General features: G+C 39.1%; 2 protein-coding genes across 5 annotated transcripts in view; one reads left to right on the top strand and one right to left on the bottom strand.

Annotated features, from left to right (window-relative positions):
- TRPC1 (transient receptor potential cation channel subfamily C member 1) overlaps window positions 1–43230 on the top strand; it is a 64186-nt gene extending 20956 nt beyond the window's left edge. For all 3 annotated transcript variants that reach the window (XM_029214832.1, XM_029214831.1, XM_029214830.1), the window contains 10 exons: window positions 1037–1239; window positions 6706–6837; window positions 9044–9239; window positions 13297–13633; window positions 20055–20194; window positions 21879–22022; window positions 30912–31087; window positions 39564–39765; window positions 40064–40258; window positions 41297–43230. In XM_029214832.1, the coding sequence (XP_029070665.1) occupies window positions 1037–1239; window positions 6706–6837; window positions 9044–9239; window positions 13297–13633; window positions 20055–20194; window positions 21879–22022; window positions 30912–31087; window positions 39564–39765; window positions 40064–40258; window positions 41297–41524 (1953 nt within the window). In that variant the 3' untranslated portion in view covers window positions 41525–43230. The remainder of the gene's footprint in view (window positions 1–1036; window positions 1240–6705; window positions 6838–9043; window positions 9240–13296; window positions 13634–20054; window positions 20195–21878; window positions 22023–30911; window positions 31088–39563; window positions 39766–40063; window positions 40259–41296) is intronic.
- A 19189-nt stretch (window positions 43231–62419) lies between these two features.
- Window positions 62420–133630, bottom strand: PCOLCE2 (procollagen C-endopeptidase enhancer 2). 2 transcript variants are annotated; one of them, XM_029214752.1, is made up of 10 exons: window positions 133265–133572; window positions 132221–132329; window positions 87742–87997; window positions 80983–81107; window positions 78069–78205; window positions 72735–72889; window positions 69714–69716; window positions 67725–67808; window positions 65208–65375; window positions 62420–62996 (listed from the first exon to the last, which is right to left on the bottom strand). In XM_029214752.1, the coding sequence occupies exons 1-10, from the start codon at window positions 133345–133347 to the stop codon at window positions 62866–62868; spliced, it is 1251 nt and encodes a 416-aa protein (XP_029070585.1). In that variant the 5' UTR covers window positions 133348–133572; the 3' UTR covers window positions 62420–62865. The 2 variants fall into 2 exon arrangements, with proteins under 2 accessions (XP_029070585.1, XP_029070586.1); XM_029214753.1 differs by lacking the exon at window positions 69714–69716 and having other exon boundaries at window positions 62422–62996; window positions 133265–133630.
- Between the last annotated feature and the right edge of the window lie 10549 nt (window positions 133631–144179).

Below are 144179 nucleotides of genomic sequence, written 5' to 3'. Positions count from 1 at the left end.
ATTTTTCAGATATTTTATAATGTGTACACTACTTTTACAATGTTAATAAAAATTACAAAAATTAACAGTGAACTTGATGAGCTTATACTATGGAATCAAACAGCTCACAGGAAAACATCTGTGAAAAAGTGATAAGTATTAGAAAGAATATGTAATAGTCGTAAAATAGTCAACCTTCTTTATTTAATCCTGCTCTTTATTTACTAATGTTTCTTTCCTCGTGTCATGCAATCACCAGGCATGAGCCCATGTAGTGAAAGGAGCTCAGCATCCAGAATAACACTCAGCTGGGGTCTATCTGCACTTTGCCACTCTGTTGTCGTAGCTCGGGCACATTAACTTCTCTGAGCCTCAGTTTCTTCATGGGGATTATAATGTTCAATTTTGCAGGCTATTGGGATTAAATGAGATGATAAATGTACACTGCCTAATAGTTCCAGGAGCTATGATTGTTAGTGTTTTTGTGCATTTGTAACAGGAAGTAGTATAGGTGGTGTTTGAGAATGTGTAGAGAATTACACAAAATGAAGAGTGCCTCCTATTATTCCTTTCAAGTAACTTCATTGCTATCAATGTGGCAAGGTTTTGCCATAGAGGTGGAATTAAACTTTTTTTTCTCGTGCATTTATATTTTGCCTACTTTTAACATTTCTGTTTTTCCATTATATTGTTTTTCTAAAATTCTTGTTCTTTATCCTTGTCATGCATGTTTCCATAATCCTGTGAAAATGAAACACTTTCTCCTAAAGTATTTCTCTAGATATCCACACTTCTTCTTTGTTAGGAAAACAGAAGTCTGGCTGTATGAACATTTCCTATTGAAGATTTTGTCTGTCATGATTATATTGCATTTATTAACTAAAGTTAAGTTTTGAGGTTTCAAAAAAGATTTGATCCTAGGAAAATGTTTATCATATTCCTCAAAATAATTTTTATATCCTTTGTGCATTCAATATTTTTCATTACATTTTTTAGATAAATGTTTTTTTGAAGTCACAAATAAGAACTTTTGGACGTTTATGTAAATATTTTTCAGAAACTAATGGAGCGAATTCAGAATCCTGAGTATTCAACAACTATGGATGTTGCACCTGTCATTTTAGCTGCTCATCGTAACAACTATGAAATTCTTACAATGCTGTTAAAACAGGATGTATCTCTACCTAAGCCCCACGCGGTTGGCTGTGAATGTACATTGTGTTCTGCAAAAAACAAAAAGGACAGCCTCCGACATTCCAGGTCAGAAAATTAAGGTTTAAATTAAGATGTATGATGCAGTAAGGTATATGTCAATGAAGTTTTTGTTGTTGTTGTTCTTTCTATGTCTACTTTAAGAAATATGGTACTGCAATGACTAATGAAAGCCAGACTTCTAGCTCCTTTGCTTAATACAATGAGTTCTGCATTTTAAAGAAGTATTTACTAAATGATGAATAATTAGGGAAAAATTTCAAATAATGAATAAGGTTTATCTCATACTTCTGCTGGTCAGGGATGGGGTCACTATTTGCTTTTTATAAGCAGAGTTTATTAATCTAAGAGAATTTCCAAGCACTGGAAGGGGTAGAGATACCACTTCCTGTCTTATTTATAAGAAAATAAAAACTATTATCTATCTAACTAGATATTCAACCTGTTATGCCTCTTTTTCCCCTCTCACACAGTATTTGAGTCTTCTTCTCTTCCCATTCTCCCCAGTCAAAAATATTAAGAACAACTGAGGAGTGAATGAACAAGAAAGTACCCCTTCTTGGACAGGTTGAGCAAGATCACACATGTGCACGTTGTATAAGGTGTATGGTCTGGGCTAGACTTGAGAATCTAATTTTCAGCATATGCCTTTATGTATATATTATCTACATAGTAGTCAAATATAGTTGAAATAGTATCAAGTATAGCATTTACTACAGAAAATGTGGTTTGGAAGTCCGAGGTCATCCGTTGACATTGTTTTCTAGTTAAGGATTGTTGTGCAGTATATTTGAAATTAGCTTTAAAGCTGTAAACCATCCACCCTCCCTCCTTCCTCACCTTTCAACAGATAGTCACAAATCCATAAATTGGAAAAGTCTCCTGGGAATCAATTTAATGTTTACTTGCAGAGATTGTACTGGATATTTTTTCTATTTTTTAAAATTAATTAATTTATTTTTGGCTGTGTTGGCTCTAGAGCACAGGCTCAGTAGTTGTGGTGCATGGGCTTAGTTGCTCTGGGGCATGTGGGATCTTCCCAGACCAGGGCTGGTACCCACGTCGCCTGCATTGGCAGGCGGATTCTTAACCACTGCGCCACCAGGGAAGTCCCTCTATTTTCAAGTCTATTTTACAATGAGATCTGTGTTTCTCTTTGATAAGATCTGGTTAATAGCTATGCCAATTTCATTTAACTTTTTAGTTTTAAAATGACTGGTCTATGGGGAATTCCCTGGCAATCCAGTGATTAGGACCCTGCTTTCACTGCCAAGGGCAGTGTCAGTGAAGTTGATAGGGCAGTTTCAGTTCCTGGTTAGGGAACTAAGATCCTGCAAGCCGTGCAGCTTGGCAAATAAAATAAAATACTCTATAAAATGACAAGCAGAAATGATCTTTAAGACTTCTTCTAGTATTAAAATCCTTTATTAATACTAAATATAAATATTTTTCAAATATTATTAAATATTATTAGGTATGCTTATTAAATATGTGTGTAGTTTAAGCAGTTGGAGGTGAGGGGTTGGAGCTGGAGAAAACACTTTACCTGTCTTGGTTTGAGGTGTGGAAAAAGCTTGTTTTGAAAGTTTTTAGAGGAGCTGTGGCTTGAGCTCAGTGTTTAATAAGTATGGATGAGAATTAACAGGTAAAAGGCATTTTACACAGTATGTGAGTGTGGTTTACTTAGGGATGGTCTGGTATATCTGTTGAAGACATTGAGAGAGTTTGTTATTGATGTTTGAGAAAACAGTTATAGCAAATGTCAAAGGGATCTGACTGAAGTCATTTCCAGGAATTGCTAAGCAGACCTGCAGGAGAAAAGGAAGCTAACAAATGAGTATGGGATGGGTAAAGGTTTCAGTGACGTTGAAGAGTTAGTATACTAGCAATAAGGAAGAAAGGCAATCTGTATTTCTAAGATGTTGGGTTTTAAATTTCAGAGATGATGCAGTGCCAGGTGATGCAGTCTTGCCGTTTGCAACAACGTGATGGAGCTTGAGGGCATTATGCTAAGTGAAATAAGTCAGACGGAGAAAGACAAACACCATATGATTTCACTTGTATGTGGAATGTAAGACACAAACAAACAGTCTGTGAGTTAGTTGGAGAAGGCATTCAAAGTTGCAGCCATTTCTCAAGAGTTCCCTTGAGGAACTTTTTCTTTTTATCAGACTTTCTAATGCTTGGCACACATGCCTAATTTTTTAGTCAGCCAGGGATTTGTGGAGACTATATATGAATCCTTGTATATCTTTTCTCATTTCCAAGATCTCCCTATTAAATTTCTGATTGGTCCACTCTTTGTCTCAAATCGGACTGCAAGCTTGGTCTTGCAAAGCTGCAGGTTTTCCTTGTTCATCTCTACTAAGTCTAATCCTTTCAGCCAGCAGAGCTGTAGGTTTTTGCTTCCCAGTGAATTGATTTTTACCCTTTTAGCACAAAGATACAGATTTACCAGCTTCAGGCTGGAAAACTGCAGTTCTCATTGAGCGAACTGGAGGCAGAGGTGAAGAGGTAGCCTCAGGTGAGAAGGCTGCGGATTCCAGCCATTCCTGCCTGAAGCTCTGGCAGTTTTCCAATAATTGATTCTCAATAGACAATTTCCAGTGACCTGAAATAGTTGATTTTTTAAAAAAAAATTTGTCCATTTTTATGCATATATTTTGTGTAGTGAAATCACTGACCTCTTCATATCCCACCATTACTTTTTTTTTTTTTTTTTTTGCGGTACGCGCCTCTCACTGTTGTGGCCTCTCCCGTTGCGGAGAACAGGCTCCGGACGCGCAGGCTCAGTGGCCATGGCTCACGGGCCCAGCGGCTCCGCGGCATGTGGGATCTTCCCGGACTTGGGCACGAACCCGTGTTCCCTGCATCGGCAGGCGGACTCCCAACCACTGCGCCACCAGGGAAGCCCCCACCATTACTTTTGATAGTGTTTTGAATACCAAAAATGACAGATTTAATAAAGCGAGGCAGCCTCATTACTTTTGAGATTATATCTAATTGCTTTCCATACTATGGCTATTCCATTATTACTCCAGCATAGTTGGTTGCCACCAGTACTAGCAGTCACTCTTCCTGTGCATTTTGTCACTAATCCATATTTTGAGACATGACTATGTAGGTTAATACAAAAGTCATTTTTAGAGACAATCTGATAAAATTAATTACTCTAAAAATTAATTGCTATGATGGAAACAGAAAGATAAGTTACTCAATTATATATATTTTTCTCAAGTTTTTGGACAGTTTTGGTATAGGCAAATACCTCTGTAGAAATCCTTACTTAAGATACAGGTAATTGTACTTGTTAATTAAATATCTAGATCAGAGCTGGATTTCATAAAAATTGTTTTCTTAGAAATGCATTATATAGAAAAAAATGCTTTGTATAGAGTCTATTTTTGTTTCTAAGTAAGACATGAGACCTATCAGGTAAATAAGGAATATTTCAATAAATTTGTTACATAAAAGTTTTAAATTTCCATACAGAAAAATTCCATTGCAAACAAAGTAAAAGACAAACAACCAACGAGAGAAAAGTATTTAAAACATTTTTGACTAGACAGAGGGCTAATTTCTTTTATATATAAAGAGGTTTTACAAATTGGTGATTTAAAAAAAAAAACACCAGAAAAATAGGCTAATGCAAATGAACAGGTAGTTTACAGACGTATAAACAAATAGTAAGCATGAAAAGATGCTTAAGCTTCTAAAGAAATTCAGAGTAATACAACTCTTAAAATTCCATTTTTCATCTGTTAGGGTAGCAATGTACTAATGAAGATGTAGGGGAAAATGAACTCTCCTTATTGTTAGTGCTTTGGAAACATCTACCAGAATTTAAAATGCACATGGTGTTTTATCCAGCAGTTCTGAATGTGCAAAGGGTATATGAACTAAAGAATAATCAGTTTTACATTATTTATGGAAGTAAAAAATCAGAAACAACCTAAAGTTCCATTAATGGAGATTGTATGGACTGCCATCAAATGGAAAACCATCCAGTTTTAGGAAATAATGAGATGACTCTATATGTAGTGACATAGAAATAGTTGTCCCTTCTAGAGAATGTCACATAGAGTGAAGTAAGTCAGAAAGAGAAAATCGAATATCGTATAATAACGCGTATATGTGGAATCTAAAAAAGTGGTACAGATGATCTTATTTGCAAAGCAGAAATAGAGACACAGACGTAGAGAACAAATGTATGGATACCAAGGGGGAAAGGGGTAGGGTGGGAGGAATTGGGAGACTGACACATATCCATTACTGATACTATGTATAAAATAGACAACTGATGGGAACATACTGTACAGCACAGGGAGCTCTACCTAATGCACTGTGGTGACCTAAATGGGAGGGAAGCCCAAAAGAGAGAGGATATCTGTATGTATGGCAGATTCATTTTGTTGTGCAGTGGAGGCTAACACAACATTGTAAAGCAACCATACTGCAATAAAAATTAATTTAAAAAAAGAAATAAAAAAAGAAAAAAAATTTAAAAAGTGTCTTGGAAATTCAGATGCAATAAATTTCACCTAAGAATTTTAGGGTTGTAGGCTTGTCACAAAAGTAGCATGAAAGCTGATTCCTTATGAATAACCAAAAATTGATAAAAATCAATAAATATAGAAAAGAAAAAAGAAGAAATAGTTGTCCCTGTACACAGTGTGTCTGATTATGTTTGTGTGTGAATAGAAAATATCAGGAAAGATTTTCATAACTCTCTGAAATATGACTTTCTTTGAGGAGTGGAGTTGGTGGAAGGAGGAGAATTGGGGAGCATTATGTTTCTAAACTGCTTGCTTTTTTTTAAACAAGCATATATTAAATTTGTATTTAAAAGAAAAAATATTTATATAATATCTACCAAATTTTAAATTAAGAATTATATATTTATAAATGAAAGAATTATAGCAAAATTTTTCTGACTTGGTTCCTATTTAGATATTGATTATAAACATTAATTAGTTTACGGAAGGTAAAGGGAATACTTTTCTATTAGTTAGAGGTTAGACATAAATCAATGATTTCATTCTTAAGATTTGAAAGGTCTTTCAAAAATAACCTGGTTGAATGAGTCATGTGTTATATATATGTAGCATATTAAAGTAAACTTATCACTGGGGAAGGAAAATTTAATGATCATCCATATCATATTCAAAATGTATTAGTTATTAACATATTTCATTTAAAATAATACTGAGTTCAGGAATAGAAATTTTTTAATTAAATTGAATTGAAGGATACAAAGTTTTGAATCTATGAAAACAAATACTAAAACAATTTCTTTATAAGCAGTAGATATAAAAAATTGCAATATTTATATTTCAAAATATTTATTTTTAAGTTTTTTTCTTTTTATGCAGGTTACCTTATAATAAGTATTTTATAGTTTTATTTTCTTTTAATTTTATAATACTTTAAATTTATGAAAATTATAGGCTAAAGATACTGATCATATTTATCTAATAAATTTGTTTTACATTATGGAATCAAATTTTATCACAGGTTTCGTCTTGATATATATCGCTGCTTGGCCAGTCCAGCTTTAATAATGTTAACAGAGGAGGATCCAATTCTGCGAGCATTTGAACTTAGTGCTGATTTAAAAGAACTAAGCCTTGTGGAGGTGGAATTCAGGTGGGAATGAATGGAAATTGTAAATTTTTTTTTTAAATTTATTTTATTTATTTACTTTTGGCTGTGTTGGGTCTTCGTTGCTGTGCACAGGCTTTCTCTAGTTGTGGTGAGCGGAGGCTACTCTTCATTGCAATGCAGTGGCTTCTCTTGTTGCGGAGCATGGGCTCTAGGTGCGTGAGCTTCAGTAGTTGCAGCACACGGGCTCGGTAGTTGTGGCTCACAGGCTCTAGAGTGCAGGCTCAGTAGTTGTGGCACACGGGTTTAGTTGCTTCACGGCATTTGGGATCTTCCCGGACCAGGGTTCGAACCCATGTCCCCTGCATTGGCAGGCGGATTATTAACCACTGCGCCACCAGGGAAGCCCTGGAAATTGTAAATTATCTCTTTGTTTTCCAGAATATTTTCAGCCTGAGTTTTTTCATAGGCCAAATTATCATTTATTTATCTACGTTTGATCCAAAATGACCAAACCTTGCTGCCACATACTTGGGATTTTCCTTTTCCCTCAGTGGAATAGACCCCAGTACCACTTACGTCACTCCTTCCCCATCTTCCTTCTTCCACTCTTCCACCACCCTTAAATCCCTACTTTGTTCAGCATTGCCGGAGGCATTCTAAGGCAGTGTGAAGAGTAGTGGGAATGGTAGCCTTAAGCAAGAAAAAACTTATTTATAACTGCTCTCTGTCCTACTCCCTTCATTCCTAGATTCTGTAATCATCCTTGGAGCCCGATCCTTCATAACTTTCAGAAGCATATAGAATGCTTTTTGTATGTCAGGGACATTCCACACACCCAGACTTTGTCCCTTTTCACTGTTTGGTGAGATTTTCTAGTAGGAGAAACATAGCATGTAGACATAAAATTGATTAGACTGCAACTAGATTCCTAGACTAAGAAGTAGGTAATACGTTGTTTGTTAAAGAAATTCAACTACTGGGCTTCCCTGGTGGCGCATTGGTTAAGAATCCACCTGCCAATGCAGGGGACATGGTTTCGATCCCTGGTCTGGGAAGATCCCACATGCTGCGGAGCAGCTAAGCCTGTGCACCACAACTACTGAAGCCCTCGTGCCTAGAGCCCATGCTCCGCAACAAGAGAAGCCACCACAGTGAGAAGCCCGCGCAATGCAACGAAGAGTAGCCCCCGCTCACCACAACTAGAGAAAGCCTGTATGCAGCAACGCAGCCAAAGATAAATAAATAAATAAATAATTTTTTTTTTTTAAAGAAATTCAACTACTTATTCTTAGGTAATTTTGGTTACATAGTAAGTGGCAAGAATGGATGAAAAAATGTTAGCTGGTGAGGAAAACTTTTTAATTCCTTGAGTTATAATTTTATGCAGCCAGTTCATGGAAAATCCCATTGGAAAAAAAAAATTAATCAATGGGAAATCTCCCTATTTTCCCTTCCTTTCCCTTTAAAAAAACTGAATGAAAAATTATTTTCTGAAATCTAACCCCAATTAATTCATAATTATTTATTTCTAACTTTATTCTTAAGTTGTTCCACTCAGGCATAAGCTTAATGTAATTGATATTTTAAAAAGGATTATCTACTAAAACTTCTTAGTTTCTCAGAAGTGATTTAGGCTTGCCTTTAATGAGCAGGTAAGTCCTAACTTTCAAGGAATAGTGATTCTGAAAGAGAATTCTGTACTAGGTGTGTTTCAGTGGTTTTCTTTCTAACTTGAATTTTGTTCAAATGAGCACTTTAAAAATGAAACAATACTATTTTAATATCAGAAGTAGCATAAACATGTTGTAGACTATCCTTGAAAAAACTTCCAGTTAAAAATTATATAATAATATTTATTGGATAGCATCAAGATATTACTATCTACTGTTTAGATAAATAATATAAAAGGAAGCTTTATACAAAACTATTATAGAATGAGGGCAAATGAGTTAAGTGAAGAGCTGGTTGGCAAATATTATCAGAACTTCTAGGAATATCAGTATATGTAAGAAAACATTGTGCTTACCTAAGATTATCAGTGTGAACACAGAGAACATAATTGTGTTACAATTTTCCCCAAAGCTATGGAGAGTTTATGCACCAGTAGGTTCCTTTGACTGTCAGCACAAAAGATGTTGTGTAGCAGTATCAGAATTAAAATGTTACTGAGTAAAAAATGTTCTAGTGAAAACAGCTTAATTAGAAGATGGAAGTGACATTTCTAATAATAGACTGTTGCACTTTGCAGGAATGACTATGAGGAACTAGCCCGGCAATGTAAAATGTTTGCTAAAGATTTACTTGCACAAGCCCGGAATTCTCGCGAATTAGAAGTTATCCTAAACCATACATCTAGTGATGAGCCTCTTGACAAACGGGGACTACTAGAAGAAAGAATGAATTTAAGTCGTCTAAAACTTGCTATCAAATATAACCAAAAGGAGGTATGAGGTTTTCTGTGATATATTTAAATTATTTCCTCCATAGTAGTCTGGTGGCTCAGAACAAAGGCTTTGGAGCAATACATCTAGGTTGAGATCCTAGTTCTGCTTCATAAAAACTGTGTGTCCGTGGGAAAGTTATTGAATCTGTCTGAGCTTTAGTTTTAAGAATTAATTAAAGATATATATATATTTAGAGTTTAGTACAATGAGTATAAGCATTAAGCAAGTACTCAATAAATGGTAGTTGCTATTATTTTTAACAATTAACATTAATAATATGGATGTTAATGTAATGTTTTTGCTATATAGTAGCTATGCAGGTAAGATTCTGTAGAGTAAATGCCTTCCTAATGAAGTTTCCATCTTGTGCTTTGTCTGTCATGGGTTTGTATTATTGATCGCTTATAAGTAGTCCTTTCTATAGTAATAGGGCCTTTCTGTTTAAAAGTAAAATATCAGATATTATGTTCCTTATTCTTATTTGTTAATTCATTGTGAAACCCAAAGGTGGAGAGACGTATGCTATGATAACTAAGTTGAATCTGGCTCTCTGGCATAATCCCTTCCTATTAAGGGAAATACCTATTTCTACTCCCCATACACTCACATGCACATGATTCAGGAACTTGAAGAAGGAAGGTATGCATTTTTAACTTCATTTTTTGAGATAATTTATTAGACCTGGATATTTATATGTAGATAATGATGTTCAGTAGAGGGTGTTGGTAAATGGTACTTTTAAGGTATTTCTTCTAAGACCCATTATTCTTACTATCAACATAGATATTGGAATAAAACTTGCTTATCAAATTTATATTAATATAAAAATGGGGCCCCAAACAGATTATGATAGAAGGCAAGATATAGGACCTTTGGTGCTAGGGACAGAGTTTTTTTCTGTTTTTTGTTTTTGTTTTTTTTTTTAACCGGTATGTGGGCCTCTCACTGTTGTGGCCTCTCCCATTGCGGAGCACAGGCTCCGGACGCCCAGGCTCAGCGGCCATGGCTCACGGGCCCAGCCGCTCCGCGGCATGTGGGATCTTCCCGAACTGGGGCACGAACCCGTGTCCCCTGCATCGGCAGCCGGACTCTCAACCACTGCGCCACCAGGGAAGCCCGGGACAGAGTTTTTGATTATCTTGGTTGACAGTTTGAGTCTCCCAATAGCTTTGTGACTCAGGAGATTGATAAAGGAATTATAAGATGTTTACTTTAAAATTACCTAGATTATAAAGCAGAAGCTAACACACCATTGTAAAGCAATTATACTCCAATAAAGATGTTAAACAAATAATAAAATAAAATAACCTAAATATTATATTTCTTATCTAGATCTCTGGCTTCAAATCCTATAATTTTTCTAGTACTCCAGCGTTCTTGCTTAAGGTAGACCATTTATAGGAAAAAAAATTAAGTACAAGAATTTGGATCAGTGTAGCTGTAAGATTATAAATCAGCAACATACCTATGTGGCTTTAAAAGGAAATAAATGCTAATATGTATATGTAGAAACAGAGAAAATAGGAACCCTGATGTAATCTTCCCCTAACATACATTTTGACTAGATCTTATGTTAATTTATTTACTTATGTGTTGCACAACCTAAAATAGACACAAAATACTAGAAAATGATAGAATGAAGATATAACAAAGATACAAAACCAACTTAAGTGCTTGGCAAAAGAACCTCAAAGAAAGGTGGAAAGAACCGAGATTATCCTGGTAAGGGAAGAAAAAACTAAGAGGCAGTTTCCTAATGATATATATATGTATTTCCCTGAAGAACTCACAGAGGATAACCAGGTGTTCCATTCTAAAGAAGAGTAGAGAAAAGGAAAAAGAAGTAGTGGTAATATTTTTAGTTGGAAGGAAGATACTCTGTAATTTTAAGAATTAATGAAAATGTAAATTAGTTTTTTAAACTAGATTTCTAAAAATAATCAAAGGGGAAGATAATATTTTTCCAAATAGTTGGTAGACTTTGTTCAGGTCATACATCCTGAATAACAAACTACTGTGATACTTAGTGGCATAAAACAATATTTCATGGTCATTTTGTAGTAATTTCATGATCATTTTATTATGCTCTTGGGTTCTTTAGGTCAAGAATTAGGAAAGGACACAGCAAGGCTGATTTGTCTCTGCTTCTCCATGTCAAGGACTCAGCTGGAGATAGCTCAAATGATGGGGGGCTACAGTCATTCGAGAGGCTTCTTCACTCATATGTCTGGTGCCTGAGCAGCAGCTGAGGATTCAAACAGGGAGCTCTGAGTGGGCTGGGCGCTCAGGTGGGTGGGTCCATAGAGGGTGGGTCTCCTAAGAACCTAGGACTGGAACCTTGGAGGGGCATGGCTCTCACGGTGGGCTGGCTGCAGGGGGATGGTCTGAGTAGCCTCTGAGGGCTGACCGGAGTGCCTACATGTAGCCTGGTCTTCTTCATAGCATGGTGGCTTCAGGGTAGTAGGACTTTTTACCTGCCAGCTTTTGGCTCCAAGAGCAAGTGTTTCTCAAATAAGGTGGAAGCTGAATGGCCTTTTAAGACCTACCTTCAGAAGTCACATAGCGTCACTTCTTCCAGAATCTACTGGTTAAAGCAATTATAAGCTTGTTGAATTGACGGGTAGGTAATATTGGTAGCCCACCTATTGATGAGAGGAGTATCAAAGAATTTGTGTCTATGTTTTAAAACCACCACAGACTTAGAACATCTCCAATTGAAAATTTGTCCTTCCAATTACATATTTAACATTACTGTTAATTAAATCATCATTATATAGTGGAATGGCAAGGGCAGCAGTCACGCCTGAGATTGCTTTGATACTCGGGGGAAGGATGAAACCACTAAGTTTGGGATGCTACTAAACTGGGTAGTTGGTGGGAAGAAAAGCTATTTTCCTCCCTGATATTTCCTCTTGAGGGACAAATTACGATTCCCTAACAACACTGGAATCTAAGCAGAAGGATAAATAATGAAGACTTAACTGCCAAAAATAGGTATAGTATTGATATATTAGGAAATTTCTTGATAAGCACAATAAACAACAACAAAACTCTGTCTACTTTTTTAAACTACGGTGTTGCGTTCTATAGATTATATTCTATCTTGGGATAAATCATTTTAAAACAGGACATTGACCAAATATTATTTAATATCTGAATGATATTATGATCACTTGTGCTTTACTTTGGTGATTTCAAACCTGATTACGTTATTGTGTCCAGAGTTATCAGAATCCTTAACTTATACTTCACAACGTGAGCATTATATTGGGAAAATATTGCTTCTGAATTTTGTAAACTAAAAAGCTTCGTAAACTGTGGTAAATTCATTTCTATACTTGAACTAGAATTTTCCTCTTATTTGGGAATATTTTTCCTTTTCTTCTCACATAGAATTCCATTTTAAGAAGATTTAAGAGTATCTTTAATACATTTTAAGAAATTCTCGGTGTTTTCGTGGAGCATAGAAATATCTGATGTTTAGACTTTAATTGCTTTGCTTTCTTGACATGTTGGTTTCTTGTAACTGAAATCATCAGTTTTCCTAGGCTGAAGTCTCTTTCTGTGGATTGTGCTTGTTAATTTTGAAATTTCATAAACACTGTTATGAGTCTTGATAAGTTAAACGTTTTGAAATGGCTGAGTAGGCTAGTAATAATCACTAATATTTATATAGTGCATGCTATGACCAGGCACTATTCTAAGAGCTTTACATTTAATCCTCATAACAAGTGTATGACTAGATACTATTATCCCCATTTTATAGATGGGGAATTTGAGGCTTAGAGAGATTTAAAAACTTGCTCAAGGTCATTTAGTAAGTAAGTGGCAGAGCCTGGATTTGAATCTAGGTAATCTGGCTCCAGAGTCTATGCTCTTAACCACCACACTCTTTTATTACACGTAAGAAAACAAAACAAAACAAAAAGAACTGGACTGTATAGAATTGATTTCAAACTATTATTAAAACTTTGACTATCAATTAAATAATAGTACTATCAGATCGTATTTACAAATTATATTTTACTTTTTTTATATGTGTGTGCTTCGTTTTCAGTTTGTCTCCCAGTCCAACTGTCAGCAGTTCCTGAACACTGTTTGGTTTGGACAGATGTCAGGTTACCGACGTAAGCCTACCTGTAAGAAGATAATGACTGTGTTGACAGTTGGCATGTTTTGGCCAGTTTTGTCACTTTGTTATTTGATAGCTCCCAAATCTCAGTTTGGCAGAATTATTCACACACCTTTTATGAAATTTATTATTCATGGAGCATCATATTTTACATTTCTGCTATTATTAAACCTATACTCTCTTGTCTACAATGAAGATAAGAAAAACACAATGGGGCCAGCCCTTGAAAGAATAGACTATCTTCTTATACTGTGGATTATTGGTAAGTATCAAGTTAGTTTAAAAAGTTCTGCCTTTATTTAGCCCATTAATTCTCCCTTGCTTGGTGGCATTATAAACTGCCTTCAACTTGTAATTTTACACTGTTTATACAGGAAGAATTTGAATGCTTCCATGATCATTGAAGACGTAACTAACATTTTTTTTAAAAGATAAATGTTCTTGAACTTGATGATAAGGAAGCAGATCTCTTACTTAATATTACTTAATTACATGGAAGTTAAAAATTCTTTGTCAGTTGCTAAAATTGTTCATGATTGTTAAAACAGAAAAACAAATTTTGCTGATGAATTTTTCTTGTTATAAGAATATGAACATTTTCTTAGGTATTTTGAAATGTAATGATACATTTTGTACTCGGTTGCATTTTAAGAGTTAACTATTTTGTTTTATTATATCATTAGCTTTTCTTTTAAGAACCTATGAACTTTTATAGTTACATATTACCTTATATAGATAAAACATTCCCTGGTGACTCACTCTATAAATCAGTTCTTTGTAATGGCAGCCAGATCTCTTTAGAAATGACAGTTTAAAAGAAAAAAGAGACATTTTATTTTCTAAAAATTGTTTTTTTTATAAGTATTATGATGTATCATAAATATTTTAATGATCTTCTGCAGTTTTTACTGCCCTTGCCCTTTTTGGGAGAGGTGGGAGGAGGAGGGAAGTTGAGGTATAATTACATTGTCTATTTATGCTCTTTTAATGACATCCCCTTTATTATTTCCCTCTGGATCTTCAACCTTGTTTTTAACCTCAGCATTTCCCACCTTTTCTTTTTCTTTACTATTTGCTATAGAGTAAAAGGAATACTGAAATTTATTCTTTTCTATGTTATGAAGCACTGATTGATTAATATGTTCTTGACTGTTTCAGTTATTAAATAATTTAAGAAGAGTTAATGTACAGTGCTCACTTTTAGTTCTTCAGATATAAAAGTGTATTTTGGGATTTTTATTTTTATTTGGAAATCAGTTCATTTCAAGTAACTTGATCTTACATCAGAGTTATGCATTAATGTTTAAAATTAGGTAGATACAGTAAAAATAATACACATTTGAACTTTAGGCTAAAGAGAATTAAATAATTTCTTCTTGTTAATATTTTCATGTTTCTGATATTTCCACTATCTTATCTAAAATTTAATATTTTAATTTAGGAAATAATTTATACTTTATCATATTTGACTCCAAATTGCATTGTTGTAGATCTTTTCAATGTGAAATTTGTTTATATTTTTAATTGGGTAGGTTAGGCTGAAAGGTATCTCTTAGAAGCACTTTTCCCCTTTATTTAAACTACTTCTGAAAGATTGTAATATATACCTTAGTCATAAAAAAGGGAAAATTTATATCATTTATCTATAACCTATTGTTTAAATAGTAGTGAGAGAGAAAAAATATTTTCTTTGTTTTGTAAAATGAACGTCTGTAGCCAAGTCTGTATAAGAAGTAAAGTTTATATTTCTTAGCAGTGAGTAAAAACTCACTGAAGTCAGAGAGTCATACCACTCCTTGGATAGCATAAATATTGCTGCTTTCACTGAATTTCACAACAAATGGTAAAACTGTGGCTACTCTTTTCTAATCACAGTGGCCCTGAACACACACACACACACACACACACACACACACACACACACACAATATTATTAATTTTCTAAACATATTCTGTCTCAGTAGAAGAGTGCAGTATGAATTATGCCATTAAAATTCCTGGAAGTATTTTTCTTTTCTCAGCACAGCTTCTGCTTTGAAACAGATATGAATAAACCTTGCCAAGGATGTTTTCTGAACCTGTTATGTCTTTAGATCGCTCTGACTTCCTTAAATATATAGATCTGAACTTGCTCTAAGGAAACGTGTAGGAATCATTTGCCTACTTGTTCAAAGTCACTCCTTGGTTCAATTTACTTTTTCATGCAGTGAGCACAGGGACTTCTGACTCATGATGCCTGGCTTCTGTACATTTGTTTCCTGTTCTTTTCCTTAGCCCTCCAGGAAAAAAGTAGGGTTAAATTATAAAAAGCAAGGTAGAAAAAAAGAAAACAATGTGTTGATGAATCCACAGACTATTAATCGTATCCATTTACTTAATTTTTTACCATTGGAATATAATAGAACAGCCCTTACAGAAATGTATATTTTGAAATGTTGTCTACCTACTTTGTCCAAGCACAGGCAGAAACAGATATGGCCCAACACTTATGGAGCTTATGGTCTAATTATTGTTTAAAAGAAAAACACCCAATAACTTGAAAATCACACAGATAAAATAAAAAATTACATGAGCTAAGTGCTACTAAGTAAAGGTCTTGGAGCTAGGAGAGCAAGCATTTTATAAGGGCATTTTACCTACTCAGGGGGTTGGAAAGTCTATCTTGAAGAAGTGATAAATAAGCTAAGATTTAAAGGATAAATAGGAGTCCACTTGGAGAATTGGGAAAGAAAGGTATTGTAGGAGAATTGGGAGAGAAAAATATTCTAGGCTGATGTAAAAGTTACATTCAGGGGCCCTGTGGCAAGAGAGAGCATGGCGCAAAGAAGGGACTGCGTAAAGGCTGGAGGCAGGAGGACAAGGGAAGTGGGATTTGAGATGAAACTATAGAAGTGGATGTTATACTAGACCATGGACAGCCTTGTTGGCCATATTAAGTAATTTTGACTTTATACTAAGAGCAGTGGAAAACCACTGGCGTTTTTAAGTAGGTGGGTGACATCATCAGATTTTCATGTTGAAAAGATCGTTCTGGCTACAGCGTAGAGAACGGGTTGGGAGGAAGGGCTGCGGCAAGAGTAGGTGGAGGGAGACCGATAAGGAGCCTGTTGCAGTACTCTAGATGAAAGCTGATGGTGCCTTGGACTGACGCCGGTTGCCATAGAAAGAGAAGGAAACAGATTCGAGAGATATTTACAAAGTAAAGCCAGTAGGACATGGAAATAAATAAATATATATATATATATGAAGTGAGGGAGGAGGAAATTATTAAGCAACTAAGTATTCTAGAAGAGTACTAGGTTTGGGGATTTGTGAAAGAGTAGATCCTGAGTGTGGTTTTGGGTATGTTGAAGTTGAAAAGCCTTAGAGAAATTCAAAAGAGATGTCAGTCAGACAATTGGATATCATTGTCTAGAGCTCAAGAAGAAGTTTAAGCTTGAGTTAGCAGTATGCAGATAATCTGCATATATGTTGTAGATGAAACTGTGGGCACACATGAGACACTTGAGAAAGTATAAGATGAGAAGAAGAGAGGACCTAGGAGCAAGCCTCGAGGAATTCCCAGAATGATGGGATTACAGTTTGCTAATCTTAACTAATTCTAAAAAACAACAAAAAAGGACCCCAAAATGTAGTCCATTGATTGTGTAGTGATTGCATTGCTTATAATAGTTTTAAATTATTGTGTTCTTCCAATCCAGCTCAGAAATGTGAAATACATCAAGTGTATTAGCTTCACTTTGGTGTGGGATATTGCACAGGAGCTGGGAAACTGTCAGTGGTACTTAATATTCTTTCATATGTCTGCCTTTCTTGATCAAAATCTTCTCCAATTCATGTTGTAATTTTTGTCAAGCGTTCCCTTTAGGTATAATATTACATTTTACAGAAATAAAACACTTATTTCTGTAAGCATCTTTCTTGGCTTAGTGTTCTACTGTTACAGTGTTTGGGTTAATAAAATGTAAACGATTTGGTTTAACATTTTTGGTTAGTTTTTATCTATTCATTTTAAATAGAAGCTCATCCAAGTGGAATTTTTAAAAACTGTTTTCCCTGTCAGACCTGCAAATATTTCAAAATGTTTTTCTACATAAAATATGGGTACTGTATAATTAAGATGTTACGAACAGATATTTTGAGAATACTTCATGTGTTTCCCAGGGGTCTTACTCTGTACACTGGTAAGTCAGAGGATGATTCTGATTGGCTTAACTTGATCTTCATCCATATTTAGGTTGTAGCACTCTGTTCTTTTGTCACTTTACATTCTCCTTAAAAATACCTTAGTGGGGCTTCCCTGGTGGCGCAGTGGTTGAGAGTCCGCCTGCCGATGCAGGCGACACGGGTTCGTGCCCCGGTATGGGAAGATCCCACATGCCGCGGAGCAGCTGGGCCCGTGAGCCATGGTCGCCGAGCCTGCACGTCCGGAGCCTGTTTTCCGCAACGGGAGAGGCCACAACAGTGAGGGGCCCGCCCACTGTTTTAAAAAAAAAAAAAAAAAAAAAAAAAAACCTTAGTGGAGGAATGTGTCATAAAGCTATTCTTGATTGTAGTACTGTTCTCCGTTACTCCCAGGAATATATAACTATGGAGAAACTTCTGGCCAAAGAAGGGGAAGGGAGTTATTTGGTTCGGTTGGTTTTTATTTATGTATATTTATTCACTGAGCAAATTTTTGAGCACCCACTGTGTATCAGCCACTATTTAGGACATTGGTTGATAAAACAAAGATTCTTACCCTTGAAGAGTTTACCCGAAGTGGGAGGAAGGTAGTCAGTTAATAATAGACATAATAAGTAAACTATATCCATTGTTTAAAAGTGATAAGTACTAAGGGAAAAGATAGAAGAGTTGGGGGATTGGGAGTGAGGGGCACGGGGTTTGCAATTTTAAATAGGATGATCAGAGTAGGTGGTGAGCGAAGATGCAAAGTGAGGGAGTTAGCCAAATGGATGTCTGGGTGAGGAGCTGCCAGCCAGAGGGAAGAGCCCATGTAAAGGCCCTAAGGCAGGAGTCTTGTGTGTTCAGAGAACAGCAAGGAGGCCAGTAGTGGAGGGAAAGATTGATAGGAGAGGAGATCAGAGAGAAGAGGTAATGTAGGGCCTTGTAGACCATTGTAGGGAATTTGGTTTTGACTCTGAATAAAATGAGCTGTAAGGGAAGGTGCAATGCCTACTCTGCAGTCAGCAGCGGTAGTCTTAGGTTCTCATTAACATTCGCACTCGCCGGACACGATAGGCAAAAACTTGGCACCAGATTTACTTACCTTTGGAAGATAGAAGACAGGAAATAGAGCATGTCAGCGTGACAGCTTCAAATATATCTTTATTGGCAGTTTTTACAAAAGACGGGGCTGCTTCCCAGCCCCATAGGGGCACACTCAGTTGTGTGGAATGAGGCCATATTCATGGGTGTGGGCTACCCCAGCCAAAGAAGCCTGAAATCTACCAGGATTTCTTATAAATCCAGCAGGATATCTTAGAAAGCCTCAGAATGTAGCTCCCACTACATGCACACTTTACATTAAGAGAGACATCACACAGAGAAGCTGAGGCCTGTGCTTCTCAACATGTTTTCATATAGTCCTGGTTGGGTATACTTTTAGGGTCTATGAGTCCACTCATAGTCCTCCAGTCCAGATGCAGTTTCCCAATCAGTGGTTGTTTTTATAACAATCTTGAACACAGCTGACCTTCCATATTTTTCTTAATGTAGTATGTTTCCAAGGCGACACTTAAATAGATGATAACATGAGATTTTCTTCCCATGGGAAAAGAGTTCTGTCCTGCAGTTAATTCTTTCTCCTCTGGGAGTTACTACAGTGTTTTGAGGAGAGAAGTAACACTTGCATTTTAAAAGGATTACTCTGATTGTCATGTTGAGAATAGATTTTAGGGAGAACAGGGTAGAAGCAGGGAGACTAGGCTATTTCAGTAATTCAGGCCAGAGAAGATAGTGGCTTGAAGTTGAAATAGTGGTGAGAAAGGTTAGATCCTAACTATATTTTGAAAGTAAAGCCAGCAGGACTTACTACTGCATTGAATGTGTGATTTAAAAGAATATCAGTCAAGGATGATTCAAGGACATTGAGAGTGAGCAGCTATGATGGGGTTGCCATTAAGTGAGATGGGGAAGTCTTCAAGAGCAGTGAATTTGGGTGCAGAGATTAGGAGTTCAGTTTGGACATGTTAGGACATCCAGTTTGAGATGTAGAGTAGCCAAGTACCTATACAAGTTAAGTTTAGGAAAGAAGTTTAGAGATATTTATTATTATGTAAATACAGGTTGAGTTCAGAGATAAAAACTTGAAAGTCTATCACATAGATGGTATTTAAAGCCGTTAGACTAGACTGGATGAGGTCACTATAGGAGTGAGTGTAGACAGAGAAAAGAATCAGGAACTGAGCCTTTTGGGGGTTTTGTATTTAACATCAATTTGCTTTCTTATGCTTGTTTCACATCATTTATTAAAATCCCTCTCTGGGAAAGATATTGTCATATGAAACTTAAGGTTATTTTCTTTCATATTTTAAGAACATTTTACTGAATGTTATTTTTTTCTTCTGAATGAGGCTACAACTGACAGGTGTTGTTTATTTAGTACTTTGAGTCTTAAGGTATTTTTTAGTTTATTATTGAATGAAGAGAGCATTATCTGATTTTTTTTCTTCCTTTTTTAGGGATGATTTGGTCAGACATTAAAAGACTGTGGTATGAAGGGTTGGAAGACTTTTTAGAAGAATCACGTAATCAACTCAGTTTTGTCATGAATTCACTTTATTTGGCAACCTTTGCCCTCAAAGTGGTTGCTCACAACAAGGTGACTATTAACTATGTCAACTGGAGGCACAAGTGAAATTTATTTAGGAAAAACCCAGGATATTTAGCTATGTATCTCAGAGTTATTTTGGCCCAAATCTGTGTCTGATGTGTTTTCATTCTAAACCTATCCTTGTGCAAGGGAATAGTACACATTGTTTCCTTCCTTTCTAATAGCTTCAAGGGTGTTAATTACCATTAAATGTTCGTTACCTATTTTATGCCAGGCACCATGGTTGATACTTGCTATACTTTATCTCATTTTATTCTCACAGGGATTCTATGAGACAGATGTCCTTATCCCCATTTTGCAAATAAGGAAAAGGAAGCTCAGAGATAATAAATAACTTGTCCAAGACCACACAGTAAGAAACCAAGACTGGATTTAAATCCAGGTCTGTCTAGGCATTTTCTTTCTACCAAATGCCAATTCCTTAAATCTGAGCTAGGTTCACTTACCTCATTAACCTATATATTACCTCATTAACCTAAGTAACACAAAGTTACTTAAATTGATTAGTGTTAGATATCTTTATATCTATCAGGAAAAAGTTTATCTGAATGGAACTCATTATATAGTGTTTTACACATTCCAAATCATGACTATTATCTTACACAGCTTTAAAAGTTATGTAAATTTAGTTATTTTCTGATTCCTATATTTTTAAATTTAAAATTTGACAAAAATCTAACCTTATAGACATCTTATAATGTTACTTTTATAAAGATTTATTAAAAGCCCAGGAAAGGTAATGGAGATTATGTTAACTATCTTTGTTTACACCTGAGTTTAGAATTCTGAGGCGTCACATTCAAGGAACTATTTATATAATATTTTTTGGGTTTTGACTGATTTATAGACTATAGAGAAAGCAAACTGGTTATCTTATATCACTTTATTAAAAACCTCTATTCATGTAATTGATCAGTAGTACCAAACATGTTTATTAGGTATGTTCCATGACCAGAGTTGTGAAGTTATTAAGAAAATAAAAAGATCATATATAGATAGATGGTTTGATAGAAAGGTTGATGGTCATTGGTTTTTTTAGACTGGTCTCTTTAGTTCTAGAAGCAGGGTGTCCATATAGTTTATTATTCAGACCAAGACACTTTACAAGTGAAAGGGGGCACAATTAATAATTATGCCAGGAAAACTGGTATGTAATCTGGGACTGTCCCAGGCAATTGGAACATGTGGTCATTCTATGTCTAAAGTATAATAATACACTCTTTTTTTTCTTGTTATTTAGAAGGGAGAAAGCATATATGGGCCATTGTAGAATCCTGAGTCAAAGGGCTAGGTTAATTTAATGTGATAGCTAATTAATTGACAGCACACATTCTTAAAGTTTGTGTTGTGGAATTTAAGAAAAACTAGCAGAAATTTCATTCATAAAAAGTCTAATGAAAGTTTTTAAAACATTAGTTTTTTAAAACATAGGAATTTCTGAGAAAACCTCTTTATATAGCACAAGTGATATTGCCCCACATATGTAGAAATCTTTTACTTATTTAAAACAATGTTATTTCTGTTAAAAGAAGAGAACTTTATAAAACATAAATGGAGTTCCTCCACAAGGATATATAAAATAGTTTTCTTTCAACAGTCAGAATATTTGTTTTTTATTTTCCTAACTTGAGAGAGCTGTTTTATCTTTGGCTTTTTTTTTCCCTAACCTTAGTTTCATGATTTTGCTGATCGGAAGGACTGGGATGCATTCCATCCTACACTGGTGGCAGAAGGGCTTTTTGCATTTGCCAACGTTCTGAGTTATCTTCGTCTCTTTTTTATGTATACAACAAGCTCTATCTTGGGTCCATTACAGGTAAGTAATTAAAATTTCTTGAAGAAAATTTGTAAAACTACTACACCTTTTACTTGTCCACTGGAACATTGTTTTCTCATGATATTAAAGCTAAACTTTGCTTTTGAAAATAGTTTAACAGTTGAAAAGTCACAGCATGTTCATCTGCTTTGCTTCTGGCTGAATGATAATCCTCTGCTTTTAGACATTCCAAACTTTGTTAAGCTGTGGTCCATTGTCCCTCTCCCCCGAGTTCATAGACGTAGATGTATTTAAAATATAGTTATATTTCAGACAGTAGAGGGACATAAAATTTTGCTTTTTACCAAAATGAATTTCACATTTAAAGTTTTAAGTGATAAGTATAAGGGAGATGTTGTACAAACAGAATTCATACTTCATGATGATTTTGAAAATACGTAAGTTATATTGTAACAAAATACTCTTTTACTTTGCTTAATAAATATCAAATGTAGTAAGTTGGAAAATAGAGTATTTAGAGCTAAAAAATTTCATAGAGCTTATGTAGTCCAACTTTATGCTTTACAGTACTTTATAGTTAAAGAAATTGAGCTTTTATCGTTTCAAAGTAGCATGATTATTATACATGAGAGTCCAGGACTAAATTCTAAGTCTCTTTACACTAAAGAAAGGACTCATAATTGGTTGCATGTACCCCACAGATTTTAGTAGCTGATTGTTCTTGAAAGGTGGAGCCAGTTCTGCTTGGGGACCAGCTCTACATAATACTTTGTTATTTTGTAAGTCTGAAAACCTGAGCAATATTCATTTTTCCTTGTTAAGTCAGAATTTACTAACAATTTAGATTCTGTTTTGTATTTTTAAAGGAGATATTTTAAATAAAATGCATAATTACCTTCTCCAACAGAGATATGAAAACAAAATATGTAGGAAAAACCCCATTTGATTTGGCTTGTGCTGTCATCCTCCAAGAGTGTTTCCTGAAGTGTGACTCTCTCTTAGCCAAGTCCTGTGAGATGCTCGGACTGAAATAAGTTTGGGATACACTGCATTCCGTATAACCTCTTTTGGGAATTCACAGTACACATTATCACATTAAAGCCTATGAGAAAGAAGTAAAGAAACTTGTTTGATCTTGTTCAAACTATCATCACCTAAATTCAGTTAACATCATACCCATTTTTCATGAAATATGCTCAGGTCTCTTTTTTCTCCAAAACATGGTTTGTGAAACACTGGTTTAGACTATCTGTTATTTTGATTTAATTTTATCACTAATATCTTCTATAAATGTTTTAATCAAGGGTCCACAGTATTTCTACATGCACATTGTTTTCTTTGTTTTTTAGCTAAAAACTGATGGTATCACTAAGTTTCTATACTGAAAATTTCTTTACAGATTTTTACAACAAGTTAAAAAGGAAAAAGTATATTATTATTTCTTAGCAAATTATTTGTTTCTTTTTCTTAGAACTGTTGAGTCAGGTCTTCCTGACTTAATCTTTTCCCAAAAGAACTATAGACATGTATACAAATACTGCGTAAGTGGGTATTTGTCTTTTCAGCTGTGGTGTGTGTTTTTCTCCTCCAGCAGGTACTTTATATTGTTCTAATAGCCATAGAACTAGCAAATAATTTAAGTGAAACTAACAAATATTTAGTGTGCTCCTATTTTTTAAAAGGTCTACAGGTTAATCATAATATATGTTTAAATATTATGGTCTAGTCCAGCAACTGATCTTTTTAAAAACGTATTTTAAGGTATAATTTGCCATACAGTAAAATGTACCCATCTTAACTGTATAGTTTGATGAGTTTTGCAAATATATAAACTTGTCTCTAGTGTCACTGGTTCTCATGGTCGCAGGCTCCCTGCTCCAAGTCATTATATAAAGTCTGCATCCAGCAGGAAGAAGGGGAAAGGCAGAGAGCATGAGCCAGCTGTCTTTCTTTTTTTTAACAAGAGGACAATTATTTTTCCTCGAGGCCTACAAAATACTTCCACTTATAACTCATTGGCCAGAATTGGGTCACATGGCTGTTTGTATCTCTGAGGAGATGAGTACTTTTAATTGAGCATATTTCCCCCCAAGAAACCAAGGTCTGGTTACTCAGAAAGAGGATGAAAAATAGATATTTAATAAGAATCTGTACAGTCCTATCTTCAGGCTTTTACTTAAAAGATTTCTCCAATAAAGTTATTTGTTTTCCAGTGTAATCTTATTGACATGAAAGATTTGTATAGCATATTGGTAACAAAGAACTCTAGAATAATTTTGTGCAGAAGATTTATAATACATTTTCTTCCATTTTGTTAATCAGAAGCAAGGAACTCAATTAAAAGAGTGATCCAATTATGAATATAAAGCAAAAAGAAATGCAAAAGGAAAACTGACAATAAGTTAACTACTTTAGCTAAAGTGCAGCTTTTTTTCTTTACATAACATGCTATGTCAGATGATGTTTTTATGTGATTACTGCAGTTGTTTGTTAAATTTATCTCTATTTACTAACATTTTTTTCCTTCCAAATCTTTGTAGATTTAGAAGCTGACAGACTTTTATTTTAGCTGGTTATATAACCTGCAGTAGGAGTCCAGATCTCTCCCTTAGTTAGAATGACTATAATTTATCATCCAAATAGAGACACTTTAGAGAATGAAAAGGATATTATTCATTACTAAGTTGGGACAACAGCTGTGAACTGGGACTCTACCAGGCAAAGCAAGGTCATGGAATTATCCTGTAGTGGAATACATAAATGATCCTGATTCAGCAGTGATTGAATCCTTTATTCTATTACTTGAAATTTGTATGATTGTATTTGTTAAATTTCTGACATGTTGTAGGTAGACTTTGGAAGATGGCCTTCTACAATCGGCCTTACTTTCTAGCCATTGCTCACTATACTCATCTCCTTATCTCTTCATGAAGTACTTCTCCATCTGGGCCAAGACCAGTCACTAATCTCACACAGGTCCTGTGCTTTCCCACTTCCTTGTCATTTTTTATGTTATTATCCTGTTTAGAATGTCCCAGACCCAGGGTCCCCAACCCCCAGGCCACGGACCGGTATCAGTCCAAGGCCTGTTATGAACCAGACTGCCCAGCAGGAGGTGAGCGGCAGGCAAGCAAGTGAAGCTTCATCTGCTGCTCCCCATTGCTCCCCATCACTCGCATTACCACCTGCACCATCCCCCACCCCGCCCGCCCCGTATGTGGAAAAATTATCTTCCACGAAAACAGGCCCTGGTGCCAAAAAGGTTGGGGACCGCTGTCCCAGACTATCCTCTGCTTGTTGAAACTTTACTTATTCATTCAATAAACATTTATTGAGTGCCTGATAGGTACTGGACACTGGGAATATACTAAAGTGAGTATACTGCAGTCTCCTTTTAAAGAATGCATAGTTCACCGAGGATGACAAGCCAATGACAACATTTGGAATGGTAGATGCTGTAATAGAGAGCCCAGAGGAAGGGTACTCACTTCAGTTGAAGGCATCAGAGGAGACTTCCCAGAAGAGATGACACTGAAATTAAGCCTTAAAAGATGAGTTGAAAGGAGGTTGGCTGTAGGGCATTCCAGGGAGAGGGGACATGCACCAGCTTTAGTGTCCCCACCACTAGAAAATCTGTTTCTACACTCGTACTCCCATGAGAATGAATTTCTCCATATGATGGAGTTAATGTCTGTTTGTTGAATTGAGTTGAAAAACTTGTTAGACGGGGTTGAGTAAATACAAGCACTGATTGGTCTGAGAAAACAAAAAAATCTGATGGAGAAATAGGGCTACATCCTAGCTGTTGCTGTACCTGCTTGTTCCCAATAATAACAGCAACTAACATTTATTGAACATTTCATGTGGGCCAGGCACTCTGTTATATGTTTTCCATTTATTTAGCCCTCATCACAACCCTTGTTATTTTTCATTTTCATTTTACAAATGGAGGGTTTAAGGCTTAGGGAGAGAAATAGTTCACAGAACTGTTACGTGGCAGAGTCAAGAGCTGAACCTGCCTCGGTCTGACTCCAGAGACCAGCCTGCTCTTTGAAGTTAGCTCTCCCGCTTTTTTGAATTCAGGATGCCAGCTAATCTACCTCAGCAGATGTAAGAGACATGATTGGGTATAAATCAGTAATGTTACATACTTCAACAACCAAAAAAAAAAAAAAAGGCACAATCTATAAATAATCGTGAATAATGGTAATATTAACAGTGAACATTTGAGTCCTTAACTGTGTGTCAGTTACTATTCTAAGATCTTTATTTACATTTATGACCTCATTCAATCCTCACAACCATTCGAAGAGGCGGACTCTTTTATTTACATTTTACAGAGGAAGCAACTTAGGTGTAGAGACATTAAGTAACTTGTACAAGGTCACAGGGCTGATGAGCAGTAGAACTGGGATTCCAACCCAGTTTGGCTCAAGAGCTAATGGTCTTAACCACTGTGCTGAATTGCTTCTCAGAGTTTTCTTGAGTAATATGAGTCCCTCATTAACTTTTACTGTACAATACTTCTGTTGGCAGGCTTTCATAATTTATAGATTTTTTAAATTCTTCTTCATTTATCCATGTGTGTCAAATGACTTATGCAGCCTTTAATACTGGTAGTTGGGTGATTAGACAAGAAGGAAAAGACAGGATCACACAGCTTGGTTCAGAATCTTGCTCCATAACTTACTGTTACCTCTTCTCTTTGAGTCTCAGTTTCTGTATCTGTTGTGAGGATTGAATGGGTCAGTGTATATCACATGCATAGCAGAGTACCTGATGCATCATGGGCTTTGCATAAACGTTTAGATCCATTCCTCCATTCCCTTAGAGTAGTGGAGGTAACTGTGACCGACCTGAAAAATAATACAAGAAAACTTGGAAAGTGAATGTAGTATGTGACACACGAGTGCATCCTTTATTCCTAGTGAATTGTTTGTTTTTATTGGATAATTATCAGACTTAGTTTAGTGGCCTGTATAACATAAATGGCATATTATTGTTGTTTGTAAAGTATTGTTCTTTGTGAGTAAAGAGTGATTTCAGGTGTTTTGCATTTTAGGGTATACCGGGGATGGATATTTTTTCTTGAAAGGAGTATGGAATGTCAGAGCTAGAGGGAAACTTAGAAATCGTATAGTCTAGGGGTTCAAAAACTGGAGAGGCTGCAAGGATGGTGTGGGGAACACATTTAACCTACATTCTCCAGTCCTGCCCTCAGAGATGCTGATTAAATAGTTTGGGGTGAAGTCTGACAAATTTTTAATAGCATGTGGATGAGCAAGTCTGATGCAGCATGTGGCCATTTCTTTTATAGGTCAGGAAAGTAAGGCCCAGCTCACATAGTGTTAGAAAAAAGACGGTGCAAAATGTTAATTAACAATTACATCTTTTAAAATACATTTATTCGTGTATTAATTCAACAAGCCCTGCTGTGTACGCAAAATGCGTGAGAACTAAATATTTCTTAATTGCACCCAGCCCCAAATTTCTAATGGGAGAGCTAAGGTAAAAACCGCAAAGTGATGTTTTAGAAAAGCCCTTGCAGGGAGTCATAAGCAAGAATTCAATTCCACCTTTGCCATCTATTAGTTCTTTCACCCTGAGCAATTCACTAAATCTTTCTGAGTTTCAGTTTGTCACTTGGAGAAATGGAGATAATGCTAGCCTTCCCCACCTTGCAGGATAAGTAAAAATATGTGATACCTCTCGTTAAATGGTAAAGAGTTAGATAAAAGACATATAAAAAGTAGTTATGTATTCAGTATTTTATTTATTTATTTTTGGCTGTGTTGGGTCTTCGTTTCTGTGTGAGGGCTGCCTCTAGTTGCAGCAAGCGGGGGCCACTCTTCATCGCAGTGCGCGGGCCTCTCACTATCGCGGCCTCTCTTGTTGCGGAGCACAGGCTCCAGACGCGCAGGCTCAGTAGTTGTGGCTCACGGGCCTAGTTGCTCCACTACATGTGAGATCTTCCCAGACCAGGGCTCGAACCCGTGTCCCCTGCATTGGCAGGCAGATTCTCAACCACTGCGCCACCAGGGAAGCCCCTGTATTCAGTACTTTAATTAATATGCCAGGCTCTGGAGCTTGCTGACATTGTGCCTGCCCTTAAAGACTGCTAGAAGAGACAAACATAAAGTGAAGAATACTGTTTTAGAGATTACATACAAAGGACTTGGGAGCATGACTGAGGGGGTGCTTGGAGAGAGGAAGTTTGAGTTGTCTGAGTTCTTTGTACAATTTTGTGTATTTAACCCCTTATCAGACACATCATTTACAAATATCTTCTCCAATTTGGTAGGCTGCCTTCTCATTTGTTGATGGTTTCCTTTGCTGTGCAAGAGCTTTTAAGTTTGAGTAGGTCTCATTTGTTTATTTTTGCTTTTGCTTCCCTTGCCTGAGGAGACATATCAAAAAATGTATTGCTAAGACCAATATCAAAGAGGCATACTGGCTTAGATTTTCTTCTAGGAGTTTTACGGTTTCAGGTTTTTGTACATGGTGTGAGAAGTAGTCCAGTTTGATTCTTTTGACACATATAAAAATAAGTAAACATGTAAGAAAGCGTGATTGTTATTTTTACAAATAAATGAACCTTATAATCTTTCTCAGACTAAAATTAATTTACTGCTTTTAATGTTTGCATTTCACATGAATGTTTCATTAGTGTGCTCTTCAAGCTAATGTTCACCTCAGCGATATCCACTGTAGCTAATTTTGGTTCTTCCATGTTATACAAGAACTAATATCATGTTTTTAAAAAACAAGTCATGAAGTTTGTAGTGTTCTCATTAAATATTGCTCATCTTGATATTGAAATTAAATTACTCTTATCTTTAAAACAGTAATATTAAGGGCTTCCCTGGTGGCGCAGTGATTGAGAGTCCGCCTGCCGATGCAGGGTTCACGGGTTCGTGCCCCGGTTCTGGAAGATCCCACATGCCGCAGAGCGGCTGGGCCCGTGAGCCATGGCCGCTGAGCCTGCGCATCCGGAGCCTGTGCTCCACAATGGGAGAGGCCACAACAGTGAGAGGCCCGCGTACCGCAAAAAAAAACAAAAACAAAAACAAAAAAAACCCCAGTAATATTAAATTAAGGCTTTCACTTTTGGACTAAATTTTTGAAATTAAAATTATAACAGCATACATGGTCACTCTTGGAAAACTTTATTTACCTTTAAGCTCACAGTGTCTAAATTTTCTTCAAATCCAGTCTTTTCTGTACTTATCTAAAGCAGTTATTGTACTCTCACTGTCATACATTATTAGGTTCTCTACTAACACGATATGGCTTTATTCTAAGCAGTCACAATCTGAATAAGTGATTTCTTTCCAAAGTGACCTAATAAAACTATCATTGATTAAGAGAGAAATGTATTTCTTCTCTTTCTCACACATTTTGAGCTTTCTGATTCTAAAAGTTTTCTGTTGCTTCCATCAGAATTTGGCAAGGGGGCTAAGTGAGGGAAGCATAAGATTTTGAAAAGAGTCACATGCTAGTCAAGTGCATAAAAGTCAAGCATAGTGGACCTCCCCACTCCATGTCGCCTGGAATACTAGCTTGTGCTGTGCCTAAAAATTTTACCACACCTCTTCGACTTAATTAGCTGTCTCACTATAGTGGGCTGGAGGGGCTTGGCCACTTGCCTGCTGCTACTATTTTGTGTCGTCGGTGATTGGTATGCATTATTTTGGCAGGCTCGAGGGAGTTCGGAATTTTATTTGAAGTTGGATTTCACTAATTATATAAATTTGGCCTGGTTACATTTGAGGAGGGATTATTTCTAAACACTTAATTTTTGTATCTTAAAAGTAATAAATGCATATAGCAAAGAAGATTCAAACCACACCCCTAGTCCTACCTCCCATAGACAAGCACTGTTAATGGTTTCTTGTGTAAACTTCCAGAAATTTCCTGTGCATATCAAACCTTATCTATATGAAAATATATATCTAACCTATCCTTTAAAAAATAGCTGTTTAATACTGTTGTGTACCCTGCTTTTTTGACTTAATGTTTTGTAGGCATCTTTCTATGCCAGCACATAGCACTTCATTCTTTTTAACAACAACATTTAGGATGTTCTAATTTCTTTTTCTACAGCGCTACAATGAAAATCCTTGTATGTAATGCATCTTTGTGTACTTCCTGTTGGCTAAATTCCTAGGGATAGAATTTTGGGATCAAAGCGTAATGTTAAATTATTCTCCAAATTTGTATGCCAACTTAAATAACAAGAATTTATGAAAAGTACCTATTCCCCAGAATTTGAAAGAGTATTAAAGGAGAATGAAATTAGGCTTGAATAAAGCTCCCAGATGCATTACATATGTCTAAATTATGGTAGATACTCACATAAGTATTAGACCCTCTCATTTGACTTAACACGTATAATTTTTTCTTATAATAGACCCCAAATGAAAGAGAATTGATCACCTTGGCAAAAGAGATTAGGACAGTCCTAGAGGGGGAAATGCTGTTCTTCAGAAAGTGGTTTAAATTGGTTGCAAAAATCAAATGAAATACTTTATGTCCTAATCGTTTTATATTTGTAAACTTTGAGAAACTATAAATATAAGCATTTACTTCCCTTTAGGTTTTAGCAAAGAATTTTCCTTTCATCCCTTGCAAATTAGGCCTTTTCTTAAATCTCTATGTCTCTTCCTCTACCTTCATAGCAAAATTATCCTCTGCAGACTTGGTCCAGATTCAAGGAATGTACCATCCAACACTCACAGTGCTGGCATGGTCAGAATGGCTTTTTGTTTGACAGCTGGATTTTTGGTGTTTTAAAAGTGATGAAATATCTCAAACAGGTGGAAAAAAAGGAGTAGCCTTGTGGATCATGTTTTCTTGCCTGGTCATTTAGTTTTTCATATTTTGTTTTCCTGATGATTTTAATGAATGCCTATGTAATATATTCCACAGATTTCAATGGGACAGATGTTACAAGATTTTGGAAAATTTCTTGGAATGTTTCTTCTTGTTTTGTTTTCTTTCACAATTGGACTGACACAACTGTATGATAAAGACTATACTCCAAAAGAACAGAAGGACTGTGTAGGCATCTTCTGTGAACAGCAAAGCAATGATACCTTCCATTCGTGAGTGTCTTTTAAATTTTTAGTAAATGTATGTCTGTCTTTCTGTTGTGTTATGTGTGAATTCATACCTACAGAACTAGGACTTCAAATTTTCTTTAAGAAATGCATTTTGAATAAGAAATACTTATTTTTCATGAATCATTTATAGTCACCTTTACACATAGAATCTTAAATAATTAGTGGCCTGAGTTATTACATTGTCTCCTCAACTATAGTCTATCTTAACAGAGGAACTCTTGCATTTTGTGCACTCTTAGTATTTTGGGCAGGACAGTTCTTTGTGGGTCCTATATATGTATTGTGAGATGTTCCACGTCTCTGCCCTTCAAGTATTAATTGTCAGTGGCAATTCTCAGTCATTGCTACAACCAAAGCACTCTCAGATTTCAACGCTTCTTAGGAGGTCATTAGGGTTGAGATTGTTAAAGCTTCAAGAACATTTTTTTCCTCTAATTTATTGTATCAGAAGGAATTGAACAACCAGTCGTGAGGCAGACAAAATACCTCCCCACATTCTTAGATAAAATAATGGAGAAGAGGTGTAGAATTACACGTTTGTTGTATTCCTATTATGTACCAACTATTCTTTAGTTTATTTAAGGAATAAGATTAAATGAGTAATAAATATTCGTCTAACACCTTCAGTATGCCAGACCCTGTTCTAAGTGCTAAGTAAATGAAGTATCAGTGAACAAAACTACCCTCATGGAGTTTATTATTCTGTTGAGGTGATACAGGCAATAAAAATAAAATATATAGTATATTGCACAGTATTGATATAGTATATATCAGTATTACACAGGCCCTTGCCTGTAGCCCAAATAAAGCTTGGGCCAGGGAGGATTTTTGTGTGAGAGGGTATAGCTTTAGTTAGGTAGGAGGTTAAGGAAGGCCTCACAAAAGATGACATCCAAGTAAAGATATAAAGCTGGTGAAGGATCAAGCCATGAAAAGGTATCTGGAGGAGGAGCGTTGGCAGATAGGGGAATGGCAAATGCAAATGCCTTGAGATGGGAGTGTGGTTGGTATGTTCAAGAAAAAGCCAGGAGGTCAGCGTGGATTGTATGTAGTGAATCAGAGCGAGAGCTGTAGTAGATTAGGTCAGGAAGGTAATGGGGAATAAAGCAGATCAAGATGGTGGAGTAAGAGGACTTGGAGCTCACCTCCCCCCACAAACACATCAAAAATACATCTACATGTGGAATAATTCTCACTGAAAGCTAGCTGGAAAGAGGCAGAAGGACTCCTGTACAACAAAGGCTTTAAGAAAGGTATACATGTAATCGGGTAGGATGAGAAGAAAGTGATTGGTCAGGACCTGTGCCCTGGGAAGGGATTCAAAGGAAAAGGGAGATTACACAGGTGGATACTCGCCCTGGGGAGTTAGTGGGTCAAGCCACAGACTGGGTGTTCCAGTCTGGTTTCTACGCATAGGAGACAAGCCTCCTTAACTGGCTGGAGAAACCCTGGGAGAGATAGAAAGGCTGGAACAGCCTGGATGCCACTAATGAGGGGTGCAGGTGCTGGCTTGCCCCCTGCTAGGGCAGACAGAGGTCTGCCCTAGTGGCTGTCAGGTTTCCTGTGACCACCTTGCTGCTCTCCCCAGCCCAAACTGAGAGAATACCCCAGCTCCACTCATTCCACATCACAGGATGGCACTGGATCTAGGGCATCCAGGACTTGGGAGAAGACTCGTCCTTGTGACATAGAGGCAACCAGTCCTGGAGCGTAGCCCAGGTGGTGTGGCAGCTGCCATTGTTGGAGCTTACTCCAGTGGCACCCCAGAAGCAGCCCAGAGTTTTGACAGCAGCACAGCTGCTGGGTTTCCTGTGGCCACCTTGCTATGTGCCCAAGCCCAGACTAAGTGGATGCTCTGGCCCCACTCACTTCACACCGTAGCGCAGCGCTAGATCTGGGGTGGCCAATACCAGGGAAAAGACATGACCATGGGCTGCATCTGAGTGGAGCCACAGACACGTACACAGGTAGTGCATTAGACCTCTATAAGTGCATGAACCCCACTTGCTTCAGCAGCCCCCTCCTTTGGGGCAAAGATCCTGGTGTGGGGAGAAGGAAAAACACACTTGAAAAGGAACAGAGCCAGCTCTAGCCTGACCCTCAGGGCTTTTACTCCAGCAGCTTGGGAGCAGATCCCACAGGGCAGTGATGGCCAGTGAGCAAAGAGAACATCGCACCTCACACCCTGCGTGGGCTCTAGCTCTTCCATCTCTAGCCACACCTCCTACCAAGGTCATAGCTGCCAGCATACCCTGAGGAAACACTGGTGTCCACATCAAATCCAGCCATCCCACCAAAGGCATTGGGTACACACATAACACCCCTTCAAGACCACAATAGGTAACTGTTTCACCTAAATTCATAGAGGCAAAGAAAGTTAAGGAAAATGAAAAGGCAGAGGAACTACTCTCAATTGAAAAAGTAAGAGAAAAACCTTGAAAAAATAAATAATGAAACAGAAATAAACAATTTACCAGATAAAGAATTCACGTCATTGGTAATAAAAATGCTAACTAAATTAGTTTAGATCAAGAGAATTGATCTAAACAAAGATCATTTTAACAAGGAACTAGAAAATATAAAAAAGACCCAAACAAAAATAGGCAATTCAATATCTGAAATAAAAAACACTCTGAATAACAGCCTAAGTGACACAGAAGAACACATAAGTGATCTGGAAGATAGAATAATGGAAATCACCCAATCAGAACAGCAGAAAGAAAGACAAATGAAAATAAACAAAAAAACAAAAGGAGTCCACTAGATCTCTAGGATAACATTAAACATACCAACATTCACATAATAGGGGTTCCAGAAGGAGAAGAGAGAGAGAGAAGGGGATCAAAAATGTATTTGAAGAAATTATGGCTGAAACTTTCCCAAATCTGAAGAAGGAAACAGATATCCAGGTACAGGAAGCACAGAGGGTCCAAAACAAGATGAAACCAAACAGACCCACATCAAGACATATCATAAACAACATGGCAAAAGTTAAAGATAAAGAGAGAATTCTAAAGGCATGAAGAGAAAATCAGTCATATACAAGGGAATCCCCATAAGACTATCAGCTGATTTTCTCTGCAGAAACTTTGTGGGCCAAAAGGGAGAGGCTTGATATATTCAAAGTGCTGAGAGGAAAAAACCTACAACCAAGGATACTCTACCCAGCAAGATTATCGTTTAGAATAGAAGGAGAAATAAAGAACTTATCAGACAATCAAAAACTAAAAGAATTCATCAATAGTAAACCTAAAAAATGTTGAAGGGTCTTATCTAAATGGAAAAGAAGCAAGAATCTATAGGAAAGGGAAAATCCCACTAGGAAAGGCAGTTACATAGTAAGGATTGAAGATTACTTTAAAAAGCCAGTACATAGATGAAAAGAAAAAAACATACACACAAAAGCAACTATAAATGCAGTAAACAGTTGAGAGATAAGCATGAAGATGTAAAATATGACATTAGAAACACGATGTGGGTGAGGGGGGTAAAAATGTAGATCTTTTAAAATGTGTTTGAACTTAAATGACTATCAGTTTAAAACAAGTAGATATAATTATGGGACAGCATATATGAGCCCTATGGTAAACACAAATCAAAAACCTATGATAGGGCTTCCCTGGTGGCGCAGTGGTTGAGAGCCTGCCTGCCGATGCAGGGGACACGGGTTCGTGCCCTGGTCTGGGAAGATCCCACATGCCACGGAGCGGCTAGGCCCCTGAGCCATGGCCACTGAGCCTGTGCGTCCGGAGCCTGTGCTCCACAACGGGAGAGGCCACAACAGTGAGAGGCCTGCGTACTGAAAAAAAAAAAAAAAACCTATGATAGATATGCAAAAACCAAAAAGAAAGGAACTCAAGCATACTACTAAAGGAAATCATCAAACCACAACAAGAGAAACAAAAAGAAGGAATGAACAGAAGAGAACTACAAAAACAACTGGAAAACAAGGAATAAAATGGTAGTAACTGCATACCTATCAATAACTATGTTAAATGTCAATGGACTAAATGCTCCAATCAAAAGACATAGGGTGGCTGATTCCATGAAAACACAAGACCCTTCAATATGCTGCCTGCAAGAGACTCACTTCAGGGCTAAAGAAACAAAGAAAAAGTGAGGGATAGAAAAAGATACTTCATGCAGATGAAAATGACAAAGAAGCAGGGATAGCAATACTCATATCAGACAAAATAGACTTTAAAACAAAGTCTGTAACAAAAGACAAAGATGAGCACTGTATAATGATAAAGGGATACACAAAAGAGGATGTTACACTCATTAACATATATGCACCCAATACAGGAGCACCTAAATATATAAAGCAAATACTAACAGACATAAAGGGAGAAATTGATAGTAATACAATAATAGTAGGGGACTTTAACCTCTCAGTGACATCAATGGATAGATCATCCAAACAAAATCAGTAAGAAAACAGTGTTCCTAAATGACACCATAGACCAGTTGAACTTAATTGGTATTTACGGGACATTCCATCCCAGAACAGCAGAATACACATTCTTTTCACGTGTATATGGAATGTTCTCCAGGATGGATCACGTACTAGGCCACAAAACAAGCCTTAATAAATTTAAGAGAATAGAAATTATATGAAGCATTTTTTTCTGACTGCAGTGATATGAAACTAGAAATCAACTATAGAAAGGAAAATGGGAAAAGAACAAACACGTGGAGACTAAATAACATGCTACTAAAAAACCAATGGGTCAATGATAAAATCAAAGAGGAAATCAGAAAATAGCTCGAGACAAATGAAAATGGAAACACAACTTTCCAAAATTTGAGGGATGCAGCAGAAGCAGTTCTAAGAGGGAAGCTTATAGCAATACTGGCCTTCCTCAAGAAATAAGAAAAATTTCAAACAAATATCTTAACCTACCACCTAAAAGAATTAGAAAAAGAGCAAACAAAGCCCCAAGTCAGCAGAAGGAAGGAAGGAAGGAAATAATAAAGATCAGAGTGGAAATAAATAAAATAGAGATAAAAAACAGAAAAGATCAATGAAACCAAGAACTGGTTTTTTGAAAAGATTAACAAAATTGATAAACCTTTAGCCAGGCTTACCAAGAAGAAAAAGCCAGCCTTTACCCAAATAAACAAAATAAATGAAAGTGGAGAAATAACAAACCAATACCACAGCGATACAAAAAAATCATAAGAGAATACTATGAACAGTTATATGCCAACAAATTGGACAACCAAAAAGAAATGAACAAATTTCTAGAAACATACAGCCTGCCAAGACTGAATCAAGAAGAAACAGTCAATTTGAACATACTGATCACTAGAAGTGAAATTGGATTTGTAAAAAAAAAAAACCCAGCAAACAAAAGTCCAAAATGGGATGGCTTCACAGGGGAATTCTACCAAACATATAAAGAATTAATACCTATCCTTCTCAAAGTATTCCAAAGAATTAAAGAGGATGGAACACTCCCAAATTCATTCTATGAGGCCACCATTACCCTGATACCAAAATCAGACAAAGACAGTACAAAGCAAATTACAGGCTAATATTTTTGGTAAATATAGATGCAAAAATCCTCAATAAAATATTTGCAAACTGAATCTAAAAATGTGTAAAAAGGATCATACACTATGATCGAGTCGGATTTACTCCAGGGTCACAAGGATGGTTCAATATATGCAAATCAATCAATGTGATACACAACATTAACAAAAGGTAGGATAAAAATCACATGGTCATCTCAATAGTTGCAGAAAAAGTGTTTGACAAAATTCAGCATCCATTCATGATAAAAACTCATCAAAGCGGGAATAGAGGGAACATATCTCAATGTGACAAAGGCCATTTGACAAACCCATAGTCAACATCACACTCGATGAAAAGCTGAAAGCTTTCCCATTAAATTCAGGAACAAGACAAGGATGGCCACTCTCACCACTTCTATTTAACAAAGTATTGGAAGTCCTAGCCACAGTGATCAAATAAGACATATCCAAATTGGAAGGGAAGGTGTAAAACTCACTATTTGCAGATGACATATTTTATATAGAAAATCCTAACGTCTCCACCCAAAGAACTATTAGAACTAATAAGGGAATTCAACAAGGTTGCAGGATACAAGGTTAACATACAGAAATCTGTGCGTGTTAATTAGTTTCTATACACTAATAATGAAATATCAGAAAGAGAAAGTAAAAAACCAAAATCAATCCCATTTAAAATCACACCTAGCCATAAACTTAACCAAGGAGGTGAAAGACAGTACTCTGAAAATTATGAAACGTTGATGTAGGAAATTGAAGATGATACAAATGGAAAGTTACCCTGTGTTCTTGGATTGGAAGAATTAACATTGTTAAAATGGCCAAACTACCCAAAGCAATCTACAGATTTAATGCAGTCCCTATCAAAATACCCATAACATCTTTCACAGAGCTAGAACAAATAATCCTAATATTCATATGGAGCCAGAAAAGACCCTGAATTGCCAAAGCAATCTTGAGAAAAAGGAACAAAGCTGGAGGCGTAAGCCTCCCAGACTTCAGACTATACTACAAAGCTACAGAAATCAAAACAGCATGATACTGGCACAAAAACAGATCAGTGGGACAGAATAGAGAGCCCAGAAATAAACCCATGCACCTTTGGTCAATTAATCAATGACAAACAAGGCAAGAATATACAGTGGATAAAAGACACTCTCTTCAACAAGTGGTGCTAGAAACACTGGACAGCTACACATAAAACAATGAGATTAGAATATTCCCTCAGACCATATACACAAATAAACTCAAAGTGGTTAAAAGACCTAAATGTAAGACACGACACAGTAAAGCTCCTAGAAGAGAACATAGAACACTCTTTGACATACATCATAACAATATCTTTTTGTATCAGTCTCCTAAGGCAAAAGAAATAAAAGCAAAAATAAGCAAATGGACCTAACTAAAGTTAAATGCTTTTGCACAACAAAGGAAACCATTGACAAAACGAAAAGACAACCTACAAAATGGGAGAAAATATTTACAAGTCATGTGACTGACGGAGGGTTAATATCCAAAATATGTAAACAGCTGATACAACTCGATATTGAAAAACAAACAACACAATCAGAAAATAGGCAGAAGACCTGAATAGACATATTTCCAAAGAAGACATACAGATGACTAACAGGCACATGAAAAGGTGCCTAACATCACTAATTATTAGAGAAATGCAAATCAAAGCAAAAATGAGATATCGTCTCACACCAGTCAGAATGGCCATCATCAAAAACTCTACAAATTACAAATGTCGGAGAAGATGTGGAGAAAAGAGAAACCTCATACACTGTTGGTGGGAATGTAAATTGGTGCAGCCACTGTGGAAAACAGTATGGAGGTTCCTTAGAAAACTAAAAATAGAACTACTGTATGATCCAGCAATTCCACTCCTTGTTATATAGCCAGAAAAAAATGAAAGCACTAATTTGAAAAGATACGTGCACCCCAGTGTTCATAGCAGGACTATTTACAGTAGCCAAGATATGGAAGCAACCCAAGGGCCCGTCGACAGATGAATGAATTAAGAAGGTGGGATATATATATCCCACCTTCTTAATCCATATAAATACACACACAATTTAATATTCAACCATAAAAAAGAATGAAATTTTGCCATTTGCAACAATGTGCATGGATCTAGATAATATTATACTTAGTGAAATAAGTCAGACAGAGAAAGACAAATACTGTATAATGTTACTTCTATGTGGAATCTAAACAATAATACAAATGAATGTATATGCAGAAGAGAAACAGACTCACAGATATAGAAAAACAAACTTGTGGTTACCAAAGGGGAGAGGGAAGCAGGGATGGACAAATTATGGGTATGAGATTAACAGATACAAACCACTATGTATAAAATAGATAAGCAACAAGGATATATTGTATAGCACAGGGAATTATAGCCATTATCCTGTAATAATTTATAATGGAGTATGATCTGCAAAAATACTGAATCACTATGCTGTACACCTAAAACTAACATAATATTGTAAATCAACTATACTTCAATTGAAAGAAAGAAATAAAGGAAGGGAAAAAAAGAAAGAAAGGTAATGGGATCATGTAGGACCTTGTTGGCCCTTGTATGCACTTTGGGCTGTTGAGCTTGAGAGCCATTTGAAGTTTTTGAGCGAAGAAGTGGCAAAATCTAAGTATTACAGGATCGTAGGCTGCTCTGTTGAGAAAAGACAGAGAAGTAGTAAGAGATTAAACAGGAATAATTTATCTTCCTTTTGAGTTTGTTTCTTTGTTTAAAGTAAGACATATCTGTGATGTTGGGTCCAACCTCAGTTATTATATAAAATATTACTCCTGGGCTATCTATGTATTCTTTAGGTAATGTTGATATAAATGAATTCTTTATTTTCGCTAATTAACTTAAAATTCCTTTTAAACAGAAATGTAATTGTCTTTACAGGTTCATCGGCACTTGCTTTGCTTTGTTCTGGTATATTTTCTCCTTAGCACATGTGGCAATCTTTGTCACAAGATTTAGCTACGGAGAAGAATTACAGTCCTTCGTCGGAGCTGTTATTGTTGGGACATACAATGTTGTGGTTGTGATTGTGCTTACTAAGCTGCTGGTGGCAATGCTTCATAAAAGTTTTCAGTTGATAGCAGTAAGTGTTCATTCTTTTAAAAATTTTATATTCTCTTCAGACCATACCAAATGTATGTAGTAGATAAGGCAAAGATTTAAAAGAATTAAGAATGTGTCATTTAAAAATTAAATATAGATTTTTTTTAAAATGTAAGTAATGTATATTAACTGCAAGTCTTGAACCAAATTTTTACCTACAAGGTGTGGAAACATTTGAACAATCTTAAACAATCTCTTCATACCAGCCCTACTGTGTGTGTGTGCGTGTGTGCATGCCTATTCATATCCTGTGTTGGTTTTTCACTTGCCTCTTATAGAATCATGAAGACAAAGAATGGAAGTTTGCTCGAGCAAAGTTGTGGCTTAGCTACTTTGATGACAAATGTACATTACCCCCACCTTTCAACATCATTCCTTCGCCAAAGACTATCTGCTATATGATTAGTAGCCTCAGTAAATGGATTTGCTCTCATACATCAAAAGGCAAGGTTAAACGGCAGAACAGCTTAAAGGTAAGAAGTTAGATGGTTGAACTGCAACATGATAATTTTAATAATTACTAATCTCAGATGTTCCTAAAGCATAAATATGCTGTGTTTTTTGTACAGGGCATTCTCTGTACTAATTTGTTGTGGTTATAAAGCAATTAGCAAAACAGCTTAAAATAAACAAGGGCTAAGACTTCTTTTTTTCACTCCTGTATCCCTAATGCATAGCATAGTATCTAACATAAAGTAAGGATCCAATAAATATTTATTGAAAATGAGAGAGAGAGCTGTGATTTTTTTTCATGAATTCTCATCTCACAGTTTTAAAACAAGGAAAATATTCAGAATACCTAGGCTGTCAGCATAAGAGTGACTCTTAGAGTCAATGCATATTTTTCTGGTTCTTCTTGAAAGTTGTTCAATACATTAATAATTCAATACATGTTGCTATAAGCCAGGAATTGGCAAACTTTTTCTGTAAATGACCGGATAATAAATATTTTAGACTTTGTGGGCTGTGAAAAAATTGTAGGTTTTATGTGGGTAGTAATATAACAAGAGAGAAAACAAATTTCCACAAAATTTTTATTGATGAAATTAAACATATAAGAATAATTGAGTAACACTTTTTTTTATAATACAGCTCTATTAATGAATAGAATTCCATTTTGGGGGGAAATAACATTTTGTTTATTTGGAGTTCAAAATTAGTAGTCCCCATCATCAAATTGATTACAAAATGTTCATCTGTAAAAGCCATTCTTAGATCATAGGCCATCAGAAACAGGAAGTGGGTCATATTTGGCCTGTGGGTCATAGTTTGCTAATCCCTACTATAAACTAAAGATCTGAAATCAAGGTAAGTGTACAGGTAAATGAATAAAACAAATATGCATGGCATGTTTCAAATGTGTTGAACATTATTTTGTAACATGTAGTGGCAAAAATACAGTCTAATAAAGCATTACAAGATATGTGTTTGTATCTGTAAATTTTTTAAAAAATCCACCTCATTTAAATATTTTTATGCACATTGTTAGTATCATAGTTTTTGTTTTGAAGGAATGGAGAAATTTGAAGCAAAAGAGAGATGAAAACTACCAAAAAGTGATGTGCTGTTTAGTGCATCGTTACTTGACTTCCATGAGACAAAAGATGCAAAGTACAGATCAGGCAACTGTGGAAAATCTAAATGAACTGCGCCAAGATCTGTCAAAATTCCGAAATGAAATAAGGGATTTACTTGGCTTTCGGACTTCTAAATATGCTATGTTTTATCCAAGAAATTAGCGATTTTCTAAATCACGTAGAGAATAATTTTCAATAATAAATCTGAAAGACTGCATTTGTATAACTTGCAATTAAATTAGTAAGATATATATTGAAATAAAGAATTATGTAAAAGCCATTCTTTAAAATATTTATAGAATAAATATATGTTATGTAAAATATGTATATACGATTAGTTTTTTTAAAACCCTCTGTTCGTGGCTTCTTGCAGTAATGAAACAGATTAAGTAGGTAGATTTTATTAGCATGCTGCTTAGTTTTCTTATTTAAACGGTGCTTAAATTTTTTTTCCCTTTCTGCTTAAGAAGGACAGCATTAGAATTGTAGTGACTATTGCCAGAAGGTTTTGTAAAAATGAAGATCAGCAAATGTGGACTGATCTCCTTCCATAGGGTACACTTGAGATATAGAAGTCTTGTTTTTTAAAATCTTTGTTTTAGGAGTTTACATATATAGTTCAGTATTTATTGTTTAGGAGTATAGGTTTACCTAAAACAGTAGTCTATTTTTTCTTTTTTCTTTTGTTATAATCTTAAGCAACAAAGATAAAGCCCTAATGAATGTTTGAATCTATTTGTGTCTATAAATTTAAATTCACCTCAATGTTTGTTACTGTAATATATTTACTTTTACATGGTTGTAATCACTTTATATTTTTCATTTTGCTTTTTTCACTTAATAGTATTTTATATATACATTTCCATGTATTGATAGAGTCCACGTATTTAAATTTTTATAGAATTATATAGTTTTTGAAAAATATAGTTAGTAGACTTTTCATTTTGTAGCCATAGAGTATTTGATTATGTTTATAAGTTTGCACAGCTACTTCTCTAAGGTTAGGTATTTATTGGCTTTTAATTTTTTATTATCATAAAAGTGATATAATTTTTTTTCAAGCTGGAGTGAATGTTCCTAGTTATAAAGCTAACCCAAAATAAGGATTTAGAAGGTATTTCTTTGTCATGTATGGTCACAGCCTGTTTTGTTTGTGTAAACATTGGAAGACCCTTTAATGCAAGGATTTGTTTTACTTTTGGACTAAGGTTCTTGATCTTATATCCAAAAGTATTTTCCACAGGATTTAACGTAGTTCTAGAAACGGGACTTCATGCTTATTTGTGGCTCATTCTTGATGCTTAGGGTGAAAAGCATTGACTTTTTAAATTGGAGAATAAAGTATATATTTAAATTTTTTTCCTGTGCTCATGTAAGGGATATAGTTAACATTTTTTTCATAGGCTATTCCTTATTTATTCATGCAGCATTTCCAGTTAAGAGGTTATTATGTATATAATTATCTTCTTAACTGAATGTCAGATGGTCTTAAGGCCACAGGGTGCAGGTAGCCCTTGGTCTATAAGTACCACCGATCCAGGGATCAATGTTGAAATATGTTAGTGTTGTGTTTCATCTTGCTTTTTACTTTTTATTTTTTAATTTCCAAACTGTAAGTGTTCCCTTTTTTGGGCAAATTCTTATAAAAATGTTTATTGTAAAGTTATATATTTTGTCTATGATGGGATTAAGCACTTCCCAATTGGGATTTTACATCAGGGTTTTTAGTCATTCTAAAAAATATCTAATTATTAAATCAAAATATTTATAGAGTGCCTACTGTATGCATGAGTTACTTACGAGGTATATTTTGAATGACAGCATATTGTAAGAAAAAAGGTAAATAAAACTTGACATTAGATTATAAATTGACAGAGTTTGTTCATTGTTTTATTGTATACTTTTATACTTTTAATTGAGATATAATTCACATATCATAAAATTTACTTTTAAAGTATACAGTTCACTGTTGTTGTTTTTTTAAATTATGGCAACAAAGGTCTAAAATGCAAAACATTAACATGAGACCCCTTTGTACCTCTTCCTGCCTCTGGTGGCAATGATAGTTGACTCTTTTAGCTATTTCTTTTTATATTTGTAAATACCATATTTTGAAATAATATGACTATACAAAGACCTGTATGTGAGTGTTTATAGCAGCTTTATTCATGATCCAAAATTGAAAACAACCAAATGCCCGTGAACTGGTGAATGGGTAAGTAAATCCTACATCCATACAATGGAAATCTACTCAGTGATAAAAAGGAATCGTATCAGTCAGAGAAGCAGAACTACTAGGATATTGGCAGGCACATATGTTTGTGTGTACAGTGATTTGTTTACAGGGATTTGACATTACACAGTTGTTGGAGTTGGTTAAGCAGTCTCTGAGGCTGTTGTTTTTGCATCTAATACTGGAGCTTGAAGTTCACCAGGTTGGTTGTTGGAAGAGGAAAATAGGTGTCAGGGGGAAGAAATGCGGATAAGCTGGAACCCATGAGGATGGTCTGAGACCCTTGTCACTTGTCACTGTCTCCAACCTTGATGGTGTGGGAATCCTGTGGGAGAAGTTACCCTTTGCCACGTTGCTAAACACACGTGGTCCAGAATTAGAGAAACTGAAGGACAAGCCAAGGAAAGGTGGAATGATTAGAGTCCTGGCTGCTGACCTTCACCAGCAGGTTGAGCCAGCAGATAAGTTTCAACATGTGTAAACTATGAAAGTGCCTGCAAAAAAACGCCAAATGGCTGCTGCTCCATTTCTCCCCACCAAATTTCACACTGAAATGTGTCTTGTGCCCACCCTACCTAGAAGCATACATGGGAGAGAATTCTGGGAAACATAATTCAGCCTATCCAAGTTGACACAGGAACAAACTAGTGAAATATATGCAGTAACACAGATGAATCTTAAAAGTACTATGCCAAGTTAGGACACTCATCACAAAAGGCTACACACTGTGTGATTCCATTAATATGACATCCTAGAAAAGACAAAACTATAGAAACCAAAATCAGATCATTGGTTACCAGGATCTGGTGGGAAGAGAAGATTGATTGCACAACTCATCAAACTATACATTTAAAAGGGTGAATTTTAATGTATGGAAATTATGCTTCAGTAAACCTGACAAAACTACATAATGGTACAACATACTAAAATAAAGAACTAAGAAGAAGGCTAGAGTAGCAATTCTCATATCAGACAAAATAGACTTTAAAATTAAGACTATTAAAAGAGACAAAGAAGGACACTTCATAATGATCAAGGGATCGATCCAAGAAGAAGATATAACAATTGTAAACATTTATGCACCCCACATAGGAGAACCTCAATACTTAAGGCAAATGCTAACAGCCATAAAGGGAAATCGACAGTAATGCAATCATAGTAGGGGACTTTAACACCCCACTTTCACCAATGGACAGATCATCCAAAATGAAAATAAATAAGGAAACACAAGCTTTAAATAACACATTAAACAAGATGGACTTAATTGATACTTATAGGACATTCCATCCAAAAATAACACAATACACTTTCTTCTCAAGTGTTCATGGAACATTCTCCAGGATAGGTCATATCTTGGGTTACACATCAAGTCTTGGTAAATTTCAGAAAATTGAAATCATATCAAGTATCTTTTCTGACCACAATGCTGTGAGACTAGATTTCAATTACAGGAAAAAAACTGTAAGAAATACAAACACATGGAGGCTAAACAATACGCTACGAAATAACCAAGAGATCACTGAAGAAATCAAAGAGGAAATCAAAAATAACCTAGAAACAAATGACAATGAAAACACAATGACCCAAAACCTACGGGATGCAGCAAAAGCAGTTCTAAGAGGGAAGTTTATAGCAATACAATCCTACCTCAAGAAACATCTCAAATAAACAACCTAATCTTACACGTAAAGCAATTAGAAGAACAAAAAAACCCCAAAGTTAGCAGAAGGAAAGAAATCATAAAGATCAGATCAGAAATAAATGAAAAAGAAATGAAGGAAACGATAGCTAAGATCAATAAAACTAAAAGCTGGTTCTTTGAGAAGATAAACAAAACTGATAAACCACTAGCCAGACTCATCAAGAAAAGAAGGGAGAAGACCCAAATCAACAGAATTAGAAATGAAAAAGAAGTAACAACTGACACTGCAGAAATGCAAAGGATCATGAGAGATTACTACAAGCAACTCTATGCCAATAAAACGGACAACCTGGAAGAAATGGACAAATTCTTGGAAAAGCACAACCTTCCGAGACTGAACCAGGAACAAACAGAAAATATAAACAGACAAATCACAAGCACTAAAATTGAAACTGTGATAAAAAGCTTCCAACAAACAAAAGCCCAGGACCAGATGGCTTCACAGGCGAATTCTGTCCAACACTTAGAGAAGAGCTAACATCTATCCTTCTCAAACTCCTCCAAAATATAGCAGAGGGAGGAACACTCCCAAACTCATTCTACGAGGCCACCATCACCTGATACCAAAACCAGACAAAGATGTCACACAAAAAGAAAACTACAGGCCAATATCACTGATGAACATAGATGCAAAAATCCTCAACAAAATACTAGCAAACAGAATCCAACAGCACATTAAAAGGATCATACACCATGATCAAGTGGGATTTATTCCAGGAATGCAAGGATTCTTTAATACATGCAAATCAATCAATGTGATACACCATATTAACCAACTGAAGGATAAAAACCATATGGTCGTCTCAATAGATGCAGAGAAAGCTTTCGTCAAAATTCAACACCCATTTATGATAAAACCCCTCCAGAAAGCAGGCATAGAGGGAACTCACCTCAACATAATAAAGACCATAGCTGACAAACCCACAGCCAACATCATTCTCAATGGTGAAAAACCGAAACCATTTCCTCTAAAATCAAGAACAAGACAAGGTTGCCCACTCTCACCACTATTATTTGACATAGTTTTGGAAGTTTTAGCCACAGCAATCAGAGAGGAAAAAGAAATAAAAGGAATCCAAATCAAAGAAGAAGAAGTAAAACTGTCACTGTTTGCAGATGACATGATACTATACATAGAGACTCCTAAAGATGCTACCAGAAAACTACTAGAGCTAATCAATGAATTAGGTAAAGTAGCAGGATACAAAATTAATATACAGAAATCTCTTGCATTCCTATACACTGATGATGAAAAATCTGAAAGAGAAATTAAGGAAGCACTCCCATTTACCATTGCAACAAAAAGAATAAAATACCTAGGAATAAACTTACCTTAGCAGACAAAAGACCTGTATGCAGAAAACTATAAGACACTGATGAAAGAAATCAATGATGATACAAACAGATGGGAAGATAATACCATGTTCTTGGATTGGAAGAATCAACATTGTGAAAATGACCATACTACCCAAAGCAATCTACAGATTCAATGCAATCCCTATCAAAGTACCAATGGCATTTTTCACAGAACTAGGACAAAAAATTTCACAATTTGTATAGAAACACAAAAGACACAGCCAAAGCAATCTACAGATTCAATGCAATCCCTATCAAACTGCCAATGGCATTTTTCACAGAACTAGAACAAAAAATTTCACAATTTGTATGGAAACACAAAAGACCCCGAATAGCCAAAGCAATCTTGTGAATGAAAAACGGAGCTGGAGGAATCAGGCTCCCTGACTTCAGACTATACTACAAAGCTACAGTAATCAAGACAGTATGGTACAGGCACAAAAACAGAAATATAGATCAATGGAACAGGATAGAAAGCCCAGAGATAAACCCACGCACATGTGGTCACCTTATCTTTGATAAAGGAGGCAAGAATATACAATGAAGAAAAGACAGCCTGTTCAATAAGTGGTGCTGGGAAAACTGGACTGCTATATGTAAAAGAATGAAATTAGAACACTTCCTGACACCAGACACAAAAATAAACTCAAAATGGATTAAAGACCTAAATGTAAGGCCAGACACTCTGAAACTCTTAGAGTTTGACATAAATCACAGCAAGATCTGTTTTGATCCACCTCCTAGAGTAATGGAACTAAAAACAAAAATAAACAAATGGGACCTAATGAAACTTAAAAGCTTTTGCACAGCAAAGGAAACCATAAATAAGATGAAAAGACAACCCTCAGAATGGGAGAAAATATTTGCAAATGAATCAACAGACAATGGATTAATCTCCATAATTTACAAGCAGCTCATGAAGCTCAATATCAGAAAAAAACAACCCAATCTAAAAATCGGCAGAAGACCTAAATAGACATTTCTCCAAAGAAGATATACAGATTGCCAACAAACACATGAAAGAATGCTCAACATCACTAATCATTAGAGAAATGCAAAGCAAAACTACAATGAGCTATCACCTCACACCAGTCAGAATGGCCATCATCAAAAAATCTAGAAACGATAAATGCTGGAGAGGGTGTGGAGAAAAGGGAACCCTCTTGCATTATTGGTGGGAATGTAAACTGATACAGCCACTATGGAGAACAGTATGGAGCTTCCTTTAGAAACTAAAAATAGAACTACCATATGACCCAGCAATCCCACAATGTTCATTGCAGCTCTATTTACAAAAGCCAGGACATGGAAGCAACCTAAGTGTCCATCGACAGATGAATGGGTAAAGAAGATGTGGCACATATATACAATGGAATATTACTCAGCCATAAAAAGAAATGAAATTGAGTTATTTGTAGTGGATGGACCTAGAGTCTGTCATACAGAGTGAAGTAAGTCAGAAAGAGAAAAACAAATGCCATATGCCAACATATATATATATATATATATATATATATATATATATATGATTGAAAGAAAAAACAAGGTTCTGATGAACCTAGGGGCAGGACAGGAATAAAGATGGAGACATAGAGAATGGACTTGAGGACACGGGGAGGGGGAAGGGTAAGCTGGGGGAAGTGAGAGAGTAGCATTGACATATATACACTACCAAATGTAAAATAGATAGCTACTGAGAAGCAGCTTCATCACATGGGGAGATCAGCTCTGTGCTTTGTGACCACCTAGAGGGGTGAGATAGGGAGGGTGGGAGGGAGACACAAGAGGGAGGGGATATAGGGTTATATGTATATGTATAGCTTATTCACTTTGTTATACAGTAGAAAGTAACACACCAATGTAAAGCAATTATACTGCAATAAAGAAGTTTAAAAAAAAGATGTGGTATATATATACCACGTGTGTGTATATATACATATATCTGTATATATATCTGTATATATACACATATATACAAATATATTGGAATATTACTCAGCCATAAAAAAGAATGAAATACCACCATTTGCAGCATCATGGATGGACCTAGAGAATGTTATTCTTAATGAAATAAGTCAGAGAAAGACAAACACTATATGATATCACTTATATGTGGAATCTAGAAAAAAATATCTATATACAAAACTCGTAGACATAGAAAACAAACTTATGGTTGCCAAAGGGGAGATGGATGAGGGAGGGACAAATTAGGAATATGGGATTAACAGATAAAGACTACTATGCATAAAATAAGCAACAAGGATTTACTGTATAGCACAGGGAATTATATTCAATATCTCTTAATCTGTAATGGAATATAATAAAAAAAATACTGAATCACTATGTTGTACATCTGAGGCTAACACAATATTGTAAATCAACGATACCTCAATGAAAAGAAGGAGAGAAAGAAAGAAAGAAAGAAAGAAAGAAAGAAAGAAGGAAAGGAAAGAACGAAGAAAATAACAGTTGAATTTTATGATTTATTACCACTCCAGAAGAAAACAGTGCTTGAATATGCAAGTCAGTAGCCCATTAGTAACATAACACAGTCACGTGAAATATGGTAGTAAATGCCAGGGTGAAGAATTTTGTATTTTTCAAAATTTATGTTAGCAATTCTAGATTCTTTGCTATTTCATATAAATTTTGGAATCTGCCCGTCAATTTCTACCAAAAAAACCTTGTGGTGATTTTGATTGGAATTGCATTGATATTGAAATTTTTCTTTTCCTCGGAAAATACATTTATAAAATAACAAATAGGCCGAGGTTATAGACTGTAGGGAATCTAATTATTCAAAATTACACTAAGAAAATATTAATAGTACAAAGGGCAATGGCTGCTGTGGATTTCACATTTGTAAGTAAATTTGTTAGCTTTCTGGCATCACTGCCCTGTGGGTAAATATGTTGTGTTTCTTGAAGAGATATTTAGAAGAATTGCCAGTGACAGTGTTTCTCTTCATTTGGTCATATCACACTACTTTTTTCTTTTCCTACTCCCCCTGCCTCCAGTTTGAAATACGTGCTTCAAATATAGAACTCAAAAGTAGGAAAAATTTTATGTGTTAGTTACATGGTTTAAAATAACCATCTTTAAGAAACATGGTTTCTGATGTAAATTAAATTACAGTAGTACAAGAGGCAAAGCAGCATGGTTGGGTAGGAGGTAAATGTATGTTTCAAAAAAGAACTGTTTCAGCCAGAAAATGACAGGTTTCTTCATTCTGCTACCAGCAATCTAGACGTTTCTCTCTGTCTGTCTCCATTAGTAAGACTATTTGATCAATCCCTTCAGTTTTAGATAAAATTATTCTAAGATAGTAAAACTATCAGGTGCCATTTGAAAAGGGTTTTGAAGAAGAAAATGTACTAGCCACCTCATTAACTCATTCAGAAATTAAATTAATTTGGGAGATGATTCAACTCCATATTTTAAAACTCATTTCCCCCATTTTATATTTCAGTAGAAATAGCAAGGACATTGCTTATTTTAACACAGAGGGTTTTTTCTTTTTTTTTAAGGTACAAAACTAAACAAAGCATAGGAAGGGGCAGTTCTATTATTCTCTGTATCCTCAGCTTAAGTATGTTGTTGATATTAAATGACACAAATTTGTTAAATGAAAATTTAGCCATTATCTATTTGTGTAAATATCCTGGAAATGATATCCAGTCAGATAGCCTTCTAACAATTGCAATCTCTAAGTCTTATTCCATCAAATTGGATTGGAAGAAAACTTACATCACCTACTTCAGCTTTCTTATTTCATAGGAAAGAAAACTGACATATTAAGTAATTTGTCCAGGTTGTACAATGACTGACTTGGGATCTTGAGCTCCATTTATTACTTGTGTTGGGAAAGATAGATCCAAACACTTTGGTTTTTTGAATGAATTTCTCACTATAGTTTCATCTTGGTCAGAGAATAGAACTTAAGATGTCCAGTCCCTATTTTCTAAATGACTAGTTTATTAAAGACTTTAAGTTTATGACCAAGGTCAGAAGCAGAGACCAGTGAGATGAGCAAGAGACAGAGGGAAAGGATGCACAGTGGGGTATTAAACATAAAAAAAAAATCAGGAGTCAGTCTTAGAAAATAAACAAGCCAGGCCATGGAGGGACCAAGGGTTTAGAATGGAGAAAGTGGTTAATTTTATTTCTGTGCTACTTTATAGTTTGATCAGTTTGGTTATTCAAGAATCTGGAAACAGTTGAAGACCTATACAGGATCTCAGAAAGAATCCAATTCAACTTTATCATTTTATAGATAAGGAAACTAAGGTTCCCCAATGCTGCACTGTGAAGGAGAATCCAAGTCTTTCTCCTCATCATCCAGGAGGCTCTTCATTGTATTATGTTACTATTAATATAAATTTCTTGTTCGTGAGATAAATTAATCAGCTTTATATTTTTTAAACTTTTTTTACATCTTTATTGGAGTATAATTGCTTTACAATGGTGTGTTAGCTTCTGTTTTATAACAAAGTGAATCAGTTCTACATATACATATGTTCCCATATCTCTTCCCTCTTACGTCTCCCTTCCTCCCACCCTCTCTATCCCACCCCTCTAGGTGGTCACAAAGCACCGAGCTGATCTCCCTGTGCTATGCGGCTGCTTCCCACTAGCTATCTATTTTACTTTTCGTAGTGTATATATGTCCATGCCACTCTCTCACTTTATCACAGCTTACACTTCCCCCGCCCCAAATCCTCAAGTCCATTCTCTAGTAGGTTTGTGTCTTTATTCCTGTCTTACCCCTAGGTTCTTCATGATATTTTTTTTCTTAAATTCCATATATATGTGTTAGCATACGGTATTTGTCTTTCTCTTTCTGACTTACTTCACTCTGTATGACAGACTCTAGGTCCATCCACCTCATTACAAATAGCTGAATTTCGTTGCTTTTTATGGCTGAGTAATATTCCATTGTGAATATGTGCCACATCTTCTTTATCCATTCATTCGATGATGGACACTTAGGTTGTTTCCATGTCCTGGCTATTGTAAATGGAGCTGCAATGAACATTTTGGTACATGATCCTTTTTGCGGTACGCGGGCCTCTCACTGTTGTGGCCTCTCCCACTGCGGAGTACAGGCTCCGGACGTGCAGGTTCAGCGGCTATGGCCCACAGGCCCAGCCGCTCTGTGGCACGTGGGATCCTCCCGGACCGGGGCACGAATCCACATCCCCTGCATCAGCAGGTAGACTCCCAACCACTGCGCCACCAGGGAAGCCCCATGACTCTTTTTGAATTATGGTTTTCTCAGGGTATATGACCAGTAGTGGGATTGCTGGGTCATATGGCAGTTCTATTTGTAGTTTTTTAAGGAACCTCCATACTGTTCTCCATAGTGGCTGTACCAATTCACATTCTCACCAGCAGTGCAAGAGCGTTCCGTTTTCTCCACACCCTCTCCAGCATTCATTGTTTCTAGATTTTTTGATGATGGCCATTCTGACTGGTGTTAGATGATATCTCATTGTAGTTTTAATTTGAATTTCTCTAATGATTAATGATGTTGAGCATTCTTTCATATGTTTGTTGGCAGTCTGTATATCTTCTTTGGAGAAATGTCTATTTAGGTCTTCTGCCCATTTTTGGATCGGGTTGTTTTTTTTTTGTTATTGAGCTGCATGAGCTGCTTGTAAATTTTGCAGATTAATCCTTTGTCAGTTGCTTCATTTCCAAATATTTTCTCCCATTCTGAGGGCTGTCTTTTGGTCTTGTTTATGGTTTCTTTTGCTGTGCAAAAGCTTTGAAGTTTCATTAGGTCCCTTTTGTTTATTTTTGTTTTTATTTGCATGCATTTCTCTAGGAGGTGGGTCAAAAAGGATCTTGCTGTAATTTATGTCATAGAGTGTTCTGCCTATGTTTTCCTCTAAGAGTGTGATAGTTTCTGGACTTACATTTAGGTCTTTAATCCATTTTGAGCTTATTTTTGTGTATGGTGTTAGGAAGTGATCTAATCTCATAGTTTTACATGTACCTGTCCAGTTTTCCAACCACCACTTATTGAAGAGGCTGTCCTTTCTGCACTGTACATTCCTGCCTCCTTTATCAAAGATAAGGTGACCATATGTGCGTGGGTTTATTTCTGGGCTTTCTATCCTGTTCCACTGATCTATCTTTCTGTTTTTGTGCCAGTACCATACTGTCTTGATTACTGTAGCTTTATAGTATAGTCTGAAGTCAGGGAGCCTGATTCCTCCAGCTCCGTTTTTCATTCACAAGATCGCTTTGGCTATTCGGGGTCTTTTGTGTTTCCATACAAATTGTGAAATTTTTTGTTCTAGTTCTGTGAAAAATGCCATTGGTAGTTTGATAGGGATTGCATTGAATCTGTAGATTGCTTTGGGTAGTAGAGTCATTTTCACAATGTTGATTCTTCCAATCCAAGAACATGGTATATCTCTCCCTCTATTTGTATCATTAATTTAATTTCTTTCATCAGTGTCTTATAATTTTCTGCATACAGGTCTTCTGTCTTCTTAGGTAGGTTTATTCCTAGATACTTTATTCTTTTTGTTGCAATGGTAAGTGGGAGTGTTTTCTTGATTTCACTTTCAGATTTTTCATCATTAGTGTATAGGAATGCAATAGATTTCTGTGCATTAATTTTGTATCCTGTTACTTTACCAAATTCATTGATTAGCTCTAGTAGTTTTCTGGTAGCATCTTTAGGATTTTCTATGTATAGTATCATGTCATCTGCAAACAGTGACAGCTTTACTTCTTCATTTCCGATTTGGATTCCTTTTATTTCCTTTTCTTCTCTGATTGCTATGGCTAAAACTTCCAAAACTATGTTGAATAAGCATGGTGAGAGTGGGCAACCTTGTCTTGTTCCTGATCTTAATGGAAATGCTTTCAGTTTTTCACCATTGAGGACGATGTTGGCTGTGGGTTTGTCATATATGGCCTTTATTATGTTGAGGAAAGTTTCCTCTATGCCTACTTTCTGGAGGGTTTTTATCATATATGGGTGTTGAATTTTGACGAAAGCTTTCTCTGCATCTATTGAGATGCCCATATAGTTTTTATCCTTCAGTTGGTTAATATGGTGTATCACATTGATTGATTTGTGTATATTGAAAAATCCTTGCATTCCTGGAACCCCACTTGATCATGGTGTATGATCATTTTAATGTGCTGTTGGATTCTGTTTGCTAGTATTCTGTTGAGGATTTTTGCATCTATGTTCATCAGTGATGTTTGTAGTTTTCTTTTTGTGTGACATCTTTGTCTGGTTTTGGCATCAGGGTGATGATGGCCTTGTAGAATGAGTTTGGGAGTGTTCCTCCCTCTGCTATATTTTGGAAGAGTTTGAGAAGGACAGGTGTTAGCTCTTATCTAAATGTTTGAAGGAATTTGCCTGTGAAGCCATCTGGTCCTGGGCTTTTGTTTGTTGGGAGATTTTTAATCACAGTTTCAATTTCAGTGCTTGTGATTGGTCTGTTCATATTTTCTATTTCTTCCTGATTCAGTCTTGGCAGGTTGTGCATTTTTAAGAATTTGTCCATTTTTTCCAGGTTGTCCATTTTATTCGCATAGAGTTGCTTGTAGTAATCTCTCATGATCCTTTGTATTTCTGCAGTGTCAGTTGTTACTTCTCCTTTTTCATTTCTAATTCTATTGATTTGAGTCTTCTCCCTTTTTTTCTTGATGAGTCTGGCTAATGGTTTATCAATTTTGTTTATCTTCTTACAGAGCCAGCTTTTAGTTTTATTGATCTTAGCTATTGTTTCCTTCATTTTTTTTCATTTATTTCTGATCTGATCTTTATGATTTCTTTCCTTCTGCTAACTTTGGGGTTTCTTTGTTCTTCTTTCTCTAATTGCTTTAGGTGTAAGGTTAGGTTGTTTATTCGAGATGTTTCCTGTTTCTTAGGGTAGGATTGTATTGCTATAAACTTCCCTCTTAGAACTACTTTTGTGGCATCCCATAGGTTTGGGGTCATCGTGTCTCCACTGTCATTTGTTTCTAGGTATTTTTTGATTTCCTCTGATTTCTTCAGTGATCACTTCATTATTAAGTAGTGTATTGTTTAGCTTCCATGTGTTTCTATTTTTTTACAGATCTTTTCCTGTTATTGATATCTAGTCTCATAGCGTTGTGGTTGGAAAAGATACTTGATACAATTTCAATTTTCTTAAATTTACCAAGGCTTGATTTGTGACCCAAGGTATGATCTATCCTGGAGAATGTTCCATGAGCACTAGAGAAAAATGTGTATTCTGTTGTTTTTGGATGGAATGTCCTATAAATATCAATTAAGTCCATCTTGTTTCATGTATCATTTAAAGCTTGTGTTTCCTTATTTATTTTCATTTTGGATGATCTGTCCATTGGTGAAAGTGGGGTGTTAAAGTCCCCTACTATGAATATGTTACTGTCGATTTCCCCTTTTATGGCTGTTAGTATTTGCCTTAAATATTGAGGTGCGCCTATGTTGGGTGCATAAATATTTACAATTGTTTTGTCTTCTTCTTGGATCAATCCCTTCATCATTATGTAGTGTCCTTCTTTGTCTCTTCTAATAGTCTGTATTTTAAAATCTATTTTGTCTGATTTGAGAATTGCTACTCCAGCTTTCTTTTGGTTTCCATTTGCATGGAATATCTTTTTCCATCCCCTCACTTTCAGTCTGTATGTGTCTCTAGGTCTGAAGTGCATCTCTTGTAGGTAGCATATATATGGGTCTTGCTTTTGTATCCATTCAGCCAATCTGTGTCTTTTGGTGGGAGCATTGAATCCATTTATATTTAAGGTAATTATCGATATGTATATTCCTATTCCCATTTTCTTAATTGTTTTGGGTTTGTTATTATAGGTCTTTTCCTTCTCTTGTGTTTCTTGCCTAGAGAAGCTTCTTTAGCATTTGTTGTAAAGCTGGTTTGGTGGTGCTGAACTCTCTCAGCTTTTGCTTGTCTGTAAAGGTTTTAATTTCTCCATCAAATCTGAATGAGATCCTTGCTGGGTAGAGTAATCTTGGTTGTAGTTTTTTCTCCTTCATCACTTTAAATATGTCCTGCCAGTCCCTTCTGGCTTGCAGATTTTCTGCTGAAAGATCAGCTGTTAACCTTATGAGGATTCCTTTGTGTGTTATTTGTTGATTTTCCCTTGCTGATTTTAATATTTTTTCTTTATATTTAATTTTTGACAGTTTGATTAATATGTGTCTTGGCATGTTTCTCCTTGGATTTATCCTGTATGGGACTCTCTGTGCTTCCTGGAGTTGATTAACTATTTCCTTTCCCATATTAGGGAAGTTTTCAACTGTAATCTCTTCAAATATTTTCTCAGTCCCTTTCTTTTTCTCTTCTTCTTCTGGGACACCTATAATTCGAATGTTGGTGCGTTTAATGTTGTCCCAGAGGTCTCTGAGACTGTCCTCAGTTCTTTTCATTTTTTTTTCTTTATTCTGCTCTGCAGTAGTTATTTCCACTACTTTATCTTCCAGGTCACTTATCCGTTCTTCTGCCTCAGTTATTCTGCTATTGATCCCTTCTAGAGTATTTTCAATTTCATTTATTGTGTTGTTCATCATTGCTTGTTTCATCTTTAGTTCCTCTAGGTGCTTGTTAAATGTTTCTTGCATTTTCTCTATTCTATTTCCAAGATTTTGGATCATCTTTACTATCATTATTCTGAATTCTTTTATAGGTAGACTGCCTATTTCCTCTTCATTTGTTAGGTCTGGTGGGTTTTTATCTTGCTCCTTCACCTGCTGTGTGTTTTTCTGTCTTCTCATTTTGCTTATCTTACTGTGTTTGGGGTCTCCTTTTTGCAGGCCGCAGGTTCGTAGTTCCCATTGTTTTTGGTGTCTGTCCCCTGTGGCTAAAGTTGGTTCAGTGGGTTGTGTAGGCTTCCTGGTGGAGGGGACTCGTGCCTGTGTTCTGGTGGATGAGGCTGGATCTTGTCTTTCTGGTGGGAAGGTCCACGTCTGGTGGTGTGTTTTGGGGTGTCTGTGGACTTATTATGATTTTAGGCAGCCTCTCTGCTAATGGGTGGGGTTGTGTTCCTGTCTTGCTAGTTGTTTGGCATAGGGTGTCCAGCACTGTAGCTTGTTGGTCGTTGAGTGAAGCTGGGTGTTGGTGTTGAGATGGAGATCTCTGGGAGATTTTCGCAGTTTGATATTACTTGGAGCTGGGAGGTCTCTTGTGGACCAGTGTCCTGAAGTTGGCTCTCCCACCTCAGAGGCACAGCACTGACTCCTGGCTGCAGCACCAAGAGCCTTTCATCCACATGGCTCAGAATAAAAGCGAGAAAAAGGAGAAAGAAAGAAAGAAAGAAAGAAAAAGGATAAAAGAAAAGAAAATAAAGTAAGGTAAAATAAAATAAAGTTATTAAAATAAAAAATAATTATTAAGAAAAAAATTTTTTTAAAAGTAAAAAACAAAAACGGACAGATAGACCCCTAGGACAAATGGTGAAAGCAAAGCTATACAGACAAAATCTCACACAGAAGCATACACATGCACACTCACAAAAAGAGGAAAAGTGGAAAAAATAAATCTTGCTCTCCAAGTCCACCTCCTCAATTTGGGATGATTTGTTGTATATTCAGGTATTCCACAGATGCAGGGTATATCAAGTTGATTGTGGAGATTTAATCCGCTGCTTCTGAGGCTGCTGGGAGAGATTTCCCTTTCTCTGTTCGCACAGCTCCCGGGGTTCAGCTTTGGATTTGGCCCCGCCTCTGCGTGTAGGTCGCCGGAGCGTGTCTGTTCTTCGCTCAGACAGGACGGGGTTAAAGGAGCCGCTGATTCGGCAGCTCTGGCTCACTCGTGGGGGGGGGGGGGCGGGGCACGGGGTGCGGGGCGGGCCTGCAGCGGCAGAGAACAGCGTGTCGTTGCACCAGCCTGAGGCGTGCCGTGCGTTCTCGCGGGGAAGTTGTCCCTGGATCCTGGGACCCTGGCAGTGGCAGGCTGCACAGGCTCCCTGGAAGGGAGGTGTGGAGAGTGACCTGTGCTCGCACACAGGCTTCTTGGAGGCGGCAGCAGCAGCCTTAGTGTCTCATGCCCGTCTCTGAGGTCTGCGCTGTTAGCCGCGGCTCGCGCCCATCTCTGGAGCTCCTTTAAGCAGCCATCTTAATCCCCTCTCCTCGCGCACCAGGAAATAAAGAGGAAAGAAAAAGTCTCTTGCCTCTTCGGTAGGTCCACACTTTTTCCCGGAGTCCCTCCCGGCTAGCCGTGGTGCACTAACCCCTTCAGACTGTGTTCACGCCGCCAGTCCCCCTGCGCTCCGACCGAAGCCAGAGCCTCAGCTCCCAGCCCCGCCCGCCCTGGCGGGTACAAGCCTCTCGGACTGGTGAGTGCTGGTTGGCCCTGATCCTCTGTGCGGAATCTACCCGCTTTGCTCTCCGCACCCCTGTAGCTGCGCTCTCCTCCGCGGCTCCGAAGCTTCCCCGCTCCGCCACCCGCAGTGTCCGCCTGCGAAGGGGCTTCTAGTGTGTGGAAACCCTTCCTCCTTCACGGCTCCCTCCCAGTGGTGCAGGTCCCGTCCCTATTCTTTTGTCTCTGTTTATTCTTTTTTCTTTTGCCCTACCTAGGTACGTGGGGAGTTTCTTGCCTTTTGGGAGGTCTGAGGTCTTCTGCCAGCGTTCAGTAGGTGTTCTGTAGGAATTGTTCCACGTGTAGATGTATTTCTGGTGTATCTGTGGGGAGGAAGGTGATCTCCGCGTCTTACTCTTCCACCCTCTTCCCCCTCACTCTTCCAATCTGATGTGATTCTAATCAGCTTTATAAAGTCGTACATTAAGCTTGTAATTTTTCTTTATAGGTTTCTATACTTCAAAACTCACTGTTTAAAGCAGAAACTAACACACCATTGTAAAGCAATTATACTCCAATACGGATGTTAAAAAAAACCCTCACTGTTTAACTTAATGTTGGTATCAGAATGCCACAGGGACATCCTTCAAGCAAAAGATACTGTTTCAAATTTATATCTTATTAAATTTTAGCCTTTTTAAACCTAATTGTTGACTTAGGGAAGAAGCAAATTACAAAAACAAAGTCAGAATTTTACATAATAACTTTAAAATCCCTCAGAAAAACTTCTATGTATGTCCCAGAGCTGCCCCATCTGAATCCCTAATTCTGTACATCCATGTATACCCCCATAGTTTCTATGTTAAAAAGAGGCTGTTAGCGTGTGAATAATGAGCCTCATGTACTTAACTCACGATGCTTAATTATAAATTATAAAATAATATTTATATCTTGTTTTGGGCTAGGGCTAAGAGACAAACTTGTGAAACTATTAATTCTAATCACCTGCATGTTGCTTCAGGTTTTCTATTTGGATAATCATATCATCTTTGCATAATAGTCTTGTTTCTTCCAATATCATTTTTTCTTTTTCTTAACTTACTACACTGACCAGACCCTCCAGTACAATTTTTAATAGAAATGTGATTTCAAGCATTCCTGTCTTATCACTGATCTTAAAGGAAATGCTTTCAATACTTTACCATTAAATATAAGATTTGCTGCAAGTTTTCTTCTCAACTTAAGGAAGTTCCCTTCTACTCATAGTTTGCTCAGGGTTTATTTTTGTCATGAGTAAATGTTGAATTATATCAAGTACTTCTGCATTACTAAGATCAAATGAGTTTTCTTCTTTAATCTACTGTGAATAGGGCTTAACAGAACCTTTCCCCATTAAAAGATGATCTTTGCTTAACTCTAGTTTAGTTTACCTAGTAATCTGATAATACAGTATGTCAACTATGTTGCTAGACAAACTTGTTTCTGGTAAAAATGATCCCTGATTGGTAAATTGCTTTGGATTGGGAGGAATCCAATCCAGTATAAGCGAACTATAAATACCCGATAGGGGAGCCAGAGCTCTGGGCTTTCCTGAGTGTATAACTCATAAACAGGTGTGTCATCTGTGAGGCGTCTGGGAGCTGGGCTTATGGAGTTGTTACAAGAGATAACTGGCTTCTGTGGAGATGCGACCTTTAAACTGGGGTGTCTACATCCATCTGGCATGAATCTTGTCTCCTGGCATCTGAGACTTTATCTAGGGAGGCAAAGAAAACAGCTCATGGATAGCTGGTATGAGCTGCTGCCAGATGGCTACAAAGACTCCCGGAGAAGAAAGTGTGACATTGTGTCATTAAGCTCTGGTCCCTGTGCTATACAGTATCTTTCTGAGGATATTGGTACCAAGGGAGGCCTGTGATACTGTTAAGTCTGGATGTTTAGCTGCCCCTAAGACTCCCTAGTTGGCATTGCAGTTCTATTAATGCAGTGAAGTGTGATCGTTGATTTTCTAATGTTAAATTAATCAAGTATTTCTGGGATAAACTCAACTTGATTGTCACCTATTTGGTTGGTTTGCTGGATTTTTGGGGATAATATTTAGTTTAGGGTTTTTGCACCTGTGTTCAGAAGTAAAATCAGACTAGTGGTTTTAGATCCTGTTGTCTGCTGAAGTTTTGATGTTAAGATTATATTACTCTCATAAAAAGAATTGCTGAGTGTTACTTCTTTGTACTCTGGAATAGTATATGTTAGATTGGCTGTGTTTGTCCCTTAGATGTTGGTAGACCTTCTAAGTAAAACTGTCTGGACCTGGGGTTTTATCTGAAGAAAGTTTTGAAATTAGGATTGAATTTCTGGGCTTCCCTGGTGGCGCAGTGGTTGGGAGTCCGATGCACGGGACACGGGTTTCTGCCCCGGTCTGGGAAGATCCCACGTGCAGCGGAGCGTCCGGGCCCGTGAGCCATGGCCGCTGAGCCTGCGCGTCCGGAGGCTGTGCTCCGCAACCGGAGAGGCCACAACAATGAAAGGCCCGCGTACCGCCAAAAAAAAAAAAAGGATTGAATTTCTTTAATGATTATAAGACTATTTAGGTATTCTATTTCTATTTGAGTCCAAGTGATAAGTCCTCACCCCCTGGCCATGAATTTGTCCACTTCGTGTAAGTTTCCAAATCTTCTGACATAAATGGCTCATAATATCCTCTTAACTGCTTTTTGAGAGTGCGTTAACATCTGTTGTAAGGTCCCTTTTCATGCCTAAATCATTTTCTTGTCCTTTTTAACGTTTTTTCTTGCTTAATCTTGTCGGTTTTGTCAATTATATGAGTCATTTGAGAGAACCAATTTTTTATTTTGTTGTCTCTATTTATGATTCTATTTTACTCAATTTCTGCTTGTATGCTTATTTCCTCCAGTTTTTAGAAGTGTATTCTGTTGTTCTTTTACTAACCTCCATAATTTGTATCAGTCATAAAATATTTTTCACCCTTTTAGAATATAAACATTTAAGGTTATAAATTGCATTCCACACATTTTAAAATTCAGTGTTTCTATTATTGTTCAGTTTTTAATATTTTCTATTTTCCATGACAGTTTCCTTTTGATCACGAGTTACTTAAAAGTACATTTCTCAATTTCCAACATCAGGGTTTTTTTTCTTATTTTTTTAATTATTGTGTACTTTGTGCTATTAATTTCTAATTATTCATTGTTGCTGGAAAAGGATGTCTGTGGGACACTAGTTCGTTAAATGGGATTTGTTTCATGGTGCAGTAAGTGGTCAAGTTTTGAAGTTGTTCCATACTGAGATTAAAAATGAGCTTTTGGGGAATTCCCTGGTGGTCCAGTGGTTAGGACTCTGTGCTCTCACTGACAAGGGCCCAGGTTTGATCCCTGGTCGGGAAATTAAGATCCCACAAGCCACGTGGCATGGAAAAAGAAAAAAGAGCTTTTGGTTCTGTTTTATGTCCATCAGGTAAATCTAGCTAACTGTGTGGTTCAAATCTATATCTTTTCAGCTCGGTGCTTTGTGACTACATAGAGTGGTGGGATAGGGAGGGTGGGAGGGAGAGAGATGCAAGAGGGAAGAGATATGGGGATATATGTATACGCATAGCTGATTCACTTTGTTATAAAGCAGAAACTAACACACCATTGTAAAGCAATTATACTCCAATGAAGATGTTATTTAAAAAAATTATATCTTTTTTTGTTTCTTTTAAATCTGCCAATTACTATGAGAAGTGTGTTAAAATCTCCCACTATGATGGTGAACTTGTCAATTTTCATTTTTACTATGCCAGACTTATATATTTTGAAGCCTATATTATATTGAAGGATAAAATATATATTTTAGTTATATATCTTTGCATGTTATTAGCTGCATGCAAATTTTAGAATTGTTATATCTCCTTGTAACCCTCTTCATCTTGAGGAATACCTTAAAGTCTATTTTTTTCCCTAATATGAATAAAGCCACTTCAGTCTTGTTTTGGTTAATATTTGCCTGATATATTTATGTTCTTCTATCCTTTTCTTTTCAACTTCTTTGTGTCCTTATGCTTTAGGTGTCTCTTTCAAATAGTATATTGTTGTATTTTGTTTTTCTAATCCAGTCTGATAATCTTTGGCTTTTAACTTTTTAGTCTAGTTATATAAATTGAGCTAGATTGCCTGTTCTGTCTCTTGGGAGATGTGTGCTCTGCACAAGTCACTAAATATACCTGAGCTTCCATTTCTATCACAAAATGAAGGACCTGAATGAGATTCTTGAGGGACCCGATTCTAGCTCTAACATTCTCTGGTTCTGCAGAGAAGAATTATAGTCTGTTTACATTACTGAGTCCATCTAGTCCCTGCGGTTCTTGGAATGTTCTTTTAGCAAAGTATAAACTGATACAAGGACAACCTTATGTGTAAATAGCAGGGAATATTCTTTTTACAGTGTCCCACTTTCTATAAAAGCAAGTCTAATGGCTGTTATATAATCATTTAAAAATATTTTATTAAGCACTGATTTTAAAAATGCAAGAGAAGAATATAACAACTCAGAGCAAATGCTTGAAGGTAAAACAAATATCACTATAAATATTGCACATATAAAATCTCTTTTTTACATCTTCACACAGCTCATTTCTAAAATATCCTTTTACAGAGATGTATAAATAAACTGCTTCCAAACTGTCAACGCTTGATACATTTAGTTTCTTATCACCTCACTAAGTCTGCAGGTTTCCAATCGGCTCTCTTCTGTGCAGGCAACAGAACTTCCATCAGTGACACCGGAGCTCTCCTACCTACATCATGTGAAGAGTAAATCTCTCTGAATGCTCAATATTTCTGGTTATAAATTTTCTTTACCTACTGAGAAAAAAATAGATCCTTCAAAGGCAGTGACAGAATGCAGCTTAAATGGACACAGTTCACTGTTAACATTGCTTGTTCTTCAAGGCGTCCAGGAGCTTCTGATTCTTGGTCTTGAACATCATGATAAAGCTGTTGGGCATGATTTTGCCTCTCCCGTCTTCACCCACTTGGCCCATAATAATGTAGTTTAGACCTAAAAGAGAATATAAGATTAATTTTTTTCTCTCTGTGTGTTGGTTTGAAACAACTTCGACTATAACTCACCTCTAGGTAAATGCTCTGTAAATGGTATAATTAGACATTTATCCTATCTAGGATAAAATCTGGTTTAAGATTCTCATTGGGAAAAAATCTAAATGTAACTGAATAGCATGTTCCAGCTCTGCTAACACTAGGAAAGTGGATGGAATGATTCGATCCGGTCACGTCCAGCTCTGCGGAAGGTCTGATGTATTTACTGAGTGTCTGCTATGAACAGTACACTGTTTCTGTGAAAGGCTCTCCTTCCTCAAGGGGCTTCAGATGGCCTCTCTTGGTGTCACAAGGCTTCTGGATCTCCCCAGGCATTTGGCAGCTAATGATCCATCGTCTTCTGTTGTTGTTGTCTTGGACTTTTTATTAACATCTCCAACATTTATACTATGTAAGTTTTTTGAGGGCATGGTTGGATCATATACTTCTTTCCATTCTTATAGTCCCTTGCAAAAAGATAAGTACTAAAAAGTACTTTATTCTGTTATACTATTTTTTATATATCAGTGTTTCTGGCTAACGTAGGCCTAGACTGGGGCCCAAGCTGAGCTACGTAGGATTCAACTCTGAAGATTTATACTGCTTCAGAAAAATGTCATAAAGGAAGTGTGTCTTACCACCCCCTTTATTCTCCCTCTCCCCCGTGTGTCATAAGAGGAATATGTGTTTCTTTTTCTCTTGCATAGGCCTTCCTCTGTGGGCCTACACTGGCATCATAGTGGTCTTGAGCCTGTGAAGGCTTGGTAGGATGAGCAGGTAGATGCCACCGAAAGCCTGGACTGCTAGCATCGAGATTTGACTGTGTCTAGATGTGCATTATTTGCTGTTCCGGGCAGTTCCGGAAAGAAGTGTTACCTTCTACAGAGTCTTTGCTATTCCCTCCAAGGAGTCAATGTGAGGCTGCTCACCTTCTGACTTTTCTCAACAATCTGAATTCATAGTAAAGCTTTCTTGAAGTGGATATGCTATATTTCTGTGTGTGTGTGGCAGAGGTTTGGTTGGTTTCACTTGTAGTAGAGGTGTGTAACAAGACTGAGGAAAGGAATGAGCTGATATTGGACAGAGAAATCATGGCAGAGCACACAGTGGAATGCCAGGCATTATTGCCATGCCGAAAAAGAGATCTATACGTGCTGTTGATGGAAAGCTGTCCACATGTACATCACGTGGGGGAAAAGTTTCAGTAGAACATGTGTAGCATGATCCCTCTCTCTACGTGTGTATGTGCAGGCTTTATATGGATAGAACTTTGTGGAAGGAGATGTTCATTGTGCCTCTGGTGAAAGGGAAAGGGCTTCACTTTTTATTTTATATCCTTCTCTACTTATTTAAACTTTTTAAAAACCATAGAGCAGGGGCTTCCCTGGTGGCGCAGGGGTTGGGAGTCCGCCTGCCGATGCAGGGGACACGGGTTCGTGCCCCGGTCCGGGAAGATCCCACATGCCGCGCAGCGGCTGGGCCCGTGAGCCATGGCTGCTGAGCCTGCGCGTCCGGAGCCTGTGCTCCGCAACAGGAGAGGCCACAACAGTGAGAGGCCCGCGTACCACAAAAAAAAAAAAACATAGAGCATACATTACTTTTATAAGTTAAAGAACCTGTTTTTTTAAAAAAATCATGTACATTTGGCTCTGAAGTAGCTTTTCTTTTTCCAAAATTTCTTAATAAACTCATCCCCATCTATGGATTTAATAATCCTATATCTACAAATGAATCCCAAATCTTTCATTCTAGCCCATAGATACCTCTCTCTTCTGAACTCCAGCTCTGAATTTCCTGTTCCTTGATGGATATCTTCCTCTACACACAGTAGTGGCACCTTAAGTGCAATAATTCAAAATCTCTTTCTCCTGATGTGCTCCTTCTCTGTCTGTTCCCTATTGATCCAACTTCAGACGTTTCTTGGACTCATTGATCATTTCCATTATCTCGTCTTCTTCCACAAGTGACCGGAACTGGGACTGGAGCCCAATTCTGGCCGACTCCAAAGGCCCTCCTTCGAAACCACAAGTGGGCAATACATTAGCCCTGACTTTACTTCCCTAGACCAGCCATGGCATGGAAAGATCCATGATTTTCTCAGAGAGGCTCTCCCATCCCCTTCTCTGCTCCTGAGCTCCCCTGGAAGAAAGACTGAAGTTTTCCTCTGACTCACCTCTTCTGAGGAGTGGGCACTGCTTGCAGACCACGACGACCTTGGCACTCATGTTCTTGCCGGCCTGCTGAATTGCCAGATTTCCCTCTTTATAGATGTTGATGATTGAGACCGTGGCGTGCAGACTCCCACCTCGAGGGATGGTGGTGATAACAGTGCCGGCCAAGACTGCAAAAGAAAGCGTTTTTGAAATAATGGGACAGTGAAGGCAAGTGTTAGCAGAACTGAACGTAATTGTACATTTCTCTAAGTGTCAGATGGGAAACATTTTAATGTAAGAAAGAAGGTCCTAATAGAGCCATTGAATTTGATTCTGTACATTTGTCACCAAAATTCAGGTTGAAGAAAAGGAGTCGTGAAGCTGTTATGTTACCGCAGCTGTTAGGTGTTGATCCTGAGTAGGAAAACCAAAACATCTGCCAAATTGCAGTCAGTTGCTGAGATGAGGACTCGTTCCAATGTTTTATCCAACGTATGGATCAGTTACCAAATAAGGGATGGGCTCATGCGCCTCTACCTGTGAATACTCAACAGGACCTTGTACCTTTAGAGGTAACACCATACTAAGAGGCTGCATGATGGGGGTTTGAGCCACGAAGATCTGAGTCCTTGTATCTGTGTGGGTGAGCGCCTACCTTTCTGTGTCTCCCCCTGGTTCCTCTCTTTAGCGGGCCTCTCTCCTTGAACTTTTTTTTTATAAAACACGTATTTATTAAATGAAAAATCGGTCTTACAAATATCCACTCCCTGAAGCCTTCTCCCAGGCTTCTACAGCAAATGACCAATTGCAGGTGCTGGAGGAAACTAAAGAGAATTAGAAGCAGCAGGTTGGGATCCCTTATTTTTCTTCTCTCAGTGGATATCAGGTGCTCTCTCCTTGAACTGTGATTCATCCATAGATCCCCATCTCCCTCTAATGATCACTGAATATCTGTGTTTTTCTGGGTCTTTCACATTCTCTTTTTTATCCATCCTGTTTAACGCATTTAACAAGTCAAAGTATAGAACTGAGGTATAGCTTAAGACATTTTCTTGCTTAAAAAAAAACCACAAAACTCTAGCAAAATTCAGTTGCTTTTCATTATGTCACTCTCTCTTTTTACTATGTGACACTCAGAGAAGAGTCTCACTTCTGACCCACAGAAAGAAAGATGCTGTGTTTCTCAAAGGCGTGCTTTTGGCATTCTGGAGGGGGGGGTGGGCAGTGGACATTCCAGGTGAGGCAGGACTTGCATTGAATGACTTTCTGATGAATCCTGTCTCTACCCAGAAAACCAGTAGCACCCGGCAGTTATTGTGACAATCAAAACCTGCCCCTAAAGGAGTGTTACCAATGCTGGTAGGAAACCAATGGGCCACTGGTGATAGTATTGGGTCATTTTGCCATGGAAGTGAGTCACAGTGGAATAGATCGAGCTTTGGACTTGGCTGATATGACCCTTTCAGGATAAAGTGAGAACACACTGCTTATTATGAGAATTCTTCTCATGCCTTACTTTGACTTTCGGTCATGAGTGCTTACTGCAAAACGTCAGTCAGTAGCCGAGTGAAATCAGGTGGCTCTGAGGACAGGAAGGGAGATTTCCTTAAGCATCTCCTACAGAAGACGACTCTGGGTGTGGGAGCAATGACACCTCGTGCTACTGGTTTTCATTTTCATGCCATTATTTGAATTTCTGCTGCAAACTCCAGTTAGATTTAGGGCCCTAGATTCTTTAGTGCCTTCATACCTTCTCTGCAACATAGTCCGCCTGGGCTGCAGTTACCACTTGAAGGCATAAGAAAAAGCAAGCAAAGCCTCATCTGGGAGGCCCTTTGTTCTGGGTAACCTATTTAAAGGCTGTACCAACTTTCTTTTCCTGATAAGACTTCTCTTCGATGTTCCTTTTAAACATAACCAACATAATTAAACTTGGGATCTTTTGCTCTTAAGTGGTTTTCACAGAAAGTGCAATTTTTTTTTACTTGGAAGAAACTCTTAGAAATTCTAAGTCATTAGGTAATATCTCCTCAGGTTCCAGTTTATAAGAGTTTCCAAATGGATTTCAGATTTCCAAGTTTGAATTTAGTACTTTGGAAGGACACTACAGAGGAAATACTTGAATTTCTTCGGAGAGAGGCCAGCTTGGACATGTTTCTAATTAACTTCAGTTGAATTACAGATATGTGAAAAAATACTCAGTGTGTGAAAACTATGTGAGAAAAAAGGGATCCCGGTTTTTTCAGGAATACGGAGCCAGCCAGAAGACACAGAGCGGTAGTATCACGTACCAGGAGTCAAATTATTAAGTTTACGTGGAAACTGTATATTTTCTGTACATCAATTTTTCTCAGGTGTGAAATCTAACACTTCAAAAGGCACAAGTCAACATACCCTAGTGTGTAAGAAAATATTTTCTTGGGTAAATGAAGAGTGTAACTGACCCTTTACCATCACATTCACGGCAGTTCCTTTGAGATTAAGCATGCGGTTTCAGGTTTCTGATTAAAGAGGAAAGGCTGGGTTTTATTTCTTACCAAAGTTACTCAAGCAATAATTGCTTTCCAGAGTCCCCGACCGTCTACACTTCTGCTGACACAGGGCCACGGTGGGTTTTAAACCTTCATTCAGAGAAGAAAGACATAAGATTCATGAAAATGAATTCAAGTATAATTGGTGTTTAGATCTGAATCTACCAATTTAAAATTCCCATATATTTCCCTGAGCCACCAATCTGTCATTGCAATGAAATAATTAAAAAGCATGCAAAGGCGACTCTTCATGCTACCAACTCCTGCTCTAATTTCTTCAGGGTAACTCAATACCCTCTGCTGAGTTTTAAACCTGAGATCAAAGATAACCCAAATTTAGCCCTATTCTCTTCTTCCTTTATATATAACTAATGCTGTAACTAAAAATAGATACAGTCTCATGTGCCCTGCTTAGAAAAACCCAGTACAACAAATATGAACACAGGAGATGTAGGTTAACTCCTCATTTTCCGAAAGGAATCCTATGGGTCTCCCCCTGAGGGTGGAGGGTGCTTTATTGGTGCATCTGAAATACACAGTCGCCCAAATGGGAGCAGTACAGGTTTCTGGGAACACTGCTCATGTGGTAAGGTGTGTTATAGCCGTAATTAGATGCAACCAATCACTAAACATTTATTTTGAGCCTGTAAGGATTATTAGTAAGGATTATTCATTGCCTAGAAGGATCTTAAGAACTGAGAAGTAGACAAATTTGAAAGTACAACTAAACAGATAACCACAGTGGTTCTCAGTCAGGGGTGATTTTGCCCACTAGGTGACATTTGGTAATGCCTGGAAATATTTTTGGTGGTCACAGCTAGGGGATGCCACTGGCATCTAGTGGGTATATAACCAGGGATGCTGCTAGACATCCTACAGTGAACAGGACAGCCCCCAACAGCAAAGAATGATCTGGCCAAAAATGTAAATAGTGCCAAGGTTGAGAAACTGTACTATGAGGAAACGAAATGAAATGAAATGAAAATAATCCTCATTAAAAATGTTTCCAAAATATTTCCTAATGATTCACTTATATGTGGCAACATGCTAGGAAGAACCAAACAAAGCTGTCACAGGACACTACTTGGTGGGTAAGAATTTACAGCTGTAATATTGCCCTGCTGATATGTTCTGCTAACTTTTCTGTGAAGTTACTCTTTTTTTTTTTTTACATCTTTACTGGAGTATAATTGCTTTACAATGGTGTGTTACCTTCTGCTTTATTACAAAGTGAATCAGCTATACATATACATATATCCCCATATCTCCTCCCTGTGAGTTTACTCTTAATGTGTACCCCTACTTAACTCCAAAAAGGATCCAAAGTGGATTATAGTATTAAAATATATACAATTTAATGTTAAAATACACACAGTTTAATGGTAAAATAAACACAATAGCATATATATGGAGAAAGAGCTCAGAAAGCATTTAGAGGGACTATTGTTCTAGGAGTTGGGGACCTGAATTTACCTCATTCACTGAGTCAAAAGGTAGTGGCGTTAGTGGTTCTCCCTGTCTGATGAAAGAGCATCTTTTCACGTGGGCCACTGGAAACCAGCTCCTTCTCGGCCTCGGAATGCTAGTCTGGAGGTTGGGTGGGTGTCCCACACGGCCCCTTCTCTCCCTTCGGAACATTCCCGCTCTCTTGCCTTTCAGCCATCAGCTGTCCCACCCTGACCCTCGCCATGCTCCCGTCCTCTCTGCTGCCCTGCACTCCCCAGCACGGCACCTGGTTCTCAGACCTCCTCTCCATGTGCTCCCGCGGCCGTGCCGGTGGGTCCTCCCTCCTCGGGGACGATCCCTCTCGGCGCCGCCACGGCCCCATCCTTCCCAGAGACGTTCCCTCTGCTCCGCCTCCGCCCCTCAGTCCCAGGCTTCCATGTCCTCCTGCTGAAGTCTCATCACCAATCTCCCAAGTGTGGACACCCTGTCAGCCAGTGTAGCCTCTTCTCCTTCAAGCTTATTTAGTTACTCTCAGACTCTCACGAGTACTTGCTTTCTGTCTTTAGAGGTTCAACACATTGACCCCTCGCATTCTTCCCACTGCACCATCCTGGCCCATCTCTACTTCCTTAGCTACTCCACTTAATTTCCATGGTCTGTTATCTCACTTCCCTGACAATATGTTAAACTCCCTTTCCCCTCTGCCCTCCAACCCTTAGGAAGCCTGAAGTAGCCTCTGCTTCTCCTTCTGTGCCCGCACGTAGACAGCTGAGGACACAAATGGACCCTCGTCCAAGTGACAAGCTGTCTCCAATTTCCACAGCTGTTTTTCGGATTCTCCCAACCCCCCGGGGCTCCCGCCTCCCTTCCGTCTCATTCTCAGCGGGTGACTTTGCCTATTTTCTGGGGAAAACAGAGATGATAGAAGAAAATGTCCTCGAAGCCCCACCAGACCTCCGAGCTGTCTTTATCTGGCCCCCTCTCTTCTTTCCTAACCTGAGAGAGGAGGCTGCCCACGTCTGGTCTAAGGTCTGTCCTTCTGTGCGTCCTCCGAAGGCCAGACCCGCTCATCTTTGTGGAAATTTCCTCTACAGTTTATTCCTTCACTCTGCCCTTCTGTTCTCCTGCTGTGCCGGCTACTGCCCATTGGCTTTACCACGTTCACACCCTCCCTTAGGCTTGAACCTGTGCACTGAGTTGCTGGACTTAGTTTCCTCGCCTTGCTCCACACGCCCCTCACCCCCATCTGGCTTCTGCCTGCACAGCTCCACTCATAACCCTTGCCAGGGTGTCCAGTAGCCTCCACGTCATGAAATCACATGGTAACATTTTAGTCCTGACGTTGTTTGAAGCCTCATCAACACTTGGCTCTTCTGACTACCCCCTTCTCAAAACACTCTCTTCCCCGGCCCCCAAGACACCTGGGTTCCCCCCATGTCCGCCGCCGCCCCTTAGCTGCTTTTTTCATTCTTCTCTGCCAGCAGATCCTCCCTCTTTAAAGACCTGGAGTTTCTAGAGATTTAATTCCAGCCCTTCTCCTTTCCCCCGTAACCTCTCCCTAGGCAATCGCATTCTGCACCATGGGGTCAACCATGTTGAAGACTGAAATTTAAATCTCTTGCTTAAATCTCTCTTCTGGCCTGGAGGCCCGTAGATCTTACTGTCTACATAACGGCTCCATTTGCTTGTCTCACAGACACCTCTAACCCCACAAGGGCACAGCTTAACTTATGAATCTACCCCTCAACCTATGACTCTACTTCTTTGAATGGTAACATTGTTCCTCTGAGTTGTGCAAGCCAGGGACCCGGGCGGCATGCTTCTGGATTGCCCTAGTCCAATTAACCGCTGAGCCCTATCAATATCTCCCAAGGTCTCTGGCCTGCAGAACTGTCAGTGTCTCTTGACCGTCTCTGTATTTCTGTCTGGTGCAGTTCCCCTGGACAACCCCAAGAACATGCTGACCCTCCTGACCCCTACAGTCCATTCACCTCACTGGGGCCTCACAGAGTGATCTTCGTAAAGTGTGAATCTAATCCTGAACTTCCCTTAAATCCACCAACAGCTTCCCCTGCACTTAGGATAAAACCCCAACTACTCAGAGCATCAGGAGTGAGGTGGTAGGGCCTAAAGATGAACCTAGCAAGAGAGGCTAGGTACAAAGTGCGAAGGGGTTTGGCCCTTGTGCCGTCCAATATGGTAGCCACTGGCCACGGAGGCTTTTAAATTTTAATTAAATTAAAATTCAGATCTTTAGTAGCACTTGTCACATTTCAAGTGTTCAACAGTGGCCACTGTATTGGATGGCACAGGTGTAGACAATTTAAGTGGGAGAAGGACACAGTCTGCTCTGTGTGTGTGTGTGTGTGTGTGTGTGTGTGTGTGTATGGGGCATTCAGTGGGGAATTAAGACAGAGGAAGGGGACCCTAAGAGTGTGGCTACAGTTGCTGTGGACCATGCTTGGGAAAACAGGTGGAGAAGCAGAATTGAGACGGAAAATAATGTGATAGAAATGAGTTACATTTGATATGTTTTAATTTAAATGTCTAGCAGTTGCAAAACTCTAGGAGAAAATTTACAAATTCATGTTTGCAATTTCAGAGAAAGTTTAGGACTGGAGATAAAAGCTGGGGAACCACAAGATAAAAGCTAGGGAACCACATGAATGCAGACAGATAATTCACTGGAAAGAATAGGACACCAGGGTCCACTGAGATAGGCTAGAGAAATATTGCTGTAATGTGCGGCAGTACACCTGCAGGCCACAAGGTGGCACACTGTGGAGTGCTCAGAAAAGTCAACCCTTCTAGAAGTGCCTGTACTCAGGACAGCCCTGCTCAGGGTACCTGCAGAAAATGGTGGGCAGTAAAGCTGGGTTTATCTCAGCCTATTTCATATCTTAACCTTAGATCCTTCCTTCCCACTTTTTTTCTCCTCCCTGGATTTAGATTTTGAAATCTCAGGCCTGAAATCCTGGTGGGTGGAGCTGACAGGGTACAGAGACAAGATACAGGGACCCACACTTGCCCCTCCATTTCTTAGATAATACCAGAGTTTCCCGACTGGCTTCTATAATACCTCAAATATTTTTGTTTGATTTACTCCAATTTGAAAAAATAATACATTTTGTATGACACATTTTGGAGCATACCCCATCCCAAAAAAGTCCAAATACTGGCAGATGTGAAAACAGGCAGGTATCAGGGCCCTGAAACTTTAACCTAAAACACTACAGTTCTACGTAATAAAAAAAACACATAATTTTATAAGTGCCAAGAAATAAAAAGTAGGCTTGTAATGATCTGTGCCAAAACAGGGTTCCTAGCATTTTTAAGTGACCATAATCTTCTTAGGTAACATTTTAAAATTATTAGCTTAGAAGCATTCTTACACCTTACACTTTTCTTTAATTCATGGAATCATATTATTCTCTTCCATAAGTTGTCATCTTATTTAACTTATTTTAGTCTCAAGTATTTTCCTCTTATTTAATTTTTTTTTTCTACTTCAGAAGAATTTTTCTTATACTCCTCAAGTTTGTGTACAAACTTCAAACAAGAAAAACTTACTTGTAGTCACAGGAAAGGTGGTGGTAACAGGTGGTGCTGTAGTTGCCGGCAATTTCTTTGGCCTGAATTTGTAGTGACCGATAAATCCATCTGCAGTTAAACTTAAGTCTGATAAGAACTGAATGAGAAGTTCATTTCTCTCAGATACAATTGGCCTAAAAGAAAAAAAGATGTAATTATATATATATTTAAAAATTTAGGTGACACCTCTCTGAAATGTAGAATTTTCTAACTTTCCATCAATTTCTGATGATAGGTTATTCTTTGTTTAAACTGAAAAGCTGAAATACTTAAAAAGATGATGGTCTTAATCTGCTCAGTATTAATGCGAATAGCTAACATTTACTGAACGTTTGCTCAGTTAGGCACGTGCTTTGTGAAAACTGTTGAATTCTGTCTTCACAACAACCCTGTTATTATCCCCTCTTCATGGAATAGGCAAGTGAAGATCGGAGAGTTCAAGTGATTTGCCCAAGGCCCTCGGTTAGTCTGTGGGAGAGTCAGCATTTGAAAGGACCAGGTGTCTTTAGAGACGCTGGTAGACATTGGGACCAATGTAAACACTGAAGCTGCAGCTGGTTTCTCACAAGCACCACAGGGTTTGGCCTGACTTGGCAACCACACAGCTTCTCTGAACTAAGACTCTGGGTTCCAGCTGGCCTGGGGAGCTAGGGATGCTGACCCTGGGGAATCAGATGGAGAACTTTGGTGAACAAATTCCCACACCCTGTGAAGACACCACCAAAGGGATCATCTCAGTGGTCACCTAGGGATAGGAAAGCCATGCAGGGTTTAATGGGACTTTCATTTCATTGTTAATGAGAGTTCTTATGCGTGCCTGAAATGGAAACCTTTCTGTTTATAATCTGGGTAGCAAAATGCTGTGAAGGAGAAAGAGAAAGTGATTACTTTGTTTTGGTGGTCATGAAAGACATCATTAAGAATTCTAATTTTAAAGCAATTTTAGGGGCGTGCTGGTACTAAAGGTTTAGTGGCGATAATAACTGAGGCTCAGAAGCTCTGTTAAATCTTAGGGGATAACTATATTATACAAGACGGTAGTTTCATTTAATCTTGCTATTGTTATTTAAAAAATGGTTTAAAAATGCTGTTTGGCTAATTCTATTTTAAAACTATTTAATTCAGAAGTGGAAAATTTATTTAATTGAGTTAATTGGTGGTTTGACTAAACTCCTTTTTTTTGAGTCGTCTTCTCAGCTGAATCACTTCTTAGCCCTCACGGATAGTAAGTAATGAGGCAACCTGTCAGCTATTTTGAGTGGAGTGGGTGGAGGGGAAGGTAGATCTGGACTTAACCCAACCAGTTAGAAAAACTGCAGGATTCTTTTCTGTCCTGAAGGTTATTGCCTTCTTAGCCAAGGGACGAGACAAACCTAAGAGCAAGCTCTGTGACCCACATTTAGAGTTCCAGTTACAAAAGTGACCAAGGTCATTTAAATAATGCTTCTAAGAATCAAGCCTGGAACAGAAATATTTTATCTTGCTTTTGAAAACACATTCCATTGAATAAATACAGTGTGCAGGAAACACAGTTCTCAACTACAAGTACAAATAAGACACGTTAATCTTGTTTAGGTGATAAAATTACAAAAAGCACTTCTTATAAGCAGCAAAGAAAACCTTAAGATCCAACCAGGTCAGCCTTCTAGGCATGATGTTATAATCATAGTGATCATTCACTGCCTTTTCTATGAACTCATCTTGGAAGCACGATATTGGAAGCTGAATTTTCTCAAGGAGGAGTATTTTAGTAACAAAGATATGCCGCTACTGAGTTACTTTGCTACTGAGCTTTAGTGTGAATGCGACAGAGTCACAGTGCCATAAAGGTACTGAGGGCAGAGTGCTGCATCTGCAAATTAATGTTACAAATCGCTAGGAAGGCAAGGGGGCATCTCACTTGGACCCACTCCCCACTGGCAAATCCCAGGATGGACTGAGGCTGCTGACTGGTGTCTTATAGAGCCGGCTATGTGAGCTGTCTCTGCCTTGTTATCCACAGCCTTCCTCTTCATCAATCACTACAGCCAACCAGCCACCAAGTCCTGCCAATTTTGCCTCCTAAATATTCCTTGATCCACCTCCTCTTCATCTCTACCACCCTTCCCTACCACCTCAGCTTTACCGGGACCACTGCTACAGCCTCCCTGCCAGCTCCCTGCTCCTCTTGTCTACGGCGGGTGTTCTAGAAGCACCGGTCCTGTCACTTCCCCTAACTGCACTTCGAGAGTCCCCATGTCTGCAGGACGTGGAACCCAGCTCCACTCTCCACCTCCTTGCTCTCTGGGCGCCCACTCAAGGTTCAGGCTCCAGAATAGCATAGATCTCCCCTGTGGATCTTCAATAACGGAGTCCCCTCTGCTTGGAATGAGTGTGTCCTAAGTTCTGCCTCTAACTCTCACTCTTGCTTCAAGACTTAGCTTCAACAGGCATAATCTCTTTTCCCAAACCTCCCCTGACCTCCCACCACTTGTCCCGACTGGACCAAAGGGCTCCTTGTCAGAAATCCACCAGGACATTCCGTTGCCAATTTACCTATCTGCCTTGTTTTTGTCCTTCCCACTACTTACCTCTGTATCTTTTATTTTATCTTTGTGTTCGAGGTCCCTAGCATCGTGTCTGCCACACGGCTGGGGTATATATAGTAAATGTTTCTGAACTGAATCCAGTGGTATCGATACTGATTTGAACCAGGCACAGGGATGCTGAAGTGATATCCCCATTGCCCCCACCCGCCCTGAGTTTTGTGCTTCTCCTTTCCTTTTGTCTATAGATTTACTCATACATATGCATCGTGAAACCATATATTCTATAGGTTTGCATTTTTTTTAACTTGATATAAATGAAAGAATATAATGTGTCTTTTTCTGTTATTTTTTTCACCCTCAACATTATAACTGTGAGATTCATCCACTGTGCTCAGGGCTGTATAGTGTGAACTATAACAGAATCGAACTATTCTCTTGTTGATAAACATTGTGCTGTTTACTCTGCCCCCAGTACAAATAATATTAATGAGAACATTTTTGTATATGTCTTGTGATGGACAGGGACAAAACTGTCCACGAGAAGAGTAGGGTATATGCTCTATACCAGGTCAGAGGATACAAGCTCATTTTCAAATTTTTTAAAAAAATTGTTTATTGGGCTTCCCTGGTGGTACAGTGGTTGAGAATCTGCCTGCCAATGCAGGGGACACGGGTTCAAGCACTGGTCTGGGAAGATCCCACATGCCACGGAGCAACTAGGCCCATGAACCACAACTACTGAGCCTGCGCGTCTGGAGCCTGTGCTCCACAACAAGAGAGGCCGCGATAGTGAGAGGCCCGTGCACTGCAATGAAGAGTGGCCCCTGCTTGCCCCAACTAGAGAAAAGCCCTCGCACAGAAATGAAGACCCAACGCAGCCAAAAATAAAATAAATAAAAATTTTTTTTAAATTGTTTATTTATTTTTGGCTGCGTTGGGTCTTCGTTGCTGCACACAGGCTTTCTCCAGTTGTGTCCAGTGGGGGCTACTCTTTGTTGCGGTGCGTGGGCTTCTTACTCTGGCGGCTTCTCTTGTTGCGGAGCACGGGCTCTAGGCACGCGGGCTTCAGTAGTTGTGGCTCACCGGCTCAGTAGTTGTGGCTCATGGGCTTAGTTGCTCACGGCATGTGGAATCTTCCCAGACCAGGGATCAAACCCGTGTCCCCTGCATTGGCAGGTGGATTCTTAACCACTGTGCTACTAGGGAAGTCCTTATTTTCAATTTTATTAGATATTGCCAAACTGATTTCCAAAGTGATTGTACCAATTTACATTCTTGTCAAAGATTTATTCACTATGCAGCTTTCTTCTTTGGGGAATGCCTTTTCATGTCTTTTGTCCATTTTTTCTGAGTTGTTATCTTTTTCTTAATAATTTTTAAGGATTTCTTGATATGTTTTGGAACCTAGACCTAGGTCTTTGTCAAATATATCAAATATTTTACAAATATCTGTTTCCATTTTGTGCCTTCTCTTTTCCCTCTCTTTAAGGTGTATTTTGATGAACAGAAATTCTCATTTCAGTTCCCAATCCATTTGTAATTGACGTTTGTGTGCTATTAGATATGAATACAATTCATTTTTACCATAGAAGCAAAAGTTGTCCCTGCCTCATTCTTCAATAGGGTCATCCTTTACCTGCTGATCTGTGCGTCTCTGGGATATGTCTCATCTGCAGAGACATGTGGATATGTTTCTGGCCTCTCTTTGGTGTTTTCATTAGTCAATTTTTCTACCTCTCTGTTAAAGCCACACTGTCTTAATTACAACAGCTTTCTGACCTGGCTCCACCATGGCTGGTCAAATCCTCCTGCCGGTTCCTTCTCCTTCAAAACTGTCTTAGTTTTGTCCCCTCCCCTAGCAATGCCATGTACATTTTACAGCTGGACTGTAAAATCCACATCAAAAATGCTTACTATTATCAAACATAATAAATATAAATGGATTTAAACCGGAAAGTACCTTGCTTTAACTCAGATGTGTCTATGGGAAATCATAGAAATGCATGTAAGATCAAGTGATGCAGATATTCTAATTATGTTGAAGCAACAGAATAAGAAAGGCTATTTAAATTGGCACAGTGGTGACCTTGCCGGCAAGTTGTAGTAATGTCATTGCCACCTTCCCTAGTACTGTATGTGGCGGTGTGAGATATCTTGCACCAAAACAGTCATGTGTTGCACCAAAATGCAGCACAGAGGAGTTAAGTAACTTGCCCAATGTCATGCATCTAGTAAGTGGCAGAGCTCTTAGCTCCATAAGTATTTGCTGATAAATACACAGTGCCTTTCAGGCTCACTCAGCAAGAATTTGAGCAACAATGCGAGGCGGCGTAAAGCCCCCAACGTCCAGGACAGGTAAAATCACCTGGATCTGTCATAAGCTTCCAGGTTTCCTCGTCTGGATTCCCAATCATCAGCTCCCTAGTTTCTGCTCAGAATTTTCCTCATTCCACTCTGATGCTTCAGCTCCCCACTTGCAGGGCAGTGAGGTATCCAGGTCAGGTCTCTGGCTCAGCGTCTGCCCCAGGGGCATCACCAACTCTACTTCGGTTTATCCGTTTGGCTGCCGAGCCCTCTCTACACTCTTGCTAATGTTGCCTCGCTCTCTGGGTTGGCTACTCTTTGTGTTGATGATGTACGGGACTCCACTGCCACGGAACCCAAGAATTTGAGAACAAAACGACACCACAAAATCTTCCAGAAAATACAATATAATTGGGCAATTTAATAAGAAACAAGTTTAGAGCTCCTAAAATATTAATGAAATAAAACAGGTGCTACTCACGCAGGGGGGCTGTCGCCACAATACTTCCCAATTCTTTCAGCGTCATTGATCTCCCCGCCGTTAAACACGGCCACATAATCGTACCGGCAGTAGTTATCACGCTCAACATCAAACTTCTCAAACTTTAATTCTATAAGCTTTAGTGAAAGCACAACATTAGAAGTGTCAGAGGAGCAGTGTGGAACAACCTCAAACAGAATTCTTCCTCTCCCCAGATTTGTAGGGTACCACGATTTTCCTTCTTAAAAAAATTTATTCACCGTGTTTGAATTTTTTCTTAGTGTTTACATACTTATTAGTTATCAAAATTGTGGTATTCTTTTGCTTTCATTTTTAATCATTCCAAAAGACCATCTCAAGCCCAAATCAATCCTAATTAGGATCTTAAACGTGGGAAGTCTGTTCACTTACAGCTAAGAAAGTATAAAAACACTATATAACCCCAGAAACCTATGTTAAGACTTAAATTGGGCTTGTGTTGGAGTGGGAAGCGGGGCTATACACCAACTTCATTCTTCTCTAGAGGAAAACTAATAGAAATAAAAATATTATCTACAATGTCCCCTATAGTAGTGTGTGTTGGGGTGCGTGAGATGGGTGGACACAACAGTTCCCCTTTCAAGAAAAGGAGACTCACATTCCCACCACATGTAAAGAAGTCAAATTCTTTAGGACCAGAGGTTCAGGGAAGTGGGAACTGATTATGATGTCTTCTGGAAGTGATGTTTGAAAACTGTGCCTGCCAAACACAGTCTGCTTGGTGATCTGGTTGATTTTTGAAGAGGTTGCATAGAAGCATGGATACACAAAGTCAGTGTTAGATTTCTGAAGTATTTCTTAATTTTTTTTTTGCACTGGTACCAGTAATAGTGTCCTGAATTATTCGAATCAATAAGAAGTTTTGATGTAAGAGCAATCATTCCCCTCATAAGCAGATTTTTCAAGACTCCCTCCAACCTGTGAATCAGAGGAAGTCTCACTGGGTTCATAAATACCCATGGCACCCAGAGAGCTGGTCCCCACTCTTGCTGGATGGCAGGTGGGCAGGCAACCCTCCTTGCTGCTTATGGAATATAATAGGCATTAACTCCTGTTAGGACAGGCACACTGTTACTAGTTGTTAGCTAGCAAAGACTTAAACACAGTAATGTGGGTGAGGGTGATAACAGCAATGGCACCACAGAGAGACACAGAGGTAAAATGTGGCTTTGAACATCATTGCCACTTATCTACATATTTATTCACTTTTAAAAAGTCAGCACCAGTGATGGGTGAATAATTGCTTATTCATACTTAACACTGCTTTAAGTTATATTAAAATATTTCCTCTTTGGGTCCTGTAACTCCTTAGCGGTTAGTAATAAAATGTGTTCTAGGTTATTAAAAAATTGGCTGAACTTTTTCTACTTAGAAAATAGTCACAGAACTTTTGAAGAGAAAATAAGTAAATAAATAGAAGGGTAAAGGGGAAGGTTATGATTTTTTAAAAAGTAAGTCTTTAATAGAAGAAAATGCCCATAGATTTACATAGAAATTACTTAGGACTTAACTTTCTCATATTATTTTTCTCATTTGGACAGTTTCCAGTGATTTCAGACACCATGATTAAAAACTCAGCTGGCTGAAGCCAAAAGTCATATAAAAAGATAAAACCCAAATTTAAATAATCCAAGAGAAAAACAATGGAAAAAATGCTAAATTGTAATCTGTGAGTATAATTAAATTCAAATTATTTAATCTAACATATTTACAAATGACACAGAGAGAAAAATGATCAATACTATCTCAAGAGTTACATAATGGCTTAAATGTTTGAGAAATTTAATTTTTAAATTTATTTTAAACTATAAAATGTTTAATAGATCTATAGAATCTTTCATTATCAAATAAATGAACATACTTTTCATCTTAAAAATAAAATTGAATTTTAGGATTATTATCAAAGTGTGTGAAGTGTGTGTGTGTGTGTGTGTGTGTGTGTGTGTGTGTACTCAAATCACTAACTTGCAGGGTATATTTACCTGAGTAATTTTCCACTAAAGAAATGAATATATGTCAAATAATATTTGTGTAAGCAATACAAAAGATCAATTTAGAAAAGTTTTTTTAACAGTATTATAATGCTTACCATACAGTGTTTTGATTTAAGTCTATAATGTTTTGTAATAATCACAATTTTTTTAAAAGTTATTTTCAGAATTCCACAATGTAAGCTTGGTCTATTCTCATGCTAAGTTCAACCCTGCGATTAATATCTGAAAGTGGTCCCCAAAAAGGGTAAAAATTCATATAACTACATACTAATAAACAATGGAAAACTCCTCTGTTGATTGTTTTAGAGCAATGAATAAAGTTATTTGTGGGGAACCTACACAAATTTTATTTTAAACAGCAACCAAAAAAAAAAAACAAAACACACACCACCAGTTTTCTCATCAGACCTTTCTTAGAAAAGATGTTCTTAGAAAAGATGATGTGGTATGCTTGCATTGGCTTTGTTGAAGTGAAGCATTCAGGCTGTTTCTGATTTGGTCTCTAAGAGGGCCATTATCAGGACATAATGCTCTGTGAGCAAATGGTAACCTGAAGTGTACATGTACTTGGGGATTTGTTATGCTCCCACGGTTTGTCACTGCTGCTTATAACCCCATGCTTACAACATCTTCCACGGCGTTAAACAATCTCATGTGGAATTTGCAGACCATTTGTATTTCAAAACCTGTTTTGAAAATTACAATTCTATAATAGGAAATTAAATCCGTGAATTTACAAGTCAGATGGCACAAAGGCAATTTTAACCTGGGCCTTTGCATGAAGAAATACTGTGTCCAGGGGGTCTTCCTCACCCTGTACCTTTAACAGTTCACACTAATTCACACATGCATACTTTCTTCATGTTTTCAGGGAATCTCACCTGATTCTTTGGGGCTACAATGTGCCACACACAAGTGACTCCTGCAGGGTAATCACGGTCTGGCCAGTTGGGGGTTTTAAAAGAGCCGAAAGGTCTTTCAAGGAGTCCTCCACAATACTGATCCCCTGAAGTTATTAAAAATGAAAAAAGAAAATCCAAGTTTATGGCAATGCAACCATGGGGAAATTAGGAATTTGGAATATTGATACTATAATAAAGACAATGGCAGATGCTTTTAAATTTTCTCTTAAAAAAATGGTTAGTCTCCTCTAAACCCACCCCCCTCCCTAACACACACACACACACACACACACACACACACACACACACACACAGAATGATCTCTAGGTTAACTGACATATCAGCACGAGAGAGAAGGAGTGAAATCAGGGCCATAGCTTCCTTCCTTTTTCCCATTTTTTGGACGAGACAAAACATTTGGGCACGCACTCATTCAGAAATCATGCAGGCTCATTAGAACTCTCAAGGCAGGGGTATTATTTACTAATACTATTTTTGTCCATGTCCACAGACAAAATCTGAATTAGCTGTTATAGACAACACTCATTCCTAGAAAACTTTTTATACTATACATCTTTCACAATTTTTAAGAATTTTGTTTGTAAAAACAATACATGTTTATAAATTTTCAGCAATACAGAAAAGCATTAAAGAAGGTGGGAGTGATTTCTAGATTGGGCCTGTGTTGGGCAAGCTCCCTCTTGGTCTGAGAAAGTGACTGCTCCAGAAAAGTCTCCTGGACTAACAGGTATAGGTGTCACAAGGGGGCCGCTCCATCCCACGCAGCTACCCATGACCCTGGACTTGCCACCAGGCATGAGCAGTTCTGCTCTGAATGAACTCAGAACAGAACCAGGAAGGCTCTCTCCCAAGGGCCTCAGGAAGGGGTGCCACCGGGTGTTGCCAGGACCTGCTGGAGGTGCCCTCACACCAGACAGCACAGGCCCTGTGCGTTATGACAGGGACTGTGCTTCGTCAGCCAGTGTCCCTCTGCTGCCCTCTGTCCCCAAACCCCTGGTTCCTCCCTCACCTGCACACTGAGATGGCCTTGTGTGGGGATGAGACCATCCCCCTACCTTTTCCTCTATTCCTCCCACCCCAGACCCATAACCTCATGTAGAGCTCAGACTCAGCAGTGCTGGAGGTTCTCCCTTTATGCACAAGTCTCATTATTTCACTAGGAGCTTCCAGAAGTTTCACCACAGCTAAACTCAGCAGCATTTATGATTGTTAGGATATTAAGATGGAGGTTTAGTTTCACACTTGGTCTTCAAGAGAAAATTCTGCAGTGTTAGATTCCTGCTCTGTGCTGATATTAGCCTCACTTCTCTGGGACTGAACTGGGTTTCCCCAATACGCCTAGACTCCTAGTAAAGCTGTTTCTTCATTGGTGGGGGGAAAAACATTAAAATGAGGGGTAAGATTACCTCAAATCCCACTAACCACAATGAACATGTGACAAACATCATTTCAGACCAATCTCTATTCATATGTATTGGGTTGGCCAAAAAGTTCGTTTGGGTTTTTCCTGTAGCATCTTACAGAAAAAACCAAATGAACTTTTTGGTCAACCGAATACAAAAAGGTTCACAGAAATAATTTTAGAAAGACATTTTAATACAAGTTTTACATTTAATTTTACTGGGACTTAACTAACAAAGAAACACTGAAAGGAATTAATATACTTTAATAAAAATATTTCTGTGACACAGAAGCTAATCATTCTTAAAAGAAGTCTCTAAATTTAAGACAATGTGTTATAAAAATTGAGCCTGGAGTAATTTCTGTAACTTTTTAAAAATATATATTTATTTATTTATTTTTGGCTGTGTTGGGTCCTCGTTGGTGCACAGGGGCTTTCTCTAGTTGTGGCGAACGGGGGCTACTCTTCGTTGCGGTGCGCAGGCTTCTCATTGCGCTACTCTTGTTGCGGAGCACAGGCTCTAGGCATGAGGGCTTCAGTAGTTGTGGCGAGTGGGCTCAGTAGTTGTGGCGCACGGGCTCTAGAGCTCAGGCTCAGTAGTTGTGGTGCACGGGCTTAGTTGCTCCGCAGCATGTGGGATCTTCCCGGACCAGGGCTCGAACCCATGTCCCCTGCATTGGCAGGCGGATTCTTAACCACTGCACCACCAGGAAAGTCCATCTGTAACTTTTAATTCATGGAAAATTTCAAGCATATACAAAGTAAACAGAACAATGTAATGAATCTCTATGTATGCATCATCCAATTTCAACGATTATCATCATTTTACTATTCTATCAATGTCACTACCCAATGCTCACCACCTGCATTATTATTATTATTATCATTTTACAGGTTTGGGGGAGGTAAATTCAATACTCTGAAATGCACAAGTCTTAGCTGTAAAAATTTGAAAAATGGATCTGCCCGTGGGAGCCACACTCCTATGATTATAATAGAATCATTTCCCACAAAATTCCTGTATCCCTTGTCAGTCAGTCTGCTGGCTCTTCGCGCCATTTTTCTAAAAAATTTCACCTTAGATGAGTTTTATTCTAGAGCTTCATATACATGAATTATACGGTGTGTCCTCTTCTGTGTCTGACTTCTCTTGCTTAGTACAATTTCCGAGATACATTCATGTTGCTGTGTGTATTAGTAGTTTGTTCCCTGACGTTGCTAAGTAGTATTCTGGGCTGTGGAAACCAGAGTTTGTTCACGTATTCTCCTGCTGATATTCATTTGGCTTGCTTCCAGTCTGGGCTTCTGCGAATAACGCTGCTATGAACATTTTTGTATACATCTCTTTGGGGACATGTATTTTCATTTCTCTTGCATAAATATCCAGGAATGCAATTGCTGGGCCAAGAGTAGATGTAGATGTTTAACTTCATAAGAAACTACCAAAATTTTTTGCCCAAGCGGTTGTAGCATTTTTTACCTCTCAAGGGATGAGCACTTTGGTTGCATCACATCCTTGCCACCATTTAGTGCGGTCAGTTGTTTTAGCCAACCCGGTTGGTATGTAAAACCACAGTGGTATCTCACTGTGGTTTTAATTTGCATTTCCGTGTTAACTAATGACACTGGACAGTTTTTCATGTACTTATGAGTCATTCATATATCTTCTTCTGGATAGTATCTGTTCAAGTATTTGCCCATTTTTATATTCATGGGGATCTTTATCTTTGTACTGTTGAGTTCTTTATATATTTTGAATACAAATCCTTTATGAGGTAGTTTTGCAAATATTTGCTCCTATTCTGTAGGTTGCCTATTCATCTTTGTAACATTGCCTTTTATAAGCATTAGTTTTGATTTTAATGCAGTTTGCATGGTATGTATTTTTCCATCCTTTTATGTTGAACCTATTTTGTCTTTGTATTTCTAGTGCTTTCTTTTAGACAATTATGGTTGGGCTCTGCTTTTGAACCCATTCTAATAATTACTGTCTTCTAATTAGAGTATTTAATCCTCTACCTTTAATGTATTTATTGACATGTTTGGACAGTGTGCCAATTACTATTTTGTTCTATTTGTCACACCTTTCTCTCGTTCCATCTGCTCTTCCTTTCCTGCCTTCTTTGGGCTGTTCAATAATTCTGGTATTCTATTTTAATCTTTTGGCTTTTAGCTAAAATATGTGCATTTTTAATGGGTTCTCCAAGGACTGCAGTTTTAATGGGTTCTCCAAGGACAGCGTATTTAGAGTTAACAGTGTATTTCTTCACGTACTGTATATTTCCATTTGCTCCTCCATCCTTTGTTCAATTGTTGTCATATATATTATGTCATACATTACGCTTGCCACAATAGAGTGGTAAAGTTTTTTGTTTGCTTTGTTTTGAACAGACACATGTAAAGAAATTAGAGAAGAAAATAAAATATAGCCTTCTATATTTACCATTTCCAGTGGCCTTCAATCCTTCCATTACCTTTGAGTTACCCTGTGGGGCCACTTCCCTTCAACTTGAGAAACTTCCTTAAATACTTCTTGTGATGCAGGTGTTTATCTGAAAATGTCTTTATTTCATTTTTTTTTACCATTACTATTATTCTATTTTTTTAACATCTTTATTGGAATATAATTACAATGGTGCATTGTTTCTGCTGTATAACAAAGTGAATCAGCTATACATATACATACATCCCCATATCTCCTCCCTCTTGCATCTCCCTCCCTCCCTCCCTTCCTATCCCACCCCTCTAGGTGGTCACAGAGCACCGAGCTGATCTGCCTGTGCTATGCAGCTGCTTCCCACTAGCTATCTATTTTACATTTGGTAGTGTATACATGTCCATGCCACTCTCTCACTTCGTCCCAGCTCACCCTTCCCCCTCCCTGTGTCCTCAAGTCCATTCTCTACATCTGCGTCTTTATTCCTGTCCTGCCCCTAGGTTCTTCAGAACCTTTTTTTTTTTTTTAGATTCCATATATATGTGTTAGCATACGGTATTTGTTTTCCTCTTTCTGACTTACTTTCATTTTTGAAGACTAGCTGTAGAATGCTGGGTTGATATCCAGCACTTTAGAAATGCTGTTCCACTGCCTTCTGGCCTCCATTGTTTCTGATTAAAAGAAAGCCATCCTTCAAACCATTGTTCTTCTGTATGTAATTTGGGTTTTATCTAATCGATTTTAAGATTTTCTCTTTAGCTTTCGACTTCTGTAATTTAATTATGATGTGCCTAGGTGTGGCTTCATTTTTATTTATCTTATTTGGGATTTGCTGATCTTCTTGGCTCTATGAATTGATGTTCTTCACGAAATGTGGGTGGCCTCAAGCCATCATTTCTTGAGATATTTTTTCTGCATTATTATCACTCTCTTTTTCTTTTGGGACACAAATTACACATGTGTTAGACCGCTTGACATTGTCTCACTGGTCTCCGAGGCTCTCTTTCTTTCATCTTTTTCCTCCTGGTTCTTCAGCTTGGATCATTTCTATTCAAATCCACTGCCTTTTTCTTCTACCACCTCCAATCTGCTTGTAAGCCCATCAGGTAAATTAAAAAATTACATGTTCAGGGCTTCCCTGGTGGCGCAGTGGTTGAGAGTCCGCCTGCCGATGCAGGGGACACGGGTTCGTACCCCAGTCCGGGAAGATCCCACATGCCGCGGAGCGGCTGGGCCTGTGAGCCATGGCCGCTGAGCCTGCGCGTCCGGAGCCTGTGCTCCGTAACGGGAGAGGCCACAACAGTGAGAGGCCTGCGTACCGCAAAAAAAAAAAAAAATTACATGTTCTGTATCTTTCAGCTCTAGTATTACCATTTTCTTTTTTATATAGTTTCTTTTCTGAGATTCTCAATCTGTTTATTTTTTACACATATATTTCCCTTTAAATCCTTAAACATTTATAATAGCTGCTTTAAAGTGCTTCTCTGCTAACTGTAACTTCTGGGTTATTTTGGGGTCAGTTTTTATGGACTGCTTTTTTTCTTGAATATGGACACACTTTCCTGGTTTCATCACATGATTGGATACTGGACATTATGAATGATACATTATAAAGTCTCTAGATTCTGTTGTGTTCCTATAAAAAGTGACTTTTGTTCTAGAAGGCAATCAACTTGGCTAGACCCAAGCTCAAAGTCTGTTGCCCTGGTAGCGGGCAGCAGTTGTAATCTCTGTTTTTTTCAACCTCCAGATGATGCTTTTGTACCAGGACAATTGCGTTCTCCCTCATATATGCAGAGTTTAGCCATTAGCCAAAGATTTAGCTGGATTATACCTAAATTTTTTGTGCCTCAATTCTTCTTTGGGATTTCCTCTCAAAGGTTCTGGCTGCTCTCTCAAACCAATGATGTTGCACTATAGCCCAAAGCAAGAAAAGATTAGGAGTGCCTGCAGGCGGAAGGCTGTAAGTTTAACAGATGTTGACCACTGTGGTTGTCTTCCAAGGGTAGAGGTTTCTACCCTTGGGAGCGCACATGTACTGACACGGAATGATCCCAACTCGTAGTATGAAGTGTAAAGAAAAAGTTGTGAAACAATATGAATGTATGATACTACTTATATATTTTAAAAACTATTGCAAAAGTACATACATATAAGTAAGTGCATATAGACGGTATGGGAACTACCAGCCACAGCTATTTCTAAGAGGGGACTACAATGGGGTGAAATGTTTCTATAGCTGTATGTGTATATCTGTATGCAGGCTTCACATTTTTACTCCATGAATCTCTACATTTGAATTTTTATAAGAATATATATGGCTTTAAAAAAGACTGTTTTTTTTATGGTTTATCTCAGAATATTGAATATAGTTCCCTGTGCTATACAGTAGGACCTTGTTGTTTATCCATTCTATATGTAATAGTTTGCAACTACTAACCCCAAACTCCCAGTCCATCCCTCCCCCACCCTCCCTCCCCCTTGGCAAGACTGATGTTTTTTTAAGATTTTTTTTTTGATGTGGACCATTTTTAAAGTCTTTATTAAATGTGTTACTACACTGCATCTGTTTTATGTTTTGGTTTTTTGGCCACAATGCATGTGGGATCTTAGCTCCCCAACCAGGGATCGAACCTGCACCGCCTGCATTGGAAGGCGAAGTCTTAACCAGTAGACCACCAAGGAAGACCCAAGACTGACTTTTCAATGGTCTCTTGATGGTTTGGTGGTATTTATTAGCTCTCTGTTTGAGAAGAATTGCTCTTAAACTTTAGATTACATGAGTAAATCCATATAATTTGCCTAGAACAGTGCCTGACACACAGGAGGCATTCAACAACTGTGAGCCCTTATTATTGCTGTTATGTGGAAACGATACCTCTTTCATTTGGTTCAGCGGCAGAGAACATGGCCATGAAGCCATTCCCAGCTGTGTTGGCATCGGAAATCATCTGCACCATCATCTTGTTGCCACTGGACACAAGAGCTCCGGGCCGGAACGTGCCGCAGAAGCGCCCAATGCGCTGGCCATTGGGGTGGCCGTTGTACACATCCACAAAGTCATAGCGACACAGGTTGTCACTCTCCAGGTCTATGAATCGGAAATTAAGAACTACTACTTTTCCCTCGGGGACCTGCCAAGAAAAGGGCCAAGTGGAAAACGGTGTCATGAAAACATCTGAAATCTTCACATCTAGCCAATTACTAAAATAAGCAGATAAAAGTTTAATACCCAAAATGATGGTTTTTCTTCCCTCAACTCTGAACTAGGCCAGAAAAGATTTTCTACCATAATGCATTCCTAGTGAAAGATAAGCATTTGTTCTCTTTTGACAAATTCCACAATTCTCTGGGGTACGGGAGCTTATTCCTAGGGAGTCTGTCTCAACAAAGCTGCAAAATACTGCATCAGTCTTATTAATTGATAAGTCATTGCTGACAAAGAATACCAGTCCTGATTGGACCTTAGCGCACATCTGCATATTTCAAAGCACCATGGCACTCAGAGATAGTGCTTGGCAAAGCAACATTTGAAAGGTCATTTTTCACAAATAATACAATAGGACGATCTCAATATACAGAATGTTTCTATGAAGTTCAAACTGAAGGGGTGATTTGGCAATTGTGCAGTTAATTTACAGATAATCCACTTTGGATCCTGAAGAATCCAGATCAAATATCTACAATGATTATGTTAATTGAGTAACTGGTGAATCATCTCTTTTCAAAGTCGCTGAGTTTTTATTTGTTTTCCAGGTGAAAACTTTGTATAACAGGCAGCCTTGAAACACAATATACACTGATGAAAAAGATGTGTTTTCACTTTCTCATAAGACTTTCCTCACCATAATCTCCTCCTCCCTCCTTGTTCCCTGAATAGGTAGAGAAAATGGCTACAAAAGCATTTGGCAGGATTCTTACAAAAGCCCCATTTCTTTCCCAGTTCACACTATTTTAATTTCTTCATCCAAGCTGTTTAAAGTCTTGATCAGCTTTGTTTCATACTCAATAGAATAAGAATTTCATTCCGTAAAAGCTTACAGATGACAAAGGTCAGTGATTAAAGAAAAAAAAACACAAGCAACACTGACTGCTTCATCTTAGACTATCTCAGACTCAAAGATCAACAGATGCTTTCTTATAAATATGGCTTCCCCATGCTGGTAAATGCCATGAATTTTTTTTCCTATAATAAGAAGAAGTGTTTCAGTGTTATTTGCCTTTTTTGCCACATACACACCCAATGTAGAAGCTGTAACAGAGTAGTCACAAGAAGAGGGATATTTTGGCTTTGACATGGTTGCATTCTAATTGCTGGAAGCTTATCTTAAGTGTGAATATCAGAAGCTGTAAAGCCACAGTCTAAGAAGCTGATAGCAAAAAATGCAATTAAATTTTTAAGCATGCTCACGGAGATAGCTGTTGTAGAATGCCTTGTTTTTTTGTTCTGCTTTGTTGCATATAATCTCTATTTATCCCATGATCAGAAAATGATCAAAATGTGATGCCACGGGCTTCCCTGGTGGCGCAGTGGTTGAGAGTCCGCCTGCCGATGCAGGGGACACGGGTTCGTGCCCCGGTCCGGGAAGATCCCACATGCCATGGAGCGGCTGGGCCCGTGAGCCATGGCCGCTGAGCCTGCACGTCTGGAGCCTGTGCTCCACAATGGGAGAGGCCACAACAGTGAGAGGCCCGCGTACCGCAAAAAAAAAAAAAAAAAAGTGAGTCCTTTCTACTGTATGACCCAGCAATTCCACTCCTGGGTATATATCCAAGAAAACTAAACACTAATTCAAAGATACATGCACTCCAATGCTCTTAACAGCATTATCTACAATTGCCAAGATATGGAAGCAACCTAAGTGTCCATCAACAGATGAATGGATAAAGAAGATGTGGTATATATAAATACAATGGAATACTACTCAGCCATAAAAAAGAATGAAATGTTGCTATTTGCAACAACACGGATGGACTTGGAGGGTAATAGGCTAAGTGAAGTAAGTCAGACAGAGAAAGACAGATACTGTATGATATCACTTATATATGGAATCTAAAAAGTACAACAAAGTAGTGAACAAAATGAAACAGGCTCACAGATATAGAGAGTAAACCACAGTGGGGAGAGGGCAGGGAGGAAGGGCAAGATAGGGGTAGGGGAGTAAGAGGTACAAACTATTATGTGCAAAATAAGCCACAGGATAGAGTGTACAACACAGAGAATGTAGCTAATAATTTATAACAACTATAAATGGAGTGTAACCTTTAAAAATTGTGAATCACTATGTTGTACTCCTGTAACTTATATAATCTTGTACATCAACTATACTTCATTAAAAAGGAAAGAAAAAGTGAGTCCTCTCTGCATGGTTGCGTTCTTTTACTCCCCAGCCATGTTCAGCTCCCTGGGTGGAGGTGCAGAGCGGCTGGAGCTGGATTTAAGCAGTGCTGGGTGGGGAGGTTGGGAGGTGGAGGGGTGTTTGCCAAGTGAGGACTATGGTGGGGGAGAGGACGTAGGCAGGAGAATGACCATAATGGTGGACCGTGGAATCCAAGTTGGGTTATAAGCATAGAAATCAGGACTCAGTAGGGTGAGGGCAGTAACAACCTAGATCATGGTAGAGGCAAGGACAATGACAGCGGAAGTGGGTGGCTGAGGAGCGATGGAGGAGAGGAAGCTAAGGACCCAAGGGGATCATCCGCGTAGATACTGAAATTACTGCGAATGATGACAAGGAAGGTGCTGAAGACAGTGACCGTGAGCCAGGGGCTAAAATTTACAAGAAAGGAGGGAGACTGTCCTAGAGTCTTTGGACGACTGCAACAAGGAGGGACATGGGGCATCATAGCCTTGTTTCATTTCATTCATCATAGTTCTGTGACACTGAGAAAACTGGGTGACTGTGGTCAGGCTGTTGAAACGGAATCCAAGCCTTGGATACTCATTCCCAATGGGATAAATCTATACCTTCTCCAACATTCTTTATATGGTCTCGATGCAATGAAAAGTTGAAATTTCTCTGAGAATGAGACACAAATATATCAGCAGCAGAAAATGGGTTACATTGTATAACTTTCAACACAAAACCCAACAACCCGGACAAAAACTCTTTGGAAGGAAGGTTTCAGGGGAGATCTGTAGCCATTGTGGGTCTATTGGAACCACAGACGAATGCCATCTCACACTGAAGGCCAAAGAGAAATTCTTCTGCAAGTGAGATGCACATTGCATCAAACCCTTTCGCTGTAACACAACAGCTGTTCTTCATATTTATATAAGGAACCAAGACTGTCTGATGCTCTGTGAGGTGAACTTTGCTAAGAGTTCCAAACAGGACTTTGGAAAGCATATTCTCTGAAGATGACCTTCCACTTGAAGAATCTATGGTCTGTACCCTTGATTTTTCTTTGTTAGGGATGTAAAAAAATATAGAAAGAAACAAAGAGTAATATAACACACACCTGGGTACCAACCAGCCAGAATTGATTATTGTTAACATTCTGTCAACACATTTTTTAAAAAGTAAATACATAATTTCAGATAAAATGAGTTTTCCTTTGTCCTCATTCATAGCCTCATTCTCCCTCCTTTCTCAGAAGCAACCACTGTCACAAATTGAGTGAGTTTTCTCCTGTGCCATGCAAAATACTTTTATATACATGTATATGTATCCATGCAAAATACATAGTTATGTTTTTGTGTCCGTTTTCCCTGAAAGATGGAGCTCTAGAAGGTAAGGATCCCCCCCGCCTGCCTTGTTCACTGTTGCATCCCCATCTTCTGGACAGCACATGGCCCCAAGTAGAGGTGCATAATAAAGATTTATTAAATGAATGAATCCATCAAGAGCTAAATGGACACCGGCTTCTTTGCACAAATCCTGGACGAGGCATCTTCTGGGTGGCTCTGCCTCGTGGGTTTTAATTTCATATCCCACCAAGCAGCAGAACTCCAGAAGGCCCCTCTCCTTTCTACGTCATTCTTTACCAAAAATAGAAGACATATCTTTGGGGAAACTTTATATCTCAAATCTCCCGTAAATGCTAACAATGCAGAAACTCAAGTAAGGTACTTTTTGGGGGTAGCAAATTAGACAGGGCTACCAAGTTGTTGAGATTCTATTGACCAAGGGATTCATTATCTGCCTGTAGAAAAATAATTCTGGGCTTGTGATTTTCCTTATCAGTAGCCGAGTCCTGTGTGGGCCAAAGCCCAGCACTGCAACAGTGACCTCAGCTCACCCCACAGCCCGTGGGGTGTCCTTATGGTCACAGGCAAGTATGCCAAGTCGCTGGATGCCAATGCCAGGGTTGCTGCCAGAGAATGAATGGGGAATTGCATTCTGAGCTGGTCATTTGCATTTTCAGGATACTATGAGCAAATGCAAGAAAGAGAAGCCACAGCAATGAGGAGCCCGTGCACCGCAACTAAAAAGTAGCCCCCGCTTGCCACAGCTGGAGAAAGCCTGCATGCAGCAGTGAAGACCCACCGTAGCCAAAAATAAATAATTAAATTAATGTAAAAGTAAATAAATAACCGAGTGGATGACAGAGGACTTAAAATTGTGTTATTGGCTATCGATGTGTATATTCAACTTGAAATTATTAAAGTAAATCCATTTCTATCAGTTGCAAAAAAAAAAAAAAAATGCAAATAGAAGCCAGCTGCTTTTGTGTGGAGGAATAGATTTCGGTAGAAGTGGGAACGCTCCTTTGTGTCTGTATCTTTTCTTCCCCCAACGCATCGTTTACTAATTTGAGCAAAAAGATCTGTTTCTGCAGCCTGTCTGATTTTTTTAAAAAGCCCTCGTTTTAATGTTCTTAGATTTTCTTCTTCCACAAACAGACCTTTCAGAAAGCATGTTCTAAAATTCAGGCCACATTTTATTTACAGCAAGTTCAAGAGGCACGGCAGCTCTGTGTCAACTCACTTACATCTCCAAATGTAATCCAGAGAAATGTATGTACAAATTACGCACAAATATTTGGCTAGGCTTCAAGAGGGGGATAAATCAGAAGCTTCAAGATCTTATTCATGTGTCTCTTCTATTTATTTTATTTTTCTTGGCAGTGCCATGTTGCTTGGATCTTGGTTCCCCGACTAGGGATTGAACCTGTGGCCCCCTGCAATGGAAGTGAGGCATCCTAACCACTGGACCACCAGGGAATTCCCATCATCTGTGTCTATTTAAATACTCCTCTTTTTAAAGATGGAATCTTATAAACATTAGGAAAATAAGACATACATTTTGATTCATGGAAATAACGTGATGTTTTGGAAAAAATATATATATTTTTTTTGGTTAGGGTTTTTACCAAAAAAAACCCCGTTACACCCTTATGTCTGGAAGGAGGGTGGAAACCCCCAACTACCTCAAGCCCAGCCCATGAGAACCAGTGGAGATGAGGTTACACTCCTCTGCTGAAAACTGTCCAAAGCTTTCCCAGCATGGCAGGAATAAAATCCTCACTGTACCTATAATCACACACTTAAGTAGTGTATAAAAGGTGCCGGTATTTTTCTAAGCCCTTGACATATATTATTCCACTTAATTAAAGCAACCCTATGAAGTTGATATTAGCCCAGTTTTGCAATTTACAGGTAAGGAAACTGAAGCAATGAGAGGTGTAAGGAAGGTCCTGTATGATATGGCCCCTGACTATCTCTCCGACCTCATCTTTCCTTGTCATGCAACAATCTGGCTGTTCAAGGAACCTTCCAAGCTGGTTCTCCACCTCAGGGCCTTTGCACAGTCTGGCCCCTCTGCTCGGCACACTCTCCTCCCTGATATTCCCAAGTCTGCCTCTGCCTACCTCATTATTTAACTGTCAGCTCAAGTGTCACCTTTCCAGAGGGGTCTCTCCCGAGCCCTTCAGTTGCTTTAGATCATGTTGACCATATAACCATGTTATTTCTTTACAGGTTATGTATCATCTGTCTCTTCACCAGAATGTACCATCCAGAGACCAGAGGTTGCCCACAGCTAGTTCAATACTTAGCTATTACAGGAGTTCAAAACGTAGTTATAGAACAAATGACTGGAATCCTTATAATCTTAATTTTAAAAAAACAGTGCAGACCACAACTCCTATTACTAGCACATAAGTTTATATAACAATGTAAACTAACTAACAGGTATGAGGCAAGCAGTAGTGGCACCCTTCTGAAAAGGAAGAAACAGCTCAGAGTGGTTATGATGACTTACAGCCACCCAGCAATTCAGCGGCAGAGCCCAGGTGTCCTGACTTCTACCCGACTGTGTTTCCCATGGCCTGACCGTGGCAGAAGCTGGGGAGATGCTTACTGATCTCGGTTCCTTTCCCCAGGCACACAGGAAGTTGACATGCTCCAGCCTGCACTGCACTTAGGTTGGGGCCAGGTGCCTGGGTCCTGGTCAGTGGGATGCAGGTGAAGTGAGGTATCCACGTCCAGGCTGAGCCATAAAAGCCCTCTGCACAATCCTTTCAGAGTTCTCTTTTTGCTCTAAGGAGGGGACTCAAGGGAGGAAACAGGAAGGTTCTAGGAGATGGCAGAGCCACACAGGAGCTAATGCTCAAAGGAGAGTTGCCCGGGACAGCCATCCAACTGCACTGGACTGTGACACGAGCAAGAAATTACCCTTCGTTCAGACTCACAAACATAGAGAACAGACTTGTGGCTGCCAAGGGGGAGGTGGGGTGGGGGAACGATGGATTGAGAGTTTAGGGTTAGCAGATGCAAGCTAGTATATACAGGATGGATAAACAACAAGTTACTCCTGTATAGCACAGGGAACTATATTCAATAGCTTGTGATAAACCATAATGGAAAAGAATACGAAAGAGAACGTATATATATGTATAACTGAATCACTTTGCTGTACAGCAGAAATGAACACAACATTGTAAATCAACTACACCTGAATAAAATAAAGAAAAAAAAAAAAAAGAAATAACCGTTTGGGGCTTCCCTGGTGACGCAGTGGTTAAGAATCCACTAGCAAATGCAGGGGACATGGGTTCGAGCCCTGGTCCGGGAAGATCCCACATGCTGCAGAGCAACTAAGCCTGTGTGCCGTAACTACTGAGCCTGGACTCTAGAGCTCAAGAACTACAACAACTGAAGCCCACGCACCTAGAGCCCGTGCTCCGCAACAAGAGAAGCCACCACAATGAGAAGCCCGCGCACCGCAATGAAGAGTAGCCCCCGCTCGCCGCAACTAGAGAAAGCCCGTGTGCAGCAACGAAGACCCAACGCAGCCAAAAATAAATAAAATGAATAAATTTATAAAAGAAATAACCGTTTGTTGTGTCAGGCCATTGAGATTTGGGGGGCTGTTTGGTACAGCTTTACACTTTGGGTTAATTATCCTGATTGACACATGGATAGTGACACGTGCCAGTTGTCCTGACCCAGCAGCTCGGTGACAGGCAACTGTGGAGATATCTTTGTTGTTTTTTGGTGCCTATAAGTTCCATATGAATCAGCATTGTAATCTGGCCACCAAGAAGCGGACATGGTCTCAGGCTGTGTGAATGGGAGGGGAGGTGACAGACGATTTGAAGCAGTCAGAAAAGAGTGAATTCAGAGGCATCACCGAGGTACGTGCTGTAAATTCAATGGCTCCTGCAAAGTCTAACTGGCTCCTCTGGCACCACCGTCGTGACCCCTGACGCCTTTATCTGTGGCTGGGCAGTGAAGGAGAGAAGACAGTCAGCAGCCATGGGTACTGCTCGAGATGGGAAAAGAAATGGGTCTTCTGATGGAAGACGTGGCTGTGGAATGAACAAGAAGCTGGTCATGCATCCTAAGCCTGAGGGTGAAGATGGAAAAACCAGAGAGGAGAAGGTGGCTCCCGCAGGGCCACTCAAGTCTGCCACGGGAAAATGCAGATGGGAAAAATGTGAAGGCACAACAAAGCAGCACCCAGGGCAACAGGAACTCTGAGGAAAGTCCAGCCAGGATGGGGAGACAGGCAACTGGGCAAAAAGCTACTCCTTTAGATTTTGCCTGGGGGAGGAGAAAAAGTCAGGTTTAAATGTAGAGCATTCTGTAAAGCTGATTCACTTTGTTACAAAGCGGAAACTAACACACCATTGTAAAGCAATTATACTCCAATAAAGATGTTAAAAAATATATATATATATAAGTAACATATATAGAAATTTTTTAAAATGTAGAGTATTCCTTTTTTTAAAAACTGAAGTAATTTTATTTATTTTTACTTTTTATTGAAGTATAACTGATTTACAATGTTGTGTTAGTTTCAGGTGTACAGCAAAGTGATTCAGTTATACATATACATATATCCATTCTTTTTCAGATTCTTTTCCATTATAAGTTATTACAAAATATTGACTATAGTTCCCTGTGCTCTACAGTAGGTTCTTGTTGTTTACCTATTTTATATATAGTAGTGTGTGTATGTTAATCCCAAACTCCTAATTTATCCCTCTCCCCCTTCCCCTTTGGTAACCATTAGTTTGTTTTCTGTGTCTGTGGATCTATTTCTGTTTTGTTTATAAGTTCATTTGTATCTCTTTTTTTTTTAAGATTCTACATATAAGTGATATATGGTATTTGCCTTTCTCTGTCTGACTTACTTCACTTAGGATAATCTCTAGGCCCATCCATCTTGCTGCAAATGGCTATATATCATCCTTTTTTATGGCTGAGTATTATCCCATTGTATATATGTACCATATCTTCTTTATCCATTCCTCTGTGGACAGACATTTAGGTTGCTTCCATGGCTTGGCTATTGTCAACAGTGCTGCAATGAACATTGGGGTGCATGCATCTTTTCAAATTATGGTTTTCTACAGATATATGCCCAGGAATGGGATTGCAGGATCATATGGTAGCTCTATTTTTAGTTTTTTAAGGAACCTCCTTACTGCTCACATCTTTTCACAGATGTGCCTCTTCTGCTTTTCCTGTGGCTCATGGTATCACTAGGACCCTACCATAGATGTAAGTGATGACAAATCTGGGCAAGTTATGCATTAGTCATCACTTTTCCTGAGAACTGGAAATTCACTACTTAATTTTTCACTACACATGAGCTGTCTTTTTAGCTATTTGTTCTTGAAAGGGTTTACTGCAAAATAAAAAAGCATTACCCAACAATAAAATAAAAAAGCACTACCATACAATAAAATATTGATTTATAAAATAAAGAGCTGTAGATTTATACCAAGCCATAAATAACGAAACCACTCTAGCAAGAACACTCAGACTGTTTTACAGCAGGACAGCTCAGCCTCCTTTCCCCAGCGTATATTTCACGTACAATGAACCTATACTTCCCATGTTGTCCATTGAACCAGCCAACTGGTAGCCTGGTGGCTTTGTGTGTCTCACTGGTCACAGCACCAACCACAGCACTGGTGCCACCTGGCTTCTGGGACCAGAAGCATCAAACACTCATCCCTCTACCACCCAAGAGTGGAAGGAGTGGCTGAACCTAGTGGCTAAAGCCCAAGCTATTTCACGTGATTAGTGGGTGTCTTGAATGCTGTCCTTGAAAGGTCTTAGCTGTGTTGGGAAAAAAGAGACAAGTTTGCACTGGTTGTCTTTCACATTTAACCACATGCTGAAGAGAGAACTCTGCCTACTGCATAAGTGTACGATGCCCTTCTAGACAGACCACGGCAGAAGATGGAAGCACAAAGGGAGGCTCTACCAAACCCATCTTGCATTATTTTAAAGCAACTCTCAGGAGTAATATTTCTTTTAAAATAATAAAAAATCCATGACAAATGTTAAATCACATGAGATGTCCTGAATGACAGGTACACATCGGAACTGTCCAGGACAAATGAGGACGCCTGGCTATCCTGGCCGCAGGGCATCTGGGTCCCTCCTCTAAAATTAGAAGCTGCCCCAGTAAAAACCATAGGTTGAGTAAATGAAGAGCTGCTGAATGGATAAAAGAATGAAAGAATAGCTTCCTGTAACCTGCAGAATGAAGTCCAAACTCCTTACAGTAATGCTGTGTGAGGCCCACCCCTCTGACATTCTGGTCTCATCTTTACCCAGCCCTTCGTATCTTGGGCTCGAATCTCCCCATCCTCGAAAATAGCCCCTTTCCATTCCCACCTCTATGAGATCACATGCATAACCCCTGCCTGGAATCTTCTCTCCCCATCTCAGTCTATCGACTGCCACCCCGATTTCAAAGTCTGGGCCAAATGCACCTTCTCTAGGAACCCACCAGCCTCCCACTGCTTGACCAATGTCCACACTCAGGGGGGTGTTATCTTCCCTCTTTCCGCTCCCAGAGCCCACTGTTCTACCATTCTCCCCTCTCTTTCGGTAGATCCCTCAGCATCTACGGGGCCCACAGGGGCCCACAGGGTCTGGGGTGTGTGCTCTGTCTCCAGGTGGGCTGTGAACCTTTCAGGGGCAGGACTGCTCCATTCTGATTCATCTGAGTCTGAACCCACAGGCAGCTGGAGTCCAGGCATCAAAAAAAATGCAGGAAAGGTGAGGATGGAGTTGGGGAAGAGTTTTCTATCTTCATTTTAGTCTCAGATCTGCGAACAGTTTGGGGACTTTCTACGCCATTTATCATGCCATGTGCCATCTATGCCATAAATAATAGCAGCTGGCACAGTGACACATATCCAGGTGGAGAAAACATAAACTCCGAGGGTCCCTGTGACACAGAACCTGGCAGTGCCTCCCTGGATCAAGTTAGGGCTCCATTAAGACATGTTAGCGAAGGAGACTGTAAAAACACCACCCATCCCAAGCAGTCTGGTTTGCTATAATCTCTCAATCTGCATATGATGGATTATAACTTTTTTAAAGAAAGGATAGTCATTGCTTTTTCTTAGCTGTGTTTCATGATAAAAGACTGCAGATAGGTCATAGAATTAAATCTAGCCAATTTCTTCACACCTTCAAAAAATAGAACAAAGTACTTAAGTCATTTTAGGATATATTTTCAATTCCCCAGAAGCTGTCAGCATGAGTTAATCCAGAATGGGATAAACATGATTGGTGGAGATTCATGGAGAAAAAGTATCCCTGCCCTAAGCCACTGGTCTGTGTCATCTGACAGCTAGGCTTAAGGGTAACAGACATAGAAGCCAGGGTTGTCTTTTGCTAGCCAGGGGCCCTTGGGTCATACAGAACCCGTGTTTTCTCCTTAATGACACGTGGGTGTAATTTTTTTTGAAAGCTTTTATAGGATAGCACTGATTTCTATGTGATGACCTAAGAAAAAAATCTGAAATGATATTTTCAAGAAAATCCTTTTGTAATCTGTGATGTCATCTGAAGAATCTGTAATGGCCCTGGAACACAAAATTCTACTATTTTACTAGGAATGAAAGAGAAAGCCTTTCCCTTCTGGGATAAGAGAAGTCACAGGAAGGTAATAAACACATTCCAAGCAGAACAGATGCGAATGTGAGCATCCAATGTTCTCCTGAAGGAGTAAGAAACAGGGTTCGTGTGGCCGCATTAGGTTGTTACAAGAAAGAACTCAAATTGTTTTTAAACCTAATTCTTTTATCCAAAAAAATCATAGTTTATAACTTAAAATAGCACTACAAGGCTTTAATGGAAAATAACAGCCCTGCCCCTCTTCCCATCCCTGATTCCTCAGGGATAACCAATTTAACTCTTTCGACTGTTTTATCTGGCATTTACCTCCTTGCTTCTTAACAAAATGCTTGTGCTTCTATTTCTTTTTTTTTTAACATCTTTATTGGGGTATAATTGCTTATTTCTTGATTTATGCTTTTAAATCTCTATCTCTTAACTTACTACTATTTCCCCTCTTCCCCCATGAAGATTCTGGTTAAATCAGTATTTAGGATTTCCAGTACTCCGACCACATAAAATTCACTGTTGAATTGTTACATTTCTTGCACAATTTTTTGTTAGGGCTAATTTATTGCCTTGTTCTTTAAGCGTCCTTTGTTTTCCACGTGCTTGTCACTCAAACCCCTCTCAGTAATCGTCAGCCGCAGGTGTTTTATCAGTTCCATTTTCCTCTTTGAAATATTGATTCTGGAGCCTTCCACCCTCCTGCCCTCTGTCTCTCTGGTCTGGTCTGGTTACTCTCAAGTCCTGCTGCACAGCTGTTAGGCTGGGATTTTGCTTAGCCATTAACTCAGGAAATCCCCATGGGGCTCCTATGTCTTCTTTCTTGATTGCTTTATTCCTTCATTTTTCTGGAGCTCATCCTCTTGTAGTTTTCTTACAAAGGGTATACAGAGATAAAGAGTTTCAGATCTTCCATTTCTAAAGACGTGTTGGGAATTCCCTGGCGGTCCAGTGGTTAGGGCTCAGCGCTCTCACTGCCGAGGGCCTGGGTTCGATCCGTGGTCAAGGAACTAAAATTCCACAAGCCGCATGGTGTGGCCAAAAAAAAAACCACCCCAAAAGAAACAAAGAAACAAAAAAATAACGCCTTAATTCTGTGCTCACATTTGTCTGACAGGGTATAGCATTATAGCCTAAAAATAATTTTCATTAGAATTTTAAAGGCATTGTTCCACTGACTTCTAGCTTCCAATAAACTAATGTTCCTTTCCCTTTCTACGTGATTTCCGCCCCCTCCAGAAGGTTGCAGGATTTTCTCGTCTAAGTTTAATAAAGATGTGCCTTGGTGTTTATCTTTTTCATTCATTGTGCTGAGTATTAGTTCTTTGATAATTCCCTCCCTTTTGTATTCTCTGTTCTATTTTTCTAGAACTCTCCTTAGTCAGATGGGGCTTCCTGGATCCTCTAATTTTCTTACCTTTTCTCTCTAATATTTTGCTTTCTGAGTGTCTTCTTCAAGTTTATCTTCCAGCCCTCTATCAATTTAAAAATTAATTGAAATTAATTTTTCATTTCTACCAAATTATTAATTTCCAAGAGTGTTTAACTTATTTTTTCTTTTTTTTTTTAAGCATCCTGCTTTTATTTTACGTGAACAATATCCTTTTTGATCTCTCTGAGGAGAACAATATTCATTTTGAAATTTTCTTCTGCTCTCTGCATTGTCTCTGTTTCCTTGGAGTTTTTTGGTTTCTGTCTGTTTGGGCTCCACTCTTTCAGGTAAGAGCCTTTCCTCAAATGTCTGGGAACCCTCGACTGAGGTGAGGCAGATGGGAAGCTCTGTGGCAGGGCTAGTCACCACAGCGTGACTGGGGACAGACTGGCTTTTTCCCGGGGTCTCCCAAAAGTCAGTGTCTGGAGGTCCTTCCCTTGGGGCTGTTCATTTTCGCTGAGATCCTTCAATGTCTTGTCCGAGGGGTAAAGGCTTTGCTGCAGCTTTCATGAGAGAAGCAGAAGGAAAGGGGATTGGGAGGACCTCCCCAACAGCCTGGCCCCTTCTGCTGGAACTGCAGTTCCCAAGTCCAGAACCTCTCTGGTTCCCAGAGAAGAAGCCCTGCCATGATGGAGGGCAACAGGGAAGGGAGGCAGCCCCCCTGCTGCTGGGAGTGGGGGAGGGAACCTGAGAGGTTAACTGCTCTTAAAAGGCTTTCAAACATAACTCCAATTTATAACCTCCCCTGCTCCACTGCCTTCCAGGAAAATTGTGGCAGGGATTCCGTGGCACAAATCAGCTTGCTCCTCGGTGGCAGCGCCCCCTCCCCTCTGAAAGTCACGATTTCATTCTCTCTCCTTTGTTAATTCAGTTACCGTTGGCCATCTGCTTTCTTATCCTCCAAAATTTTGTTGGTATCTCTCACATACTGTTAGTACCATTCCAGTTCCCTTTGTATTTGTGGGTTTAAATTTTTAAATTTCCTTACTGTAATTTTGGTGGGATCTTGAGAGGGGGCAGATATAAGCACATGTGTTTAATCTACCATGCTTAACCAGAGGTCACTAAGGTGATTTTTATTAAGAAGTAATAAGAATGATATGACACTATAGTCTTAGGTTACTTGTAAGAGTATGTTAGGTATAACATTATAAAATTATGTACAAGAGTACATTTAAAAAAGAAAAGCCAGATTCTGTTAAGCACTTATCAAATACCAAGAATTATGCTAGATGCTACGGAGTAGCGGTCCCCAATCTTTTTGGCACCAGGGACCGGTTTCATGGAAGACAGTTCTTCCACGGACCGGGGAGGGGAGGAGGTGGGGGATGGTTCAGGCGGTGACGCGAGCAATGGGGAGCGGCAGATGGAGCTTCACTCGCTCGCCCGCAGCTCACCTCCTGCTGTGCGGCCCGGGTCCTAACAGGCCGCGGACCGGTACCTGTCCATGGCCCAGGGTTTGGGGACCCCTGCTATGGAGGACTCAAAAGAACTAAAAGACAGCTACGTTACCATTTTTTAATGGCTTTATTCTAATGTATGCCTGTACCATAATTTACAGAAACAATTACATATTTTTCTGCTTTTAGTATGTTTCTAATTTTTCATTACTATAAATAATGCTATTATAATCACAATAATATAAGGCTTCTTGTGCGTAAGGGAATATTTCTGTAGGATGAATTCCTAGAAACGGATTTGCTAAGTCAAGGAGTATGGGCATTTTAGAGGATTACAGACTAGACCCAGGAGACGCTGAATTAATTCACAGTCCCACGTTTCACACCCTCAACTACACAGATGCTGTCAAGACATGTCAATCTGGTAGGCAAAAAACTGACATTTTGTTGTTGTTTTAATTTCACAGTGAGCATCTGCAGCGGAAAGCTGGGTTCACTTAAGGTGGTGGGGACGAGAGGGGGGATGGCAGGGAGGAGAAGCTTCCCTAAAGATGACCTCGAGGCTTCAATCCCCGCAGGCACCATCCACATTAGAAGGACCGTGAGAAGGAGAGAACGGTTTTGTGTTGTTTTGTTTTAGAGGAAAGCAGGGTGGAGGGACAGAGGGTGTAATAAGTTTGCTTTTGGCAAGTTTAAGATATTAGAGGTATATGTTTCAGTATCAAAAGGCAGCTGGAACAATGGCTGGAGGGAGGGGAACGAGTTTAAAAGGTGTAGTTCTAGACATAGAGAACAAATATATGGATACCAAGGGGGAAAGGGGGTGGGATGAATTGGGAGATTGAGATGACATATACACACGATGGATACTATGTATAAAATAGATAACTAATGAGAAACTACTGTATAGCACAGGGAACTCTACTCAGTGCTCTGTAGTGACCCAAATGGGAAGGAAGTCCAAAAAAGAGGGGTTATATGTATACATACAGCTGATTCACTTTGCTGTACAGCAGAAACTGACACAGCAGTGTAAAGCTACTCCAATTAAAAAAAAAAAAAGGTGTAGTTCTGTCAGGAAAGAGGACGTGGAAAACTTTTACAAGAGAAAACACAATCTGAGGCCAGAGATGACTCTTACTGTAGCCAGATGCCTCCCAAATGCGGAGCCATAAGGAGAGGGTAAGAGAGAAAGAGGGTGTGTGTGGGGCTCAGAGATGCCAGAAGCCACAACCCAAAGGGCACATCCTGGGGACGGCGGTGAGCAGTGTAAACAAAGGCGGCACCTCCATTATTTCCACAACTGTCTTCCCAAGACCAACAACCTAGCTAACTCTGCTTATAAATTCTCCTCCCCTCAGATCCCCAGCCCCCAAGGAAACTTTTCAAAAAACGTAAATGAAATTAAAAACAAAAGAAAAATGGATAAACTAACGTGCTATTTAAGAAAAACCTCAGGATTCCCAAAGGAGAGTTTAGTCAGCAGGAGAAAAGACGCTGAACCCTTCTGCTCACATGGTGTGACATTTAAATTAAATGTTCTGTGACAACACATTTAGGAAAAATCATAAAAAGAAGACACTCGTGGATGGGAAGAACAACATTGGAGAGAGGCTCAGAACAAACTCACTAGTTCAGACTGCCTGTAACTGGCACAGATGGCTTGAAAAGTCACAGCAGGGCAGGGGTCATTACGTTCAAACGTGGCCTGGCATGATGTTCTCCTCCACCTCCATGCTGTCCCCTGTCTGTTCTTGTTTCTTCAGCTGCAAACCTTAGGCTTATTCATAAAGTGAGAAGACCCAAGTTTCACCAAGCACCCTTTCCTCAAAGCCCCTGGCTGCCCTAGAGTGTGGGCTGATGTTGAGGGGAGGTGTTATCTTGTGGGTTTTCAATTCAAGAAAATGATTCCTTTTTTTTGGCCGTGTGGCATGCTGGATCTTAGTTCCCTGACCAGGGATCAAACCCGCGCTCCCTGCAGTGGAAGCGTGGAGTCCTAGCCACTGGACCGCCAGGGAAGTCCAAGAAAGTGATTCTTAAAACCAAAGTCCTATAATGCCAGACACGGCAGTTCTGCTTGTATCATTCCCCACTTGGCCACAAGTGTCAGGTAGGGTCTTGGTGTTTCCTTAATATCTCAGACCCCATTCAGGCCAAAATGTTCCAATCCTAAAACACTTAAAAAAAAAAAAAAAACTTCACTGAGGTAAAAATTACAAACCATACAACTCATTCATTTTAAGTGTACATTTCAATGATTTTTAGTAAATTTTTACAGTTGGGCAGCTGTCATCACAATCCAATTTTTTATATATAAATCTTATTTTACTTTTTAATTTCATTTCATTTTTAATTAAAAAAAATTTTTTGGCCGTGCCACATGGCTTGCGGGATCTCAGTCCCCAGACCAGGGATTGAACCCGGGACACGGTAGTGAAAGCGCCAAATCCTAACCACTGGACCACCAGGAAACTCCCTCACAATCCGATTTTTGAACACTTCCATCACTCCTCAAGCCCATTCAGTCATTCCTCATTCTCATGCCCAGCCTCAGACAACCACTAATCTCTATAGATTTGCTTTTTTCCCAGATATTTCATATCAATGGAATTATATAACTTGTGGTCTTCCGCATCTGGCTTCTCTCACTTAGCATAGCGTCTTTGAAGTTCATCCATGTTGTAGCATAAATTAGTACTTCATTCCTTTTTATGGGTAAGTAAGATTCCATTGTATGACATAACACATATTATTTATCCACTCATTGGTTGATGGATATTTGAGATGTACTTACTTTTTGGCTATTGTTAACAATGTTTTTACGAACATATTTGTGCGAAATTTTATGTGGATGTGTGTTTTCATTTTTCTTGCACCCGAGAGTGCAATTGCTGGATCATGTAGTAAATGTCTAACTTTAAAAGAATCTGTTTCCTAAAGTGGCTGCACTATTTTACATTCTTACCATCAGTGTACAAAAGTTACAACTTCTCCACATCTTCAACAACACTTATTATTCTGTTTTTTGATGACAGTCATCCTAGTGGAGGTGAAGTGGTATCTCATTGTGGTTTGGGGCTGCATTTCCCTAATGACTAATGATGCCGAACATCTCTTCATGTGCTTCTTGGCTGTTCATATATCTTCTTTGGTGAAATGTCCATTCAAATCTTTTGCCCATTGTTGTTTTTTTTGGCTGTTCATATATCTTCTTTGGTGAAATGTCCATTCAAATCTTTTGCCCATTGTTGTTTTTTTTTTTAATTGTCAACCCTAATTTCAAATTATAAATAGAAAGAAAAGCATCAAAACTTGTAATAAAGATGAGCATCTGAGTCACACCGCAAAATCTGGTTTCGCACATCGACTTCATGCCAAGAGGGAGGGGCAAGTCACCCCTAACAAGTTTGTGCGATGAAGTTACTCTCCACAAAAGAACTGTGAGTTGACAACAGTATCCTTCAAAGAATGCATTGGTTAAGAACACTGGTTTCTCACCTTAATTTCTCAAACCGCAACAATTTCTACAAAACATGTTGGAAAAACTGGAAATCCACACAGAAAAATATGAAGCTTGACTCCCACCTCACACCATACACAAATTAATTTGAGATGGATCACAGACATAAGTGCAAAAGCTAAACCTACAAACTTCTAGAAGAAAATAGAGTAGAGTATCTTTACAACCCTGGGTAGCAAGAAAGTACTAACTACAAGAGTAAACACTGATAAATGGATTTCAAAAATTTTTAAATTTCTGGGCATCCAAAGAAACTCATAAAATGAGTAGATAAACCACAGATGGTAAGAAAATATTTGCAATACGTATATCTAACAAATAACTTATATTCAGAATAAATAGAGAACTCCTATAACTTAATGATAAAATACAAATAATCCAATAAGAAACATGGGCACAAGACCTGAACAGGCATTTCATAAAGAAAGACCAATATGCACATGAAAAGCTTTCAACCTCATTAGTCATCAGGAAAATGCAAACTAAAATCACAAATGAGACTTTACTATAACATCCTCCAGAATAACTAAGATTAGAAAGACTGATGATCATCTAAGGTTTATCTATGGTGCTGCTCCAGAGCTCATCACGTTTTCACTCCAAAAGACCCTGAACTAGAGATTCAATATGGGTTCCAATGCCGTGTGGCTGACAGAGTCTTGGTGCTCCAGCCGGGTGTCAGGCCTGAACCTCTGAGGTGGGAGAGCCGAGTTCAGGAAACTGGCCCACCGGAGACCTCCTGGCCTCATGTAATATCAAATGGCCAAAGCCCTGTCAGAGATCTCCATCTCAACGCTAAGACCCAGTTCCACTCAACGACGAGTAAGCTACAGTTCTGGACAGCCTATGTCAAACAACAAGCAAGACAGGAACACAATCCCACCCATTAGCAGAGACGCTGCCTAAAATCGTAATAAGTTCACAGACACCCCAAAACACACCACCAGACGCAGTCCTGCCACCAGAAAAACAAGATCCACCCTCATCCATCAGAACACAGGCACGAGTTCCCTCCACCAGGAAGCCTACACAACCTGCTGAACCAACCTTACCCACTGGGGGCAGACACCAAAAACAATGGGAACTACGAACCTGCGGCCTGCAAAAAGGAGACCCCAAACACAGTAAGATAAGCAAAATGAGAAGACAGAGAAATACACAGCAGACGAAGGAGCAAGGTAAAAACCCACCAGACCAAACAAATGAAGAAGAAATAGGCAGTCTACCTGAAAAAGAATTCAGAGTAATGATAGTGAAGATCCAAAATCTTGTAAATGGAATAGAGAAAATACAACAAACGTTTACCAAGGACGAAGAAGAACTAAAGAGCAAACAAACGAACAACACAATAAATGAAATTAAAAGTTCTCTAGAAGGAATCAGTAGCACAATAACTGAGGCAGAAGAACGCATAAGTGACGTGGAAGATAAAATAGAGGAAATAACTACTGCAGAGCAGAATAAAGAAAAAAGAATGAAAAGAATTGAGGACAGTCTTAGAGACCTCTGGGACAACATTAAAAGCACCAACATTCGAATTATAGGTGTCCCAGAAGAAGAAGAGAAAAAGAAAGGGACTGAGAAAATATTTGAAGAGATTATAGTTGAAAATTTCCCTAATATGGGAAAGGAAACAGTCAATCAAGTCCAGGAAGCGCAGGACATACAGGATAAATCCAAGGAGAAACAGGCCAAGACACATACTAATCAAACTATCAAAAATTAAATACAAAGAAAACATATTAAAAGCAGCAAGGGAAGAGCAACAAATAACATACAACGGAATCCTCATAAGGTTAACAGCTGATCTTTCAGCAGAAACTCTGCAAGCCAGAAGGGACTGGCAGGACATATTTAAAGTGATGAAAGAGAAAAACCTACAAACAAGGTTACTCTACCCAGCAAGGATCTCATTCAGATTTGATGGAGAAATTAAAACCTTTACAGACAAACAAAGGCTAAGAGAATTCAGCACCACCAAACCAGCTTTACAACAAATGCTAAAGGAACTTCTCTAGGCAGGAAACACAAGAGAAGGAAAAGACCTACAATAACAAACCTAAAACAATTAAAAAAGCAGTAAAAGGAACACACATATCGATAACTACCTTAAATGTAAATGGATTAAATGTGCTTACCAAAAGAGACAGACTGAATGGATACAAAAACAAGACCGATATATATGCTGTCTACAAGAGACCCACTTCAGACCTAGGGACACATACAGACTGAAAGTGAGGGGATGGAAAAAGATATTCCATGCAAATGGAAACCAAAAGAAAGCTGGAGTAGCAATTCTCAAATCAGACAAAATAAACTTTAAAATAAAGACTATTACAAGAGACAAAGAAGGACACTACATAGTGATCAAAGGATCAATCCAAGAAGAAGATATAACAATTGTAAATATTTATGCACTCAATATAGGAGCACCTCAATACTTAAGGCAAATGCTAAGAGCCATAAAAGGGGAAATCGACAGTAACAAAATCATAGTAGGGGACTTTAACGCCTCACTTTCACCAATGGACAGATCATCCAAAATGAAAATGAATAAGGAAACAGACACTTTAAATCACACATTAAACAAGATGGCCTTAATTGATATTTATAGGACATTCCATCCAAAAGCAACAGAATACACTTTCTTCTCCAGTGCTCATGGAACATTCTGCAGGATGGACCATATCCTGGGTCACAAATCAAGCCTTGGTAAATTTAAGAAAATTGAAGTTGTATCAAGTATCTTTTCTGACCACAATGCTATGAGACTAGATATCAATTACAGGAGAAAATCTGTAAAAATTACAAACACATGGAGGCTAAACAATACCCTACTAAATAACCAAGAGATCACTGAAGAAATCAAAGAGGAAATCAAAAAATACCTAGAAACAAATGACAATGAAAACAGGATGACCCAAACGCTATGGGATGCAGCAAAAGCAGTTCTAAAAGGGAAGTTTATAGCAATACAATCCTACCTCAAGAAACATCTCAAATAAACAACCTAACCTTACACCTAAAGCAATTAGAGAAAGAAGAAGAAAAAAACCCCAAGGTTAGCAGAAGGAAAGAAATCATAAGGATCAGATCAGAAATAAATGAAAAAGAAATGAAGGAAATAATAGCTAAGATCAATAAAACTAAAAGCTGGTTCTTTGAGAAGATAAACAAAATTGATAAACCACTAGCAGACTCATCAAGAAAAAAAGGGAGAAGACTCAAATCAATAGAACTAGAAATGAAAAAGGAGAAGTAACAACTGACACTGCAGAAATACAAACGATCATGAGAGATTACTACAAACAACTATTTGCCAGTAAAATTGACAACCTGGAAGAAATGGACAAATTCTTAGAAAAGCACAACCTCCCGAGACTGAACCAGGAAGACACAGAAAATATAAACAGACCAATCTCAAGCACTGAAATTGAAAATGTGATTAAAAATCTTCCAACAGGGGCTTCCCTGGTGGCGGAGTGGTTGAGAGTCTGCCTGCCGATGCACCGGACACGGGTTCGTGCCTGGGTCCGGGAAGATCCCACATGCCATGGAGCGGCTAAGCCCATGAGCCATGGCCCCTGAGCCTGCACGTACGGAGCCTGTGCTCCGAAACGGGAGAGGCCACAGCAGTGAGGGGCCCGTGTACTGCAAAAAAAAAAAAAAAATCTTCCAACAAACAAAAGCCCAAGACCAGATGGATTCACAGGCGAATTCTATCAAACATTTAGAGAAGAGCTAACACCTATCCTTCTCAAACTTTTCCAAAATATAGCAGAGGGAGGAACACTCCCAAACTCATTCCACGAGGCCACCATCACCCTGATACCAAAACCAGACAAAGATACTACAAAAAAAGAAAATTACACACCAATATCACTGATGAATATAGATGCAAAAATCCTCACAAAATACTAGCAAACAGAATCCAACAACACATTAAAAGGATCATACACCATGATCAAGTGGGATTTATCCCAGGGATGAAAGGATTCTTCAATTTACGCAAATCAATCAATGTGATACACCACATTAACAAAACAAATGTGATACACCACATTAACAAATTGAGAATAAAAACCATATGATCATCTCAATACATGCAGAAAAGCTTTTGACAACATTCAACAGCCATTTATGATAAAAACTCTCCCGAAAGTGGGCATAGAGGGAACCTACCTCAACGTAATAAAGGCCACATACGACAAACCCACAGCAAACATCATTCTCAACGGTGAAGAACTGAAAGCATTTCCTCTAAGATCAGGAAAAAGACAAGGATGTCCACGCTCACCACTATTATTCAAAATAGTTTTGGAAGTCCTAGCCACGGCAATCAGAGAAGGAAAAGAAAGGAATACAAATTGGAAAAGAAGAAGTAAAACTGTCACTGTTTGCAGATGACATGATACTATACAGAGAGAATCCTAAACATGCCACCAGAAAACTACTAGAGCTGGTCAATGAATTTGGTAAAGTTGCAGGATACAAAATTAATGCACAGAAATCTCTTGCATTCCTATACGCTAATGATGAAAAATTTGAAAGAGAAATCAAGGAAACTCCCATTTACCATTGCAACAAAAAGAATAAAATACCTAGGAATACACTTACCTAAGGAGATAAAAGACCTGTATGCAGAAAACTGTAAGACACTGATGAAAGAAGTCAAAGAGGATACAAACAGATGCAGAGATATACCATGTTCTTGGATTGGAAGAATCAACATTGTGAAAATGACTATACTACCCAAAGCAATCTACAAATTCAATGCAATCCCTATCAAACTACCAATGGCATATTTCACAGAACTAGAACAAAAAATTTCACAATTTGTATGGAAACACAAAAGACCCCGAATAGCTAAAGCAATCTTGAGAAAGAAAAACAGAGCTGGAGGAATCAGGCTCCCTGACTTTAGCCTATACTACAAAGCTACAGTAATCAAGACAGTATGATACTGGCACAAAAACAGAAATATAGATCAATGGAACAGGATAGAAAGCCCATAGATAAACCCACACACATATGGTCACCTTATTTTTGATAAAGGAGGCAAGAATATACAATGGAGAAAAGACAGTATCTTCAGTAAGTGGTGCTGGGGAAACTGGACAGGTACATGTAAATGAATGAAATTAGAACACTTCCTAACACCATACACAAAAATAAACGCAAAATGGATTAAAGACCTAAATGTAAGGCCAGACACTGTAAAACTCTTAGAGGAAAACACAGGCAGAACACTCTGTTACATAAATCACAGCAAGATCCTTTTTGACCTACCTCCCAGAGAAATGGAAATGGAAACAAAAATAAACAAATGGGATCTAATGAAACTTAAAAGCTTTTCCACAGCAAAGGAAACAAGTCAAAAAGACAGCCCTCAGAATGGGAGAAAATATTTGCAAATGAAGCAACTGACAGAGGATTAATCTCCAAAATATACAGGCAGCTCATGTAGCTCAATATCAAAAAACAAACAACCCAATCCAAAAATGGGCAGAAGATGTAAATAGACATTTCTCCAAAGAAGATATACAGACTGCCAACAAACACATGAAAGGATGCTCAACATCACTAATCATTAGAATAATGCAACTCAAAACTACAATGAGGTATCACCTCACACCGGTCAGAATGGCTATCATCAAGAAATCTACAAATAATAAATGCTGGAGAGGGTGTGGAGAAAAGGGAACCCTCTTGCACTGTTGGTGGGAATGTTAATTGATACAGCCACTATGGAGAACAGTATGGAGGTTCCTTAAAAAACTACACATAGAACTACCATATGACCCAGCAATCCCACTACTGGGCATCTACCCTGAGAAAACCATCATTAAAAAAGAGTCATGTTTCACAATGTTCATTGCAGCTCTATTTATAATAGCCAGGACATGGAAGCAACCTAAGTGTCCACCAACAGATGAATGGATAAAGAAGTTGTGGCACATATATATAATGGAATATTAGTCAGCCATAAAAAGAAACTAAATTGAGTTATTTTTAGTGAGGTGGATGGACCTAGAGACTGTCATACAGAGTGAAGTAAGTCAGAAAGAGAAAAACAAATACTGCATGCTAACACATATATACGGAATCTAAAAAAATAAAGGTTCTGATGAACATAGGGGCAGGACAGGAATAAAGATGCAGACGTAGAGAATGGACTTGAGGACATGGGGAGGGGGAAGGGTAAGCTGGGACAACGCGAGAGAGTGTCGTGGACATATATACACTACCAAATGTAAAACAGATAGCTAGTGCAAAGCAGCTGCATGGCACAGGGAGATCAGCTCAGTGCTTTGTGTCCACCTAGAGGGGTGGGATAGGGAGGGTGGGAGGGAGATGCAAGAGGGAGGAGATATGGGAATATATGTTTATGTATAGCTGATTCACTTTGTTATACAGCAGAAAGTAACACACCATTTTAAAGCAATTATACTCCAATAAAGTTGTTTAAAAAAATAATAAATAAAATGAAAGATTGATGATGATATCAAATGCTAGAATGTGGAGCACACAGAACTTTCTGCCATTGCTGGTGGGAGTGTAAAAGGGTCACCACTTTGGCAGTTTCCTATGAAGTTACATGTGTACCTATCCCATGACTCATGAATTCTACTGCTAGGTGGCTGCACAAGAGAAAAGAAAACACATATGCATTGAAAGGCCCTACACAAAAAGTTCACAGCAGCTTTATTCATAATAGCCCAAATGCCCATCAACAGGAGAATGGATAAACAAACCGTGGTGTACTCATACAATGGAATAATATTTAGCAATAAAAGAAACAAGCTACTGACACAACAGTATTGATAAATCCAAAAACATTATGCTGAGTAAATTCTGAAGAAGAAAAAAGAGTGCTTTCCAAATTATTCCATTTTAATGAAGTTCTAGGACAAGAAAAACTAATCTATGGTGCTTGTACCGTGGAGGGATGTTGAATTGTCTGGGAAGGAGTGAGAGCGAAGGTTCTGGGTACTGGAAATGGAGGAGGTGTCAGTTACACAGGTGGATGCATTTGTCAAATACATTGAATTATAAATATTAAATTTGTGCCTTTCACTCTATGTAAAGTATACCTAAAAAAAACCCTCCAGAACTAAAATAAGCAGAAATACACAATGTCATGCAGATGGTACGAACATATATCTTTCAATCTACTGAGTTTAGAACAGTGCTTGCTGCTTACTTAAGGCTCAATAAATGTTGGCTAAAATTACAAGTATTATGTATCATAACACAGCCACTAGTTAAGTGCCATCCACAACACTGTGCAAACTTGAAACCTGCTATTGAGGAATTCTGAAATTGATATGAACCTGAACAACAAATTGCTATAAAGTCTAGTCATAGTCCATCGCCCCGTGATCCAGTATAAAAATCTCACAACTTACCACAAGCCGTATCTAATTTATGCTGTCCTGTTAATGAAACCCAGTCTCCCTAAAACTGAGTTACCCTGCCAAGTTTACGATTAACCTCTCTATCCAAAACTTTACTTCCGTTCTTGCCCCGCCCCTGTTCCCCTCAGGATTGAAGAGTATCAAAGAAAAGGGGGGAGTGAAACCGAGCAGGACCCCGTGGAGCCCACAGAGGTACAAAAGCCACCCCCCTCCGTGTCCCCTGTTTCTTGTGTGCAGAGAAAGGCTTTAGTCTTTTGGGCCTTCCTTTAGTTCCAAAGCACAGACTCAACCAGTTACTAATTAGAGAAGTGGTGGAATTCAGAAACAAAGGAAAAGCAGTTAAGCAAGAAAAGTAGCGATAGCCTAAACAATAGTTCAGTGATAAAACAGAGTCCTAGTTCCTCCTCAAGGGATAGACATAACAATGTGATGCATATCTTCCAGTTGTTCTGCAGAAACTAAGACCCACACTAAAGGGGAAAATAGTGACTACATGCTGACCACAAGCTTGTAGACCCCAGAATGGCTGGAACCAGAAGGTTGATGGTTAAGATTCCAAAAACATCACCCTGTTACCACGCGACCAACCAATCAGAAGAAAGTCCATGATCTGCAACCCTCATCCCAAATGTTGCCTTTAAAAACCCTTCCCTGAAAGCCATCAGGGAGTCTGGGTCTTTTGAACATGAGCTGCCCATTCTCCTTGCTTGGTGCCCCACAAATAAACACTGTACTTTCCTTCACTACAAACCAGTGTCATCAGATTGGCTTTGCTGCACAGTGGGCAGGCAAGCGGACCCAAGTTCAGTTCAGTAGCATTAATATCAACTGTATTCTTAATCTGAAGTAACAGCCATTTCATAAGTGAGTAAAACCAGAAAATATTAGTGGTTAATTTGACAGTTTCCCAAGGGAGCTAAAGCTGAATTGTTGTAGAGGGTTGTGACTTGTGGTTCTTTGTCTCTGCTCAGAAAAGTAACTGAAACGTGTGAGGAAAGTGCAACAGAATGTGTTGATGATAACTCATCAGTAAAACACAGGAATGCGATGGCTGTAAACTCTTCCCAAACGAATGCAAGTTCCTTGCAGGCAGGACAAAAAACACAAGGGAACAATGATAATTCTTTTGTTTCTTCTAGGAAGGCTATCCAATTTTTTTCAATAAATTAATCAAATATTTATCAAGGACCTACTATGTGTCAGGTCACCTGCTGGGCTCTAAGGAAAGGATAAACATAACTGTGGCTTCTGCTCTTAAGGAGAACACTGTCTTGAATAGTGTTCCTCAAACTTTTGGCCTCCAAGGACCATTTAACAGATACAGGCAATGTACACAGTTTGTCAACTCTAGGCCTGTTTTTAAAAGTCTAAAATTAAATTCATTTACTATCTTGCAATTAATAGTATTTTCACGATAACAAGAGGGATGATTCTAGAGTGTGCCAATACATTTGGTAATAGAACCAAAGGCAGTCAGTTTTATTTTTTATTCTTGTCTCTAAAAGTTAGAAAATCCTAAGCGTCATAGGATGTCAAGAATGGCAGCAAGCGTTTGCTGGCTTTGTCAGAAAGTTCCGGAGAGTCAAGTCAAATTAGGACCCGGAATAACAGTGATTTCTCGTTACACGTGGCAGCATTCTGTAAAATGTTAAGGCTGATGGATTTATCACACTCAAGGCCTAGAAAGCTGACTGTTTCAGTTTGGGCAAGAGCAACGAATGGGTTCCTGATTCTGTCTTGATAATACTTAGCTCTAGAAAGTATCTTTTCACTTTCTGCTGCAGCATTTGGTGCAGCTTGAAAATATGCCCAATGTTAAGTTATTGATTTATTTCTCTGAAAGGTGAAGGAAAACATCCGGTGTTGGGAATATGCCAAAGTCTCAGCAACCAAACGCTTTGTACCCCAGTTCAAACTCAAAAGATTCCAATTCCTAATTTTCAATGTAAAATAGTGACGTTATGGCTCTGAATAATAAGTTTAGGGTAGGCAAGAAATAGGATTTATTGCTATAACACACCAGGTCATTTGAAGCAGAAGAAATGTCTTTATAGACATTAACAGTGAGGTGAAGTGATTTTTTTGTTTTTTACTATATACCTTCTTCATTTCAAAAGCTTCATGAGCACCTTTATCGTCAGCCGCCGGCACACCTAAGCATAGTCCTATACTGCAGCAGCTCCTTGAACCTCACGCTTTAACGACAGGGCTCACTGCTGCCATTTGATCAAGTTTGTAACATTTTCATTACTTTTTCTGAGGCACTGGATCAAGAATAGGAAGCAATCTGTTACCTGCCGCCTGTCCTCTCTGCTGGTTAAGCGGTATCTGGAAGGACATTTTGCTGTGGGGTCTGACGTACACCCCAGCTTAACATGTCATAACGGAACCCCTGCTCACCCCGGCAAATCCGCTCCACCCCAGCTTCTGTGCCACCTTGATCTCCTCCTTCCGGTTTGCTCAGGCCAAGAATTCTGAAGCCATCCTTGGCTCCTCTGTTTCTCTTCCACCCCACATTTTGTCCATCGACAATTCTTATTGGCTCTACTTTAAAGTATATCCAGACACTGACCAGCTCTCACCTCCTCTGTGGCTCCCATGCTGGTCCAAGCCATCATCTCCTCTCATCTAAATTACAGAAAGACCCTCCTACCTAGGCTCCCCTCTTCCACCCCAGCAGCCTATGCTCTATTCTCAACACAGCATCCAGGTGATCCTTTACAAGCACAAGTCACATTATGTCACTCCTGGCCCAGAACACTGATGTGGCGCTGGATGGTTAGTTTCATGTGTCAACTTGGCTGGGCTGTAGCACCTAATGATTCAATTGACCACTAACCTAAGTGTGGCCATGAAGGTACTTCATAGATGTGTTCACGTCTACAATCAGCTCACTAAGAAGGCTGTGTTGATAATGTGGGTGGGCTTCATCAAATCAGCTGAATGGCCTTAAGAGCAAAACCTTTCCCTGAGGAAGAAGGAATTCTGCCTCAAGACTGCAGCATCTCAGCTCCCGACTGACAGAATCCAGCCAATTGACCTGACCTACAAATTTCAGATTGGCCAGCCTCCATAATTGCATAAACCAATTCCTTGAAACAAATCTCTTTATATATGTATGTATGTATATGTGTGTATATATTTATATATAGATATGTATATGTGTTTATATGTATACATATACGTACATTATATACACCTGTGTATGTGTTTGTATGTATATATGCATGTGTATATATGTATATCCATGTCCTACTGGTCCTGTTTCTCTGGAGACTGCTGATACAGGCTTCCTGTGCCCAATGTCTTCCATTTGTCCCTCTGGATCCATTCTCCTCCCATCTCCATCCTACTCCCCTTACTGGGTGGTTGACCTGGATCAATGCATCAACCACTGTCTTCGGGTGCTGTGGCCGTGGGAAGCCCCAACAGGAAACGGAAAACACAGAAGAGAATTAGGTCAGGATATTAACTTCCCTGGCTCCTTCTCTGTGAGGTCCCCTTGGGTTGACTCCTGGGTTCTAGTAATATCTCTCTCCTCTAGGCTTCCCTACTCTTTTTAAACAGCTTCTCTGTAAACAACACCCCATCCCCAACATGCTATTTCAAGCATGCTGTTTTCCATGGAGACCCTGACTGATAGGCTCTCTATCTCACGCACACTGGTCTCCAGGCCTTATAGGATCTACCCCACCCTTCCCTGTCTGACCTCAGCGTCTGCTCCCTTCCCCTTTGTTCACTCCACAGCCTTCTTCGCTGCTCCCAGCACATGCAAGGCATGCAAAGCCCCTTGAGGGCAAGAATCTCTGTCTGCCCAGTTCATTGACATATCCCTGGTGCCCAAATACTGCCTAGAACATGCTAGGTGCTCAGTAAATACTTTTTGCCTAAATCAAATAAAATAATTTCATTGATTCCCATACCAACATCCTTTCTTGTTGCATCCCTCATAGGTGCTCCATCTTGTGTCTTCGTCACAGCTCACAAAATAACACTAAGTGGGAAGAAAAATCTTGCCTCTTGTTGCCTGGCTTTGCAACAGAAGCTACCATGTCTGTTTCCCTCATAAAAGCCCCCAGGATCACTGAATACATATCTTGGGGAAGTGTGAAAATCACTACTCAGCCAGAGGCAAGTGTCCTCATCAACAGGATGACAATTTTACTGTTAATTCATCCTCACAAGATGTGAAGAATTGCCCCCAAATGACTTTTTTTTTCAAAAGATTTATTGGCTAAATGGAATGAAATACCTAAACTTAAATACTTAAGGTGATATTATTCAACGTTATAAATGCTCATTCAACCAAGCATTTCTACAAATGTGAGAATGTTATAATCTAATCTCTTTCATTCAGCCTTCTATCACTTACGTTTTTATAAGGATGTGTTGGCTTTAAAAGAATATAACGTTTTTACCAAAGTGAAGTAGCTAACAGAACACACTCTTGGTGGTGGTGGTGGTGGGATGAACTGGGAGATTGGGATTGACATATATACACTAATATGTATAAAATGGATAGCTAGTAAGAACCTGCTGTATAAAATAAATGTTTTTAATAAAATAAAATTCAAAAAAGAAAACACACTCTTAATTCATATTAACTGTTTTATCTATTTCTCTACTTAACTATTTACAAATTCCAACCCCGAATGGTTTTATACATAAAACTAACAGCTTACAAAGTCAACGTTAATACTGCAGCACTGTACTTTTGCGTATGTGAGAAGTGTAATGCGTATTTATAGTGACACTGTGCAGTGGAACAGAAGGCACAGAAGAAGAACTTCACACAATGATGCATCTAAGAATGTTCACCCATATTGGAAAGTAAATATGCAGAAATCGACATTAAATCCACAGGGTGTGGTGTTCTGTTCATGTCACTGATGTTATGCTGACTGACTGCTGGTCACCCAGTACAGCCATAAGGTGACGGATAACGCACAAACGCAGGGGGAGGTGCAAACAGCACACATATGGCACACAACTAGAAGCAAGGAGGATGCAGGAAGGGAACATCTCTTTTAACGGTAGCATTCTGCAGATCACAAACATTTTCAGAATAAGTCATTTTCAGAATAAGTCTCCTTCCCTAGAGATCTCTGGCAATAAATTGATACTCTTCTGCAGAGATTTATAGCTTCTGTGCTGTTCTGCCTAAAAGGAGGTGTAGTCATTGATCTATTCATTCATTCACTCATTCATTCGAACATTCATTCATTTATACATTCATTCTCTCATCGGCTACTATTGCCTGTGTCAAGCACTATGTTAGCTACTAGGAGAACAGAAAACTAAAACAAGGGTCTTGTCCTCAAGAGCTTTTCAATTTAGTAGAGGAGACAGATTAGTAAACAGATGATCAGTGATCAGTGTTGCAAAAAAGATACTCCCCGGATGCTATGGGAACACAGAGGAAGTAGATTCCAGTCTGCACTGGGGGATAGACAGTCAGGAATGCTTTCTGGTAATTCCTTTCTGACTTAATAATTCTATGATTTATTTCTCTACTAAGAAATATAGTTTCATTATTTTCAGATATATAAATAGCTAAGATTTATAGAGAGTAATAAAACTATATGCATTGCTCAGATTTATAGGGATAAATATATATAAGACTTATGGAGAGTAATAAAGCAAGTTCATTAAAATTATAAATCACAATTATAATAACTAAAACAAGTATATTGGGCAATTCCTAGGGTAGATGTATGGCTCCTGATAATTGCCTTGCAGTAAAAAAATTTTTTTTTCTACCATATATATGTATCCCCCACACAATAAATGCCTAGTTGTAATCCCTAAAGAACAATGGTGCAAGTTCCTATTAGCTTGATGACTGTGCCAGAATCCCCCCTAAAATCTCAGTTGTTTTGGAGTATCTCCAAGGGATGTCTACACCGGCCCACAAAGCTGTCTGGCTCCCTAGTGATAGTGTTCACGTCTTTCCTCTCTTACTGCTGGAAAGCAGTTTGGTGGCTCCTCATAAAGCAGAGAATTACCACATGATCCAGCAATTCCACTCCTAGGTGTATGCCCAAAGGGATTGAAAGCAGGGACTCAAACAGACACTTGAACACCAGTGTTCACAGCAGCGTTATTCAAAATTGCCCAAAGGTGGAAATAACCCAAGTGTCAATTCACAGATGAATGGATAAATAGAATGTTCCTGGTGATGGATGTGCCCACCAAGTCCCCTGAATGGGCCGATGAAGAGGAAGCATCTATCTGTTTCAAGGGTGTTATCTTCTGATGCTCCTAAGATTCTGCTCCCTCCCAAGTTGCAGAGACTTGTGAGCCAGGATGAGGACAACACGTTCCTCCCAACTCTGCATCACTCCATGTCACATGGGACCCAAGACAACATTACGCACAAAAACTGACCCTTCAGCTCTTCCCCTGTCCACATCCCAAAGCACCTTTCAAAAGAAAAAGGCAAACAAACCAAATATAAAGAAGCAAACCAAATCCACTACCCTGTCCACAGGAGTTAACCTTAATTCATGAGCAAGGCCTTTTCACTCGTAATCATCCAGAAGACATTTTGTACTCGTAATGGACAAGAAATGTCAGAAGTTGCTTAATGCCACATACCTAGTCATCTGCATTCAGAGCAGTGATGACCTCACAATTTCTTCAGGAACCATCAGTGGGGAGATGCTTTGCATCATCCAGGTTTCAGTTCAAATGTCACATCGTCAGCCTCAGTCTCTATTACATCACCTTGTTTTATTGTCTTCATGGTACTTATTCCTACCCTACTATTTGTGATCTATTTTATTGTCTCTCTTCCCCCCATAGAGAGTAAACACCTTCAGTACGAGAACCTTCACTATTATATCTCCAGAATATAAAACAAGGCCTGACACATATTAAGCATTCAATAAATATTTCATGGATGAATAATACTTTTTCTTCAAGTACTTACCATGTGCTAAGCATGGTTTTTAATACTGTACATGCAATAACTAATTTAATGCCCAAAATGATCCTATGAGGTAGAGAGTATTATTAGCCATATTTGATAGATGAGGAAACTCATCTCAAGGTCATACAGCTAGTATGTAACTCAAGGTCAAGGTCATATAGCTAGTAAGTAACTGTTTTGGTAATCTACTGCTGCATAACAAACAACCCCAAAATTTGGTGGCTTAAAACAACAATGTACTCTTATTTCTTATGGTTTTGTAACTTCACTGGTCTCAGCTGGGTGATTCTTGCTTGAATTATCTCATGCAATTACTATCAGTTCTCAGCTAGGGCTTAAGTTGTCTGAAGGCTTAACTGGAGCTGGTCCTCCAAGATGACTTTCTCACTTATATGTCTGGCACCCCAGCTGGGAATACTGGAAGAGCTGGGGGCTGTCTGACCATCTTTCTCTCTCTCTCCATGAAGCCTCGGTACAAGGCTAGCTTGGGCTTCCTCATAGCATGGCAGTCCTTTTATGGCAGCTAGATTCCCCCAGAGTTCATGTTTTAAGAGACTAAGGCAAAAGCTTTAAGATTTCTTATGCCCCAACCCCAGAAGTCATGTAGTATCACTTCTGTCTCATTCTATTTTTTCATAGGGCCAGCCAAGATTCAATGTTTGGGGGTACTAGAAAAAGGCGTGAATACCAGGAGGTGAGGTTATTTAGGGGTCATCTTTGGGGATTCACCACCATAATAGGAGAGCTGGTGTTTGAACCCAGGTAGTCTGGCTCCAGAAACTGCACTCTTAACTATCAATACTATATCATGGGGTATCTCTATTAGGAATTAATGAATAAATTCATTACTTAATTTGTATAACTAGTGGGGACTATTCTGATGATTTGAGCCTCCAAAAGCAAATTAAAATCCCCATCTCTAAAGACAGAAAATTATTTGCAATTCTTAACTGACAATCATTTCTCTGCCTCTAAGCACCCTAGTCTTAAAAGTTAAGGGGCATTCTCGGTGCTGGGTGGGAGGTGGTTAGCTTGAGGAGAATCAGGGAAGGTTTGGAAGCACTTCTGTGGACAAAGTCTTATGAAAGACCATATTTTAAGTGAAGAAAGGACATAGTGAGTAGGAATGGGTATTTCCAATACCCATGGGAGCTAGCCATGCCCCAAAGGGATTACCATCCAGCTTGAAATGCATTGGCTTGCAGACAAGTTCTACACAAACACCACCCTTTTATGGCTTATTACAGTCCTGGAAGAGAGATTGAAAAAAAAAAAATTTATCGACTACTTTCTTGCATCAAGGGCCTCTCATCTACCACCTCCTTCAATCCTCACGCTACCTTTACAACGCAGGTCTGGCCATGATAACCAACTTTGGAAAGTTCTAGAAAGTGCATCACACTCCTAGTAAATAGCTGAAAAATATTTCAGTATGACTCGCCAATGCCCTTTCTACTAGTCACTGAGTGACGCCATACTTACAACACTCCACCGTGAACCTTGTTACCCTGTGCTACTGTGATCTTTTCCGGGACATCTCCCAGACTAGTGAAAGCCTCCTTGCCACACCAAGCCCTATTCTGGGACATGGTTTTCCAAACATTACAGTCTCCCTGCCCAACCCAGCATCTGATCTCTGAAAGGTACTTTAAAAATAGTTGTAATGAATTATGATTTCTTCCCAGAAGGTCAATCATAGCCCAGGGCTTTTAGAAAGTCTATATCAGACCTCTATCAGACCCTTACTGAGACAGGCTGGGACCAGGGACCCGCTGCTGCAGTGCTTGCACCTGGAAAAATGTCTCCTCAATCAACAAAATATAAAGAAACTATAAGGGACTAAAAATAACTGCGTGTATGCCCAGTTGGGGCAAATTATGGACAACAAGATACAAAGAGATCAAAAACCCAACTGCCACTTCTGAAGAGCCCGGAGCAAAAACAGGGGTAATGTGCAGGTCACCTGCACTCAACTCCACCAAAAGGGTGGGCAAGCCACCTAAGCCACACCTCCAGCCCAACCCCTAGACACACCCTCACCCGATATAAGGAACCAGCTTGCTGCTCTTCCCCAGAAATGAGCAAGGGAACCTGTTACTTGTTTTCGCTCCCCCGCTGCTGCAGCAGGGGCCCCAGTAAAGCACGGCCTGAATTTCTTGTCTGGCCTCTTATCAATTTCTATCGATTAAGGAAGATCAAGAACCCTAGTCCGTAACACTATCAATTCACTTCTAGGAGCAGTAAGCAGCAATCAAATCTCCACTGGCTTCCCTGTGCTTCTTATCAGCTTGGTCCACAGAACAGCCCATCTGTGACTAAAAGGTCTCTCCCTCCCTCTGCACTTTGGGAAACACTATTTTATTATATGTCATGTCCAGGAGTGTCTTGGGGCTGAGGTGGTGAAAGAGAGGTGATATTTAGTGGCAGGGTTTGTGCAGCTTTAATTGCAACTCCCCACGTCTCTGTGGTTGTTCCATTTATTTTTAGATATTTATATTGGTTTTACAGAGACTTGCCACCTTGACTCATAATATATCTGAAGAAAACACTTCTATTCTCCCAAGTCCCTAGAATAAGAAATTCAAGAGTACCCCCAAAGCGCCATTGCCACTGCCAATAAGGCTGCTAAATTATAATGTGCAGGGGTGTTTTAGTGATTACGTTTTTCATAGGCTCAAGGAATAATGATCCATACAGATAAAACTTGACTGTGCAGCAGCTAACCACGGGAACACTTTCCAAACTCTGAAAGCAGGACAATGTGAGAAAAAAAAAAAAAGAGAGAGAAAGCCTTAGAATTAGGAGCCCTGTAAATGCTTCTCTGGTCTCCAGCATAGAGCAACCAAGCAATGAAACCACTCTCTTTTTCTTTTTTTTTCTGTCAATACCTGATAGATGGCAAGGAATCTGCAGATTTTATGGAACAATTCCAATTTGCCTATAATTTCACATCATAAATTGAACTCTGAGATAGGAGTGTGAAACTAATTCCATCAGTCTTTTTAATAATACAATCTTTAAAACCATTTCTGGGTGTTTTACCTCTGTTAAATGCTTTCTCATTATACAGCTCTTTAATAGAGGGGTTTTAAATGTGTTATCTTTGTGCTCTATTACTATAGTGATGTTTCAGGAAAAGTGACTTTTTGTCATTAATATATTATTAAAGAGAATCTCTTTCAGAAAAAAGAAATACCCAAAGAGGACTCCATTTTCATGGTCTCTCATTTTCTTCTCTACTCATTAAGCCCTTTCTAAGGCATCTGCCTTCAACCAGCCCTAAAAATACAAGCGGTACAAATAAGCACATTAATAAAACATCATGTTTTCAATCAATAAAAACATATTTGATTTCCATGTGAGACAGCAAAGAAAAACAAAACAAAACAAGCAACAGAAGCCCTTAAAAGCAAGCAGGACACTAAACAAACTTAGAAAAACTGGGCTGAGGCCCCAGTGGGAAATCGTCACCTACTTGCTTATTTATTTAGGATTTATATTCCTCCTGCTTCTCAGAAGGACTGAAGGCAGCATGGAAAATGTTTTAATGCTTCCAGTATTTTATCAATTGAAACCTAACTGGGACAGTTTAAGTGTCATAAGAATCGCAATGTTTCTGAATTATTCTCTCCTAATTAAAAAACAGACAGCATGTAGCTATAGTGTTCTTTTCCCATTCATAGAGTGCTCAAGTTTGGGTATGCAGACATTCTCTGTTAATTGCACTCATCTTTACTAAGGAATTAGATATGAATGATATTAAGTCAAGCATGGGGTTAAATTACTATTCAGGCAGCTGAAGTAACGAAGCCTAGTCCAACAAATGTATAGGTGCATTAAAACAAACCCCACAGTTGACTGGAATTTAAATCTCTATATAATTCTAAATCCTACATGTATTTTAAAGCCAGGAAATATGTGTTTAAGGCCAAAATTCCATTCCGCTATCTGTCCTGCTGTGGTTATACCAGGCAAATAACAGTTACAGTAATTTTAGAACCCCTTGCCATACCCTTAGGTATGATTAAGCGACTTAAATGTTGAGTTCCTGTCTAAATTCACTATTTGTTTTCTCAAATTATATACCTAGCCCCAATCTAAATAGAACATCACTATGTTTCAATTTTCATGCAATTCCATGCCCCACCACTGCTGACTTGCTTTTCATGAAGCCATATGAAGGTTAGTGGGAAGATGTAAACCCCAATCACATTTTCAATCTATCATTTCTCTAAAGTAAATGTGAATGCCATTTAAACTTAATCAGGCTTTTGGAGGGTGGATTCAGTATGATGACTTTAACACACATAAGTAACAAAATCACCCCATGGTAAGGAATGCCTTTACGCAATTTTTATTAGGTGTATTTGGAAATATCAAGGCATGTGTTGTAAAACAGCCCTGTGCTGTCAAACAAAGGACATATAACAATTTCTCAAGTCTTAGAGCGGCACAGATGTAAAGTGGGTCATAACATCTTCTACTCTTTGCATGAGGTAATAATTGTTTTCATTTAAATAACCTAAGAACTTCAATAATTTTTAAAATGTCAATCAGCCTTATTCCACATTATCAATACTTAAAACTCCTTACACTGAGTAGTATAATTATTTACACAACATAATCGCTACTGATTTTCTTATCTAACTACTCCCTACCAGATTATAAACTCCGTAAGCATAGAAACTATGCCTTGACCTTTTAGCCCTGGGGCCCAGCCCAATGCTCAGTACATAGCTAGCGGGTGTACAATAAGCATTGAGCGAATGTTTATTTGTTAAATAAGTGCATAATACTGCATTTGTGTCACTGAGTCAGAAAATGTGCTAGGCTTTTCAAACCATTTGCAGGGATATTAGGCAAGATACAAGTTCTTTAGACCTCACTTTTGCCATTTGTGAAATGGACATACTAACATGTATCCACTGACATCACGGAATTGGATGCAGATGAAGTAACCATGTGTTATTATTTTAGATCTGCGACCTGTATAATAACGAGTATATTTAATTCCAGTTGCATAGAAAAAATAAGGTAGTTAGCAAAATGACAGTACGTGTATTACCTGGGGAATCTGAAGATGTTCTACATATGACAATTTATGCCTTTTTCCTCTGCATGAATTAGCTAAATAAGGAAAACTTTGCCACATACTTTCGGCTTAAATAGGACTGACTCTATTCATTGCTATAATTCTCCTTCCATTTCTGGCATAAGTCTGTGACTTTCTGATCAGCCCACATTATTTACTTCAGAGTTAAAGGAACCACCAAATTTTAAACTGCTCAAATGTTTGCTGGTTTTTTCCCAAGCCAGATTTCTGCTCAAAATAATAACTGAAACCTTCAATAATCTGCTCTCTAATTTCAGTACCTTCAAACTTTTTTCTGGAAATAAAAAAGAGATATAAATCATAAACAAATACCTTGTAATTCTGATAATGTTTTATAACAATAAGACCACATACGGGAATAATCTCATTTTTAAAAACTGTTTTGTAAATTATGCCCACCTTTAAATCTAAGAACAAAATCATTTTCACTGATATCTGCATACCAACTGCTGTTTCTGTTAGGTAACAACAGCAATTCAGATGCAATATTTAGTTGTTAACTTTGGGAACCAATTTAAAATAACAATACCTACATACCTATTCGAGGAGAGTTCCCAGAATGTTCTAGGCTTCAAGTTTCCTCTAATTTGCATAGTTGCTATAAACCAAGTTTCAGCTGGTTCCACTTAGCTGGCCATACCATATGCAGCCCAAGTCAAACTCTGAATAGAGTTGCTTTCACAAGGTATTATTTTGCTACTAAAGCCTCTTTTCTTTTTTTTTTTAAATTGTGTCAAATTATCAATATGAATCTCCAATTCTACTGGGATTATAAAATGAACAAGTTATCGATGAAAAGATCAAGGAACCGAAGGATTGGGTGACATGCCAAGTTTGCAATGAATTTATAAGGAAACCGTTAATAGAATGGTGATCTTTGTGCCGGTGGACCCAAGAAAGCAAGGTGCCTGTTGGGTTTTATTTCCCTTCCCACCCAGAGCCTGGGGAATGCGTCATCCCAGGCAGCCTCCCATGCTCATATCTCCCAGGTGTTCATCTGTGTGTCTCCAGCACCTACAGCTGTGCTTGGTGGGCTCTTGGTAAACGCGCCTTGCCAGTGTAGCAGTGAGCCACATCCCACCGGCTGTGCTCTTTTTGACACTGGTCCACTCTCCCTGACTTGTTTTAGGGATCTCAGAGGTCTCTTACTGTCTCCTGCACAGTCTTGCCCCTTTGGGCACAGGTACCCAGCAGGGGGACCACTGTGATAGAGCGGTCCAGGTGGTGGTATGTCAACACTTGGAGTTTCATTTCTTGTTGCCGGGCTTGGTACAGGCGCAGTTCTCATCCTTCAATCACTTTGGGTGACTTTTGCCTCAACCCAGTCATGTTGTCCTTCCAAGCTTACTTAGAAGACCAGCCACCATTTTCCAAAAATTATACTTCCCTTAGCTGTCAAATCATACTTAAGTCCTACCCACCCTCCATGTATGCAGACTTGGTATTTTATGCAGATGCCCCTTAGGTTACAGTCCTGAACCTCAACTCTTATGAGAAACTAAGAAACCCTCAACTTTGTTATCATTAGTAACAAAATATTTAACAATTTCTTAACCTTCAAATTCTCTGATTTGAACTCCAGCCATACGTTTTTTAGAACACACTCAGCAAAATTAATTAGTAAAACCTAAGACTAGTTGAGGTCACCAAGAGTTGGTGGCCAGAAAGATATAGTTGAGTCAAGAGGCTTGAGTTCCAGTCACAGCTTCGGCACCACACAGAACAAGCATCAGCTTCCGGGTTTGCAAAGCAGAAGTGCAACTAAGCAGCACGGAGCACGTGCGTCCCCAACATATCTTCACATGAGTAAAATTAACCTCGAAATTTTTCTAGAACAGCACTGTCCAAAGGAACTTTTTGTGATGATGGAAATATTCATATTATATACTGTCCAATATGGTGGCTGCCATCTACATGTGGCCATTGAGCATCTGAAATACGGCCAGGGTGACTGAGGAACTGGAGTTTTAATTTTTAACTTAATTTTAATTAGTTTAAATTTAAATAGCCAATGTTGATAGTGTATTTAGACAGTGCAGCCGTCCAAGAGATAGCAAGGAAAATTTTGAAGTCCTATAATTTAAGGGCAAATCTAAATTTCCAATCTGCAAGCTGTACTTCCATCTTAGAAAGTCCAATACAAATGGCTAGAAAGTTTGCTTGTGACCACTAGCCTTCACCTTTCTCAAAGTTTACAGACGTTAACATTAGGCGTTTCCCGCCTCCACGCCCCCACTGATAAGATAGAGTTTGATGAAGAGGATTTGGTGGTGACAGCCACCTTGCTGGGACACATCTCCAGTCTGGAAGAATGGACTGCAAAGCAGATGAGTGGTGAGAGGCAGGATCTTTCTAGCTACGGGAACTTGAGTTTGGGGGCTACTCTGAGACTCTTCCGTCTTGAGGGGTCTCTACGATGTTGAATAGCCAGTGGGAATTCTACTCTTGGTTTACTGACTGCAGGAGCTGGAAAATGGACTGGATCCACTGGTTTCCAGAAAGCCTTTAATGGACTGCCTTGGATGAGGCCACACCAGAGCACAGCCCTGTCTGGAGCAGATGTCAAGCAAGGGTCCAGAGCCTGGTGCGTTGGGCCTCTTGGCCGGTGCCACTCCACCCTAGCTGCATTCAGAACTACTAAGACAACTGCTTTAGGGAGAAGAGTCCACATTTCTTCATCTCCTTGGTTATCCCTCTTGTCCATTCTACCATCTTCTCTCTCCTGGAGGCCACACAGCTTCCTAATCGGTCTCCCTGTTTCCACTCTTAACGCCCTACAATTCATCTTCCACACAGCAGCCAGAATGATCTTTTAAAATCAGAACATACTCCTTTGCTTAAGATTCTCCAGCGGCTTCCTACTCTTCTTCACCATGGCCTACAGGCCCCTGCTCACCTTTTTTACTTCTCCCATCGTCCCGCTTACTCATTCTGTTCCAGCCACAGTGACCTCCTGGCTGTTCCTCAGACAAATCAAGCTTGTCTGTACCTCAGGGCCTTTGCACCCACCGGTCCCTCTGCCTAAAATGCTCTTCCCCAGACTTTCACATGGCTGGATCCTTATCACTCAGGCCTCAGCTCAAATGTCACTTCCTCAGAGTGGCCATTCCCAACCACCTCATCCATAGCTACTTCTATCCCACCACTATGTTATGTTTGTTGTTTTTTTCTACATATTTCTTGAAGTATATTTAACATATTATAAAACTCACCCATTTTAACGGCACAATTAAATAACTTTTAGTAACTATACCAAGTTGTACAACCATCACCATAGGTCATTTCCACCTTTGAGATCCCTCATGACCATTAACTGTTAATCTCCATACCTATCCCCTGCCCCAGGCAACCACTAATCTACTCTCTGTCTCTACAGATTTCCCCTTTTGGAATTGGAATACGGTTATTATCTAATATTGTGGTAAAATATACATAACATAAAATGTACCACCATTTTGAAGTGTATGGGTCAGTGGCATTAAGTTGTGCAACAATCACCATCATCCATCTCCAGAACTTTCTCATCTTTCCCAACTAAAACTCTGTATCCATTAAATACTAACTCTCATTCCTCTACTCCCCCAGCCCGTGGAAACTACCATTCTACTTCCTGTCTCTGATTTTGATTACTGTAGGTGCCTCATGTAAGCAGAATCACACAATATTTGTTCTTTTGTCACTGGCTTATTTCACTTAGCATAATGTCTTCAAGGTCCACCCATGTTGTGGCATGTGTCAGAATTTCCTTACTTCTTAAAGCTGAGTAATGTTCCTTTGTATACCATATTGTGTTTGTCCATTCATCTATGGATAGATACTTGGGTTGCTTCCACCTTTTGGCTGTTGTGAATAACGCTGCCATGAATATGGACGTATAAATATCTATTCAAATCCCAGCTTTAACTTCTTTTGGGTATATACCCCGAAGTGGAATTTCTGGGTAATATGGTAATTCTAAGTTTAATTCCTTGAGAAAGTATTCTATTGTCTTCCACAGCAGCTGCACCATGTTACATTCCTACCAGCAATGCATAAGGGTTCCAGTGTCTTCACATCTTTGCCAACACTTATTATTTTCTGCTTTTTCAATAATAGCCATCCTGATGGATATGAAGTAGTATCTATTTTATTTTTATAATTCAGTTATCACTATGTAATATTTTCTTGTTTACTTGTTTGTTTAAACATTAACTGCCTGTCTCTCCAAACTAGGATGCTAGCTGCATGAGGGCAAGGAGCTCGGCTGCCTTGTTCACCAAAACTCCAGTAGTACCCAAGACCCAACACACATTTGCTGAATGAATGACAGACCTTAGGGCTACCAGCTTCTACAAGCTTTAGTGCTATCACAGTCCTCCTTCTTTTATCAACCCAAGGATATACAGAAGCTAGGGAGCTCCCTTCTTCTACTCTGATACACCAGAGGACCATGAAGAAGAAATGGGAATATTTTTTTCCAACGATTCAGCGCTTTTCCTTGTGAAATACAAAGAAATGAAGATATTTTGAAACTGAGATCTTGAGAGCATCCAAGGCCTTTGGGAACATTCTGCTGAGGCTGTAATTATAACCAGGAGAATGTACTGGGCTCCTCTGGAAGTTCTTGGTGCTACTCATATGCAAACATAAAAGAAGCAGTCCCTTGAAACAGAATCAAATGGCTAAGAGTGAAAACTATAAAGCTTTTCACGAGAAAAGCAAATTGTACAGTCCTTTCTTGTGCATTACCTATGCTTTCTAAAAATATATATTTTTCAAAAAAGCTGCATTTGCTACTCAACTTTTGAGCATTATTTCAGGCAGCCTGGGCAAACCACAAATAAATATGTCACAGAGACTGCTTGTTGTTTGCTTGTTTTCCCTTCTTTCCACAGTTGATAGAAGACTTTTATTCAAAAGAAGACTCTTGAATTTTAGCAGAGCACATGGATTCCTGACATGAAGACTTCATTTCAGGGCTTCCCTGCAGCTAGAAGTGGCCATATAACTAATAACTAGCCAGTGCAATGTAAACAGCAAGGTGCAGGTAATTCTGCACAATGTCCTTAAAGGGAGGATCTGTGCCCTTCCTCTCTTCCTTTTTGTTGGCTAAACCATGAACCTGATGGCTGGAACTTGAGCACACATCTAAGCAGATACTGAGTGCCTAATGATTTGAGGCTGCCACACCAATCTTGAATTGCCTACCTCCAGATTCCTTTACATGGGAGAGAACCAAGCTTCTGGTTGAGCGATTGTTACTTTGGATCTCTGTTACTAGGAGCCAACCTAGTCCTAACGCACACAGAATCTCTCCAGTAAGATTACAGGAGAACCCAAGCACAGAAATAAGTGCTTCCTAGATACACATAACAAAGTCTATTGTTCCATCAAAGTCTGAGCTGCTTTAAAGCTGATGCCAAGCCCAGCTTAGCCAATATACTAAGGGGGTGGCAGTGATCTGCCATATTGCCTACCAGTCAGAAGAAAGGATGAGTCAATACTAGCAACAACGGTAACGGTGGTAGCTAACGTTTAGTGAGCACTTGTTATAACGCAGACACTCAGCCAAAGAGCTTTATACATACCATCTCATGTTATCTTCACAACAGTCCTGAGGTTTAAAGATAAATCCATCACACGGCTTATGAGTGATGGCATGAGAGCCAGCATGCCTCACCTTTACATTGTACCCATAAGGAGCATCCATTATACTTCCTCTTTCCCACACATAAAAATAAGGTAGTCAGGCCTCTGCGAGGGCACACCCCTCCTTTACCAAGGACAACTTTCACTGGACACCCTTCCCCACCTCCAAAACTAACATTGCCCCGAAGACCCAAAACACTGGGCTAAACATGGAGTCTACCTGCTAGGCACATGGTGCCTCTCAGTCACTAATTTCCTTGGGTCACTTTTAACTTACAGCCATTTAATCATAACTAAAACACAACTATAATATAAAAACCAAGTTAATGTTTGTTTCAGAGCCTTATTTCACATTTATGCTAATATCAATATTGCAGAGCTAGTTTTCATGACCATCCTCTCCTGGCCCCATGCGTTGCAATAACATAATGAAATCTGTACCAATTGATTAGATAGCCGATATTTTACAGGAGAGCATCAATGCATATAGGAACTGACTTTTATTTAAGGAAGGAGACCCCCCCATATCTGTCTGTCAAATGACCTTCTTGGTGGGAAGGCCTCACTGCAAAATAGGCTTTACTTCATAGAAAGTTGGACTTACCCAATGCTTGATCAAGTCAGTTTATATGATTGTTCTAGACCTCAGCTTCCTCATCTATAAAGTGGGGATAATCATACTTCCTCACAGTGATTTCAAAGATTCAGTTAGATTATGCTTGTTACCTACTTGGCACAGTGCCTGGCACCCAGTAAGTGCTCAATAAGAGGTACCTACTTTTAAAAATCATTAATTCATGGGTGGTACAATCTGACTGAATGAAGCTTTCAGTGAACCAATGTGTTCAAGTACCAAACAACTTCCCAAAATTGAAAAAAATGAAAAAGATAATGGTCACTACTATGCTCACTTGGAAAGATGACTCACTCTAGCTGACTAAATCCGGACTTATTTTTTTAAGGCTGGCTGTCTCTAAATCTGATTGCTTACCTTGACTCAGCATAATCTATGCCATTAGTAACCAACCTGGGCATTTTGTTAGTTTTTGTTTTTAGGCTTTTTCTCCCCTAAGTTATTGTTATTCTCTATTCTTAGATTGCCTTTAGTGGTGGTTTTAAGTCAGAGACATTAAGTGGGATTGTTTTTTTTCTTTTTCTTTGCCCTTTTTTCCCCCCTAATGGTTATAAAGTAGTCAGAGGTGAGTACTACCTTTGATCTTCTATCCGCCACTGGGAGACATTTATGAAAGACACAGGCAACAAATAGCTTCTAGAAGTCTCTATGATGGGCCTTTGCCTGAAGATAGCCTTAATTTTGAATCCATGAAACTCAGTTGAGTCAGACTGGGTTTTCAGACACACATCTGCTTTAAGAATTTATCCCTGCAAGCATTATCTCGAGCCCTTTCTAACTGTTAATGCAGGGCACCACTAGTTCTATTAAAAATCTCCCAAATAGTAGAGATAAATCCAACATTTCACTATTACAGACATTTGCCCCCAACCCAAATTCTGACAGCAGAGGAAAAAAGCAGCAGCTCTTCCACTGTTTCCAGTATTCACTTTTGGAGAATACCCTCTTAAAAAATGCTTACTGTGATTTTCCAGGTACATTTGCTATTTGGAGGGTACACTCCAGGAAAACCTTCGCTGCCAATAAAGCCAGACTCTCCAGTAAGAATGCCGCCACATGTGAAAACAGGTCTGGGGAAATAAAAGAAGAAAAGAAATTTGAAACACTGTCTAACAATTTAATGTCAATTTCAGAAAGATGCAGTCTATTAATATGGATAAAGTGAAGACTGACAATTGACTGCCTGCATCATATACGGGATTTGAAATACTTGTTAGCTCTTAGAATAAATTCTAGCCTGCTAAAACATTCAGTCCAGCTGCCATCTGTCTCCACCATAATAACAAGATCAATCTATCCATCCATCCATATGCAATCAAGTCCTCCACGTAAGTGGTAAGATCTTACAGGAAAATGGTAAATGGAAATTTTAACTGCGGGGGGAGACAGAGAGAGAGAGAGAGAGCGAGGGTGAGAGCTAGGCTCCGTGAAGTGCATGGTTTTAAAGCTAGACAAGTAATTGGTTAATATGAAAAAGTTTTAATTTCCTGGATTTGGAGAGATGCCTAATTCTCTCTTTGTTTGAAAATCGTTGGCCATTGGCAGAACCTCTCATTGAAAAGGAGAAGGCAAAGTTGGCCATAGGGCGGGTCTCCCGGCCCAGGTCCTGGAGCCATCTGGCAGCTCAGAGGTTGAAGAGTTAAACTTGCCAAGAGCCGCTCCCCGGGCGCCGGGCAACTCGCGTTTTTCCCTAGGCTTCTCTCTCTGGGCAAAGCCTCTCCGGGGAAGAAAACAGGAGTAAAGCAAAGTCCACACATTTGGGTCCCAGTGCTTCCCAGCGCCCGCCTGAATCTTCGAGGAGAGAAGAGGTGGTGGCCGGCCAGCTGCGGGGCCGTGGGGCGGGCGGAGCTGGGGGGCGCCGGAAGGAACCCCGAGGCCGGCCCCCTCCCGGGGTCGTGGTGGCGTGTGGGTCCCCCGGCGCCCCGAAGCGGAGTGGGTAAAGCCAAGCCGTGGGCGAGGGAAAGAGAGGGCGGAAGGGAGGGAGCGCGGGCGGGGGTCGCGTTACCTCTCCGGGGGCTGCGGCCGCGAGGGCTGGGCGGCGGCGGCCAGCAGCAGGCAGAGCGGGGCCCAGGCACCCGCGCCCCTCATGGCCGGTGGAGACGCTCGGGGCTCGCCCCACCCCGGCGCGCACCCCGGAGCACCGCGCGCTCCGCACCGGCCCGGACTCTCGCCCCGGCGCGCCCCGCACCCCGGCGAGCCCTCTCCCGCTCTCTCGCACGCGCCGCCGCGGGGTAGCCCAGGTAGCCGGGCGTGCGCGGCAGGCGGGGCCAGGCGCTTTTCTAGAGGCGATTACGGTGCAGTCTGCCTCGCCGCTTTATTTCCCCTGAGGAGTTGCTCTGGCAGCCACACGCCACTGCTGAATATCCCGTTTGTTCTCTGGCGGCGAGAGGGGGCGGCTCCCAGGCGGGAGCCGCCTCCTCTCTCGGGGCGGGCGGGGTGGCGGGCGGCTCCTCGCTGGCACCCCAGGACCCGCACCCCGCTCACATCCCTCGGGCAGGGGCTGTGGAGAGAAGGATGAAAGGGAATCCCCTGCCGCGTGGTACCCAAATGGGACCTGGCGCCCTGATCCACAGATGATGGGGTGGGAGGGGTGTTGGAGGGGGGTAGCCTTGGTTTGGTTTGCTTTGGGGAGTGTTTTTCTCTAGTTGCTTTCAAATAAAAAGTATTCTCGCTTGCTGATTGCTGGAAAAGAGGGTTCCTCCTTCCGACATCTAGATCCAAAGAAAGAAAAAATAGAAGAGAGATTCTACTATATTTTAACTCCTCCTCTAATTCTCTTACTTTACACACACAGAATCTCAGTAGATTCTTTTTGCTTTTACTGGTGTGTGAGAACAGGGAGATAGGTTCTGTCCGGGAGGCGGGGGGCGGTTTAGAAGTGAGTTTTCAGCCGTGTGATTAGTGAGTGACTTGTCATTACCGTGACAAATAACGGAGACAAACTCCGGATCTTCAGCTCTCACCACCCCATGTTACGTCCTGAGAATAGCGCTTCTTTGCTGGCGCCTCTCTCTTCTTCAAAGATCTTTTCCAACGATGCCTTTTTCTGTAGTATTGATTAGTTGAGATGTACAGAGAATTTGTTTTTCTAAGAACAATTGCAGTCTTATGGAATCAAGGCTTTCTTTATTACTTTTAATTAATTTTAATTAAAAATAATTTAAAATATTTATTTTGCTAAGTGCTTCCCAATAACCAGGGATTAAAAAAAGAAAAACAAGAATGGAATGGAGTCATTGGGTTTTTCAATGACCACGTCACCACAAGGGAATATAGCTGAATTCAGATGCCTCATTGGTGTTGTTCCTCCTAAAGTATTTTCACCATTCTAAGCAAAAAAAATAAGCCTTAAAATAATCCTTATCAAGACTTCATTTCTTTCTTTTTTAATTAATTAATTTATTCATTTATTTTTGGCTGCATTGGGTCTTCATTGCTGGGTGCATGCAGACTTTCTCTAGTTGTGGCCAGCGGGGGCTACTCTTCGTTGGGGTGCGGGGGCTTCTCATTGCGGTGCCTTCTCTTGTTGCGGAGCACGGGCTCTAGGCACGTGGGCTTCAGTAGTTGTGGCACACAGGCTTAGTTACTCCACGGCATGTGGTATCTTCCTGGACCAGGGATCGAACCCGTAGCCCCTGCATTGGCCGGCAGATTCTTAACCGCTGTGCCACCAGAGAAGTCCCAAGACTTCATTTCTAATAATGAGCCTACAGTGTTAAGAACATAAATACTCCAGGCAAGGAAATAAGCAACAGAGAATGGCGGCAGAGAATAATCTCACTTTTTAGAGGAGGGAAATCCAGGAGTCAATAGTAGGAACCAGAATTTCCCGGTGCGGTTTAGATTTTCTTACTATTTTTGAAAATGCAAAGGAAAAAAACACCAAGAATTACAACTTGTTAAAAATTTTCTGAAGGCACCACACCCTGTATGACTTAAAAAAAAAAAAAAAGGATTACAGAATTTGGCAAACTACATTATATGCTGAAACCTACACCCTCAACCCAATAAAATTGTTTTAAAAGAGCAAATAGGAAAATAAATGATTGTTTATTTTGCACACATTTCAAGAATATGCTGTCCAACAGCATACGTATTTTAGATGATATTTTATTTAAAAAGTCATAGTTTTAAATTACGAAGTGAAAATATTGCTTAATTCACTTTCTGGTAATGATTTGAAGTGATCATAGCCAGAAAATACTTCATTCTTCAAAACTAAGTTTTCAAAATTTAAAATTAAAAAACAAAGTGTGAAATATGACTGAATGGATAGAAAACTATTTGGACATAAATATGCAACAACTCTTTTCTTAATTTACAGACTGATGACTGCGTTTATATCCTCACTAAAAAGTTAGGGTTCCAACACTGATAGTTCTGTTGTTGTTGAGACATGTAGAAGGACACTGATGTTACCATGTGATTTTAAAAATTTACTAAGACATTATTATTTGCTCTTAGAAACGCATATTTAACTTGGAACTACAGTTCTTTTTTTTTTAACATATTTATTGGAGTATAATTGCTTTACAATGGTGTGTTAGTTTCTGCTTTACAACAAGGTGAATCAGTTATACATATACATATGTTCCCATATCTCTTCCCTCTTGCGTCTCCCTCCCTCCCACCCTCCCTATCCCACCCCTCTAGGTGGTCACAAACCACCTAGCTGATCTCCCTGTGCCATGCGGCTGCTTCCCACTAGCTATCCACCCTACGTTTGGTAGTGTACATATGTCCATGCCACTCTCTCACTTCGTCACAGCTTACCCTTCCCCCTCCCCATATCCTCAAGTCCATGCTCTAGTAGGTCTGTGTCTTTATTCCCATCCTACCCCTAGGCTCTTCATGACATTTTTTTTTCTTAGATTCCATACATAGGTGTTAGCATATGGTATTTGTCTTTCTCTTTCTGACTTACTTCACTCTGTATGACAGACTCCAGGTCCATCCACCTCACTACGAATAACTCAATTTCGTTTCTTTTTCTGGCTGAGTAATATTCCATTGTATATATGTGCCACATCTTCTTTATCCATTCATCTGTTGATGGACACTTAGGTTGCTTCCATGTCCTGGCTATTGTAAATAGAGCTGCAATGAACATTTTGGTACAGTTCTGACCAAAATTATAAAGCTTAAATGTCCTGAGAAGCTTAATGTGTCAAAATTGAGACACACCCAAGTGGACTCTGAAGGTTTGTGTAAGGTCCATTTCTGTGAAACCGATTTCTGGACTTCAGAGATGCAGCGTTGGTATAATGGTAGGGAGCCGCTAAAACTCCAGGCACTAGGAAAGGAGAGAGGTGGAGAGAACGAAACCCCTGCGGGTGCAGAGTGGTTGGTGAAGTGATCCTTGTTGTTCAAAGTATATATTACCCAGTCTCTGCAGTTAACCAAGTTGCACAGAGACTCAAAATCATGGGAATACGAGAATACTCACCAATGAACTGACCACTTATAAAATTAGACCCCGCTCATAGTACTTTGTTGCATAATATTAGCACCTAGCTGGGCCCAGTATGTCAACATCTTTGTTGGTTAGTCACTGGTCAATTCATCAACCTTGTAAACATCTGAAAGTGCAACAGAAATACAATGCACATTTAATCCATGGTGCAGTACTGACCTTGTAAAAGATCCAGAATCTCATAAGATGGATGCAAGTGATATTGAAAGAAGTAGAGGAATGATGGACTTCTTTGACAAATGAACACCTGGATGAATTACTCCAGTGAACAGCTGAAGGAAGAATACTAAAGGTCGCTGACCAAAAAAGAATGATTTTTAATGCCAAAAATATTAAAGAGATGCCCATGCGAACAATTGATTCCCTATGCTACTTTTTCAAAAGTAACATTCTACTTTATGATGTTGTGACAATCAAAGGTGAAGGGAAGAATGTTTATGTTTTGCTCGACTGTAATTTCGTAGGGAAAATTGTGCTAAATAATCCAGATTTGATTCATTCTTTGTTTTTTATGAGAATTGGCACATAGGTGCAAATATAGATGAAATTTTGTTAAATACAAAATAAATTTAACTTAAAAAATTTCAGCTTCATTTTTGAAGGTAAAACCCTAAACACTTTTTTAATATCTGCTATGAAATTTTGGAACCTGTTTTAAGTAAGTGGCCTTTTCCAGTACAGTAAATCTCAGGTATGGATTCATTCAAAATCTCAGATAATTTTTCCAACTATCTTGAAAAGCACCTGAGCAACAATCCAGGGACTGCGTCAGGTTGAGGGGGAGAGGCCGGGAGAGGACATAATGGCGGGCTGGGCTCTATCCCTGGATCCCTCCCATTGCTCTTTTAGAGGCATGAGCCATATCTGGAACTCAGGTGTGGGCTGTGCTTCCTTGAACGTGACGCTGCTCCAGCTGCACCACATGGGTCTCTAGATTTATAAGTGCTCCAAATGTATAAAAGGAATGAAAAGTATCTGGAAAGCAAATAGTGTGGAAATTCTTTTATGCAGCCCAACTTAGTGACAATACTGTTCGTGACATTTCCATAACATCTGTCATTCTGCAAAACTATCAAACTGGAATATCCCCATATTCTTTTACCTAGGAAAATATAATAGTGTAGAGTTATGATATTAATACTTTACTGATGAAGTGCCTTTTCTGAATTCAGCTTTTCAGATACTATCAACTTTTAGGAACTCTGTAATCTTTGAATTCTTGTGCACAGGTCTATCAGTAGATACTCTTGTGAACAAGGATTTTTAGAATTAGAAGTTAGTTCGAAAAAAAAGTTCAATATTTTTTATAACTTTATTTATTTTATTTATTTATTTTTGGCTGCGTTGGGTCTTCGTTGCTGCGCGCAGCCTTTCTCTATTTGTGGCGAGCTGGGGCTACTGTTCGTTGCGGTGCACGGGCTTCTCATTGCGGTGGCTTCTCTTGCTGTGAAGCACGGGCTCTAGGCATGCGGGCTTCAGTAGTTGTGGCACGTGGGCTCAGTAGTTGTGGCTCGCTGGCTCTAGAGCGCAGGCGCAGTAGTTGTGGCGCACGGGCTTAGTTGCCCTGTGGCATGTGGGATCTTCCTGGACCAGGGCTCGAACCCATGTCCCCTGCATTGGCAGGTGGATTCTTAACCACTGTGCCACCAGGGAAGCCCTAGTTCAATTTTTTTTTGATGTTTGGAAGCATACTATTCCTCCTGAGAATAGAACATTGGAGGGGAATTGTACTGGTTAGGCTTCTTAGCTACAAGCAATTGAGTCCACACTGGCTGATTCAAGCAGTACAAGGGATGTATTTTAAAACACAAGGTAGTTCACATTACCATTAAGAGAACTGGAGAAACTTATTCCAAGGCTATTTTTCCCAGAATAGTGGCCAAAACCTTTCTTCAGAAATGTCCCCGTGAGAAATCTGTTGCCACTGCTGCCACCAAGGCTAAGTACTAAACGCAGGTACTTCAACTTGCCGACACTGTGACACCTGTGAGCACAGCAGATGCATTTCTGCCCCGAGAAATTCAATCTCCCAATACTAGTACCCTAAAGGCCAGACAGCTCTGCTACCACCTACAGAATGAAAGCTCATCACTGACCCTCTTTGCTCAGATGGATGTCTTGAATCAGTCTCATGCAAGTGCATATGGTAGTGTCTGTGTCACATGCCGGCATCTCAGCTGCAAGAGAGGCTAGGAACACAACTCTTTGTGGGGAATAAGGTCTGCATGCTATAGAAATTTCCCCAAATATTAAAAAGCTACTCAAAAAATAATGGCAGGCACAAGTATGATTAATGTCCATGACAGGGATATACAAAGTTCAATTAGCCTGTCTCTGTTGAGGAAAACGGCTCCAAGGTAGTCTTTATGTATAAGGGTCCCAAGGCAACGTAATGTGTGTTGAATGAAACCAACTCCACTCATCTGCCAACGCTGGACAAAAGTCAGCAGCCCTTCGCTGGTTTGGGATGAAACTTTGTCCAATGGAAGCACTTCGCGATAAGTCGTCATCATCATCATCCCTAACTTTTACTGAGCACTTATTATACACCGGGAACTGTGATAGAAATGCTTTACAATAATATTCCATTTAACTCTGCCAAAAACCCTATAAGGTAAGAGTGATAATCACTATTTTACAGGTGAAGATTCTGAGATTTATAGAGGTTAACCGCTAATCCCAAACCTGCCATACGTAAATGAAATGCTGGGATTTGAACCCTGGTTGACTGGAAAACCCAAGCTCTTCATCAATACTGCACGCCAATCCAGCAGAGCCTCATTTGGGACCCATGAGTTCAGTGTAGATGGAGATGGTGCCTGGAGTGGATGGATTTACGCTGTGTATGCACCAAGGATCACCGATTCCATTCACTGCTCCTACCGGCCCCCGCCTCACCTGCCCTGTGGGGCATGTGACCTAGGACTGTCCAATCAGAGAGCTATCCCAGGACTTTTCTATCGTTGGTATTGAGGAAAAGATTCTGCTACCCTGTTTCTTCCTCTGGAAGCAGCGTGTAAGCAAACATTACGGGAAAGGAAGAGCGAGCCTGAGGTGAATGATTCAGAACAACTGGACACCCAACTTCCACATGAAGATGGCCCTCCGAGAATTCGAAAAAGATTCTGTTGAGAACACAGGATTCTACCACATAATATGGAGACCTGGCCATGAGAAAAGATGTAAGTACCAGTGTTAATAAAAAAACGAACTTGATCCTAAAATACCCTCAGTGTGTGGGCCATTGATGATAATGAGGGCCATGAAGTGAAGAGTATAATTAACACCACCAAATCAAACCAAAACGCCTTGGAATTACTTTATTATGTTGACTTTGGGGGATAAGTCTTTGTCTATAAGATAGATTAGTATTAACTGTAGGTAAGAAATATCTTAATTTTGTTTGTTAGGTATACTTCCCATAATTAAATAACCTCAATAAATTGATCCAGATATGGATGCTTTTTGCAATTAACCCATCTGGTTCTCTCACCAGGACTCAATATTACTCACAATCGTGAGTCATGCCAGGATGGCAGTTGTCTTCAAGGAAGATAGGGTTACTTGGAGGAAAGTGCTGGGACCCCAAAGGTGACAGGAATGCCACCATGACTGCCCACTAACAAGGAACCAGGAGTCTGGAACAAGAAATGCCAGATCACCAGAGCGCATTAGCCCAGACCCCTTTGCCCCAGACTACCCTGCGTTTCCTGTGTCCTCCTCACTGATTCTCAAAGCTCGAGGCAAGCATTTGGTGTCAGCACCCAACCCTAACCAACACCGAGGAATGAAAACTGAAGCTGTCTCCTAAGCTGCGTGGGTTTCCATCTTTGGTCACCATCTCTTGTTCTTTTTATTTTTTAAGAAAAAATTTCCCTGAGTAGAAAGGAAATACATGCTCATTATAGAAACTCTGGAAAATATTTTAAAAGAGAAAGAAGAAAATTAACTTTGCCACCAAAGACGACACTAGTGTCCCTTTATTTTCCCGTCCTTTCTGATGTGCCTCTTCTACTATGAAATTATATCTAGGGATTTAAAGAGTTTGTTTTCATTCCAAGTCCTTCTTCGATTTTGGGAAAGTTACCAATAAAGAAAATCAATGATAATGATCTTATAGTGCCAACATTACTGCAGTGACAGACTGAACATGATTTCCTGAGAGGAATGGTAGTGGACCTTTTTCTATTCTCTCCATTCACAAATCACTTCCTGCTTACTCATTGGTCTTCTAAACTACGGTCTGGAGAAACCAATTCTAAACACAGGCAGAACCAACAAATCTACCTCAATTCAATTGCCTTTTATTTGTTCCTCAAGGAAAAGATTCACATTCATTGCTCATTAAACATCTGGAATAAAAGAATTTGTATTTCCAATTTGAGTCTGGTTTGTTATGAGTTTCAAGATTGCTAAAGGTTATTGCTTTTGAAAAGGTAAGATAACTACCTAAAAGGCATTGTGCAAATAAATACTATATGCGAACAAAGACATTAAAACTATGAGACTGAATCATTACGAGATTCTTCAGAGTTCTGTGAATTTTGCAGTTGGTTTTCTTTTAAGTGTTTCTGTAGAGAATTTGCAATTTAAGAATTAACTAAAATTAAATGAAATTAAAATTTAAGAATTTCTCTAAAAACTTTATATATAAAGAATTTATAAATATAAAAAATTATATGTCAAGGATTTATATATACTGTAGTATATGAATATATGTTTATATATAAATAAACATGAAATTATGGCTATGAACACAGTCCTAAATCCATGATACTAATAAAACTCTTTCAAGTATGTGTCCTGAGTCCTTTGCCCTCAGAGTTCTAAAAACACTTTATTGTCTTGTAAATACTTTTGAATAATCCAAACAAAAACTTCATTTTTCCTAAGAAACAAGTCAAACTCTGCATACACATTTTTCCACTAAGATAATTGCAAAAGAAGATATATGTGGGAAAACATCACTTTCGGTAAATTTGAATAAAGCCAAAATGCTTGAACATCAACATATATTTATTGTGGACATTAAACGGTTATTAATTTTAAAAATTAGCCTGAGACTTGTTTGATGGAATTTAATAGGATTACAGCTCTTGATGGAGTCCAGAGCCTTTTCTCAGGGACACTGCAATTTCCACATCTTAACTGAGGGATGTTTGCCAGACGCTAATGACAGGAGTACTCTGGCCTGCTGTGTAGAACTAATTGCACAAATGGGAAGTTGTAGCAACAGAAGTGCTGTGACTGTGCCTGCAGCTGGTGATTGTCCGTTTTCTCGATTGGTAATGCTTCCATTGGCAGTATCTCGAGGAGATTTTTTTGTTTGTTCCATTTTCCTTTGACCCTTGTGGTATATTCTTGGTATATATTGAGAATTCTGAGCAAGGTAATAGGTATATGAATATATGTATAATATATCCATTATTTCCTACACATTATTATTCATGCATATATAGATATGGATGCAGGTTGGAATGTGTGTATGCATCTGTGTGTGTGTGTATCTTCTCCAGACAGTGCTGAGGAAGTAATAACAAATTTTTACTCTTTGACGTTCCCTTTTCTAAATTCAAAACTGACCATCCTCTCCTGTCTACATGTTTTTCCTTCTAATGCTGTGGTGTTTGTTTTTTTTTTAACATTCACTAAAGCTTAGTTAGATTTTTAATCTCAGCTAATCCAAAATCTTCCCTTCCTCTCTCCCTCTCTTCCTTTCATAAGTTTTTGAGAGGCTACTTTATGCTTTATGCCAACTGCTGCACTAGGCCCTGCAGATACAGTGTTGAATAGAACAGACCCAGTTTGTATCCTCACCATTGAGAGTGTCCTTCAAGTTTAGTTCTGTAAGTAATTAATCTCATTCATTTTGTATTGTGTTGGTTCGGGTCCTCTGAGAGACAGTCACTAGTATAGACTTAGATGTCCGCAGATATACTGAGGGAAACACCTGTGGAGGATAAAGGGATAAGGAGGCATGAGTAGGTAGGGAGCCTCAGACTGCAATGCAGGTCTGGCACCTGTGAAAGGAGTTAGGGAAAGAAGTGGGATTGGGTTGGAAGAACTTTAGGTGACAGTGCAGCCCTGAGTAAAAGCTGGGCCAGGGCAAAAAGGACCTCTAGCAAGGAGCCTGTTAGAGGAGACCTGTGTTGGCTCTAGTACTTCTGCCATTGGCTGGGAACAGCCTGGGTGGCCTTGGCATGTATCCTGTAGTAGATCTCTAAAGTACAACAGCTGGAGGCTGACAACTAATGACAGTCCTTACGCCAGGTTCTCTCCTGAAGGGACATCTATATGGTGTACTCCATGGCTACCACATGGGTGAATTTTAGGGTTTTATATGCAGAGGCAACTTTATTTTCAAGTTCTTGGAAGAGGTGGGAGTGCGAGCAGAAGAAACATTTCACTGCTGCCTCCATGTAAAGATTGTGATATCAAGAATTTAACTTTGTAGCAACAAGGTCCTACTGTATAGCACAGGGACCTATATTCAATATCCTGTGATAAACCACAATGGAAAAGAATATGAAAAAGAATCTATATATGTATAACTGAGTCACTTTGCTGTACAATAGAAATTAACACATTGTAAATCAACTATACTTCATTAAAATTTTTTTTAAAAGAAGAAGAAATAATATGAATTAAAAGTTCAGATTATGAATTGGCAATGATGGTACAAGAAAGAATTTAACTTTGTGACACCCAAACAAGGACATACCTGTGTCCTTCCCAGTTTTAGCAGAGAGGTCATTATATGGTCCAACTCCATTGAAAATACATATAGGGCTATTTTGTAATGGTGCATTTCTTCAGATGCCTAAGGCTCCAAATCCTGTATTTCACTCTTGTCCCACAACAGACACCTACCAGCAGTAAGGTGTAGAATTAGATACACAGAAGGCATCCTGTAACACCTATCTCTTCTAGATTGCTTGTGTCACCTACAAATCTAGGACATCTTGGATTGCCTTTCCTCTAGTTTTAAAGCAAAATAAAGCCAAAACCACACCATCCCATACCATCACCACCACCAAAACACTTGTAGCTGAGGAAAAGAAAGACCAAACAAGAAAAATCGATTAAAAAAGAAAAGCTACAGGGCTTCCCTGGTGGTGCAGTGGTTGAGAGTCCGCCTGCCGATGCAGGGGACATGGGTTCATGCCCCGGTCCGGGAAGATCCCACATGCCGCGGAGCGGCTGGGCCCGTGAGCCATGGCCGCTGAGCCTGTGCGTCCGGAGCGTGTGCTCCGCAACGGGAGAGGCCACAGCAGTGAGAGGCCCGCGTACCGCAAAAAAAAAAAGAAAAAAAGAAAGAAAAGCTACAAAACGACATGATTATATCCAGAATAATTATACCCAACTACACTTCAGTTGAACCCTCCTCCAGCTTGCCCTCTCATCAGATAGCTTTAGTGGGTCTGAAAACTTAGGCAGCCCAAAGGAT

The sequence above is a fragment of the Monodon monoceros genome, unplaced genomic scaffold, assembly GCF_005190385.1.
Source record: "Monodon monoceros isolate NGI ecotype Baffin Bay Population unplaced genomic scaffold, NGI_Narwhal_1 Super_Scaffold_11, whole genome shotgun sequence".
Classification (NCBI taxonomy): domain Eukaryota; kingdom Metazoa; phylum Chordata; class Mammalia; order Artiodactyla; family Monodontidae; genus Monodon; species Monodon monoceros.
Note: the sequence above shows the minus strand (reverse complement) of the source record. Positions and strands in the feature narration are given on the sequence as shown.

Bases quoted from the DNA above. Each gene is read 5' to 3' on its own strand.
- PCOLCE2 (XM_029214752.1), bottom strand. From the start codon at position 133,347: ATGAGGGGCGCGGGTGCCTGGGCCCCGCTCTGCCTGCTGCTGGCCGCC. The intron at 87,998-132,220 runs GTAAGCATTTTT...TTTTCTTGGCAG, and splicing joins AATGTACCTGGAAAATCACA to GTCCCCGAGGGAAAAGTAGT. The intron at 81,108-87,741 runs GTATCGTTTCCA...TAATAACTTCAG, and splicing joins CGCTGAACCAAATGAAAGAG to GGGATCAGTATTGTGGAGGA.